The sequence below is a fragment of the Pseudophryne corroboree genome, chromosome 4 (assembly GCF_028390025.1).
Source record: "Pseudophryne corroboree isolate aPseCor3 chromosome 4, aPseCor3.hap2, whole genome shotgun sequence".
In the NCBI taxonomy this organism is placed as follows: domain Eukaryota; kingdom Metazoa; phylum Chordata; class Amphibia; order Anura; family Myobatrachidae; genus Pseudophryne; species Pseudophryne corroboree.
The window spans coordinates 135839336-135983514 of NC_086447.1; the positions used below are offsets into that span (position 1 = coordinate 135839336).

General features: G+C 44.3%; 1 long non-coding RNA gene across 1 annotated transcript; it reads left to right on the plus strand.

Moving 5' to 3' along the window:
- The first annotated feature begins 33119 nt into the window (after positions 1–33119).
- On the plus strand, positions 33120–105346 carry LOC134911172 (uncharacterized). The gene is made up of 3 exons (XR_010176380.1): positions 33120–33206; positions 91436–91554; positions 105054–105346. It is a non-coding gene; the product is annotated as an uncharacterized LOC134911172 (long non-coding RNA).
- The last annotated feature ends 38833 nt before the right edge of the window (positions 105347–144179 follow it).

Here is a 144179-nt window from a genome sequence, read left to right on the forward strand (position 1 = left end):
AACTCAACTGTAAAAAAATGGTGTTTCGTACAGCTCTGAATCAGGCACAGTCTATGTATTTCCTTATGTGGCTATACATCTGTGTAGTCTGTTTGTTTTTACAATCTCTCAATATGTGTAAGAAAAGCAAAAAGCATATAATATGCACACTGCAGCTGCGAACATCATTCACCGTCACAATTTAGAATCCCTACTGTGTGTTTTTCAACAAATCACACCGTCTAATAGCGCTGATGGTAAATTGCACAATTTCCTCCATCATTTCTTCTTGATACAAATTATTTAAGGGAAGATTTTTGTTTATAGTCCCAAGATACATTATAATCACCTTTGTTTACCTGCTATTTCTTTTTTAATTAACTGACAACCTATTAGCATGCACTTTTTTGTCCCATGTGTATTAATTATACATAATTGATATCAGAAGCATGTAATTCTTATTAGAAAGATGAATAAAACATTTACCTGCTTATAGTTACTTGAAAATAACACTTAAATACATAACACCACACATAAAAACTCACCTGAGACGTGCAATCAAATTATAGCATTTTGTTATTTTCCATTTCATAATGAAAGTTTATTAGACATTGTAGTATTAAATCGTCATTTAGTGGAAAATTGTTTTAGCAAGATAGATGATCCAAACGTTTATGTATCGCTGCACAAAGAGAAGGTGAGTGCATACAGAACAATTCTGCCTTTATAGACTAAAGGAATGTTACAGGTCTAGACTTTTTGTAACAGATAATAAGGGTATGAATCCCAGGTGCAAGCAGCGTCAAAGTCAACGCAAGTGGGCAATGTTTTTAGTCTGCGCATGTGTCTGGCTCGCACTGCATATGTGGCCCAATGACTATCATCGGGAAATGCAGTGATAATTTGGAAGCCGAGAAGTGGAATTAGAGGGGGCCTTTCTAGGTTGTTACAAGGGCATGGTTAGCTAGATGCAGCCATTGTTGAGGGCGTGTTGCGTCCAGCAACTGAATCATACAGTATTTGCCCACTTTTCTATCGTCTTCTCTGGCAAAAGCCCGGAGAGGACATTCAGGTGGGTGGTGATGGGGCAGGGCTTGAATGTTTGTATCATTAGGCCCTGCCTCCTCCTGGTAAAGTCCTGTGAACCACAAATTTTAATAGGGGGCGGGGCCTAAATGACACGAGTAATATAGAATTGTGTCATTAGGCCCCACCCCCACCTTACAAACCGCAAATTCCTGTTATTTTTCCCACGTCACTACAAATTGGGGGGATTCAAGAGAAGTAACCGTTCTTCCAGTGGTGTGGGGTGCTATCCAAAAAACTGTCAGTCTCCTGCAGCTTTCAAGAGAGTAGACAACTATGAGATCTTTTTTTGTAGTTGGTGGCCATATTTGGACAGACTTCTGATCACCCTTAGGGCTACTCTAATGATCGATGGTGCAGCCGAATTTTTTAAATAAATTTAGTATTATTTGGAGCTATTGCTCTATGATTAAAACCAATACTAACAGAGTGATAATTACCATCAACATTATGCATATCCCAACTCACTTAAAATGCCTTTTATAAAGTTATCTTTAAATGATGCATAATATACTGGTTATACACACAACTGCAAGATGGAATACCCCACTTACAACAACAATAGTGGTATCAGACATGTAAAGGTATCTTTTGGAGTGATGACCTGGTATTCACGTGTGTACTCTTATTTGCAATTAGAAATTCTTTGACTTTCACATAAAGGCTTCTTTCGCGGCATACAAATCTGTCTTCTCTTAAAAACAGGTTTTTATTAGCACAAAGATGTACAAAAATACATAAACAAAACAAATGTGTTACCAGGTGGGTGATGTGTCACCCTTGGTGTGAGGTGACCCAGATACGTGATGGTGATTTTAGCACTGTTATACCAATTTAAAGTACAGTATCAAGAAATTAGAAAGGGTCAAAGAAGGGTCATACCTCCTTCCAGGGTGACAGCATGCAGATCCACAAGTTAGCACCTCCTTTTTCCGATGCGTTTTGAGACGCTGAGTCTCTTTATCATGCCTTATCTTTTTCTTATCTTGTCGAGGCTCCCAGATTCCCTACTTTTCCATTTTATAGAGACATAAATGAGTTGCTGATAGACACCAATTGGTCAACTATTTTCATTTAACTCCTTAATGCATAACTTGACTATATTAATGAATCCACTTATGAGTAAGTTACACTCAGAGTCACTTAAAATGTTAGCTGCTATGAACTATCTCCAAGAGACAGTGACACTTTATACAGCTTTATTAAAATATAGAGTGGAGGCCTCAAGATTCAAGACTTACTATACCTGTTTTCTCAGGCATTTCACTAATGTCCCTTTGTACTGTACCTGTAGTTTGCATTGTAAAAGCAAATGTAAAGCTCTTTCAGCCCTATTGGGAGAATAGTGCTATATAAATAAGATATATATATATATATATATATATATATATATATATATATGAAGAAAATGTTTTTATAGATCAGTGCGCTTATCCAACGTTCGAAAGTCCCTTCTAAGGGTCACCAGATATCACCATGCAAAGACTTAATTAGTTGTATTGAGTCAACATCCAAAATAGTCTAGCAAATTTTCTCAGGTTCTATGTACACCTTCCAAACTTCTTTGGTGGCAGCTCAGTTCCTCAAAAAATGCCCTGGGTAGGTTCAGTCATGAATTTCTGTGGAGGTAGGGGAGAAGAACAAGCGCCATATGGTGTAGTAATTTAAGTAAATGGTAAATTATAGACACGTAAATATGAGTTAAGTACCGGATGTAATCTTGAAATCAGGCCTATCAGTCTCTCTTTCCCAGTGGCTGTTCCCCACTTCTCAGCAATAGAAAAACTCCTGAGCAGCTCAGGAGTTCTGGATTCTGGAATTTTCTTATTGGCTAACCAAAACATTTCAGCGTGATCGTAAAAAATGGGGTAGCCTCCTGCTGGTGCAGCCTTGCTGTGCCCGCAGGAGGTCCGTCGCCTTTTTTGTGATCGCTGCAGCTGCGTGTGACGCCATGCAGTTGCTCCGATCATGCCCCCTTCATGCCCCCATTTCTCTGTCACTGCCCCCGTTTTGAAGCCGTGTGTCCACCTGCATCCTCATAGTAGTTTTTGCAGTTGGATCGCGTACTGCGATCCAACCTCAACTAGGCCCTTTGCCTTCAAAACAGCATCAATTCTTCTAGGTACACTTGCACACAGATTTTGAAGGAACTCAGCAGGGAGGTTGTTCCAAACATCTTGGAGAACTAACCACAGATCTTTTGTGGATGAAGGCTTGCGCAAATCTTTCTGTCTCTTCATGTCTTCCCAGACAGACTCCATGATGTTGTGATCAGGGTTCTGTGGGGGCCATATTATCACTTCCAGGACTGCTTGTTCTTCTTTATGCTGAAGATAGTTGTTAATGACATTGGCTGTATAGACATAAATAGACAAGAGAAGCAGTGCTTAGATATTTTTAAAAAAAACTTGAATTCATTAATATGACGGATTGTCTGGATAAAATTTTAAGAATTTAATATAACATTTAAAATTCACAGAAACCATATAGATAAAGTCATGTATACCCACACAGCATATATAGTGGTGATCACATACAGTATATTAGTGCTTTTTCCTATAGTAAATCTGGGCTACAGCTGAAGGAAGATATGCAGTTCAATGACCTCTTGGGTATAAGGCACAGTTCATCAGAAATGGTATTTTACCACAATAGTCAACGTTGGGGGAAGAGTTCTGTGTTAATATCCACACGTCCAGAAGGCAGTGGGTCCTCACTTGGTATATGGTGTCCTGAGAGTGTCCAGCCACATGCAATGGAGGCTCTGCAAGTTCCTTGTTAGTAGGCTTCTAAAAGGTAGTCCAGAAATTGGTCCAAGCACTTCAATGGTAACATTCAATGCTGATCAGTGGGTGAGAGTAAATACCTGACATTTTTCACTGTATTATACAGTTTCTTCAGGATGCTGATGCCGGAATTCCATCAGCTGGAATCCCGAACGTAAATATGCCAGGAGGGTTAAAGTTAGCCTATAGAGGGGGGGCGGAGGGTTATTGTTAGGCTTCAGGGAGGGAGGGATTGGGTTAGGCAGTGCGGAGGGAGGGATAGGGTTAGTCAGTGGTGAGGGATGGATAGGGTTAGGCAGTTGGGAGGGAGGGGTAGGGTTAGGCAGTGGGGAGGTATAGGGTTAAGCAGTGGAGAGGGAGGGTTAGTGGGCGGTTTAGGATTAGGTTTAAGGTGCCCATACACCTAAAAAATGTATCTTCCAATCTGGCTGGTTGGAATGAAAGTCTGGTAATGGATGGAAGCAAATGACAGTTGACCATTTGAAATGGTCAACTGTCATTTGCTCCGATCCATGTCATTTGCTCCCATCCATTACCAGATTTTTCATTCCAACCTGCCAGATTGGAAGATAAATCTTTAGGTGTATGGGCACCTTTACTGTGCTCCAGCGCTTTTGCCAGGATTTCATGCTGTCAGGATGCCGGTGTCTGTATTTTGACCGCCGCCATCCTGACTGCCAGGATCTCATACTCAATCCGTCCTATGGACTGAACTTCTGCACAGGTAAACAAGACAGTAAACACAAATGTTCTAGGCTATGTATATTATTACAGTGCTGTATGTAGTTTGATTGTTCTCATGCAATTAATTTTGAACCAGAAAATGATTGACACATACAGTGTACAGTATCTCAGAACACTATTAAAATCTTTTTCTTTTTAATAAAGTGTCCCATATACTGAATACCCATTCTATAGGGCAATACACATGTTATTAATATGCTGTAGATAGTCCCAGCTGAAATATAATTATCTCCAGCATTTATTTTTAGTCCGTCATACATCTCCCTTGATTTCTTTATGACATGAAAAGGTAGAACACTGCATTCATCATTCTCGTATATTGTTTCCCCATTTTATCAGCAGCAGATGCATTTTCACATGCAGCGCCTGAGCACGCTTCATTGTTGCTTAATGACTTATTTATTTTCATAGCTGCTAATGAGGATTACTGTAAATGCTGTGCTGAAGTGAAAATAATATCATGCAAAATGTTTATCTGATGTTTTTATCTGTGTCAGTATTCTAACAATATGTGCGCTCTAGCTGGTAAATATTGCTCTCATTTTCTGCTATTTCTACCAATTTCCCAACATAATGGGTTACTTCCAGGCACAATATAAGCGTTACTGTAATGTGAAGTCCAGGGGGCCCTTCATTCAATTCCAATCTAGAAGCTACAGTATACTGTAGGAGTTTGCATGTGTGGATTTCTAAAGTACTTTGGGTTTCCACCCACGATACATAAGGATTCATTTTGAATTGTTCAGTTGTGATTTATTGTAGCTATATAACAATGTTCATTTGCTGTTTCTGGAATACAGATTGTCCCAGCACATTCTCCATTGTGAAGACTTCACTTATGCCCCTCATACATGCAGCTATATCCTGGGTTTTTGCACGTGAACGCGTATCAGCAGGGCCGTCTTTTCATATGGGCTCAATGGGCTCTTGCCCAAGGGCCCCAGGAGTATAAGGGCCATAGGCTGATAGCTGGGGGTCCCCTCTTTCCAGGGGTACTAGATTTTTGAAAATCGTCCCTGGGGAACTGTAGATATCCGACTTGAAAGAAGTGGACCCCATCCAAGCCTGTTAATTACTCTTCCCAGACAGATATCTTGGGTTCTGTCTGACTTAGAGTTTTCTGAGGGTATGCTCCAAAAGCTGGGACACTTCCCTTTTGGTGGACACTGGCAGCTTGTATCTAATATGCCCAGAACCAGAGATATTAGCCTTCAAGCAGCTGGTCCCTGCTCCAGCTCCACACGCCTGGTATGCAGTTTTATATTTCCATCGGTGGATTGCTCTGGCTCCTGAAGTCTGATCCCCAAGTCCCCAGTACCTACTGAAAGTTGGGATTCTCTGGTTTTTCATCCTATTCAAAGCTAAGAAATATCTTTTCAGGAACATGAGATATCTACGGTCAAACAAGCTGCCCTCCCACCGGAAAATGATGAATATTAAGCCCACTTCACTATCAACCTCTTCCCTACGTATTAAACACCCCCTACCACCCTGGAAGTCATGTACCAGGGCTCCTTCATTCAGCCCAATGCCCCCTTCTACAGTTTAGCCCCATCTGTGCAGTAAAGGAGTAATTAGCAGAAATTACTGCTCCAGGTCCTACATGCTGAGTGGAAGATAGAACACCCCCTACCGCCTGCGGGACATCAAAGCTGCCGCTGATAGCACCCCCACCCCACCCCTACCACTGGAGGATGTGGGGCCTACACTGCTGTTAAGATGGCTCTGTGTATCAGCCTGGGATATCAGCATGTGTGAAAGGAAACTACCTGGGACTAAGGGCCTAATTCAGCATGGGTCGTAGGTGTGTGAAAAATCGCACATCTACAACCCATTACACTGACATGCAAGTGGACGCCCCTCCACAGGGCAAGTTCCTCTCGGCATGCCAGGTTCTGCCTCCCCTCCCGCGCATTGCACAACGGCAATACTCTCGCATGTTTAGGGTTGCCCTCTGCCTACACAGCCTAACTGCTAAGGAAGATGGCAACCCATCTTTTGGGTCACAGCGGCTGCGTGTGACATCACGCAGCTGCCGTAGCACCACCCGCAAACGTTCCAGACACACCTGCATTGTCTGGATCGCACACCCCAATGCCGCTCATGAAACACCGACGTGACACCTCCCTCTACCTGCAAACACCTCTGCCTATCAATCACCCAGATGTGTTCGCACATGTGTGATGCCGTTGCATCTCACTGTGTGAGCACACGCAGTACGAGTTCTGTACGTGTGCACACTGCAGTGAGGTTCAGCATGCAAACACATTCATACCTGCGTTCCATGCTGAATTAGGCCCTAAGTCCCAGGTCCCCCGACCCTGCTCTTTATCAAGGTTGGGGCTGAGGCTTGGGAATTTGCCAGCTTGCTAAACCTGGCAAATCCCTGGTAGCATGTGTGACAAGGGTAGTACTAGAAAAGGGTAAGCTACTGTGTGCATGTGCAGTCAAGCTAGAAGAGAAAGGGATCCGAATGCTTTCTGCACATAGTGTTAGAATATAGGGCCAAACCAGCAGCATATCTGTAATGAGCACAGGGTGTGCAGTATGCAATGACCCTTTCCTCCCTGGAGTTCCACACGTGTTGGGTATGGTATGCCGGCGGTGGGGATCCCAACAGTCAGCATACTGGTGCCGGGATCCCGGCTGCCAGAATGCCGACAGGGGGGCGAGCGCAATGAAGCCCCTTGTGGGCTCACCATGCTGCGGGCTCGGTGGCTCGCTGCGCTCACCACAGGTTCTATTCCCACTCTATGGGTGTCGTGGACACCCACGAGTGGGAATAGCCCTTGTTAGCTAGGATTCCGGCTGTCGGCATTGTCAGGGACAGGGATTCCACTGTCGGTATCCTGTCCGCCAGGATCCCAACTGCCGGCAATGTTACCTCATCCCCTCTGCACAACCCACCGGGAAAATGGTGCATCAGTCTTAAATACCCTGCTTGGGGACAAATTGAACATGGCAAGTGGTCATCTGATTGAGTGGTTAATGAATGGGTGTGCACTGATGCTACCATCAAAGCATGGCAGGCATCATGGAACGAATTGGAAAGTGCAAGCAAAAATAAGGGATGTTAAGCCTTATTCCAGGCACAATGGTAACTGTGGGACTAATAATTGAATTGCTCTTGGTGCAGTACTTCAACTGCAGAACAATGATGTGGGAGGCAACTCATATTTAATTCAACTGCCCTCTTGGAGGTAAATGTATTGAAGCCTGTAAACCAGAGAATTGGTGATGTTGGCCATAGCAACCAATCAGATGCTGTCTATCATTTTCAAAAAGGCAATAGAGAAATGATAGATAATGGTTAGATAGATAGGGAATGGTTGTTATGGCAACATCACCAATTCTCTGTTTTAGAAGCTTTAATAACTTTACACCTAGGAGTTTATGCTATCTGGTATTACTATACATGTATTATGTATACATTTAGCTTGTGTCTACAGTGTTGCTCAACACCCCCTCATTCAGAGAAAAATGGGTTGGTGACATATATATACATGCATGCTTACACATGTATATATACAGTATATATATATATATATATAGTTACACAATACTAATACTACTTCAACAGTAGTTATAATAATATTAGGATTTAGAATATGCAGCGTCTGATTACAATTGGACCCAGTAAGACCTTAAATTAAAAATTGTATTTTATTCACTAAAGATATAGAATAAACTATATATGTTAGTAATCAGTTTAAAATGTAGGCAGCAGCAGCAATCAGCATGCCTAACACCATATACATGTGTGACTTTTGTGTCCGTCTTGTCTGAGCATTGTTGGTGGAGGGTGATGCAAACATGGCAATGGCTAAGATGAAATAAAAGGATGTTTTAAATTATTTCTAATGGATTGTAAGTGTTATAACATTAATGGTTTGCAAAAGACCTCTCCTCATGAGGTCTAGGTAATATCAGGAATTACTGCTTCAGACGCTGCAGGTGTAGAGCCAGTTCTTTCATTACCAGTAAATGGAGACTGCAACCGTCTTTGAAAACCAAAAAAAAGCACAATCTCCCAGCCTCGGGGCAAGCAGAATGATGTTGCTGAGATACTGATTTCTGTATGCAGTATTACAATGGTTACATAGTAAACAGCACCTGGAAGTTTACTAATGGTTTTTACAATTAACAGCAGCAGCATGGTCTGATTATCCGTCCTTCCTATCTTTGAAAGGAAAGAATAGCAGCAGATGTTGAATCGAGTCATACCTTTTTCATATATAAATGGGAGTATTATTTTTCACTTGGAGAACTGAAACACAGTAGCAGAAAGCTAAAACTATCATAAAAGGATATAAGGCTTAGCTTTGCTGCCCATTACAGGAAAACAATTCATTAGTTAAAAGCAAACTGTAGCGGCAGAGTTTCCTTGTAGAATTTTTTTTCTGTTTTTTAATCTTTTATTAGCTTTATATATATTCCATTTTTGTTTGTTTGTTTGTTTGTTTGTTTGTTTGTTGTTATACTAAATTCTTACAATAGCCTGATGATTAATGCAAATGTACATTTTATATATCTACAGTTACTATAGATACAGTATACAATTTAGATTTGTTCCCATCATGACATGAGCAATGGTAATCTGAGGATCAATAAGGATATTACTTATCAACAAAAAAACTTCACTGATTTTAATCATGTAAGTTCTCTATCGTGTCAACGGTGGACCCCTACTATAACAGCCAGCCGCAGTTATTATGTGGAACTAAGAACTTTACTGGCCTCTCCCTCCCCACATTATCTATTACTATTATCTGTGCAAATGGCAGGGCCTGATTCCAGAAACGTTATTTTGAAGTACAGTAGTAATAGCAGTGTGAGACTAATTTGGGGGTGAATTGTTTTGTGGTACTGGCATAATATACTTCTCTGTAACAGGAGTATGGCATTTTTTCTCTATGGGGGCATTGTATCAAACCTTCTAGAGAGGCAGATTAAGGTTAGTGGCGGCTGCATGGGCGGATTTTGGAGTGAGAGCGCTTCTGGGCACAACCGTAACGGCCACCCTCCCGCCTGCCTAATTTTATTATTTTTATTTATTGGTTATAAGCCCTCATTTGATGATAGCCAATTTAATAGAATAATAAAAAAGTCACTAACTATGACATTTTAATTATGTATACATCTTTACTAAGTAGGACAGCTTACAGGGGCAGTATGTGCATGTCTTACCCATGTACACTCCATTCAAGATGGCATATGGTACAGTACAGTGGAAATATTTTGCAGTTACTACTACTTTTTGGGCTGACAGTACCAACACAAGCATCCAAGTGCCGCCCCCAAACAAGTGCCACCCCTAGCCACGTGCCTCATGTGCCTAATGGTAATTTTCCCACTAATGGCCAGGCCTCTAGGCTTTCAGGTATTTTTGTCCCCCCCATGTACATCATATCCTTATTAACTCAACTTCTAGGGGGGCATGAGCACCAAATTTGGGAAACATTGGGCCTAATTCAGATCTGATCGCAGCAGCAAATTTGTTAGCAATTGGGCAAAACCATGTGCACTGCAGGGGGGGGGGGGGAGATATAACATGTGCAGAGAGAGTTAGATTTGGATGGGATGTGTTCAAACTGAAATTTTAATTGCAGTGTAAAAATAAAGTAGCCAGTGTTTGCCCAGCACAGAAACAATATAACCCACCCAAATCTAACTCTCTCTGCTCATGTTATATCTGCCCCCCCACCCCCACTCCCACCCCACGCAGTGCACATGTTTTTGCCCATTTGCTAAAAAATTTTGCTGCTGTCCACAAGCAATGTGTGTGGAAAATTAAATATGGGCCTTAGGTAGGCAGGTAGGCAGGCAGGCAGGCAAGCAGGGTTTGCTTACAAAGCAACGGGTTATTAAAACCCAGCGCTTCTGATCATGTTTCTGACTGATATTTAAAAGGGCAAAGCATTTACTAGTAAGACTTGGCTAGTAAAATCATTGCCCTTTAAAATATCGGAGAAAAATACAATCAGAATCACCGGGATTTACATCTCAGCGCTTTGTAAATAAGCGCAGTAGTGCACGCAGGGGGGTTTCTAAGTACCTGGAACCCCGATGATGAGCCAAATGTTTAATTTGTGAGATGGAGACAGCAGTAAAGATTCTGAAACGTTGACCTAAAAACGGAATCCTGTGTTTGATTCATAAGACGTATGAGTGCCGCCCTTTAGATATTGTATTGATTTTCGGCTACCTACGGGGACCGACTAATGGGAGGGTACCGACGCAAGATATACACACAGACAAGGAGTGCCGGCTCACTGCATCTGGTATATATATATATATATATATATATATATATATACTAGAGATGTGCGGCTGGCACTTTTCGTGTTTTGTGTTTTGGTTCTAATTCCGCTTTCATGTTTTGGTGTTGGCTTAGTTTTGCCAAAACCACCCTTTCGTGTATTGGTTTTGGTTTTGGATCTGGATGATTTTTGAAAAAACATAAAAACAGCTAAAATCACATAATTTGGGGGTAATTTTGCTCCTACGGTATTTTTAACCTCAGTAACATTCATTTCCACTCATTTCCAGTCTATTCTGAACACCTCACACCTCATAATATTGTTTTCAGGCCTAAAAGTTGCACCAAGGTGGCTGTATGACCAAGCTAAGCAACACAAGTGTGCGGCACAAACACCTGGCCCATCTAGGAGTGGCACTGCAGTTCAGACAAGATGGCACTATTCAAAAACTAGTCCCCAAACAGCACATGATGCAAAGAAGAAAAAGAGGTGCACCGAGGTGGCTGTATGACTAAGCCAAGCGACAGAAGTGTGCTGCACAAACACCTGGCCCATCTAGGAGTGGCACTGCAGTGTCAGACAGGATGGCACGTTTCAAAAACTAGGCCCCAAACAGCACCTCATGCAAAGATGTAGAAGAGGTGCAATGAGACAGAGTATGAGATGAGCTCGGAGACAGAGTTTGGGCACCGGATCGCGTTTATTTTTTTAAACTGACTTCCACAGAGCACAACATGTGGCTGTCTGGAGCAGCAAGACCCCATGATGTGCCGAAACAAAGCAGCCTGAACCAGATCACATCACATGGTAAAAGACATACTGGCAGCCAAAACCTGAGATTAATGAAGCATAAAACTGGAAATCACAGCAAAGTAATTTGTGAATGCCATATATATGGACCTTTTTGAATCCTGGCATCATTAACGGGATGTAGTCATGGGGAGGGAGGGAGAGGCGGCTGCTGCTGCTGTTGTTGCTGCTCCAGCACTCTGAACAGCCTGGATCTTCCTGTGGTACCGCTCATCATGTCATGTATGGTAACAGGTAAGTATAATTCTCTATCTCTCTCTCTTTCTCAAAGGGGGACGCTGTCTGCCGTAATGTGTAAAAAGGGGGATGCTATCTGCCGTAATGTGTAAAAAGGGGAAGCTGTCTGCCGTAATGTGTAAAAAGGGGGACGCTATCTGCCGTAATGTGTAAAAAGGGGGCGCTGTCTGCCGTAATGTGTAAAAAGGGGGACGCTATCTGCCGTAATGTGTAAAAAGGGGATGCTGTCTGCCGTAATGTGTAAAAAGGGGATGCTGTCTGCCGTAATGTGTAAAATGGGGGACTGTCTGCCGTAATGTGTAAAAGGGGCTCTACCTGGTGTAGTGGCGCTACTGTGCAGCGTCATTTGAATAATGGAGACTACTGTACACCGTAGTATGAATTGGTATTATTTTGTGGCCACGCCCATTCTCCATGAAGCCACGCCCTTATATATTTTCCACGCACTGCCCCTGTCTTACATGGGGCGGGGGGCAATGCAGTTTCTTGCACACAGCACTAAAATGCCTAATTACGGCACTGGCAGAGTGCACCACCACTGTGACTGGTCACTGGACTGGTGCTGCACAAGACACTTCCCCTGGTCTAATGCAGGACAACACAGCACCACTAAAAGGGACTTATACAGCTACACTGGATATATGGCAGCAGAGTAAACCACCACTGTGACTGGTCACTGGACAGATGCTGCACAGACACTACCCCTGGTCTGATGCAAGACAACACAGCAAAAATGCAAGGGACTTATAGAGCAGCCAGCAGCACTGGGGACATATAGCAGCAGAGGACACCAACACTGTGACTGGCTGGACTGATGCAGCACAATACACTGACTACACTGGACTGGACAGCACAACACAGCACCACTTTATACAGCTACACTGGATATATGGCAGCAGAGGACACCAACACTGTGACTGGCTGGACTGATGCAGCACAATACGCTGACTACACTGGACTGGATTGAGCAGCACAACACAGCACAAGACTCGGCACCCCACTTTCCCGCCCCCACACAGACACTGAGGATGGAGACATGTCTTCTCACTACACTCTCCGAGACTAGAGTGAAAATGGCCGCGACGCACGGCTCCTTATATGGAATTAAAATCCTGCGAGAATCCAACAGCGGGATGATGACAGCCGGGCTCGGAACCGTACTCGATCGGTGAAGTTCGGTACGGTTCGGTTCTCTGAGAGCTGAACCCGCTCATCTCTAATATATACACAAATACCCACGGAAACCCCCCTGAATAAATCCTGCGTTTGCCCCTGAAGCCCTTTACAGAGAGGCAGGTTGTGTGCTTACAGGCTACAAATGCAAATCCAGCCAGTGCCTTAATAGATTGGCAGTTGGCCCTCTGCTACCTGTGTCCCCTGAGCACATGACATTCTGACGTTAGACTGTGTGGCCGCCAGCACTGGGAAGTATGACACTTGATCATCCTCAGGACACTCCGAGGGGCTGTACAGGCTTCAGGGTGTGTGCCAGGAGCATCCAAATGACGCTGCATATGGCACTGCAGCAAGACACTGCCCCCATAGCCCTGCGTCCTGGCATTAGGCCGGGCCAAATCCAGCCATAGTTAAGGGTCATTATTTTTAATACCATAAAGCAAGTAGGTAAAACAACCACGAATTGTAAAACAACTGAGTCTCTTTATAATTTAAGCCCACTGAATACATCGTGTACAGCAATACTGTATGTCTATTCTTGGCTATATTCCTCTGAAAAGGTAACCAAAATTTTTTTTCTTATTTTATTATGTTTAGAAATCACATGGGTATATTTCACTGTATACTTGACAGATTGCTGGTATTGATAACTTTCTTTAAAGCTTATTTCTGCTTGTAATCTCCTTGACCATTCCATATGCTCATCTCTTTATGCTGGCCAGACAAGAGCCCTTCCTCCATCAAGGTCACTTTTAAATTTGGGTTCTTCTGTTAATTTCTGTCTTTAAAAAAATAAAAATAAATGCATAAACTTGAAGGGGGAGATTCAAATATTTGAAAAGTCAGTTGGGAGTCTGTTTTTTCCTATCTAATAGACAGGAAAAAACAGACACCCAACCGACTTTTCAGACATTTGAATCTCCCCCAAAATGTCTTACACCACCCAAGACTGACAAGTCCTGTTACCCATTGAAACTTATAAATGCTGGACCTTTAGGTAGATTCACCCGCATTTTAAAAACCATTACTTTTTCTTTAGCTTTCATTTCTCTAGGTTGTCATTCTTCTTCCTACCATATTCCTTCTTGTGTCAATAGGGACATCACTTGAATTTTTCCAACAACTCTGATTGGTTGGAACATTCTCTCAGACACTGCTCTGTAACCTATTACGCTGTATTGCCAGTCAGAGCCGGCCATAGGCATAGGCAAACTAGGCAATTGCCTTGGGCATTTGATATGCCTAGGGGCATCAGCAGCTTCTGCTGATTAAAATGATATGCGGCATGCCTACAGTATATTCTGTGTGTAGCATTTCATATGCCAATACAGCCACAGTCTCACACAGTATATAGGCATGCTGCATATCATTTTAATCAGCAGAAACTGCTTGTGCATCCTAGCCACATAGCAATGCAAATAAGATGCATTTTCATCAAAACAGGTGCCCTACGTTAGCATTGAGGCAAGATTTACGAGGACACATCTGTATCCAAGCAGAGGCAGAGGTCACAGTGTTAGTGGCAGTGTGAGTGCTGTGTGTGCGTGGGTTGGTTTGGTTGTGCAGTAGTGTTCGGAATATGTCTAAGGAGCATTATGTGTGTCATGTGAAAATGCATTAATAATGTGCAACATATGTGTAAGGGGCACTATGGGGTATATTTACTAAGCTCCCGATTTTGACCGAGATGCCGTTTTTTCATCAAAGTGTCATCTCGGTAATTTACTAAGCACTAATCACGGCAGTGATGAGGGCATTCGTAATTTTTTGCAAGTTCAGGTAAAAAATTACGAATGAATACACCATCGGTCAAAACGCGGCTGTTTAAGTATGAATCTCGGTCATTTACTAAGAAGTGCAAAGCAAAAAAAGAACAAACACTGCCGTGAAAAATTACAACTCGTAAAAAAGTGCTAAAAAAAAACAGACCTGCTTTTTTTATTCGTGATTGGATAGGCATGCACGGATCCATGAGATCCGTGCATGTATATCAGTGGGAAGGGGTGGGAAAGTGCTTATTTTTTCAAAAAAAATTGCGTGGGGTCCCCCCTCCTAAGCATAACCAGCCTCGGGCTCTTTGAGCCGATCCTGGTTGCAGAAATATGGGGAAAAAAATGACAGGGGTTCCCCCATATTTAAGCAACCAGCATCGGGCTCTGCGCCTGGTCCTGGTCCCAAAAATACGGGGGACAAAAAGAGTAGGGGTCCCCCGTATTTTTAAAACCAGCACCGGGCTCCACTAGCTGGACAGATAATGCCACAGCCGGGGGTCACTTTTATATAGTGCCCTGCGGCCGTGGCATCAAAAATCCAACTAGTCATTCCTGGCCGGGGTACCCTGGGGGAGTGGGGACCCCTTCAATTAAGGGGTCCCCCCCCAGCCACCCAAGGGCCAGGGGTGAAGCCCGAGGCTGTCCCCCCCCATCCAATGGGCTGCGGATGGGGAGGCTGATAGCCTTTGTTGTAAAATAAAAGATATTGTTTTTAGTAGCAGTACTACAAGGCCCAGCAAGCCTCCCCCGCATGCTGGTACTTGGAGAACCACAAGTACCAGCATGCGACGGAAAAACGGGCCCGCTGGTACCTGTAGTACTACTACTAAAAAAATACCCAAAAAAAAGACAAGACACACACACACCGTGAAAGTATAATTTTATTACATACATACACACATACATACATACTTACCTTAAGTTCCCACGCAGGTCGGTCCTCTTCTCCAGTAGAATCCAAGGGGTACCTGTTGAAGAAATTATACTCACGAGATCCAGGGGTCCAGGCTCCTCGGGAAATCCAGGGGTAATCCACGTACTTGACAAAAAAAACAAAACGGTGTCCCGACCACGAACTGAAAGGGGACCCATGTTTGCACATGGGTCACCTTTCCACGAATGCCAGAAACCCATTCTGACTTCTGTCTAAGTGGGTTTCTTCAGCCAATCAGGGAGTGCCACGTTGTAGCACTCTCCTGATCAGCTGTGTGCTCCTGTCCTCACTGACAGGCAGCACACGGCAGTGTTACAATGTAGCGCCTATGCGCTACATTGTAACCAATGATGGGAACTTTCTGCCCTGCGGTTGACCTAAAGTGACGTCACCGCTGAGCAGAAAGTTCCCAGCATTGGTTACAATGTAGCGCATAGGCGCTACATTGTAACACTGCCGTGTGCTGCCTGTCAGTGAGGACAGGAGCACACAGCTGATCAGGAGAGTGCTACAACGTGGCACTCCCTGATTGGCTGAAGAAACCCACTTAGACAGAAGTCAGATTGGGTTTCTGGCATTCGTGGAAAGGTGACCCATGTGCAAACATGGGTCCCCTTTCAGTTCGTGGTCGGGACACCGTTTTGTTTTTTTTGTCAAGTACGTGGATTACCCCTGGATTTCCCGAGGAGCCTGGACCCCTGGATCTCGTGAGTATAATTTCTTCAACAGGTACCCCTTGGATTCTACTGGAGAAGAGGACCGACCTGCGTGGGAACTTAAGGTAAGTATGTATGTATGTGTGTATGTATGTAATAAAATTATACTTTCACGGTGTGTGTGTCTTGTCTTTTTTTGGGTATTTTTTTAGTAGTAGTACTACAGGTACCAGCGGGCCCGTTTTTCCGTCGCATGCTGGTACTTGTGGTTCTCCAAGTACCAGCATGCGGGGGAGGCTTGCTGGGCCTTGTAGTACTGCTACTAAAAACAATATCTTTTCTTTTACAACAAAGGCTATCAGCCTCCCCATCCGCAGCCCATTGGATGGGGGGGGGACAGCCTCGGGCTTCACCCCTGGCCCTTGGGTGGCTGGGGGGGGGGACCCCTTGATTGAAGGGGTCCCCACTCCCCCAGGGTACCCCGGCCAGGGGTGACTAGTTGGATTTTTGATGCCACGGCCGCAGGGCACTATATAAAAGTGACCCCCGGCTGTGGCATTATCTGTCCAGCTAGTGGAGCCCGGTGCTGGTTTTAAAAATACGGGGGACCCCTACTCTTTTTGTCCCCCGTATTTTTGGGACCAGGACCAGGCGCAGAGCCCGATGCTGGTTGCTTAAATATGGGGGAACCCCTGTCAATTTTTCCCCCATATTTCTGCAACCAGGATCGGCTCAAAGAGCCCGAGGCTGGTTCTGCTTAGGAGGGGGGACCCCACGCATTTTTTTTAATTATTTTACAGTGTTTAATTAAAAAAAATAAAAATAAGAACCCCAGCACGGATCACACAGATCCGGCCGAGATTGATTGTAAAAAAAAAACGGCAGTGTTTTGCTAATCACTGCCGTAAAAATAGGTAAAAAAAAACGAATGACATCGACATCGGAAGAAAAGAAAAACCCGAATACGACAGCTTAGTAAATCCATCGTAATCAATTCAAAAAGTTGCAGTTTTACACTGTCGATGTCATTCGTGATTGAACTTTGACCTTTTTTCGGAAATTACGAATCTTAGTAAATTTACCCCTATGTGTGTCATTATGTGTACAAGGGCATTAATAATGTGCGGCATATGTGTAACATGGTACTACTGTATGTGTGTCATTATGTGTACAGGGGCAATAATAATGTGCAGCAAATGTGTAGGGGGCACTATGTGTGTCATTATGTGTATATGGGCATTAATAATGTGCTGCATATGTGTAAGGGACATTATGTGTAAAAGGGCATTAATAAAGGTTGTCATAATGTGTAAGGCGCATTATGTTTATAAGGACATTAATAATGTGTCTCATATGTGTAAGGGGCATTACTCTGTGGCATTATGTGTATAAGGTGCTCTACTATGTGGCGTTGCATATAGAAAGGGCACTACTGTGTTGTCTAATGTGAATAAAGAGCAATAGGGTGTGGTGTAATGTGAATAAGGAGCAATTCAGTGTAATGTAATGTGAATAAGGGGCTCTACTGTGAGGAGTAACGTTTATAAGGTAAAGTGATACTACTGTGGGATGTAATATGAATTATGGACATGATCGCATGATTAAATGTGAATAAAGTTGCAGTTCTGTGTGGCGTAATTGGAATTGGGGTTACTATTGTGTGGCCATGCCCCTTGTCAGCAAAAACACACCCCTTTTTGGGCAGTGCGCCAAATGTGTGAACTGTTCCTATTTAAAATATAGAGGGTACAAACACCAAAATAAGGACTGCTATGGGTGAGGAGTGATGATGCTGGGAAAGAGGTGCAAGGTGCTAGGGGGCACCAGCCAAAATCTTGCCTAGGGTATCATATTGGTTAGGGCCGGCTCTGTTGCCAGTAAAGAACGGTGTGGACATTTATTTTTTAATTTATTTATTTTTAATTACAATTTGGACTATGGCGGAGCATAGGAGATTTCTTTTTTAAACTGACTTCTTTGTGTCAAGGAATGGTTAAGAGTTTAAATCAAGGTATGCAATTAATAAATTGGATGAAGGATGTAATAATTCCTTGAGTACACATAAATTGAGGTCTGTAAATAATTTGGTGTATAATAAGGAATTTTGTTCCTCAGTTATGTATTTCTGTGTGTTTTGTTTACTTCTAATTAACAGACTTGTACCAGGCGGGATGCGCCTTGTTTAGAGTTAGTAGTAAATTCAGTTTAAAGCTGCATTTTTGCACCTTGATAAAACCATGTGCTTCAGGGGGGAACAAGTTATAGTGTACCCATAGGTTAAGATTTGGCAGAGAGGCACGTCATAGCATTGTTACAATCCTGAGCACTCATGTTTTGTTATTGTTATAATTACCTTTGCTTCAGTTTGTGGAACTACAGGTCACAGCTAGCTCCTGCATAGTTGTCTCCCAGTGCCTTTGCTCCTGCACTCAGCAACTGACTTTACAGGTGTCTGGATTCTGTAATTACAGCTCGTTACCTGAAAACTACTATTCAGCTTGTCAGCCTGCTCAGTCTGCACTGCAGCTGCATGTTATATCAATTACTGGGGGCCTGTCTGGTGCTCACAACTGATTGGTCCAGCCTGTTCTTTTAAGCCTCTCAATCCCAAGAAGCTTTGCCAGTTATAGCTACTCCATGTGGTGTTCTGCTCTCTGGTTCCTCTCTGGTCTCAGTTCATCTGTCCAGTGGGTATTGCCTTGTTCCAGTATTGAATTCCAGCTTCAACATCTTGCTGACGACTTTAGTCTGCCGACTGCCGTTACCCTGTCTCCAAGTGTCTGCACCCCAGTCCGTCCATGTGCCGCTACCTCCTGTGTCACCCCTGGAGTGCCTGCTGCTGTTCCATCTCCACAGCCCCAGCGTACCATCTGGCCGTGTGCACCATGCCACCTTCTCCAGTTCCTGTTTGTTCCTGTGTATCCCTGCGGCTGATCATATACAACACCTCTACCATAACTCTAGTCCAGTTCAGGTATCAAGTGACCCAGACAGGGGGCCGCGACCTGCACGTCGGAAGCCGCGAAGCCCATATCCCCTTGCGGGGTTCCCTGGTGAAAACCTTCCGGCGTGTTAGACTCCGCGCCTCTGTTCTGGGTAACGTCAACCACTTGGTACCTGATCCCGAATTCCGGATTCTGCACCAGTTCCTGACATTATAACTGGCCCACCACTTCCTGGGCATGGACCCGTCACAGCAAAATCCGGCTCAAATCTTGGCTGGTCAAATACAAAATTTGACGCAGCAACTGCAAGATCTAAATCTCCGAGTTTCCACCCAGGAAGAAACTAGCAGGTCATTGGTTGTAACCAGAGCTCCTGGGCCTGAACCAAAGCTGCATCTTCCAGATCGGTTTACAGGTGACCGGAAACAGTTCCATAATTTCCGTGATAGCTGCAAGCTATATTTCAGACTCCGTCCATTATCGTCTGGTTCTGAGGCTCAGCGAGTAGGTATCATCATCTCCCTCCTGCAGGGGGAACCCCAGTCCTGGGCGTTCGGATTGAAAACGGAGAATCTCGCCTTGCACACAGTGGATGCCTTTTTTAGCGCCCTAGGAATTCTTTATGATGACCCGGACCGAGCAGCTTCTGCAGAGGCTCACTTACGAGCCCTGAGACAAGGGAAAAACACGGCCGAGGTATACTGCACTGAGTTTCGCAGATGGGCAGGTGATAGTGGTTGGAATGACCCAGCCCTCCGAAGTCAGATCCGCTTAGGCCTCACTGAGCAAATTAAAGACTACCTTGTCCAGTATCCTACTCCTGAAACCCTGGACAAGCTCATGCAGTTAGCAATTCGAGTAGATCGTCGGATCAGGGAACGGAGGATGGAGAAAGGTGGAGGGTCACCATCTCCCTCAGCAGTAGCCTTGGAAGAAGCCGAAGATTCCAGTGAACCCATGCAGATTGGGGCCTTTCGTCTTTCTGCTCAGGAAAAATCTCGTAGGCGATCGATGGGCCTATGCTTATATTGTGGAGCAAAGGGTCATTTTGCTAATGTTTGCACCCTGAAGTCGGGAAAAGACAAGACCCAGGGGTAAAAGGGGAGTTACTCCTGGGTCTAGCTGGAATCTCTCCAAAAAATTCAGTCTTGCTTCCAGTTCAAATTAGTCTACCTACTCTGCAAGTTGCAGTCAAGGCTTTTGTTGATTGTGGTGCAGCTGCCAACTTTATGGATATCTCTTTCGCCCGGTCCTGGAACATTCCTATACTAAAGATGAAGCCTTCTGTGACTATTTGTGGCCTTGACGGTAACCCCCTCCTCAGTGGGCAAGTGTCTCAGCAAACTCCTCCAGTTCATTTAACTACTGGTCTTCTGCATTCGGAGAAGATTATTTTCCTCCTTGTCAATTGCCCCATGGCCTCCATAGTCCTAGGGCTTCCATGGTTGAAATCCCATAATCCATCTATCTGCTGGAAGACAGGAGAACTCTTACAGTGGGGAACAGAATGTACAGGAAGATGTCTGTCCTTGCCAGTGCGATGCTCTCAAGTTATACCAGAGGGGCTACCAACTCCATATCATTCATTTGCGGATGTCTTCTTCAAGAAAGAGGCGGATACTCTTCCCCCTCATCGACCTTACGACTGTGCCATCAGTCTGGTATCCAAAGATAAATTACCTAAGGGTAGATTATATGCTCTTTCTTTGCCAGAAACTAAAGCCATGGAAGACTATATTCAGGAGAACCTAAGCAAAGGGTTTATTCGTCCCTCAAAATCACCAGTAGGAGCAGGATTCTTCTTTGTGGCAAAAAAGGACGGCTCCTTACGTCCATGCATTGATTATAGAGGACTCAACAAAATCACTGTTAAGAATTCTTATCCTTTACCTTTGATTTCCGTGTTGTTTGATCAACTCCGGATGGCGGAAATCTTCTCTAAAATTGATTTTCAGGGGGCATATAACCTCATACGAATTAAGGCCGGTGACGAGTGGAAGACGGCCTTTAACACTCATTCTGGGCATTATGAATACCTTGTTATGCCATTTGGATTGTCAAATGCTCCTGCCGTCTTCCAAGATTTTATCAATGATGTGCTCCGAGAATTCCTGGGAAAATTTGTTGTGGTCTACTTGGATGACATCCTGATATATTCACGGTCACTGGAGCAGCATCGAGTCCATGTCCAGATGGTGTTGCAAAAGCTCCGGGAGCACCATCTATACGCCAAGTTAGAAAAATGTGAATTCGAAGTGAAGAAAGTCGCTTTCTTAGGATACATCATCTCTCCCAAGGGGTTCTCCATGGATCCCAGTAAGCTTCAAGCAATTCAAGATTGGGCACAACCTACTAACCTTAAAGCTATACAACGCTTTCTTGGGTTCGCTAATTATTACAGGAGATTTATTCGTTCATTTTCAGACATTGTTGCACCTATTGTTGCTTTGACCAAGAAAGGTGCGGATCCGTCACATTGGTCACCTTCAGCTCTACAAGCTTTTCTCAAGTTAAAAAAAGCCTTTATATCTGCACCTGTTCTTAGTCATCCAAATCCTGACCTGCCTTTTGTTATGGAAGTGGATGCTTCTGAAGTGGGAGCAGTCCTATCACAGAAAGATCCAGTGGATTCTAAACTTCACCCGTGCTCTTTTCTGTCCAGAAAGTTCTCTCCTGCCGAAGCCAACTATGATGTTGGAAATCGTGAACTGCTTGCTATCAAGTGGGCTCTAGAAGAATAGAGGCACTGGTTGGAAGGGGCGAGACACGTGATTACAATCCTCACTGACCATAAAAACTTATCCTATATTGAGTCAGCCAAGAGACTGAATCCAAGACAGGCACGATGGGCATTATTCTTCACTAGATTCAACTATGTGATCTCCTATCGGCCAGGATTGAAGAATCTTAAAGCAGATGCCTTGTCACGAAGCTTCCTTCCAATTCAAAATTCATCCTGCTCTTCTGAACCAATAATTCCTGTTTCCAATATCCATGCTGGTCTTGCTCAAGATTTAGTCTCCCAGATTCAAGCCAAACAGTCTCTTGCACCCATGGGGACTCCCTCAGGACTCCTCTTTGTCCCTAAAGAGTACAGGAAAGCAGTTTTATCTGAATTTCATGTAAAAAGAATCTCTGGGCATCCAGGGATTTCTAAGACTCTGGATTTATTGTCTCGCTCAGTTTGGTGGCCTTCTATGTTAGAGAGTTCATTCTTGCTTGTGAGATCTGTGCTCAACATAAAACTCCTCGTAAAGCTCCCATGGGACATCTTACGCCTCTTACTGTTCCCTCAAGACCTTGGTCCCATATTTCTATGGACTTTGTGGTTGATCTTCCCAAGTCATCGGGGTACAATACCATTTGGGTTGTGGTAGACCGGTTCAGTAAGATGGCTCACTTTGTTTCTCTTCGCAAGCTCCCCAGTGCCAGGGAATTGGCAACCTTGTTTATCCAACATATCTTTAAATTACATGGATTACCACAGGACATCGTCTCCGACAGAGGAACTCAGTTTATTGCTCAATTCTGGCGAGCTTTCTGTTCAGCCTTGGATACTAATCTTAGTCTGTCCTCTGGTTATCATCCGCAATCCAATGGACAGACTGAGCGAGTGAACCAGTCTCTTGAACAGTATCTCCGTTGTTATGTTTCCAAGTACCATAACGATTGGGTGGACCATCTGGCATTTGGCATTTGCTGAATTTGCATATAATAATTCCAGTCACTCTTCTTCATCCATGTCACCCTTCTTTTGTCTCTCTGGGTTCCATCCTAGGTCTAATGCTTTTGACATCCTGCAGCAACAGACTTCTTCCCTTGATCCTGTAGCTCGTCTGAGGAAAATTTGGAGGAGAGTACGTCTGGCACTCAACCAAGTCTCTGTTCGTTCCAAACAATTTGCTGACAGACGACGAAGACCTTGTACTTTTAAAGTGGGTGACATGGTGTGGCTGTCCACTCGAAATATCAAGTTACGCCAGCCCTCTCAAAAATTTGGGCCTAGGTTCATTGGTCCTTTCCGGATTATTAGACAGATTAATCCAGTAGCCTTTCGACTCCTTTTACCAAAATCACTTAAGATCAATAACACTTTCCACTGTTCCTTGTTGAAACCAGCATTTGTGTCCCAGAGATTTAGAAGATCTCCTTCTAGAAGGCCTGCCACTGTGTTAGTCCAAGGTCACAAGGAGTTTGTTGTGGAAAAGATTCTGGATTCCAAGTTCAGGAGGGGTCAAATTCATTTCCTCGTGCATTGGAAGGGTTACGGTCCGGAAGAGAGAACCTGGGTACCAGAGCGGTTTCTTCATGCACCCAGACTTAAGAGGTCTTTCTTCTGTGAATTTCCGGGTAAGCCTGGTTCTAGGGGTTCTTAACCCCTCTTCAAGGTGGTGGTACTGTTACAATCCTGAGCACTCCAGCCTGTTCTTTTAAGCCTCTCAATCCCAAGAAGCTTTGCCAGTTATAGCTACTCCATGTGGTGTTCTGCTCTCTGGTTCCTCTCTGGTCTCAGTTCATCTGTCCAGTGGGTATTGCCTTGTTCCAGTATTGAATTCCAGCTTCAACATCTTGCTGACGACTTTAGTCTGCCGACTGCCGTTACCCTGTCTCCCAGTGTCTGCACCCCAGTCCGTCCGTGTGCCGCTACCTCCTGTGTCACCCCTGGAGTGCCTGCTGCTGTTCCATCTCCACAGCCGCAGCGTACCATCTGGCCGTGTGCACCCTGCCACCTTCTCCAGTTCCTGTTTGTTCCTGTGTATCCCTGCGGCTGATCATATACAACACCTCTACCATAACTCTAGTCCAGTTCAGGTATCAAGTGACCCAGACAGGGGGCCGCGACCTGCACGTCGGAAGCCGCAAAGCCCATATCCCCTTGCGGGGTTCCCTGGTTAAAGCCTTCCAGCGTGTTAGACTCCGCGCCTCTGTTCTGGGTAACGTCAACCACTTGGCACCTGATCCCGAATTCCGGATTCTGCACCAGTTCCTGACAAGCATACTGTAATTCTAAATCCTAGTTTGAAAATAAAGATGCAGAGTGTTTGTGTGCTAATTGCATCCCTAATGAAGACTAACATGGGAGAAACGTGTAAGAGGCACAGGATCACATTTATTTTTTAAACTGACTTCCACAGAGCACAACATGTGGCTGTCTGGAGCAGCAAGACCCCATGATGTGCCGATACAAAGCAGCCTGAACCAGATCACATCACATGGTAAAAGACATTTGTGAATGCCATATATATGGACCTTTTTGAATCCTGGCATCATTAACGGGATGTAGTCATGTGACCGGCCGTCAGGAAACCGACGGTCACATAACCTCCCCCTACATCCCGCCCCCTCACAATCCCGATGGTTGGCATACTGACCAACAGGGACTTTTCCCACTTGTGGGTGTCCACGACACACATAGAGAGGGAATAGAATCGGTCGCCACCGAACCCGCAGCGTGGCGAGCCCGCAAGGAGTTTGCTGCACTCGCACCCCCCCCCCTTCCCACTTCACGGGATCCCGGCATCGGTATGAGACCGCCGGTCATGCACCCCACACCCATCCTTAACATTAGGCAATATTATTAGATACAAAGATCACTTTGAATAAATTAGAGATAGTCCCTCTGATGCATGCACCAGCCGATGGTATGCATGTGTAATACAAGTGCCATTGCCAAACCCACCTATTCCCCGGGACGTGATCGTAGCATGTGTGCCAGCAAGGGCTTCTTGCTAAATTACAGCATAAATATTCATTTCTCATACGTCCTAGAGGATGCTGGGGACGACATCAAGACCGTGGGGTAAAGACGGGATCCGCAGGAGACATGGGCACTCTAAAGACTTTTCATTGGGTGTGAACTGGCTCTTCCCTCTATGCCCCTCCTCCAGACCCCAGTTTTAGAAATGTGCCCAGGTCGAATGGATGCACTCTGAGGAGCTCTACTGAGTTTCTCTGAAAAGACTTATGTTAGGTTTTTTATTTTCAGGGAGATTTGCTGGCATCAGACTCCCTGCTTCGTGGGACTGAGGGGGCAGAAGCAGAACCAACTTCCTCAGAGTTTCATGGCTCTGCTTCTGGCTGACAGGACACCATTAGCTCCTGAAGGGAACTGAACGCTAGCCGTGTCTAGATGCTCACTCCCACAGCACGCCGTCACTCCCCTCACAGAGCCAGAAGTCAGAAGACAGGTGAGTATAAGAAGAATGATCTTCTATCAAGTAAGTGATGGCTGAGGTGCGGCGTGGCTGGCGGGAGCGCAGCGCGCCATTGCTGCCTACACACACAGGCACTACAGGGTGGAGGGCGCGGGGGGGGGGGGGGGGAGGCGCCCTGGGCAGCAAGAAAAATACTTCATACTGGCTAAAAGGGGGCATAAGTTGCCGCTGGCACAGTCCTACCCCCGCCAGTATAAATATTACAGTGTTTGTATGAGTGTAAGGACGCGCCATTGCGGGGGTGGAGCTTCTTCCTCAGGCAGCCAGCACACTACTCAGCGCCATTTTCTCTCTCTCCTCAGGCTGCAGAGAACACGCTGGTCCTCTCCTCCACTTCTGACAAGTACAGGGTGCTATTAAGGGGGGGCACAAAGCGATTGTGGTGCATTTGATAGTGTATATTACTATTTAAAAAAGCGCTGTTAGGCTGTGGACATACTGTGTTCACAGGAAATACTGGCGCTGGGATTGTGAACTGGCTGCTCCTATCCTGTGTCCCTCTGACAGATTTTACTGTGGGTCTGTCCCCAAAATAAGTCCCAGTGTGTCTGTTGGTGTGCTGTACATGTGTGAGGCATGTCTGAGGCAGGGAGTTCTTCCCCTGAGGAAGCCATTTTAGGGACACAGAGTTGTAATGTGGTGGCGCTACCGGCACACCAAGAGCCTGCATGGGGGAAAGAGTTACGTGACAGTATGCATCTGATTAACCGTAGATTAGATAAATCTGAATCTAAGGCTGCATGCTGGAGAAAATCTGTGGAAGATGTGATTTTTCAGGATGCTGTTATTCCTTATGCGGGTGGCCCCTCTGGGTCACATAAGAGACCATTTGCAAATGTTGTAAACACTGATACCGACACGGATTCTGACTCTTGTGTCGACGATACTGAATCCAGAGAGATAGATCATAAATTGGCAAAAAATATACAATATATGATTGTGGCTATAAGGGACGTGTTGGAGGTTATAGAAACCACTCCTGTACCTCAGGAGGTGTATTTATGTAAGGAAAAGAAGTCCGAAGTCACGTTCCCCCCTTCACACAAACTAAATGCTCTGTTTGAAGGGATGTGGGTGAATCCTGATAAAAGATTTCGTATTCCCCGAAGGATTCACATAGCTTACCCTTTCCCGGCTGAGGATAGGAAAAAGTGGGAGTAACCCCCTGTGTTAGACAGTGCGCTTTCCAGGTTGACAAAGAAGGTAATTCTCCCTGCTCCTGGCACGGCTTCTCTTAAAGAGCCGGCTGACCGCAAAATGGAAACGACATTGAAATCCATTTATGTTACCAATGGTACACTGATTAGGCCCACTATTGCCTGCGCATGGGTGAGTCGCGCTATTGAAAAATGGTCAGAAAGCGTGTCATCAGAAATTGACACGATTGATAAAGATGAGATACTCCTTAAGTTAGGGAATATCAAGGACGCTGCCGTCTACATGCTGGAAGCAATGATGGATATTGGACTCTTGAGTTCACAGGCCGCTATCATGGCAGTATCGGCTAGGCGGGCGTTGTGGATTCGCCAGTGGAACGTGGATGCAGATTCCAAAAGAAACATGGATGCTCTCCCATATAAAGGTGAGGCCTTATTTGGCGATGGCCTGGATGCGTTAGTCTATGCGGCTACCGCAGGTAAATTGACATTTTTGCCCTCTGTGCCTGCACCGGCAAAAAAGACCTATCACCCACAAATGCAGTCCTTTCGGCCCAATAAATACAAAAAGACGAGAGGTTCCCCCTTCTTTGCAGGTAGGGGAAGGGGAAAGAAGCCCACAGCGGCTCCAGGTTCCCAAGAGCAGAAGTCTACCCCTTCTTCTGCCAAATCCCCAGCATGACGCCGGAGCTCCCTTGCGGTAGGCCGCTCGGGTGGGGGCACGTCTCAGACTATTCAGCCAGGATTGGATTCTGTCTGGCCTGGATCCCTGGGTGTTGCAAATAGTATCCCAGGGGTACAAGCTGGAGTTTCAAGACGTTCCCCCATTCCGATTTTTCAAATCGACCTTGCCAGTTCTCCGTCAGAAAGAGAAGCAGTAACAGCGGCAATCCAAAAATTATGTCAAGACCAGGTCATAGTCCGGGTACCGTTGTCACAGCAAGGGATGGGTTTTTATTCAGGCCTCTTTGTGGATCCAAAACCGGACGGCTCGGTCAGACCGATCCTAAATCTAAAGGATCTGAATTGTTAACTAAAAAGGTTCAAGTTCAGGATGGAATCACTTCGGGCAGTGATTGCCAGTCTGGAGGAGGGGAACTACTTGGTGTCGGTGGACATAAAGGATGTTTACCTGCATGTCCCATTTATCCTCCTCACCAGATTTATCGGAGATTCGCGGTTCAGGATTGCCATTACCAATTTCAGACGTTACCTTTCGGTCTCTCCACGGCGCCGAGGGTATTCACCAAGGTGATGGCGGAGATGATGGTTCTCCTTTGTCAGAAAGGAGTCAATATAATTCCTTATCTGGATGACCTCCTGATAAAGGCAAGATCCAGGGAGCAGTTGTTACGAAACATATCACTCTCTCTGTCAATACTCCAACAACACGGGTGGATCATAAATTACCCAAAGTCAAAAATGGTAAAACAGATATTGAAACCATCAAGTGTTCGATCCATCAGTGCATTCGATTGTTGGGGAAGATAGTGGCAGCCTACGAGGCCATATAGTTTGGCAGGTTCCATGCCAGAGTATTCCAGTGGGACCTGTTGGACAAGTGGTCGGGGTCACACCTACACATGCACAGAAAGATAATCCTGTCGTCAAAAAACAGGATTTCGCTCCTGTGGTGGTTACACAGTTCTCACCTACTGGAGGGACGCAGGTTTGGGATTCAGGACTGGGTCCTGGAAACCACGAACGCAAGTCTCTGAGGCTGGGGAGCAGTCTCTCAGGGAGAAAACTTCCAGGGATGTTGGTCACAACAGGAAGCCTGCCTTCACATAAACATTCTGGAGCTAAGAGTCATTTACAACGGCCTTCAACAAGCGGTACATCTTCTTCAAGACCGTCCCGTGCAGATTCAGGTGGACAATGTAACAGCAGTCGCATACATAAACAGGCAGGGCGGAACGAAAAGCAGAGTGGCAATGGCAGAGGCGACAAAAATCCTCCGCTGGGCAAAAAAACATCTACAAGCTCTGTCGGCAATATTCATTCCGGGAGTAGACAACTGGGAAGCAGACTTCCTCTCCATCCAGGAGAGTGGGGCCTCCACCAAGAAGTCTTTGCAGAGGTGACAAGTCTTTGGGGAGTTCCTCAAATAGACATGATGGCGTCTCGTCTCAACAAGAAGCTTCAGAGATACTGTTCCAGGTGGAGAGACCCTCAAGCAGTAGCAGTGGATACACTGGTGACCCAGTGGGTGTTTCCGTCAGTGTATGTTTTCCCTCCACTTCCACTGATCCCAAAAGTACTCAGGATCATAAGAAAAACAAGGGTTCGAGCAATCTTTATTGCCCCAGACTGGCCAAGAAGGGCTTGGTACCCAGATCTTCAGCAGTTACTCATAGGAGATCCTTGACCTCTTCCTCCTCGAGAGGACCTGCTGCAGCAGGGGCCGTGTGTGTACCAAGACTTACCGCAGCTACGTTTGACGGCATGGCTGTTGAGCGCCGTATCCTATCCAGGAAGGGTATTCCCGAGGAAGTCATCCCCACCCTTATTCAGGCCAGAAAGGGAGTAACGTCTAAACATTACCACCATATGTGGAGAAAATATGTATCTTGTTGTGAATCCAAGAAAGCTCCTATGGAAGAGTTTCCTTTAGGATGTTTTCTCCATTTTTTGCAGGATGGTGTGGAGGCGGGCCTCCGATTGGCATCAATCAAGGTTCAGATTTTGGCCTTGTCAGCGTTCTTCCAGAAACAATTGGCCTCTCTTCCAGAGGTTCAGACCTTTGTGAAAGGGGTTCTGCACATCCATCCTCCATTCGTGCCTCCAGTGGCACCATGGGACCTTAACGTGGTATTGCAGTTCCTTCAATCGGATTGGTTTGAGCCTCTACAAAAGATAGAGTTGAAGTTTCTCACTTGGAAAGTGGTGATGCTTTTGGCTTTGGCATCCGCAAGGCGGGTGTCTGAATTGGGGGCCTTGTCTCACAAGAGCCTTACCTGATCTTCCATGAAGATAAGGCAGAGTTGAGGACTCATCAACATTTTCTTCCGAAGGTGGTTTCGTTTTCCACATAAACCAACCTATTGTTGTGCCAGTAATTACTGACACATTCACTGATTCAAAATCTCTAGATGTGGTTAGAGCTTTGAAAATCTATGTTGCTAGAACGGCTCGTATACGGAAAACAGAGACTCTATTTGTCCTGTATGAGCACAACAAGATTGGCTGTCCTGCTTCCAAGCAGACTATTGCACGTTGGATTAGAAATACGATTCAGCAATCTCATACTACGGCTGGATTGCCGTTACCGACGTCGGTAAAGGCCCACTCCACTAGGAAGGTGGGCTCGTCCTGGGCGGCTTCCCGGGGGGTCTCGGCATTACAACTTTGCTGAGCAGCTACTTGGTCAGGGTCAAACACATTTGCTAAGTTCTACAAGTTTGACACCTTGGCCGATGAGGACCTCAAGTTTGGTCAATCGGTGCTGCAGGGTCATCTGCACTCTCCCGCTGGTACTGGAGCTTTGGTATAGACCCCATGGTCTTGATGTCATCCCCAGCATCCTCTAGGACAGCGGTGGCCAACCAGTGGCTCTTGAGCCGCATGAGGCTCTTTCTTTATTTAAATGTGGCTCCCAACACTCTAAATCATGTGACCACAACAGATACAGAAACTGCTACACTCCAGCCAGACATGCAGCAGCACTACAGGGACTGAAAATTGAAGGAGTCAGATACTAGAGGAGAGACACCCACTGGCAAACAGAGGACACATTAGGGGCTGCAGCAATCTCACGACTTGGTGGGAGAACTTTAGTGACACATGAGGGTGGGCTAGAATGACACAAGGCGGAGCTGGCTGGAGTGACACAGAAGGGTCCTGGCAGGATTGACACATGGAGGAGCTGACTGGAGTGATGAAGGAGGGTGCTGGAAGTAGTGACACATGGGAAAGCTGGCTGGAGTGACATAGGAGGGTGGTAGCAGGAGTGACACATGGGAGAGCTGGCTGGAGTGACATGGGGGGTTCTGGCAGGAGTGACATAGGAGGGTGCTAGCAGGAGTGTCACATGGGGAGCTGGCTGGAGTGACATAGGAGGGTGCTAGCAGGAGTGTCACATGGGGAGCTAGCTGAAGTGACATAGGAGGGTGCTAGCAGGAGTGTCACATGGGGGGTGCTGGCTGGAGTGACATAGGAGGGTGCTAGCAGGAGTGTCACATGGGGAGCTGGCTGAAGTGACATAGGAGGGTGCTAGCAGGAGTGACACATGGGGAGCAGGCTGGAGTGACATAGGAGGGTGCTAGCAGGAGTGTCACATGGGGAGCTGGCTGAAGTGACATAGGAGGGTGCTAGCAGGAGTGTCACATGGGGAGCTGGCTGGATTGACACATGGGGGAATTTAAGTTTATTATGTGAATCTGGCTTTTTCAAATATTTTATGTGAAAGTGGCTTTTTCAATGGATCTGACTTTAATTTTTTTTATTTTATGTCGTTCTGGCTTTTTCAATGTATTTTATACCAGGGCGTGATCTAGCAGGCACAAGGCCACATTCCATTTTTGCATGCGCGCCTTTGGCTCGATGTCGGCTCTTTGACGTACCTAACAAGGTTTTTTGGCTCTTTGTCACTGACTGGTTGGCCGCCCCTGCTCTAGGACGTATGAGAAAATAGGATTTTGATAACCTACCGGTAAATCCTTTTCTTCTAGTCCGTAGAGGATGCTGGGCGCCCGTCCCAGTGCGTTCTTTACCTGCAGTTTAGTTATTAGAGTTACACAAGTTGTGTTTTCTTGGTTTCAGATGTTGCTGCAATTGGTTCATGCCTGTTGGCGTGTGTTATGTTGAATGCAATGTGTGCGGCATGGTTGAGGGTGTGAGTTGGTAGATATCTCACCACTAGTTAAGTAATTCCTTTCCTCGAAATGTCAGTCTACCTGGGCACAGTTCCTACAACTGGGGTCTGGAGGAGGGGCATAGAGGGAGGAGCCAGTTCACACCCAATGAAAAGTCTTTAGAGTGCCCATGTCTCCTGCGGATCCCGTCTATACCCCATGGTCTTGATGTCGTCCCCAGCATCCTCTACGGACTAGGAGAAAAGGATTTACCTGTATTTTTTGCTTTGCAAATTTAGGTGAAAATGATTTAGCACATTAAAAATGCGGATTGTGATAAATAGGGATCATTATATTCCAATGATATTAACATATAATAAATCTCAACAGCAAATCAATATAATGTAAACACATTTAATACGTATTTGCTATGTTCCAGAAGAGAATCATAGTATATTTGTAGAACACTTTACTAGAAATGAATGTCCACCCGAAAGTCTACACTCATTTCCAAGTGTACTAAATAACTTTTCTGTCATCTTTTGTTTGATCATAGGAACAGAAGAAAACAGAAGTCACTTTGGGAGCCTGATTAGTCTGGAAGGGGAATCTGATTAGTATTAAATAATATGTATATAAAATATAACTTTTGTTTACTTTGCCAGTAAGATATAAAATGACAAAATGCACCAAATATCACAGACACATATAGTTTCAATGGAACCATGGGTGAAATATATAAAAAAAAGTATTCAAAAATTGGATAAATTCAGAACACCAGCCCCCCTATTTTTTCAGATGCAGTACCTCAAAATTGTCTAATTGTTTCCCAGAAAATGTCCACAATAAAATATTTCCCCACCAATTTCCATACAGATAGGATCTACTATTCAAAAGCCAATAGCATCTGGAAATGGTGCGTAATGATGGCATTGTCAGTTATACTTACTGTAGTTTTACTTATACTGTAGGTACCACAATCTATGTAACTAACACGTGTACAGGGCCATAGCAGAGATTAAATATGCTCTGTGCCTGCCCCGCCTTTGAAGATATGATGTCATGACATCAAGAGGGTGGGGTCACTGGGGCCAGCATGAAAAGCAGTGCTGGGAGTGTTCAAAGGATGCTCTGGGTGGCTCAGCAAGCTGCAATGTGCCATTTGAGGCACCCCACTAGGTAAATGCAGGTGCCATGTGGCCCTCTAGACATTGTTCCCTGGACAGCTGCATTACCTGCATAGTGCATACCCCTAGTTTCGGCCCTGTATGTGTGTGATTTTAATGAAGACCTGTTTATTAATGGAACCTGAATCTATAAAATGCAGCATGCATATGACATAGCCTGAATTTCTGTTTAACTGTCTATTCTGTTTTGTACAGATACTGCTCTAAAATTTAAATGCTGACATTAAAATCGAGTCTACATTTTCTCTGTAGACAATGATATCGGAAGGACACATATACTGAAAAATACTTTCATATTTCATCGCCTGTTCAAGCATTTATTCTTCTGTTTTTTGGCAATTATGGTTCTTCAAACACCTTTGTTACATTTGGTTTATCATTGAAGAAACACTGAGTCTTTCCTATGTTTATCTGACAGCCCAGAAGCTGCTGCTTCCTGACAGCGCACACTTCAAAAAACAACGCGAAGGTAAGGCTATAAGAAAGGAACAATAAACTGACTTTAGCACAGTTCTGATGTGCATGAGATGCCTACTTATTAATCCCTAGAAAAATATGTCATATTTTCTCCTATAACATTAATATACAGCTTTTTGTATTTATTTTTGCATACATTTTCTTAACCTTTACCAGTTAATGCCAACATAATGGGTGCAAATTCGAATACAGCCACTTCTAGTGATATTTATGCAGGCAACATGCATTGCAGGACTACATACACATCATTAATTTATGCTTTCCTGCATTTTCCCACTGAGGGCAAAGCCTAATGAGGCAAATTATCGGGCCTGCCCCCATCACCGCCCACCTGCACCTCCTGTCCGGGCTTCTCCTGGAGAGGAAAGAAAAAAAAGTAGATAAGTTTGTAGTCTTCAATTGTTTCTCCACACAGCACTAGATGGTGCCCAACGGAGCAATTCAATTGTTCGGGTGCGATGAGCCGTGGGGAGACACATTTCAGCTCAGTGGCGAGATGAAATGTGTGAGAAGTGACCCAAACGACACTTTTCACATTGCGCACGGCACTTTGGTCAGGTCTGTGTGCAATCAGTGCAAAAAAAATACATTTGATTATCACCTCCAGTCACTTTAGATGGAAGCTGGGGAATGACAAACAATTGAATTCCGCCCTGTAACTGAAAGGGGTGCGGTTATGTGACCAGCGGTCAGGAGACCACCGGTCACTATACCGATGCCGGGATCCTGAACGGTGAACAGCCCGCCAGTCAGCAGGTCGACCAACAGGGGCTATATCCCACTAGTGCCATAAAGTGGGAATAGAGCGCAGCGAGGGGCTTCGTTGCACCTTCAAAATCAAAGTCACAATCAGTGTGGTGCACCACTCCCTCTGTTTCCACCCAGATACCCTTGCATTTTTTATCACTCCACAGATGACTAACACACAGAAGGGAGAGAGGCATCCCAAACAGTGAAACACCGCTCACTCAATGCACAATATCAAAAAGCACAACATAAATACTTCCACCACTATAAATTTGCTAAAGTGTATTTATAGGTTCTTTTGGAAAATGCATTTTTATTCCATATAATAGTAACTTAGTAACATAGCTGACGTTGGCAACAGCACCCAAAATCACCTCCCTCTGCATACCTCCCAACATGACCCTCTCCAGGAGGGACAGAATGCTCTGCTTCTGGACTTCCCTCTTACTGAATGATTGCCATCACCTGTGCTGAAACACCTTTCTTATCCATTACCTGTTCAACACAGGTGCCGGCAATCATACATTAAGAGAAAAATCCAGAAGCAGAGCATTGTGTCCCTCCTGGAGAGGGTCATGTTGGGAGGTATGCTCTGGAGATTGGGTGCTGTGAGCAACATCGCAAGACCCCTTCTTCACATGCATAGAATGGGTCTTGTATCTGCACAGACCCCCAAATCTTACTGTATAACGTGTTGCGGCTTTTGCTGATGATAGTGAGGAAAGCTGATCATGATGAACTGGTGTTGCTGGTGGTCCTTTTGCAGCCACTATGTTCTTTGATAGTGTATTTCAGCTTCAGTAATTACCTACTGTGTGGAAACTGTCATATGGTCACCTCCTCCATGCTCTCTAATCTACATATCATTGTTTGCAGGTGTACGCAGGCTGTGCCTAGATAACAAGACTGACTATTTCTTTCTACAGCTGTGGTATGGCTGTATTAGAACAATTAATGCCTTCCGTTTAGTGTCAGCACAGTTCATCAGCTGTTCAATGCTGGGTATTCCACAAACTTAAAAAGGCATCAGTTCCTGCGGCAACAATTTGGCTATTTTCCCATTCAGCAAATTGACCCTACTTTGTGAGCAGCGACACTTTCTTTCAAAAGATTAATTCACTGATGCCTTAAACTGACAGCAATAAATTTCAATATGCACACACAGGGTGAGATTTATCAAAGCTTGGAGAGAGATAAAGTACAGTACCTGCTAATCAGCTTCCGTCACTTTCAAGACTGTGTGGTAAATGTATTATACCTAGAGATGAGCGGGTTCGGTTTCTCTGAATCCGAACCCGCCCGAACTTCATGTTTTTTTACACGGGTCCGAGCGACTCGGATCTTCCCGCCTTGCTCGGTTAACCCGAGCGCGCCCGAACGTCATCATCACGCTGTCGGATTCTCGCGAGGCTCGGATTCTATCGCGAGACTCGGATTCTATATAAGGAGCCACGCGTCGCGGCCATTTTCACACGTGCATTGAGATTGATAGGGAGAGGACGTGGCTGGCGTCCTCTCCGTTTAGAAATTAAAATAGATAGGAGAGTGAGAGTGAGACACTTCATTTACTTACTGGAGCTTAGGAGGAGTTATACTAGTGACTGATGACCAGTGACCTGACCACCAGTGCAGTTTTATAATTTATTATTATTTAATAATCCGTTCTGTTCTTGTTCTCTGCCTGAAAAAAACGATACACAGTGACTCAGTCACACTCACATACCATATCTGTGCTCAGCCCAGTGTGCTGCATCATCTATGTATAATATCTGACTGTGCTCACACAGCTTAATTGTGGGGGAGACTGGGGAGCAGTTATAGGTTATAGCAGGAGCCAGGAGTACATATTAAACAGTGCACACTTTTGCTGCCAGAGTGCCACTGCCAGTGTGACTGACCACTGACCACTGTGACCAGTGACCTGACCACACTGACCACCAGTATAGTATATTGTGATTGAATGTCTGCCTGAAAAAGTACACTCGTCGTGTGACTTGTGTGGTGTTTTTTTATTCTATAAAAATTAAAAAACTCATTCTGCTGACAGACAGTGTCCAGCAGGTCCGTCATTATATAATATATACCTGTCCGGCTGCAGTAGTGATATATATATATTTTTTATATCATTATTTATCATCCAGTCTATACTAGCAGCAGACACAGTACGGTAGTTCACGGCTGTAGCTACCTCTGTGTCGGCACTCGGCAGTCCATCCATAATTGTATACCACCTACCCGTGGTTTTTTTTTTTCTTTCTTCTTTATACATACTACATCTCATTATCATCCAGTCTATATTAGCAGCAGACACAGTACAGTACGGTAGTCCACGGCTGTAGCTACCTCTGTGTCGGCACTCGGCAGTCCATCCATAATTGTATACCACCTACCCGTGGTTTTTTTTTTCTTTCTTCTTTATACATACTACATCTCATTATCATCCAGACTATATTAGCAGCAGACACAGTACAGTACGGTAGTCCATGGCTGTAGCTACCTCTGTGTCGGCACTCGGCAGTCCATCCATAATTGTATACCACCTACCCGTGTTTTTTTTTCCTTTCTTCTTTATACATACTACATCTCATTATCATCCAGTCTATATTAGCAGCAGACACAGTACAGTACGGTAGTCCACGGCTGTAGCTATCTCTGTGTCGGCACTCGGCAGTCCATCCATAATTGTATACCACCTACCCGTGGTTTTTCTTTTCTTTCTTCTTTGTACATACTACATCTCATTATCAACCAGTCTATATTAGCAGCAGACACAGTACGGTAGTCCACGGCTGTAGCTACCTCTGTGTCGGCACTCGGCAGTCCATCCATAATTGTATACCACCTACCCGTGGTTTTTTTTTTCTTTCTTCTTTATACATACTACATCTCATTATCAACCAGTCTATATTAGCAGCAGACAAAGTACGGTAGTTCACGGCTGTAGCTACCTCTGTGTCGGCACTCGGCAGTCCATCCATAATTGTATACCACCTACCCGTGGTTTTTTTTTTCTTTCTTCTTTATACATACTACATCTCATTATCATCCAGTCTATATTAGCAGCAGACACAGTACAGTACGGTAGTCCACGGCTGTAGCTACCTCTGTGTCGGCACTCGGCAGTCCATCCATAATTGTATACCACCTACCCGTGGTTTTTTCTTTCTTTCTTCTTTATACATACTACATCTCATTATCATCCAGTCTATATTAGCAGCAGACACAGTACAGTACGGTAGTCCATGGCTGTAGCTACCTCTGTGTCGGCACTCGGCAGTCCATCCATAATTGTATACCACCTACCCGTGGTTTTTTTTTTCTTTCTTCTTTATACATACTACATCTCATTATCAACCAGTCTATATTAGCAGCAGACACAGTACAGTACGGTAGTCCACGGCTGTAGCTACCTCTGTGTCGGCACTCGGCAGTCCATCCATAATTGTATACCACCTACCCGTGTTTTTTTTTTCTTTCTTCTTTATACATACTACATCTCATTATCATCCAGTCTATATTAGCAGCAGACACAGTACAGTACGGTAGTCCACGGCTGTAGCTACCTCTGTGTTGGCACTCGGCAGTCCATCCATAATTGTATACCACCTAGTCCTACCCGTGGTTTTTTTTTTCTTCTTTATACATACTACATCTCATTATCATCCAGTCTATATTAGCAGCAGACACAGTACAGTACGGTAGTCCACGGCTGTAGCTACCACTGTGTCGGCACTCGGCAGTCCATCCATAATTGTATACCACCTACCCGTGGTTTTTTTTTCTTTCTTCTTTATACATACTACATCTCATTATCATCCAGTCTATATTAGCAGCAGACAGAGTACAGTACGGTAGTCCACGGCTGTAGCTACCTCTGTGTCGGCACTCGGCAGTCCATCCATAATTGTATACCACCTACCCGTGGTTTTTTTTTCTTTCTTCTTTATACATACTACATCTCATTATCAACCAGTCTATATTAGCAGCAGACACAGTACAGTACGGTAGTCCACGGCTGTAGCTACCTCTGTGTCGGCACTCGGCAGTCCATCCATAATTGTATACTAGTATCCATCCATCTCCATTGTTTACCTGAGGTGCCTTTTAGTTGTGCCTATTAAAATATGGAGAACAAAAATGTTGAGGTTCCAAAATTAGGGAAAGATCAAGATCCACTTCCACCTCGTGCTGAAGCTGCTGCCACTAGTCATGGCCGAGACGATGAAATGCCAGCAACGTCGTCTGCCAAGGCCGATGCCCAATGTCATAGTACAGAGCATGTCAAATCCAAAACACCAAATATCAGTAAAAAAAGGACTCCAAAACCTAAAATAAAATTGTCGGAGGAGAAGCGTAAACTTGCCAATATGCCATTTACCACACGGAGTGGCAAGGAACGGCTGAGGCCCTGGCCTATGTTCATGGCTAGTGGTTCAGCTTCACATGAGGATGGAAGCACTCAGCCTCTCGCTAGAAAAATGAAAAGACTCAAGCTGGAAAAAGCACCGCAAAGAACTGTGCGTTCTTCGAAATCCCAAATCCACAAGGAGAGTCCAATTGTGTCGGTTGCGATGCCTGACCTTCCCAACACTGGACGTGAAGAGCATGCGCCTTCCACCATTTGCACGCCCCCTGCAAGTGCTGGAAGGAGCACCCGCAGTCCAGTTCCTGATAGTCAGATTGAAGATGTCAGTGTTGAAGTACACCAGGATGAGGAGGATATGGGTGTTGCTGGCGCTGGGGAGGAAATTGACCAGGAGGATTCTGATGGTGAGGTGGTTTGTTTAAGTCAGGCACCCGGGGAGACACCTGTTGTCCGTGGGAGGAATATGGCCACTGACCTGCCTGGTGAAAATACCAAAAAAATCAGCTCTTCGGTGTGGAAGTATTTCAACAGAAATGCGGACAACAGGTGTCAAGCCGTGTGTTGCCTTTGTCAAGCTGTAATAAGTAGGGGTAAGGACGTTAACCACCTCGGAACATCCTCCCTTATACGTCACCTGCAGCGCATTCATAATAAGTCAGTGACAAGTTCAAAAACTTTGGGTGACAGCGGAAGCAGTCCACTGACCAGTAAATCCCTTCCTCTTGTAACCAAGCTCACGCAAACCACCCCACCAACTCCCTCAGTGTCAATTTCCTCCTTCCCCAGGAATGCCAATAGTCCTGCAGGCCATGTCACTGGCAATTCTGACGAGTCCTCTCCTGCCTGGGATTCCTCCGATGCAGCCTTGCGTGTAACGCCTACTGCTGCTGGCGCTGCTGTTGTTGCTGCTGGGAGTCGATGGTCATCCCAGAGGGGAAGTCGTAAGCCCACTTGTACTACTTCCAGTAAGCAATTGACTGTTCAACAGTCCTTTGCGAGGAAGATGAAATATCACAGCAGTCATCCTGCTGCAAAGCGGATAACTGAGGCCTTGACAACTATGTTGGTGTTAGACGTGCGTCCGGTATCCGCCGTTAGTTCACAGGGAACTGGACAATTTATTGAGGCAGTGTGCCCCCGTTACCAAATACCATCTAGGTTCCACTTCTCTAGGCAGGCGATACCGAGAATGTACACGGACGTCAGAAAAAGACTCACCAGTGTCCTAAAAAATGCAGTTGTACCCAATGTCCACTTAACCACGGACATGTGGACAAGTGGAGCAGGGCAGGGTCAGGACTATATGACTGTGACAGCCCACTGGGTAGATGTATGGACTCCCGCCGCAAGAACAGCAGCGGCGGCACCAGTAGCAGCATCTCGCAAACGCCAACTCTTTCCTAGGCAGGCTACGCTTTGTATCACCGGTTTCCAGAATACGCACACAGCTGAAAACCTCTTACGGCAACTGAGGAAGATCATCGCGGAATGGCTTACCCCAATTGGACTCTCCTGTGGATTTGTGGCATCGGACAACGCCAGCAATATTGTGTGTGCATTAAATATGGGCAAATTCCAGCACGTCCCATGTTTTGCACATACCTTGAATTTGGTGGTGCAGAATTTTTTTAAAAACGACAGGGGCGTGCAAGAGATGCTGTCGGTGGCCAGAAGAATTGCGGGACACTTTCGGCGTACAGGCACCACGTACAGAAGACTGGAGCACCACCAAAAACTACTGAACCTGCCCTGCCATCATCTGAAGCAAGAAGTGGTAACGAGGTGGAATTCAACCCTCTATATGCTTCAGAGGTTGGAGGAGCAGCAAAAGGCCATTCAAGCCTATACAATTGAGCACGATATAGGAGGTGGAATGCACCTGTCTCAAGCGCAGTGGAGAATGATTTCAACGTTGTGCAAGGTTCTGATGCCCTTTGAACTTGCCACACGTGAAGTCAGTTCAGACACTGCCAGCCTGAGTCAGGTCATTCCCCTCATCAGGCTTTTGCAGAAGAAGCTGGAGACATTGAAGGAGGAGCTAACACGGAGCGATTCCGCTAGGCATGTGGGACTTGTGGATGGAGCCCTTAATTCGCTTAACAAGGATTCACGGGTGGTCAATCTGTTGAAATCAGAGCACTACATTTTGGCCACCGTGCTCGATCCTAGATTTAAAGCCTACCTTGGATCTCTCTTTCCGGCAGACACAAGTCTGCTGGGGTTGAAAGACCTGCTGGTGAGAAAATTGTCAAGTCAAGCGGAACGCGACCTGTCAACATCTCCTCCTTCACATTCTCCCGCAACTGGGGGTGCGAGGAAAAGGCTCAGAATTCCGAGCCCACCCGCTGGCGGTGATGCAGGGCAGTCTGGAGCGACTGCTGATGCTGACATCTGGTCCGGACTGAAGGACCTGACAACGATTACGGACATGTCGTCTACTGTCACTGCATATGATTCTCTCAACATTGAAAGAATGGTGGAGGATTATATGAGTGACCGCATCCAAGTAGGCACGTCACACAGTCCGTACTTATACTGGCAGGAAAAAGAGGCAATTTGGAGGCCCTTGCACAAACTGGCTTTATTCTACCTAAGTTGCCCTCCCACAAGTGTGTACTCCGAAAGAGTGTTTAGTGCCGCCGCTCACCTTGTCAGCAATCGGCGTACGAGGTTACATCCAGAAAATGTGGAGAAGATGATGTTCATTAAAATGAATTATAATCAATTCCTCCGCGGAGACATTGACCAGCAGCAATTGCCTCCACAAAGTACACAGGGAGCTGAGATGGTGGATTCCAGTGGGGACGAATTGATAATCTGTGAGGAGGGGGATGTACACGGTGATATATCGGAGGATGATGATGAGGTGGACATCTTGCCTCTGTAGAGCCAGTTTGTGCAAGGAGAGATTAATTGCTTCTTTTTTGGTGGGGGTCCAAACCAACCCGTCATATCAGTCACAGTCGTGTGGCAGACCCTGTCACTGAAATGATGGGTTGGTTAAAGTGTGCATGTCCTGTTTATACAACATAAGGGTGGGTGGGAGGGCCCAAGGACAATTCCATCTTGCACCTCTTTTTTCTTTAATTTTTCTTTGCGTCATGTGCTGTTTGGGGAGGGTTTTTTGGAAGGGACATCCTGCGTGACACTGCAGTGACACTCCTAGATGGGCCCGGTGTTTGTGTCGGCCACTAGGGTCGCTTATCTTACTCACACAGCTACCTCATTGCGCCTCTTTTTTTCTTTGCGTCATGTGCTGTTTGGGGAGGGTTTTTTGGAAGGGACATCCTGCGTGACACTGCAGTGACACTCCTAGATGGGCCCGGTGTTTGTGTCGGCCACTAGGGTCGCTTATCTTACTCACACAGCTACCTCATTGCGCCTCTTTTTTTCTTTGCGTCATGTGCTGTTTGGGGAGGGTTTTTTGGAAGGGACATCCTGCGTGACACTGCAGTGCCACTCCTAGATGGGCCCGGTGTTTGTGTCTGCCACTAGGGTCGCTTATCTTACTCACACAGCTACCTCATTGCGCCTCTTTTTTTCTTTGCGTCATGTGCTGTTTGGGGAGGGTTTTTTGGAAGGGACATCCTGCGTGACACTGCAGTGCCACTCCTAGATGGGCCCGGTGTTTGTGTCGGCCACTAGGGTCGCTTATCTTACTCACACAGCTACCTCATTGCGCCTCTTTTTTTCTTTGCGTCATGTGCTGTTTGGGGAGGGTTTTTTGGAAGGGACATCCTGCGTGACACTGCAGTGCCACTCCTAGATGGGCCCGGTGTTTGTGTCGGCCACTAGGGTCGCTTATCTTACTCACACAGCTACCTCATTGCGCCTCTTTTTTTCTTTGCGTCATGTGCTGTTTGGGGAGGGTTTTTTGGAAGGGACATCCTGCGTGACACTGCAGTGCCACTCCTAGATGGGCCCGGTGTTTGTGTCGGCCACTAGGGTCGCTTATCTTACTCACACAGCTACCTCATTGCGCCTCTTTTTTTCTTTGCGTCATGTGCTGTTTGGGGAGGGTTTTTTGGAAGGGACATCCTGCGTGACACTGCAGTGCCACTCCTAGATGGGCCAGGTGTTTGTGTCGGCCACTAGGGTCGCTTAGCTTAGTCATCCAGCGACCTCGGTGCAAATTTTAGGACTAAAAATAATATTGTGAGGTGTGAGGTATTCAGAATAGACTGAAAATGAGTGGAAATGATGGTTTTTGAGGTTAATAATACTTTGGGATCAAAATGACCCCCAAATTCTATGATTTAAGCTGTTTTTTAGGTTTTTTGGAAAAAAACACCCGAATCCAAAACACACCCGAATCCGACAAAAAAAATTCGGTTAGGTTTTGCCAAAACGCGGTCGAACCCAAAACACGGCCGCGGAACCGAACCCAAAACCAAAACACAAAACCCGAAAAATTTCCGGCGCTCATCTCTAATTATACCCTGCACTTATCGTGCCGGTATAACGCTTTCTGCTTTAAAGGTGAAGGCCTGAAGGTGAAGCAGGAAGCAGCAGGGCCCAGATGTATTAACATCTCGGATGCCGAAGCGGGGGAGTGTAAACTACCCCCGCAGGCGATCGCTGCTAGAGCTCACAGTACATCAGCTATGTGCCGATGCACTTTCTCTCTCCCCTGGCCGTCTCCAGGGCGCATGTGCCAGATTTCAATGCTCCCCCGAGATCGCACATGCAGCCCGAAGCTAGCAGCCGCCGCAGCCCGGGAGACTGCTGACCCTGGCTAAGGTGTATGGGCAACGACAACCTGCAGCTGTTGATATCGATAGGTGCGGGTGTCGGAGCAGTCAGTACAACCAGTGCAACTGACCATTCATTCATAGCTCTGCATATCGGCGTGCTATCTGTTAGATAGCAGCACCGATAATAACAGTCCCGTCACTGAGCACACACCGCTGCATTAATGCATGGGGGAAAGCGGTATCAGCACATATAACGTCCACTGATACACCTTCCCCCCCATAACGACGATTAATACATCTACCCCTGTGTTTACGAAAAACAGGAGCTGATTGATTGATACTCTGTCTCTCTCCAAGGTTTGATACATCTCCTCTCACATTGATGATGAGTCTGACCAGCAACGTTAAACAGTTCACGTAGAACCCTTTGCAAAGACATTTTTACATTGCAAGCACTGCAAACCTTCAAGCTATGCCTGTTAGATGATGAAAACTTTAAAGAAGGAGAAACACTTGGTGTAGTGTATCAACATTTCAATGTTGCGTGAAAATTTTCGCCAGGTAAAAGTCAAAGAACATATTACAAACTACTCACCTAAACACCTCTGTCGCTTACGTTTTACGGTGCGCTCGCTCCGGCGTCATGGTGCAGAAATCGTAACACCTAAAACAATTTGCATACAAATGTAAAAAAATGTCTTAATGCAAATTCTTTTAGGTGTTCCAATCTCTGCCCCTTGATGCCGGAGCCGGCACACCGTAATGACGTCATCTTGTACAGAACGGGATGCGGCGGGCGCCATGAACGCAGCGATGGAGGTATTTAGGTGAGTAGTTTGTAATATGTTCTTTATCCTGACGAAAATGTTCACGCAACATTGAAACGTTGATACACTACACCAAGTGTATGTCCTTCTTTATGCTATGAGTGCCACCAATGGGTGATATATGTGGCCGTCAGCACTGCAGGACACCGGCTTTTTATCTGTATTGTTACACTGAGGAATTTGGAGTGCCGCTGACTGACTTTGTGTGTGTGTGTGTGTGTGTGTGTGTGTGTGTGTGTGTGTATATATATATATATATATATATATATATATATATATTGATGGATCGACAGATATACACAGTATATTAATATTTTTTTATAAATATATGTGTATACTGTTCATACATATATATTCAGGTATGTGCCTGGTGTGTCTGTATGTGTGCCTGTATAATATTGCATTCTTTCTATTGGTTATTATAAAACAAAATACTGCCTTTTCCATTGTTATTGCTGAGAAAACATTATAACGCTACAGCTGGCAGCATCTTATTTTTTCTTAGCGTTTAATAATAGAATTAATTGTTGAGCAGAAAGCCTACAACCCTTTCTCTTCCCTACAATGCCCTCAGCTATCATTATGAATAGATAATAAAAGCCACGCCAATTATATTTTAGCCTGTTTGTAAGAAATAAATTTGTGCCACTGGATATCATACATTTTATTGGAAAATAGAATAAGTATTCTGTATCATTTGATTCAAAGTTCTTCACAAAATTGATTAAATTATAATTTGGTTTTATTATTAAACCACAGCACTGTGGAAAGATTAGGATGCTACATACAGTATATTGAAATTGCTGTTTAGATTTATATTTTATCTGTATGGGTCCAAATATTTCAAACTTGCAGAAATTTTATAATTTCAGTTAACGATTTGGAACTTTTATGTACATTTCACAAACTTTTCAGAACGGTTTAGCCTCTACTTTCCCCAAAATATACTCACAGACATTTCTCAAAAGCTACATATAATAAAGAAGTCAAAAGTCCCTTATTAATAATTTTACTCGAATTAATTGAAATAAAAAATAAATAAAATAAAACAGCTTAAAAAAAGTTGACTCTTTTTTGGTAATAGGCCAGTAATGGTAATGTATGCTGAATGTATCTGTTTATGTCCTTTGTGGAAAATTGATTTAGAATGCCTAAAAATCCTTTATGGATTATTTATTACAGAAATAAAGGTCATTGAGATGATGGAAAGTGATAGGCAGCTGGCTAGTGCTACTAGGTATATCCAATTTATCTCTGTATGTGTTAATGCAAGACAGCTTACCTTCTCCCTCACTTCTCTCTTTTCCTCCATAGAATACTGAGACTACAATTTACAAAAGTATAAAAGCAAGTGGTACAGTTTGGATTTATTTTGCATATCAAAAACAGGTTGAAAGTGTCCCAGTGTTAATGATGCTGGGGTTTTAATTAGAGATGTGCACCGGAAATTTTTCGGGTTTTGTTTTTTGTTTTTGGATTCGGTTCCGCGGCCGTGTTTTGGATTCGGACGCGTTTTGGCAAAATCTCCCTGAAAATTTTTTGTCGGATTCGGGTGTGTTTTGGATTCGGGTGTGTTTTGGATTGGATTTTACAAAAAACCCTCAAAAACAGCTTAAATCATAGAATTTGGGGGTCATTTTGATCCCATACTATTATTAACCTCAATAACCATAATTTCCACTCATTTCCAGTCTATTCTGAACACCTCACACCTCACAATATTATTTTTAGTCCTAAAATGTGCACCGAGGTCACTGGATGCCTAAGCTAAGCGACCCAAGTGGCCGACACAAACACCTGGCCTATCTCCACGGAGGAATTTATTATAATTCATTTTGATGAACATCATCTTCTCCACATTTTGTGGAAGTAACCTCGTACGCCGATTGCTGACAAGGTGACCGGCTGCACTAAACACTCTTTCGGAGTACACACTGGAGCGGGGGCAACTTAGGTAAAATAAAGCCAGTTTGCGCAAGGGCCCCCAAATTACCTCTTTTTCCTGCCAGTATACGTATGGACTGTCTGACGTGCCTACTTGGATGAGGTCACTCATATAATCCTCCACCATTCTTTCAATGGTGACAGAATCATATGCAGTGACAGTAATCGTTGGCAGGTCCTTCGGTCCGGACCAGATGTCAGCACCAGCTCCAGACTGCCCTGCATCACCGCCAGCGGGTGGGCTCGGAATTCTTAGCCTTTTCCTCGCACCCCCAGTTGCGGGAGAATGTGAAGGAGAAGCTGTTGACGGGTCACGTTCCGCTTGACTTGACAATTTTCTCACCAGCAGGTCTTTGAACATGTGCAAACTTGTGTCTGCCGGAAAGAGAGATACAACGTAGGTTTTAAATCTAGGATCGAGCACGGTGCCAAAATGTAGTGCTCTGATTTCAACAGATTGACGACCCGTGAATCCTGGTTAAGCAAATTAAGGGCTCCATCCACAAGTCCCACATGCCTAGCGGAATCGCTCCATTTTAGCTCCTCCTTCAATCTCTCCAGCTTCTTCTGCAAAAGCCTGATTAGGGGAATGACCTGACTCCGGCTGGCAGTGTCTGAACTGACTTCACGTGTGGCAAGTTCAAAGGGTTGCAGTACCTTGCACAACGTTGAAATCATTCTCCACTGCGCTTGAGTCAGGTGCATTCCCCCTCCTTTGCCTATATCGTAGGTAGCTGTATAGGCTTGAATGGCCTTTTGCTGCTCCTCCATCCTCTGAAGCATATAGAGGGTTGAATTCCACCTCGTTACCACCTCTTGCTTCAGATGATGGCGGGGCAGGTTCAGGAGTGTTTGCTGGTGCTCCAGTCTTCGGGACAGGGTGGCTGAATGCCGAAAGTGGGACGCAATTCTTCGGGCCACCGACAGCATCTCTTGCACGCCCCTGTCGTTTTTTAAATAATTCTGCACCACCAAATTCAATGTATGTGCAAAACTTGGGACGTGCTGGAATTTGCCCAGATGTAATGCACGCACAATATTGGTGGCGTTGTCCGATGTCACAAATCCCCAGGAGAGTCCATTTGGGGTAAGCCATTCTGCGATGATGTTCCTCAGTTTCCGTAGGAGTTTGTCAGCTGTGTGCCTCTTATGGAAAGCGGTGATACAAAGCGTAGCCTGCCTAGGAACGAGTTGGAGTTTGCGAGATGCTGCTACTGGTGCCGCCGCTGCTGTTCTTGCTGCGGGAGGCAATACATCTACCCAGTAGGCTGTCACAGTCATATAGTCCTGAGTCTGCCCTGCTCCACTTGTCCACATGTCCGTGGCTAAGTGGACATTGGGTACAACTGCATTTTTTAGGACACTGGTGACTCTTTCTCTAACATCTGTGTACATTCTCGGTATCGCCTGCCTAGAGAAATGGAACCTAGATGGTATTTGGTACCGGGGACACACTACCTCAAGCAATTCTCTAGTTCCCTGTGAATTAACGGTGGATACCGTACCCACATTTAACACCACCGAAGCTGCCAAGACCTGAGTTATCTGCTTTGCAGCAGGATGACTGCTGTGACATTTCATCTTCCTTGCAAAGGACTGTTGGACAGTCAATTGCTTACTGGAAGTAGTACAAGTGGTCTTCCGACTTCCCCTCTGGGATGACGATCGACTCCCAGCAGCAACAACAGCAGCGCCAGCAGCAATAGGCGTTACACTCAAGGATGCATCAGAGGAATCCCAGGCAGGAGAGGACTCATCAGACTTGACAGTGACATGGCCTGCAGGACTATTGGCTTTCCTGTCTAAGGAGGAAATTGACACTGAGGGAGTTGGTGGTGTGGTTTGCAGGAGCTTGGTTACAAGAGGAAGGGATTTAGTTGTCAGTGGACTGCTTCCGCTGTCACCCAAAGTTTTTGACCTTGTCAATTACTTCTGATGAATGCGCTCCAGGTGACATATAAGGGAGGATGTTCCTAGGTGGTCAACGTCCTTACCCCTACTTATTACAGCTTGACAAAGGCAACACACGGCTTGACACCTGTTGTCCGCATTTGTGTTGAAATAATTCCACACCGAAGAGGTGATTTTTTTTGTAATTTGACCAGGCATGTCAATGGCCATATTCGTCCCACAAACAACAGGTGTCTCCCCGGGTGCCTGACTTAAACAAACCACCTCACCATCAGAATCCTCCTTGTCAATTTCCTCCCCAGCGCCAGCAACACCCATATCCTCATCCTGGTGTACATCAACAGTGACATCTTCAATTTGACTATCAGGAACTGGACTGCGGGTGCTCCTTCCAGCACTTGCAAGGGGCGTGCAAATGGTGGAAGGCGCCACCTTTTCCCGTCCACTGTTGGGAAGGTCAGGCATCGCAACCGACACAATTGGACTCTCCTTGGGGATTTGTGATTTAGAAGAACGCACAGTTCTTTGCTGTGCTTTTGCCAGCTTAAGCCTTTTCATTTTTCTATCGAGAGGATGAGTGCTTCCATCCTCATGTGAAGCTGAACCACTAGCGATGAACATAGGACAGGGCCTCAGCCGTTCCTTGCCACTCCGTGTCGTAAATGGCATATTGGCAAGTTTACGCATCTCATCAGACGCTTTTAATTTAGATTTTTGGGTCATTTTACTTAACTTTTGTTTTTTGGATTTTACATGCTCTCTACTATGACATTGGGCATCGGCCTTGGCAGACGACGTTGATGGCATTTCATCGTCTCGGCCATGACTAGTGGCAGCAGCTTCAGCACGAGGTGGAAGTGAATCTGGATCTTTCCCTATTTTACCCTCCACGTTTTTGTTCTCCATTTTTTAATGTGTGGAATTATATGCCAGTAATATATCAAGAGCAATGGCCTACTGTACCGTACTGCTATATATTATAAACTGGTGGTCAGCAAAATGATGCACTGTACTCCTACTATATATACTGCGCACAACTAAAATGCACCACAGGTATGGACGGATAGTATACTTGACGACACAGAGGTAGGTAGATCAGTGGCCTACTGTACCGTACTGCTATATATTATATACTGGTGGTCAGCAAAATTATGCACTGTCCTCCTACTACTGCGCACAACAACTAAAATGCACCACAGGTATGGATGGATAGTATACTTGACGACACAGAGGTAGGTAGAGTAGTGGCCTACTGTACCGTACTGCTATATATTATTTTACATGCTCTCTACTATGACATTGGGCATCGGCCTTGGCAGACGACTTTGATGGCATTTCATCGTCTCGGCCATGACTAGTGGCAGCAGCTTCAGCACGAGGTGGAAGTGGATCTTGATCTTTCCCTATTTTACCCTCCACATTTTTGTTCTCCATTTTTTAATGTGTGGAATTATATGTCAGTATCAATAGCAATGGCCTACTACTATATATACTGCGCACAACTGAAATGCACCACAGGTATGGATGGATAGTATACTTGATGACACAGAGGTAGGTAGAGCAGTGGCCTACTGTACCGTACTGCTATATATTATACACTGGAGGTCAGCAAAATTATGCACTGTCCTCCTACTATATATATACTGTGCACAACTAAAATGCACCACAGGTATGGATGGATAGTATACTTGATGACACAGAGGTAGGTAAAGCAGTGGCCTACTGTACCGTACTGCTATATATTATATACTGAAGGTCAGCAAAATTATGCACTGTCCTCCTACTATATATACCGCGCACAGCTAAAATGCACCATAGGTATGAATGGATAGTATACTTGACGACACAGAGGTAGGTAGAGCAGTGGACTACTGTACCGTTTTGCTATATATTATATACTGGTGGTCAGCAAAATGATGCACTGTCCTCCTACTATATATACTGCGCACAACAACTAAAATGCACCACAGGTATGGATGGATAGTATACTTGATGACACAGAGGTAAGTAGAGCAGTGGACTACTGTAACGTACTGATATAGTACTGGTGGTCACTGCTCAGCAAAATTCTGCACTGTCCTCCTACTATATACTACAATGCAGCACAGATATGGAGCGTTTTTCAGGCAGAGAACGTATAATACTGGTGGTCACTTGTCAGCAAAACTCTGCACTGTCCTCCTACTATATAATACTGGTGGTCCCCAGTCCCCACAATAAAGCACACTGAGCACAGATATTTGCAGCACACTGAGCACAGGTATGGAGTATTTTTCAGGCAGAGAACGTAGATATTTTCAGCACACTGAGCACAGATATTTGCAAGCACACTGAGAACAGACATCTGCAGCACACTGAGCACAGCTATAATTGCAGCACACTGAGCACAGATATTTGCAGCACACTGAACACAACTGAGAGAACGCTGCACGTCCTCTCCCTATCATCTCCAATGCACGAGTGAAAATGGCGGCGACGCGCGGCTCCTTATATAGAATACGAATCTCGCAAGAATACGACAGCGGGATGATGACGTTCGGGTGCGCTCGGATTAACCGAGCAAGGCAGGAAGATTTGAGTCTGCCTCGGAACCGTGTAAAATGGGTGAAGTTCGGGGGGGGGGGGGGGGGGGGTCGGATTCGAAGGAACCGAACCCGCTCATCTCTAGTTTTAATCAGAGCTGGCCCTAACCAATTTGATGTACTTGATGCCCTAGTCGCCACTAGTTCTGCTTCTGACCCAGCACCCCTCACCTACAGCAATCCTCATCCAGCACTCCTCACCCAGTGACCTACTCTGAAAGCTAAAAAGCTTATGTGATCTATCAGGGAGGCACAGTTGTGCCACCCTAAAAAGGGGGTGTGGCATTACAAAAAGGGGACGTTGCCTTGCTGCAAGGGGTATAGGTACTGTCTCGCCCACCAACTTACTTTTTGTGGCTGGCTAGCTTGCTGGCAGTGCGTCCACACCTACAGCTCCCTCAATCTGTGTGACTGTGCTTTGTGAAGGGTGGCACTGTGGATGGCAGGGAGACAGTGTCTTTGCAAAGGCCCATTGGAGGAGGAGCTGCTGCGGCTGGTCATGCGCAGCAGCTCTCCTCCCTCGGCCATTTTTGATGCTCCCCGCTGCCCTCGCGGTTGTGTCCATTTTCCCTTAATGGCAAGGACCAGGAAGTGACAGCAGAGGAGGGCGGAAGTTCCCTACTGCCCTTACAGCACGCTAATGTTTTATCCATTCTCTGTTTGTTTAAGGGTGTTTAGTTTTGTCTATGCACCACTGTACCCTTGCGGGCTTGCAGCACTCGCCACGCTTCGGGCTGGGTGTATCGCTTAGGTCGCCACAGGTTACTATTCCAAATAGTTGGTGATGTGAACCTAGTGGATTATGGGAAAGGTCATTTTCATGAAGGGAAACTAGACAATATTTTCCCTTCGTGGTGAGGATCAGTAAGTGACAGCAGAATAGGGCCACTCCCGCTGCTATCGGCTCTTGGCTGTATGAGGACCTTTACCTGAGATATCCATGAAATTGTTACTGCAAGGAAATTGATGGTGGCGATATCAATGTATAAAATGTTTTTGTTTTTTTTAAAGTCAATGGGTCTTAGATATAAAAATAGCCTAAATTAACTGTTTTATTTTTATGTATTATACTGTATATTTAAATTTAGTTCTTTTATACCCCGTTAATTATGCATTGAGGTGTCCTTCTGTAATCTGTTTTGGAAGTTAATATAAATGTATCCATTTTTGTAGAGGATAGTTTGTTTTCCCACTGATTAAGCAGATTGTCATTTGTGCAGATGGAAAATCTGACTTAGTTAATAATGTTCTGCATTGTTAAGAAAGATTATTAGACAGCATTGTTAAAACTCCTCTACTGGAAATGCAAAGGTAGAATGGAAATGGAAATGATAAATGTTAATCATTCTTCTGACATGTGATACATTTACATAAAAGCATGGATAACACCATAAGGAGCTTTTTCATACACTAATATCATTTATAATAATAACAAACAGAATATGGCACAATATGCTGAAATATTCTATGCTCCTGTATGGAATGCATTTTACCAAGTTCATTACATTTCAGTGGGGTCGATTCAATTCTCTGACAGTTGAATAGCGCCGGGAATTAGCTCCTGGTGCTATTCAATATTCAATACAGCGCCACGTGACACTCAATTGTCGGGAATTCTTCTCTCGCCCCCGGGGGATGCAAGAGGAAATCCGACAAAAGTGCTGCCGTGTGGCCGGCGCGAGGCTGATTCTGTTGGGAATCCGCATCGTGGCGGGGAGTTAAGTCGGAGAATGCCCGTTCTCCCGACAAATCAACCTGTTAAGTCCGGGAGAACGGGCATTCGCCGACTTAACTTGAGCTGAATTGAATAGCGACGGGAGCTAATTCCAGACGCTATTCAACTGTCGGAGAATTGAATCGGCCCCAATGATAGGAACAAGCAAATTACAAAGTGTTAGCAGATACACTTTGGGGCTGATTCTGACCTGGCCGCTGATACGGACCTCATCGCAGTTTGCCAGCATCGGCAAACTGCGCATACACAGTGGCCGCAGGGCACCTGCGAGGCCTTAAACATTCCGGGATGTGGCCGCAATGTGATTGACAGCGACAGGTGCGTGATGTCACATGCAGATGCTCTGATTTAAAAAATGGCGGCAGACCGCCTGATAGCACAGCCAGGCTGCGCTGCCAGGGGTCAACCTTAAACGATGCGTCCGCAATGTAATTGCGGATGTGAGGAGATGGACTCAGATCTGGCTTCTTATGCAGCGATATGCGCCTATCTCTGAATCAGCCGCTATATTGGAGCTGCAAACAGTATACTCAAAAAGGAACTCTTATTATATAAACTCATGCTGCAATCGTAAAATGCTACATTCAACATGGATCAGAGGAAAGAAGAATCACCTGCTACTATAATAGTCTGGATACCAAAGCTACAGTACCTGCTGTTTTATCTGACTTTATCAATATCTGAACCAGTGGCAGAACTTGTGAGTGGTGGATCCAGGTGCAAATATATGATTTGGGCCCCCCTCTTCTGCCCAGGGGTGTTTTACGAGAGGAGGGTGGCCCCTGTGAAGACTCCATCTAGGCCCGCTTCTCTCTGTCTTGCCAGCAGCCACTAGTAGACTCTAGTGCTGGGTTACAGTCTACTATTCAGGAACAAAACGCTAAAACATTTTCCAGGTGCTTTTACAGGGCTGCTGCAGTAGACGCCAGACACCGGATAGGTAAGTACTAAAAAAATGGGTGCAGCCTGTGCAGGGTGGGCCCCCTGGACCTGAGGGGCCCATGTGCGCCACACACACTGCACCCATTATAGCTACGCCAGTGCTTCCGCCCCTCCTTAAGTTTGAAAATATGCCACAAGGCAGTGGGTGACAGGGTATGGTAGAGAATGGCAGGGAGAGGAAGAGGGAGACATGGAAAGGTAAAGAGTGATGGGGAAAGGTATAGGGTGATGGGCGGAGAGTGACAGGGAGAGGCATAGGATGACAGGGAGAGGTGGTGGGTGACTGGGAGAGGCAGTGGGTGACAGGGCAAGGTAGAGAGTGACAGGGATAGTCAGAGGGTGATGGAGAAGCAGTGGGTGACTGGAATGGGTAGAGATTGACAGGGAAAGGCAGAGGGTGACAAGGAGAGGCAATGGGTAACTGGGAGAGGGTAATGGGGAGAGGCAGTGTATGATGGGCAGATGGTAACAGGGAGAGGCAGAGGGTGACAGGGAGAGACAGTGGATGATGGGCAGAGGCTGACAGGGAGGGGAAGCGGGTAGAAGAAGAGGGTGACAAGGCGAGGTACAGATGTATCCTCTTAAATCCTTGCTGCCATCATGTTAAACAGCCCTTCTAGTCACAAAAATGCTGTGGCGTGACTCGGTTGTGCTGAACATCTTTATGTGCAACTTTCTCCATTAAAATGCATCTTAGTCACATAGATATGCGAATAGTACACACAAGCAGCTTATGATGATTAAAATGATATGTGGCATGCCTCTATTCTGTGTGTGACTGCGCCTGTATCTGCATTTGAAATGCTACATTACAGTGTTTTACTGGAAATCACTGTAACATAGCGTTTCATATGTAGATACAGCCACGGTCGCACACAGAATATAGGCGTGTTTCATATAATTTTAATCAGCATAAGCTGCTTGTGTATCCTATTTGCATAGCAGTGCAAATAAGATGCAATTTCGTCAAGAAAAGATGCCAGAAGTTAGCAGAGCTGCTGGGACCTGCCAGATGACTCATGCCAGGCATCTCCCACTGCATGGCGTATTGAAGTAAGATGTATGAGGACACATCTGTAGAGAGTGATGGGGAGAGGCAGTGGGTGATGGGGAGAGGCAGTGGGTGATGGGGAAAGGGTGACAGAGTGAGGGTGATGGGTAAAGGCAGAGGGTGACAGGGAGTGGGTGAACGGGAGAAGCTGTGGGTTAATGGAGAGAGAGAGAGAGAGAAAGGTATAGGGTGACAAGGAGAGGCTGGGGCTTATGAGGAGAGTGTGACACAGAGAAGCAGAGGGTGATGTGGAAAGGGTGACAGGGTGAGGGTGATGGGTAGAGGCAGAGTGTGACAGATAGTGGATGAATGGGAGAGGCTGTGGGTTTATGGAGAAAGAGAAAGAGGGTAACGGGCAGATGCAACATGTGGCAGGCAGTGGGTGACAAAAATATTTAAATTTACTTACCACCTACTGTACCATGGTAGAACTGCAGCATGTGGAGGGTGACTTGGGTATTCACACCATGGACAGTCACAAGATTATAACGTTGGATCCCCACCACTGGCAGCAAGAGAGGAGGCAGTCTAAAAGAGTAAGGGAGAGATGCAGGGAGGAGTAAGGATAGCCACTGGCCCTAGTAAATAAATATATGACTTGTGTATAACATACAGGGGTGGATTGGCCATAGGGCTCTCATGGAAAATCCCTGATGGGCCGATGTGCATGTGTGCAGGGCAGGGTGGGATGTTTTGTTTTGTTGACATGTGAGGGGTGGTGCTGCCACCATGGTTACCCGTATACCTCTGGTGCTGCCTATGTGAGGCCACTTCTACAAATTTTTCCAGGGCCGCTTTCAGTTCCCAATCTATCCCTGATAACATATTAGGTGAGATATAGTAAGTCTTTGAGAGTGATAAAGTGGAGAGAGATAACGTACCATTCATACAGCTCCTAACTGCCATGTTACAGGCTGTGTTTGAAAAAGGACAGGCGCTGGATGGCTGATACTTTATTTCTCTCCATTTTATCATTCTCCGCTTAGTACATCTGCCCCAGAGACTGATTTACAGTACCTTATGCCACGTGCCAGCATGTACTGTATGTTATGTTGCAGCATGGACACATAAGCACCGGCCAAGGTTGGAAATGGCTGCAGCGGCTGACCAGCACTTGCCACTTCACTTGTACTCTAGTTTGTGTCTCACAGACTCATCATCAGGTCAGTATCTTTTTTTCCTACCTGACAGCATGGTCGCAAGGATATCAGGGGGCTGCTCCTGTGCAGGAAAAAGGTTCCGGCTGTCTCTACTCCTCCTTCCCTCCCTTAGGCTTTTAGCACACCGCTGCTAGTTCTGCTTCTGAGCTGATTCACTGATGACAAAACTACACCTGTTAGTGGCGAGCTAGGTATGAGGCATTGGCATTAAACCAACATGAATATACAGATCATTTAATCATCTCTGTGCTGTGTGTTTTTCTTGCCATATGGAGGGTGATCCCTGACCCTCATTCATTGGGGACTGGACCTATGTACATCACATTTTCTTTTGGTAACTTGGGTTACTCATTGGAGTCTAGGTGGCCGGTAACTACTTGTTGATTAAATAAGTTCACACAAATGTCCATTAAAAGTCCACACTACATTATTCTGATAATAAATTTAAGATGAAGACAGTCATGCTCACATGTGGTATGGAAGGAATAACAATATTATATGTATATATCGCAGTACAAAAGACAGCCATGCTTACTCTAACGTCCAAGAACCTTAATCAATTTAGGGTACCTTTTCTACCCAGATAACAATGGGTAAGAGACCATTCATTTTATTCCTCACCACATTTAACCATTTCTAGAGTATAATATTTCTTAGTAGAACATTTAATTGGTATAGATCTGAGGTAGAAAGAAATATTTCATGTGTGAAAGGTCCATGCCACGTCTATGTCCATTAAGGGTGGCCAGACATAGATCTTTCCCTGAGTGGTGTGATTCCATCTCTTTTGGGGTTGATGAGCTGCTGTATACACATTCTATTGGATTTAATCAACACCTATTGGGTGGTTTAAACTTTGTTTAAGAATTTATTACACTTAGGACCTGATTCAGAGATGTGCTCAAACCATATGGTGCATTGTCATCCTAATAGCATTGTAGGCCCTGGGCAAAGCAATGTACTTGAGCCCCTAACCAACTTATTCACAGCAACCAATAAAAAAAAAAAAAAAATCATTACATGCCCCTCCTGCAGTCCTGCACCATCTCTGCACATGCTTCCATACAGTCAATGGCTGTCAGCACTCTGATTGATGGATAGCAGCTGTCTGGCTGCAGATTGGGAGGCAGGTAGAGAATGCTGCCTCGTCGCTATGATCATGTGACCGCCACCTGCACCTAATCGAACGCCCCTAGAATTGTGGGGCCCTGGGCAGCTGTCCAATGTCTTTATACGTTAAGGTGGCCCTGAATCTGTGTAACCTGAGGGCTACAGCAGTGGATACAGCAGTGGATCACACAAGCAGGCAGGAGGCATCTAAGAGCACCTCCTGCAGCATTAGCATATTCACAGACAGCAGCTATATCCAAAGATGTTTGAGATCTGCGCATGCATCTGAGGTGCACTGCATAGAGATGTGCATAGGTAGCATATGGAGTGTTCTGGGGTTGTGAATGGGAGGTGACAGTGGCGAGGCAAGTCTGGCGCAGGCAGAGGTAGCAGCTGATGGGAGTGGTGTGGGCATGCCCCTTCCATAGATCTGGAGTCAGTTTGGTGTGTCAGTCAGCAATGCAGCATCTAAAGGTGCTGCAAGTGGCTTCTCGGTCCTTATACACAGTGGCGGTTCTTGCCACGGGCAAGCGGTACTTTTGCCCGGGGCGCCACCTTCCGGAGGGCGCCGGCGCCATCCGGAGGGCGCCGCACCAGGGCAAGATCCGCCACTGTGCCCCCCGCAGTGCCCTGCTGTGCCCCCCCGCTTTGAAGGGAACTAGACGCGTAGCGTCTAGTTTCCCTTCATTGAGAGGACCTTAGTTGTGCAGTGCGCGATGACGTCATCGCGCACCGCACAGCAAAGGTCCTCTCCATGAAGGGAAACTAGACGCTTCGGTCTAGTTTCCCTTCGTCTAGAGGACCTTTGCTGTGCGATGCGCGATGACGTCATCGCGCACCGCACAGCATAGTGGCACAGACACTAGGGGTCAGAATTGACCTCTAGTGTCTATGCTGTTCTATGGGAGAGAAGTAATAACGTCTCTCCCATAGATCGAAGAGAAGAGAGGAGAGGAGAAGAGCGGCGCCGCCGGCGGAGGGGGTCTGGATCAGGAACGGGGATGGTAAGTATACTTTTTATTTATTTTAATTTTTTCTTTCAGCGCGTTGACCACGCCCCCAATTGAAGCCACGCCCCCATATTTTGCCCGGGGCGCCACAAATCTTAGAACCGGCCCTGCTTATACATTGCACAGCTGTGCACCAGGGAAGGTCTTTATAGTGGCATTTGCACAACTGCAGCAAAAGATGCAGTCCCTTCTGCGTTCAAACCTGAATCAGACCTAATATGTTAAATCTTCAATAAAGGCAGATTACACATGTAAAAAATGTTTAATAATAATAATAATATTGGTTCTCCCACAAAGAGGCCTGCCTTGCTCCCATGACTATTTAGGCCACTGGCACAATGATCCAAGCACAATAAAGACAGGAGTTATAAGCTGCTGTAGCAGTCACAGTGTGATGAGAAGAAGCAAGGAAACGAACTTCTAGCTTTCTCACTGTTCCTGAAAGACTGACATCATCCCTTAGATATTCCCTTCCCCAGTCATTTACTGGTAAAATATGAGACTTATCAAGGCTTGATGAACGACCTTCAGTCACAAGTTTGACTCTACGTACTTCTTGGACTTTTAAAACTCCTATAATTGCTAACCATTATCCTGTAAGAAAGACCAAATTGTGGGAATTAAAGCTGATTTATTTTTTGCCAGCACTGTTGAGTGAAACAGAGCACTTCATTTATGATGCGATCAATCACATGTGGCGATGTGCGCTTGCCTATATTTGGTAACACAAAGCGAGCGTTTCCCGACAGTGCTTCCTTCAGCAGCCTGTAGTTCCTCAAGCTTTCCTGTTAAGCCTGCATAATTTCAATGTAAAACAACAAGCCCTTGAAGAAATATCACTTGCTTGGCAACTAACCACTTCAAGATAACAACTGACATGAGGACTAATTTGGTAGTATAAAGTATTAAAACATGACATTTACTGTATCTCCTAATGTAATTGATACAAAACATGCATCCGCTCTCAGCTTTCTTCGGTATTTGCAAAGTGTCATCTATAAAGAGTAAACTGCTCATCTATTAGCTTCAGTGTATATCACTGCAGCCCAACAAGCTGGCCTTCACATTGTATAAACAGAGAGCGGCTTTCTTCTGCAGCTCTGGTAACACTTCTGTGTGGTTTCTGATAGAGTGTGTCAGCTCTCTGTGTTCTTTAGCAAAGCAGAGGGCTTGGAGATCATTTTTTCCCCCTGATAAAGATAATACTTGTGTTTGAGGGTAATTAGATAAATGGCATTTTTATCAGTAATGAATGGGTATACGGGTGACACATACATACTAATACACACTTCTTCACTAAAGGCGCCAGCTAAAGGTTTCTAAGATTATACATTGTCTTTAAATCTACTGTACAATGCCGGATAAATAAGTCACTGAGGAAACTCGCTAATTTAACGTCCTCTATTATAACATTGCATTCTTCAGTTCATCTCCTCACTAGAGTTTGTTCTTTGCATACTTGAGTCATTTTTACCTGGTGCTCTGATTTCCTCCCACTGTATGAAGACGGTTATGGATCGGTGTTGACATTAACATGGCCGACATGGAAAAAAGGTTTACACATGGAAATGGTCAACACAGGACAAGTCAACACATAAAAGGTCAACATGACATTTTTAAACTTTTTGAACTTTTTTGGTGTTGTTTTTTACGTAACATGACCAGGAACCCCAATTAGTGCACCACATCCCCTTAGCGCGGGTAAGGTGTCTGGCACCGCTACCGCTGCACTCGGTACAGGTTACTATTCACAATCATAGTCCACGTGGATGGTAAAGTATGAAAAAGTTCTAAATCTATTTTTAAAAAAAGTAATGTCAAACTTGTCATGTGTTGACCTGTCCCGTGTGGACCATTTTAACGTGTCAACCTTTTTCCTATGTCGATCATGTCAATGTCGACCAATAGTGGTCAACCTATTGAATGTGAACCTTATCTATGTCAACCTACCATCTGATACCTGAAAGAGTACTTGTAATTTATTTGACTTCTTTCCAAAATGGCTCTTGAATGTGCATCAGTGGTTTGGGAAACATGATTGTAAGCTTCAGGGCCAAAACTGGACAACAGTGCCCCGTAACATGTGACATCATGTCACAATGAATTGGTGAGGCAGTGCAGCTCTGCGATGGCATACTGGCAGCACAGAAGATGAAGGATGCTCCAGGCGGCAGCATTCTAGGCTGCAGGGTGCTATACTGTTATGCTTAATTCTGCGAATTTATACCTATTCTTTTGTGACAAAAAAATTAATCCTTGCTTCCCAGTACATTATTTGGGTACTAAGAAGCAATGTTGAGGAAAAAGTAGCTAAATGGACGATAAAGCAGGAAAAGTACTCCCATCTCTATCATGGTAGCAAAGTTGAGGAAAAAGCAGTAAATTTGAGGGAAACGTATGCAGCACGAGCATTTCCTGCCATATGGTATTGGTATAGTGTGATGTGCGGTGGGGTGAAGCTACTAACATATACGCCAGAATTTTGACTATATAAAGTTTATGAAAAATACACAGAATATATTAGAAATATCTTCTTTGTGTTATTCTAATAATTCTATTAGTCAAAATTCTGAAATAAAAAGTCTATGGCAGGTGAGGCAGTGCCTCCTCTGACTATCTATTCTGCACATACAGTATCTGACCAAAATTCACCAAATTTCCAGCAGTATATACTGCTGCACATGTGTATAATGTCCATATGCACCCTTTAGCTCATATATTTTGTGATTTTGTGCAAATCTGGCTCTAGTACTAGCCTGAGCCATTTACCTCACTGCACGTCCCTGGTATAGGTGTATACTGGTATAGGTGTATGAGAACATTTTATATATATATATATATATATAACTCAGGGTAAATACTAATGGAACTCCTTATTTACAGCTTTTTGTTCTTAATTATGAAAAATTGTTACTTTACTTTTTTTTAGAACATTATTGAATATTTTGTGTTGAATAATTATTATTATTCTTTATTTATATGGCGCCACAAGGGTTCCGCAGCACCCAATTATAGAGTACATAAACAAATAATCAAAACAGGAAAACAGCAACTTACAGTTGATGACAATATAGGACAAGTACAGGGTAAATAAACATAGCTACATCAGCAGATGACACTGGAATAAGTATCAGGTGGCAGAAGACTGATGGATTTGGTGCAGTTGAAAATTATTCAAGTAAGAAAAAGAATAAACACATGAGGGAAGAGGGCCCTACTCGTGAGAGCTTACATTCTAAACGGGAGGGGTAGAGAGACAGGGGTGACACTGATGGGGTACATAGAGAGCGTGGAACAGAGGGTTAGGATGAGATTTGGCTGGGTTTGGTAAAGAAGTGGGTCTTGAGAGCCCATTTGAAGTTTTGTAGAGCGGTGGAGAGTCGGATGGGGAGAGGTAGAGAATTCCAGAGATAGGGAGCAGCACGTGAAAAATCTTGGAGATAGGAGTGGGAGGAAGTAATCAGAAGACAGGAGAGTCGGCGTGCATTAGCAGAGCGAAGAGGATGGGTGGGAGAGTAAAGGGAGATAAGGTCAGATATGTAAATGGGAGAGGAGTGGGTGAGTGCTTTGTAAGTGAGTGTGGGAAGTTTGAATTGGATTCTGAAAGGGAAGGGGAGCCAGTGAAGGTGTGCCATGTTATATAATACATCAAAATGTGAAAAAGCCCAAGGTGGGTGCAGACCTATTATAGATACTGTATATGAATAATAAAAATGAACCCATGCAATTCTAAAAAAAAATCTACTGCCTTGAAGTGTGCATTATTTGTCACAGCTCTTTCAAAAGCTGTCGCTGAACTAAAGACATTGCTTTTACTAGATCCTACTCTCAGGACCTTGCTGCCGTGTTCCTGTAACCAACAAAAAAGAGCCGTACTCTTAAACTACCTCGGCTGCTAAGCCCAGTGTTTTGAGTTAACGCTTTGGCCAAAAGCCAGTATGCCTGTACCAAACTAAGCAATTAGGAGGTGACAGTGGTGGCGAGAGTGATTAGGCCACACCCCCGTGTCATAACTGGGGCCCGGGCAAGCTTTTTACGGCCATGGGAGGTGATAGTGGGAGGGTTAAACACCTGGCGCTGGGACCGTGAAAAATTAGAAGTACAAAATACACTCTCATTAAATGTATGTAGTTAGTTCGATAGCGACAATCCTTAGGTCAGTGACATGAGAGAAAAAACATATAGACTATAGCATATCGCCTTAATTATAACACTCTTTATGTAAGTAATGTGTTATAGTTAATATTCTGGTCAGGAGCATGGGACCAAGCACCTTTTTGTATTGAGCTTACTATAAGTATGCCCAAGAGAGCATGTAGATAAACACTCTGATGCACCGAAGAACATTTTTGGTATTCTATCCAGGGAATCTGGTGGAATCACCCCTTCCCCCACATTGTTCTACCATTACTACAGAGCCAGTTAAGGTCTTCAACAAGGAGGTCTATTTATCAAATAATATTTGCAAAATATTCCCCGAAAATAAATATTCAGTATCATCCACAGGAGTGTAGCCAGTGCTTAGTGGGCTCCATAGCAACATTTTCAAGGGGCCCCTGTCCCTAACCTCCTAGAGAGACACCTACTTGCAGCAGTTGTTAATTTCATGTCCCATAATAGAACCCTAGTTCATTTTCTGAACCATAGTAGTGCCTTTGTTAATGTTATGCCTTATAGTAGTGCCCCAGTTCATATTATGTAACATTAGAATACCCTCCAGTTCATTTTATACCACATCACAATGAATAGGTTCACGGGCATAACTAGATACATTGCAGGCCCCATGGTAAATATTTGTAAGGGCCCCTATGTACCACTTAATGGGGAAAAATGTATATAACACATGTACTTTAACAGGGAAGGTGGGCCCCTCTCAGCTCTGGGCCCCATAGCAGCTGCACTGCCTGCACCTACAGTATAGTAGCTACGCCCTTGTCCCCGAATGTACAATTGCGTGACTGCAGCAGATATCTCCAATATCAGCTGCGGTCCCACCATTTCCGACAGCAGCTGCTGCATCCACCACTGATAATGACTCAGTTCCCTTATTAATGACAACTTTTTCATCAAACCAAACATTTTAATTTATAGTGGTTTTCTCTCTCAGGAGATTTGTTTCTTGAATAAATGTATCTTTTTTTATTACAGCATCCATACTTTCTATATGTTTCTTTTAGCTTGATACTAAAATATAATATAGTCATATAATGCTTTTATTTTCCAGTGTTACCCTATAGGATCATGTTATACCTGTCTTGTTGCACATTCCGGTACCCTAGTTCCGCTGATAGATATGGCTTATCAGGACCAATGTGGGATTAATCATCATTTGTGCTCTGCACCCATTTTGTATATTCTTGTGTGAGTTTTTGTTACAGTGTAAAATAAGTAGAGATGAGCGGATTCGGTTTTACTAGGATTTACTCGGTTCTCAAAACGGCATCTGATTGGCTATCCAAAACACGTGACATCCGTGAGCCAATAAGATGCCGTTTTGAGAACCGAGTAAATCCGAGTAAAACCGAATCCGCTCATCTCTAAAAATATGACACAGTTATATACTCTCAGCCTTATCAGTTAAGTGGTAAAATATGAATAAGATCTGTGTCAGTAAAAGTACAATAATAGGAGCTTACTTGGTATGTAATGTTTTTCTTCCTCACATATAAAATGCTGCTTAATCTACTCTATGTATCTGACACTGAGAATACCCTGCGCTTCTACAGGCTGTAGAATTCCAAGCTGCCAGGTACATATAAACAATGTATAGAACTGAGACCTGGGGGCCATGTTTATGAAATAGACTTTGTTGGCTGATAAATGAGTGTGTTTCAAAAGAGCAGATGAATTACAAGGCTATTCCTATAAATGAGCGTTTATATCCCAAGATAAAAGAGAAGCACTGTATATAATGGTACGATTAAAAATATTATATAGTGATAAATGTTTCTTATTTATCTAGGTACTGTATGATGTTTACAGGGGCGTAGCCAGAACTTTGTGGGCCCCATAGCAACATTTTGAAGAGGCCCCTGTTCCAATGCTTCTAGAGAGACACTTCTCTGCAGCAGTTGTTAATGTTATGCCCTATAATAGTGCCCTAGTTCATTTTCTGAACCATAGTAGAGCCTTATTTAATGTTATGTCCCATTGAAGTGCCCTAGTTTATTTTATGAATCTCAGTTTGCTTAAGATTATCCTATGTCACATTTCAGAGCTGCTAGTACACATTATGCCGCACAGTACCCCCAATTCACATTATGATATATAGTGCTCCCCATTCATATTGTGCCTCATTACAGTGCCCCAGTTCATATTATATAACATTAAAATGTCCTCCAGTTCATTTTATGCCACAATACAATGAGCAGGGCCAGGGGCATACCTAGATATATTGCAGGCCCCAAGGAAAAAGTTTGAAAGGACCCCAACGGCAAAAAATTTATATAACACATGTAACGTTGACAGGGAAGGTGGGCCCCTCCCAGCTCTGGGCACCATAGCAGCTGCACTCCCTGCACCTATGGTAGCTATGCCCTTGGATGTTAACAAGCAATACTGAAGAACAAAAATGTAAGTTACAAATATAGAAGTTAATGCATTCTTGCCTACATTAAATATATCCCCCACTGGAGAAGCCAGAGAGTAGACCCTACCTGCCATTGTGGGGAGGCGTGGCAAAGCTACACATCACTAGGCCATGCCCTCAAAATATTTATTTATTTAATAACAGTTTCTTATATAGCGCAGCAAATTCCGTTACGCTTTACAACTGGACACAATGATAAAACAAAACTGGGTAATAAACAAACAGTCATAGAGTTAGGAAGGCCCTGCTTGCTAGTTTACAATCTATAGGGAAATAGGCATTGATACACAAGGAATGGCACTATCTATTGCATATTCACCGGATTGCAAAGGTTCTAGGTGGATTGCATGATATCACATCACAGCAATGATGAACCATGGTCAGAAAAAAGGGAAAGTGAAGAGAGAAAATATGTGGAGGATATGTGTGGACTGTACAGTGGGGATATAATCGGATAGGAAAGCTTATGAAGGTTGAGTGAGTGGTTCTGGAATGTGATAAGCTACAGTAGCCTGAAGAGGTGAGTTTTAAGGGAACGTTTGAAGGATTTGAGACTAGGGGAGAGTCTTATTGTGCGTGGTAGGGCATTCCACAGAGTGGGTGCAGCCCGAAGAAAGTCCTGCAATCGTGCATGGGAGCAAGTAATGAGTGTCGATGAGAGACGTAGATCTTGCGAAGATCGGAGAGGTCGGGTTGGGAGATATTTTGAGATGAGCGAAGAGATGTACATTGGTGTAGTATGGTTAATGGCCTTATGTGTGAGCAAAAGTATTTTATATTGAATATGGTAGAATACAGGTAACCAATGGAAGGACTGACAGAGTGGATCTGCAGACGATGAATGTCTAGCAAGGAAGATTAGCCTCGCAGCTGCATTCTGAATGGATTGTAGTTGTGAGAGTCTCTTTTTGGTAAGACCAGTAAGAAGACTATTGCAATAATCAATGCGGGAGATAATGAGCATGAATTAGAGTTTTTGCAGTGTCTTGTGTAAGGTATGGTCGTATTTTGGATATGTTTTTTAGATGTATGTAACATAATTTTGAGACAGATTGAATGTGGGGAGCAAAGGACAGTTCTGAGTCAAGTATGACACCTAGGCAGCGAGCTTGTGGGGTAGGATTGATTGTTGAGTTCTCAATAGTGATAGAGATATCAGGTTGGTAAGTACTATTGGCCTGTAGAAATATAAGTAGCTCTGTTTTGGAAATATTAAGTTTGAGGTGGCGAGATGACATCCAAGATGAAACAGCAGAAAGGCTTCAGTGACCATGACCAATACAGATGGTGACAAATCTGGGGAGGATACTGTAGGTAGATTTGAGTATCATCTGCGTACAGATGATACTGAAATCCAAAAGAGCTGATTAGTATAGATTGAGAAAAGCAGAGGACCTAAGACCGAGCCTTGTGGTACTCCAACTGAAAGAGGTAGCGAAGAGGAGGTGGATTCAGAGAAGCAAGCACTGAAGGAGCGATTAGATAGGTTGGATATGAACCAAGAGAGGACTGTGTCTTTAAGACCTAGGGATTGTAGTGTTTGTATGAGAAGAAAATGGTCAAGAGTGTCAAAAGCAGCAGAGAGATCTAGAAGAATAAGAAGTGAGTAATGGCCTTTGGACTTTGCAGTGACTAGATCATTCACTACTTTAGTCAGTGCTGTCTCTGTGGAGTGCTGGGAATGAAAGCCTGATTGAAGTGGGTCAAATAAATTGTGTGATTTAAGAAAGTGTGTGAGGCGAGTGTAGGCAAGTCTCTCAAGTAGCTTGGAGAGACATGGGAGCCGAGAGATGGGACGATAGTTTGAGAGTGTGTTAGGGTCAGAATTTTTTTTCTCAGAATGGGAGTGATCAGTGCATCCTTGAACAGTGAAGGAAATATACCAGTAGAGAGAGAGAGAGAGAGAGAGAGAGAGAGAGAGAGAGAGAGAGAGAGATTACAGATGTTAGTTAAGGTTGGGATGAGCACAGGAGACAAAGATTTTCTTACTTGTGAGGGTACAGGCTCAAGAGGAGAGGTAGTAGAGTAGCAGACTGAGAAGAGTGTTGACACTTCATGTACACTTGTGGGATCAAATGAGGAGAGAGTGCCAGAGTGCCAGAGGGTTCAGGTTAAGAATTGAGCAGGTCACTGGCTGAGGAAGGGCATACCATTTCATCTTGGATCTTATCAATCTTGTCCTTGCAGTAGGAAGCAAGATCTTGCGCCTTGATAGTGGCTGGTGGGTTGGGTGAGAGAGGGTTCAGAAGTGATTTATATGTATTAAAAAGTCATTTGGGGTTAGAGGCTTGAGCAGAGATGAGAGTTTGGAAATATATTTGTTTGGCAGAGTCCAGGGCATTACGATAAGAGTGGTAGACAGTCTTATATGAGCAAAAGTGATTATCGGATACCTCAAAAAACTGCCCAAAAAACACTCAGGCAGCCCAGTGAAATGTACACACCAAATAGGTGTCTCTCCAAAACACCCCAAATTTGCAGTAATGAAAAGTATGATGTATATGTACTACTGGGTGCCAATCACCACAATATCTTGATAATATGTGAAAATGTATATACAATACGTCCTTTGTGGCCATTTCCTCCTCAGATGATGCAATACCAATGTACATTAATAAGCACATGAGCAGAAGAACAGAGTACATTAATTTAATAACATAATCCACATCACACAAAATATTAAAAAGTATAAAAAAATATTAAAAAACATTAAGGACACAAATAAAAACAGATCGTGTTCCCCCTCAGTCTTGTGGGTACTGATGTGCAAACCAATTACCAGAGGTAATAAGAACCGGAATAAGTCAGTTCTTAACAAGATTGTTATATCACCAGTTCTCCTCCTGGGTAGGCAATATGGAAACTTCTTTCTCCGGCAAGAGGTCAGCAAAGTCAGTCCACAAGCGCTGTGGGGGCCCGGTTTAATTCAATGTGTTTCGACCCTGTTCTTGACAAAGACCCAAAGAACAGGGTCAAAATGCATTGGCTTAAACCGGGCCCCCACAGCGCTTGTGGACTGACTTTGCTGACCTCTTGCAGGAGAAAGAAGTTTTAAGATTGCCTACATGGAAGGAGAACTGGTGATCTAACAATCAGCAGCGGATTGACATGCCGGGACGTCGGATCGGATTCCGTTTGGTCGGACCGGCATCCCTTCATGGGCTGCCCACCACCCCCATGCAGGCCGCCGCCAGCCGCGATTGCTGCAGTGTTCACGCATGCGCAAAAGCTCAGTGAAGCACTTTGAAAATGGCCGCCGTCTGAGCTTCTGCGCATGTGCAGTAGCCCCTCCTCCTCCCCATGATGCTCAGTAATGTAACGTCCGTCACGTCTTGCGCTGCGCTGCCTACTGACCGTCCTCGGCCCGCCTCCCCTCCACCGCATCACGTGTTCCGCTTCCCAGTCCCTTCACAGCACACTGCAGACTCAGACTGCACAAACAGGGCTCGCGCCTGCTGCAGGCTGCAGCTTGGGGAAAACACAGGAGCCGGTGGCAACCAGCAATTCTGACTATGTCACACACCAGTTGTGTGACAGTCAGTCAGTAAGTGCTGGTGGTAGTGGTACATAAATAATTATATAGTAATAGTGGCATGCTGCATCATATAATATATATATATATATACATACATATACAAACAAAGAACCCAGCACTCACCAAAGTAAACTCACTTATCCTCAACAATGCATGACCTGCATGAAGGTGGGGTACCTTGAAAATCGGTATGCAGGCTTCCGTGCATTGGCCAATCCACCAACTAAACCCTCATCATTTATTTATTGAATTGTTGAGGATAAGTGAGTTTACTTTGGTGAGTGCTGGGTTCTTTGTTTGTATTTATTAGAGCGATGTGGTCATGGGCTACATGCACCCCGCCCTGTGAGTGGTAAGTACAGCTGTGTACCCCGCTTTTGCGGTGGAGAGTGCTGTGTTATATACACCCCACCCTGTGAGTGGTAAGTGCATAGCTGAGCCCCACTTCTGGTGTGGTGAGTGCTGTGGTTTTTTCTCTGTGTGTATACATACATATATATATGTATATATACATATATATGTATACATACATATATATATATATATAGAGAGAGAGAGAGAGAGAGTAGAATATCCAAGGGAGCTATATTATAATGTAGTTTCTTATAGGATTCCCTTCCAAATTGTGACCACAATATACTTAAAAACTTCAAATTATTTACATATTAGCATTGAACAGTAAGTTGCAGTGGATACAATTGCTACGTCAATGTCATATAGGATAATACATCCACATTAAAATACAAACATCAGAACCATATGTGGTGATATGAATACAGATTCTTAATCCAATGGAGTTTCTCAATCAATAGATGTCTGATGATCTTGCATCCGAACTAAACCCAATGCGTTTCGTCCAAATGGACTTCATCAGGGGTCATCTGATGTATATGTAGATGTGACCCGGACCACTTGTCCAAAAGGTCCCACTGAAAGTTCCTCGCATGGAACCTGCCGAATGGAATGGCCTCGTAAGACTCCACCATCTTTCCCAGAACTCGAGTGCATTGATGCACTGACACCCTTTTCGGCTTCAACAGGTCCCTGACCAAGTTCTGGAGTTCCTGGGCATTTTCCATCGGGAGAAAAACCCTTTTAGGTTCTGTATCCAGAATCATGCCTAAGAAAGGCAATCGGTTCGTTGGAACCAACTGTGACTTTGGTAGATTGAGAATCCAGCCGTGCTGCTGCAACACCCTCATGGAGAGTGATACGCTGTTCAGCAACTGCTCTCTTGATCTCGCTTTTATTAGGAGATCATCCAAGTATGGGATAATTGTGACTCCCTGCCTGCGCAGGAGCACCATCATTTCCGCCATTACCTTGGTGAAAACCCTCGGGCCCATGGAAAGCCCAAACAGCAACGTCTGAAATTGGTAATGACAATCCTGTACAGCAAATCTCAGGAACACCTGATGAGGAGGATATCTGGGGACATGAAGGCATGCATCCTTTATGTCCAGGCACACCATATAATCCCCCCCCCTCCAGGCTGGCGATGACCGCTCTCAGCGATTCCATCTTGAACTTGAACCTTTTTTTAAGTATAGGTTTAAGGATTTTAAATTCAGAATGGGTCTGACCGAACCGTCCGGTTTCGGGACCACAAACAGGGTTGAATAATACCCCATCCCCTGCTGAAGCAGGGGAACTTTGACCACCACTTGTTGAAGACACAATTTTTGAATCGCATTTAAAACTACCTCCCTCTCTGGGGAAGAAGCCGGTAGGGCCAATTTGAAAAACCGGCGAGGAGGCACCTCTTCGAATTCCAGCCTGTAACCCTGGGAAACAATGTCTATTGCCCAGGGATCCACCTGTGATTGAACCCACACATGGCTGAAAAGTCGAAGACGTGCCCCCACTGGGGCGGACTCCCTCAGCGGAGCCCCAGCGTCATGCGGTGGATTTTGTAGAAGCCGGGGAGGACTTCTGCTCCTGGGAACTATCTGTAGTTGGCAACTTTTTCCCCTTGCCCTTACCTCTGGCAAGAATGGAAGATCCCCGTACTCTCTTGGAGTTATGCGACCGAAAGGACTGCATCTGATAATGTGGCGCTTTCTTAGGCTGTGAGGAAACATAAGGCAAAAAAGTTGATTTACCTGCAGTAGCTGTGGAAACCAGGTCCGTGAGACCTTCCCCAAACAATTCCTCACCCTTGTAAGGCAAAACCTCCATATGCCTCTTCGAGTCTGCATCACCCGTCAATTGTCGGGTCCATAGGGCTCGCCTAGCAGAAATCGCCATATCGTTGGCTCTGGAACCCAGTAGGCCCACGTTCCTCTGAGCATCCCTCATATATAGGACCGCATCCTTAATTTGACCCAAGGTCAACAAAATGGTTTCCTTATCCAGCGTATCAATATCAGCAGATAAGGTGTCTGTCCACGCTGCTACAGCGCTACAAACCCAAGCCGACGCTACCGCCGGTCTGAGTAATGTACCAGTATGTGTGTAAATTGACTTCAAGGTAGTCTCCTGCCTGTGATCAGCAGGATCCTTGAGGGTTGCGGTATCTTGAGATGGCAGCGCTACCTTTTTGGATAAGCGTGTCAACGCTTTGTCCACCCTTGGGGAGGATTCCCACCGTATCCTATCCTTAGCCGGGAAAGGATACGTCATAAGAATCCTTTTGGGAATCTGCAGTTCCCAAGCCCTTTCAAACAACTCATTTAGCTCATGTGAAGGGGGAAAAGTAAACTCAGGTTTCTTTTCCTTATACATTCGCACACTCGTATCCGGGACCGAGGGGTCATCTGTGATATGCAACACATCTTTTATTGCAATGATCATATAATGAATACCTTTAGCCAATTTTGGCTGCAACTTCGCATCATCATAGTCGACACTGGAGTCAGAATCCGTGTCGGTATCAGTGTCTGCTACTTGGGATAGTGGGTGCTTTTGAGACCCAGAAGGTCCCTGCGACATAGTGAAAGGCAGGGCTTGACTCCCTGTACATTCCCTGGACTCTGCTTTGTCCAACCTTTTGTGTAATAAATTCACATTTGAATTTAAAACATTCCACATATCCAACCAGTGTGCCGACGGAGACACCACACTCATTTGCTCCACCTCCTCCCTGGAAGAGCCTTCCGCTTCAGACATGCCGACACACGCATACCGACACCCCACACACTCAGGGAAATCTCTAATCTGGAGACAGTTCCCCAACAAGGCCCTTTGGAGAGACAGAGAGAGAGAGTATGCCAGCACACACCCAGCGCAAATGACCCTGGAAAAAATTCCCAGATAAATATAGCGCTTTTATTATTATATTCACTGCGCCAAATGATGTGCCCCCCCCCCCCTTCTTTAAAACCCTCTGTCACCGTGTTCAGCAGGGGAGAGTCCGGGGAGCCAGCTTCTCAGCGGTGTGCTGTGGAGAAAATGGCGCTGGTGAGTGCTGAGGGATCAAGCTCCGCCCCCTCAGTGGCGGGCTTCGGTCCCGCTCGATTTCTTCAAAAACTGGCGGGGGTTTCCTATATACAGCCCGCAGTGCCTATATATATACTTTGGCCAGTCCTAGAGGTTTAAAATTGCTGCCCAGGGCGCCCCCCCCCCCTGCGCCCTGCACCCATCAGTGCCTGCCATGTGTGTTGTGTGTGGGAGCAATGGCGCACAGCGTAACCGCTGCGCGTTACCTCAGAGAAGATCTGAAGCCTTCTGCCGCCTCTGAAGTCTTCTATCTTCTCATACTCACCCGGCTTCTATCTTCCGGCTCTATGAGGAGGACGGCGGCGCGGCTCCGGGACGAACTGCGAGGGGAGACCTGCGTTCCGACTCCCTTTTGAGCTAATGTCCAGTAGCCTAAGAAACAGAGCCTAGCATTTAAGTAGGTCTGCTTCTCTCTCCTCAGTCCCACGATGCAGGGAGCCTGTTGCCAGCAGGGCTCCCTGAAAATAAAAAACCTAACAAAATTCTTTTTTCAGAGAAACTCAGGAGAGCTCCCTGTAATGCACCCAGTCTCCTCTGGGCACAGTATCAAACTGAGGTCTGGAGGAGGGGCATAGAGGGAGGAGCCAGTGCACACCCATATCTAAAGTTCTTTTTAGTGCCCATGTCTCCTGCGGAGCCCGTCTATCCCCATGGTCCTTACGGAGTCCCCAGCATCCTCTAGGACGTAAGAGAATAATATATATATATATATATATATATATATATTGTGTGTGTATATATATATATATATATATATATATGTGGATCAGAAAAAACGAGGCGGCACTCCAAGATTTGAAATCAAGAAAACTTTAGTGCACACAATCTAGTGCAACACATCAATGTTTTGGGGCATTCTGCCCCATCATCAGGATAACGGGTGTAAGTGAACACAAATATTTATACTTACCAGTTCCACCGTTCCCGCTCGCCGCCGGACGCCGTCCCGGGACTCCTAGACACTTCTGGCGAGACTCCACGGAAGTGACGTAACCACAGGTCCCAGCGCCAGGGGCAGGCTAAGGAAGGGGAACACAGGACATGTTACCATAGTAACATCACAATACATTACAAGTCACGTGATAAAACAAAGAAATAAGGTGCAGAATCAACATACCGCACAGAAGTAGTGCATAAAACCAATATAAATGCATCTAATACATATAATAAATGATGAAAAAGTGCTCATAAAATACATCTGGCATATATATAGGACACCAAAAAGCATAACTCATTGCAATCATAATATCTTATTTAAACCGGCAGTACATATATACATAACTCCCTATTAGTTGAATTCAGCCTATTACACCTATGAACTAATCACTGTGCTAACACTTATTGTAAAGACTCAGGGCTATATATGGCTCTCTTACCACTAACAGCTAAACAGATTCTGCCGCTACTAGTTAAGGGGGTAATTCCAAGTTGATTGCAGCAGGATTTTTGATAGCAACTGGGCAAAACCATGTGCACTGCAGGGGAGGCAGATATAACATGTGCAGAAAGAGTTAGATTTGGGTGTGGTGTGTTCAATCTGCAATTTAATTTGCAGTGTAAAAATAAAGCAGCCAGTATTTACCCTGCACAGAAACAATATAACCCACCCAAATCTAACTCTTTCTGCACATGTTATATCTGCCTTCCCTGCAGTGCACATGGTTTTGCCCAACTGCTATCAAAAATCCTGCTGCGATCAACTTGGAATTACCCCCTAAATGCGTAGAAAACCAATGCAGACCTCAATGTTGTATACATTGTCATCTACAACATGATGGGGAAATTTCTGAAAAAAGTCTGAAAGAAGCCTTGCAAAGAATCCAATGAAAAAATCCAATAAAAAAATCTACTGAAAAAATCTATAAAAAACAGGACAGGCTAAAGGACTCATTGAGACCTTTGGGATTTACAGTATCTAACAAAAATATCCACTTGGCCTCAAGCTGCAGCAGTTTTTTTTGCTCTATCTCCCCTTCTAAGGGAACTAGGGACTTGTGCTATCATGCGATACCTAAGCATGGCCATGTTGTGTCTAGCCTGCACAAAGTGCCTAGCAACTGCCTGGTCACTACTGCCCGCCAACAGAGCAGCTCTGATTGCCGCCCTGTGCTGGGCAATCCTTTCTTTAAATTGTCTTTCTGTCTTGCCCACGTAGTGTAACCCACATGGGCAAGACAGAAGGTAGACAACGAATTTTGATGTGCATGACAATGGGACCTTAATCTCATATACCTTTCCCGTATATGGGTGTGAAAATTTATTTCCAGTGATGAGTGCCTTGGATGTTGTACACCCTGTGCAGCGATAGCACCCACCTTTTCTACTTAAAAGTGTTGTTGTTTCACCTGTCCCATGCCCGTGATGTCTGTTTTAACCAACAAATCTTTTCAATTTGGGCCTCTTGTGTAACTTGGTAACAATTTAGAATTTAATAATGACGGTAAATCAGCATCGGAGTTAACAATTGGCCAAAGTTGTTTGGCTTTTTTCTGAATGGCCACACTTTTTACCGTATATCTATTGACCCAGGGAACCACTGTATTTTTCTTAATATCTGGACTCTTTTCTTTTAACAAAGTCTCCCTACTTAAGGCCAAGGCTTTACGTTTAGCTGAAGATAATACTGATAATGGGTTACCTCTAGTAAGGAACTTCTGTATCAGTACTTCTAATTGTGCTTCTCTTTCTGCCGGATCACTCGTGATACGGCATGCCCGTACAAATTGCGAGTAGGGCAAACTATCTACTGTAGCTCTGGGATGAAAGCTGTTGTGTCTGAGAATGGTGTTCCAATCTGTAGGTTTAACATACAGACTTGTTTTGATGGCACCATTACAAATCTCAATGTTCACATCCAAAAAATATATTTGCGATTATGTGTTATTAAATTAAAGTTCCTATACATGAAATGTTGTCTGTTTTTCTCCTCATGTGCTGATTAATGTACATTGGTACAGGTTGAGTATCCCTTATCCAAATATTCCGAAATACGGAATATTCCGAAATACGGACTTTTTTGACTGAGATTGAGATAGTGAAAACTTTGTTTTTTGATGGCTCAGTGTACACAAACTTTGTTTAATACACAAAGTTATTAAAAATATTGTATTAAATGACCTTCAGACTGTGTGTATAAGGTGCATATGAAACCTAAATGAATTGTGTGAATGTAGACACACTTTGTTTAATACACAAAGTTACAAAAAATATTTACTAAAATGACCTTCAGGCTGTGTGTATAAGGTGTATATGTAACATAAATGCATTCTGTGCTTAGATTTAGGTCCCATCAACATGATATCTCATTATAGTATGCAATTATTCCAAAATACGGAAAAATCCCATATCCAAAATACCTCTGGTCCCAAGCATTTTGGATAAGGGATACTCAACCTGTATTGCATCATCTGAGGAGGAAATGATCACAAAGGACGTATTGTATATACATTTTCACATATCACGATATTTAAATGACTCTGAGTTTGAAGTAATGGGGGAGAGCATGCAGGTGATAAGGTTGTGATCTGAGAGAGGGAAAGGGGTGTTAGTGAATTCAGAAACTGAGCATAGTCTGGTGAATACTAGATCAAGGCAGTGGCCCTCCTGATGAGTAGAGCAGTCAGTCCATTGAGAGAGGCCGATAGAGGAGGTTAGAGAGACTAGTTTGGAGGCATGAGCAGCAGATTTTGGACTATCAATAGCAATATTGAAATCACCCATGGTGATGGTGGAGATATCGGGAGTAATTCCAAGTTGATCGCAGCAGGAATTTTTTTAGCAGTTGGGCAAAACCATGTGCACTGCAGGGGAGGCAGATTTAACATGTGCAGAGAGAGTTAGATTTGGGTGTGGTGTGTTCAATCTGCAATCTAATTTGCAGTGTAACAATAAAGCAGCCAGTATTTACCCTACACAGAAACACTATAACCCACCCAAATCTAACTCTTTCTGCAAATGTTATATCTGCCCCCCCTGCAGTGCACCTGGTTATGCCCAACTGCTAAAAAATTTCCTGCTACTATCAACTTGGAATTACCCCCATCGTTTGGAGGTGGGGGTCTATTGTGGGCGGGGACTAAATGACACAAATTTAAAATCATCTGCCCCCCCTTCCCCCCCACACGGAACTGCAAATTCCCTGTATGATCTCCTCATCCTGCCGGCTTTACTAGGAAGCAGGCAGGATGCGGGAGATCTGGCCTTCCTCCGTGGGTGCAGGGGACTTCCCGAAAAATCGTGAGTCTCCCGCAAGTAGGCAAATATGAGTTAATGCAGAGCTGAAACTACCAGTGGTGTAACTACAGGGTGGCTAGACTGGCAAATGTCTAGGGGCCCACAAGATGAAGGGGACCCATTGAGCTCTGGCATCTGAGCTTCGGCATCTGCATAGTCCCGAAGCTGCGACCGGGATTTCCAGATCATCATTAGCTGCAACCATGCCAACACTGCTGACTGCTGGGTCCGCCTGTCCCCTTCCTTCCCAACATACAGTACACACATATATTGTCTGCCACTTACCTGAGGAGGCTCCTCTGTCATTGGTGTCCTCGTGGGTACCCCACGGCTGCCCGTTGGTGTGTCTGTCCCATGGTAGTGCCTCTGACCAGCATTCTGTACGGGATCCATTCAATTTGCTGGCTGTCGGGATACCGGCGGTCAGGATACCGATGCCGGTAATCCCGACAGTTGCCAACTGCCGAAATACAGGCGCATCAGGTCTATTCCCACTCCCGGGTGTCCAGAACACCCATAGATTGGGAATAGAAACTGTGGCGAGTGCAGCGAGTCATTGAGCCCGCAAGGGGACTCATAGCGCTTGCCCCGCTGCCGGCATACCTGCCGGGCGGGATGCCGCTGTCTGGATATTGACAGCTGGCATCCCGCCCACCGGGATTACGTATATACAGTATTTGCTGGCGTATAAGACTACTTTTTTGCCCTGAAAAACATGCCTCCAAGTGGGGGGGTCGTCTTATACGCCGGGTGCACTTCAGTTGGGATAGACATAGCTGCCATAGTGGCCTTCCGATACTCGCCCGGTGCCCATAGTGGCCTCCCGATGCCCGCCCACCTCATTCTACTCACCATCCAGTATCGCGCGATATCCAGTGCGGCCGCGGCGGGTCACTAGTGCCAATTACAGGGAGATGCAGGGACTGGCCGGAGGCGCTGCAGTCGCGTTGTGGCCGTACAATGGTGACAATGACAGGTACTGTAATGGCACTAATACTAATACTAATGGCACTCATGTGAAACCGGTAACACTAAATGCACACAGGGGTATACTTTTATACATTTTACAACTTTCTCCTCGCCCCCTCCCCCCTTCTTATGCATACCTTGATAAATACTCCCTATCCAAATCTCTTATCAGGTCATAATATACAGTATGTCACAAATCTGATGTTCTTTTACGTTTTATTTGGTGTGTGGAAGGGGGTAGTCTTATACGGCGAGTATATAACAAACTCTATATTTTGAGTGGAAATGTTGGGGGTCGTCTTATACGCCCAGTCGTCTTATACGCCGGCAAATACGGTAATACTTCTGTACAACTCCTCCTTGTGTGCTGGTTCCCTGTTTGGATCTACACTAATGGCCAAAGAGGCATTAATGGAATGTAATGGGTTCAGTGGAGGCTTGTCAAAGCAAATTAGGCTATGTGGACTTGGACAACAGCACAAATATGCCTGTCTGGAAATGTATTAGCTAAACCTGGTATATAGAGGTGCCAGTGCACAGTGCTGATGACTAGTAGCAAACCAAGCAAGCAAACGGAGGAAAGGCACACTACTCGTAGGATACAGTTCTGCATATGTGCTGCCCACCAAGAACCTTTGCAATCTGGTGGACAACTATGCAATAGATAGCACCTATCCTTGTGTATCAGTGCCTATTTCCACATAGATTGTAAGATTGCGAGCAGGGCCATCCTACCTCTATGACTGTTTGTTATTACCCAGTTTTGTCTTCTAATTGTAACGAATAGAAAAAGCTGGTGATGAACGACGTGCGCCTACAGCTGCCCTTGTCCCCCAAGGTGGAAAAGTGTCACCCACACTTTTAACAAACAAGACAAAAAAGATTTGAAAAAGATAACAGAAGGTTATCGAAACGCGTTGGTGGAGGTACTGGGCGGTGATTGGAACTACTTACCTGCTTGTTTTATGACGATTTCTGGGGACGCCTGGCTATCTTCTGTTAACTTGCCTTGTAACATCTATTGGATGGTGAGAGTCCATTTTCTGCCCATGTTTGTGTTTTTATTAATGTTTTAATAAATGGTGTTACACTATTTGGAGCCTTTCTTCCATATATATCCACTGTGAATGTATCGAGGAGAAACCCTAACTTTCAGGAGGATGAGGTATTAAAGATAATTGTTCAACTACGGCAGTGACCGGTGTCTCCATTTTAAGAGATTTATTTTGTGCCCTTAAACATCTACTGAATGGTGAGAGTCCATAAATCTATTTCCATTTATATTCATTAAATGGTATCACACTATTTGGAGCTTTTCTTTTCCACATATATACCCTTGTGAGTGTATTAGGGAGAACCTGGACCTTTGAGAGAATTGTGAGCAAGAAGTGATGGATCTGATGTAGCAGTGGTTTGACGTCATATCAAAGCAATTTCTATCTATCTTTGGGTACGAGCCCAGCTTTATTGTGTCAACATCAGCACAACTTAGTGTGACAGTATTACGCTATGTGTATAATTTTTGTTTTTGTTTAAGAGTCGCATGCTCAGTCCATATTCCAGCCAGCACAACCAGTGATTCTAGCGCCCCAGACCCTCTTGGTAAAATCTTATTTGTCTTGTCTTCTAATTGTGTCCAGTTGTAAAGCGCAACAGAATTTGCTGCGCTATATAAGAAATTGTTAATAAATCAATCAATAAATAAATATATGCATTTTCTCTCAGTTTGGGGGCAACATACAGTATGTCCAGTTTCAATACAACTTTGTATTTAGCAGCTATTGAACATTAAAATTAGTACTATATATCTTAAAATATATAATACTGTCTGTCATTTTCTATGTTTTTTTGTGTTTTTAAAGACTATGCACTGGTTTCCCCAACAGTGACCCTACTCCGAGGAGTCCTCCAGCATTGGGAGGGTTGCCATGGAGACATATGGTACATCCAGTCTCTGCTCAAGTCCCCCACAGCCAGCAGAACTGTTATTAACTCGGGCCATCTGGACAGCTATAAATGCCAGCCCGAAGGAGATGTGAATGCCTCTGGCTGATTGACAGGCAGAGGCGTTTGCGGGCGGGGAGCGGTGATGCGGCGTTGCCTAATATAGTGATGCAATCGCAACTGAATTGCAATCACATCACTGGCAGCAGGGCCAGATTAACAATGGGGTGGATGAAGCTACAGCTCCAGGCCTCCACATAAAAATAGGCCAATCACCATGACAGCATGATAATGACCAGCCACTAGCTGGCCACATGGTATCTAGCCATATATCATAAGGGTTAAAACTGCATTTCTATTTTCCACACAAAATAGTGTACGGTGTCTACTTGCCTACGTGGATTTGACCACACCTCCTCCGCTTCTCATAGTAAGCCCCTGGACATTTTCAGCCCCAGGCCCATGAGGCCCTTAATCCAGCCCTGGCTGGCAGGCATTTGCATGCTGTGCTGGATGGCCCCAGCATGCGATTGCAAACAGTTGCCATTTTGCTAAATTCGCAAAACTATAACTAATGGTGAATAAGGTCCATAATTCCATCTACCCACCCTCAACAAGCCATCACTACACATAGCCTACCTCCTATTTCCAAATTTTTATCACCCATTTACCTCATCCATACCACAGCATGTCCATCAACCCTCCCCATCACCTATTGTCTACCTAGTCCTTTATTTTGCCTCCTCCTCCAACCTCTATCCTTTCCCCACAGTCTCCTACATCTCCTACTCTCCCTCCCCCTCTGCTTCCTGTCCACCCCTCTGCTTCCCATCCCCTAATTTCCCCTTTCTCTGTCACTTCACCTCACCTCCATCTGCATCACACTGCACTCCCTCCATGCCCTCCTCCTGCAGTTTCCACCTCAATGCTACAGCAACCTTGATAATCTTATCTGCATCTCTCCCACAAACTCACACACCCTATCCTGTGCCCTATGGAATGCCAGATCTGTTTGTAACAAACTGGTCCTAATCCATGATCTTTTTCTCCAGCTCTCTGCATCTACTAGCTATTACTGAAACCTGGACTACCCACTCTGACACTACTTCTCCTGCTGCACTCTCTGCTGGGGGCCTCACATTCTCACATACAACCCAACCCGGTGGTGTTTGGGTCCTATTACCCACTAGCTACTCCAGCCAACTCATTCCCCGAGAACCGTCCCTTACATTTTCTACATTTGAGGTCAATGCTATATTCCTTTTCCAGCCTGTTCATCTTCGAATAGCTGTCATTTACTGCCCCACTGGCATTCCCTCCAAATTCCTGGACAACTTTGTTTCCTGGCTTCCTCACTTCCTCTCTTCTGACATTCCCTCCTGTATCGTAGGTGATTTCAACATCCCCACAAAATCCCCTGGCTCTAAACTCCTTAACCTCACATATTTGCTTGGTCTCTCCCAGTAGACCTCCTCCCTAGCCCACATGAATGGGAGCTCACTTGATCTGGTATTCACTCACTGTTGTGATATTTCTGATTTCTCCATCTCCCCATTTCCCCTTTCTGACCGCCACCTGCTCTCTTTTAACTTATCTTTCTCTCTGCTTCTCCATCTCGATCTCCTAAGGCTGTCATCACTAAGCGTAACATTGAGGTGATTCACCGACCGCTTTTCACCCTCAGAGATCGACACCTCAACCCTGGCACACCAAATGCACCATATATCTTCAAAAATGCTCACGTACTGCCAAGCGACAGTGGAGGAAATCACGCTCTAAAGAAGACTTTCTCCATTTCAAACATAGTCTCTCATCCTTTAGTGCTGCCCTTTCCCTCCCTAAACAGTTGTACTCCAAGAACCTCATCTCCTCCCAGTATTCACCAGAATCCTGACTGCCAGCATATCGACAGTTGGGCGAGCACAAATGAGACCCTTGTGGGCATGGTGGCCACGCTATCTATTCTCCCTCCAGGGGGGGTCGTGGACCCCTAAAAGGGAGAAAAGCTGTTGGTATGCCGGCGGGCGGGATTCCAGCGCCGGTATGGTGATCGCCGGGAGCCCGGCCGCCGGCAAACTGAAGACCACCCATCAGGACACCACATCACACCAAATCATCAGCAACAGCCAATTCCTTTCTTTTACCACCCCTCCCATCCCTCTTACCAACTCTGACATATTTATCCCATATATCTTGTGAGAAAGTCATGGTTCTCATCCCGCACATCTTGCCACTGCAATAAATGTATTAAATTAATAATACAGAGGTTATTGCAGTGATGCCATATAATACTGAGAGCATTGCAGTTGTAGCCATAAAATGCAAAGAGCATTTCAGTGAATGCCATATAATACAGAGTGCATTACAGTGACTGCAAGATAATACAGAGAGTATCACAGTGACACTGACATTCATCTTATACAGAGACCATCAGTGGCCGTTGATAAAACAGAGTGCATCCTAGTGCCCATCACATTATACACCCAGCATCCAAGTGCCCTTCATCCAATACAAAGAAGTCACATATAAAACAAAGAACTTCAACTACCGCCATAAAATACAGAAAACATCACAGCCACACACCATGGCCGTTGAATGAAATAAATCAGACGGAACCTATATCTATGTATGTCTCAATCTATAATCAGCACTTATTGGAACTCACACTTTTTAGAATTGGGCTCTGATAGAGGCTCTGGTCATGCACCTCACTGTAAGAATGCCTGGGTAAACACCACACCAGGCACAGTCCCGCCTCCCTTCTCTGTTCTTTACTCCCACCTCTGTCCTGGCTCCCTTTATACTGTGTGCACCAGAAACAGTGGGGGAGATATATTATCCTGACATGTATCGTGCCAGTATATCTCATCCAGCTTCTCTTTACCGAGGCAAAGCAGGAAGGAGTAGTGACAAGATATAGTAACATCTTGGATGTCGGAGTGGGGGTGAGAAAACTCCCCTCTCCAGTGATCCCTGCCTCAGCCCACAGCGCATCACCCTAGTGCTGATGCTCTGTGTGTCTCCTTCCGGCCAGCTCCACTGGGCATGCGCATTATATCACTACTATCGTGAGATCTCCCATGCAGCCCAGCAGCTGCTGCAGCCACTACAGTGGCTGTGAATGGGGCAACAACACAGCTGCTGAAATCGGTAGCTGCAGGTGTCAGAACAGTCAGTGCCACTGACTGTTCATACATAGGCTTGCACATCAGCGCGCTATCGTGTACATAGCAGCACCGGTAATGACAGGAGCACATAGCACCCCTGTCATTTATCACACATTTTCACAGTAATACATGGGGAAGAAGTGGAGTCAGCGCACATAACGTACGCTGATACCAAGTCCCCCCATAACAACTAACATACATCAACCCCACTGTGTCAACACAGACAAACTGGTCAGAATTAAAGTGAATCGCCGCACGATCTTCCGTCTAAAGTGGTGGGAGATCACAATTGATGTTTGTTATCACGCCAAGCGCACCCATTAGTGTTGGTTTTAGCTGCATAATGCAGCTAAACCTGACTAAACTAATGGACGCGATCGCGATAAGTGCCATTTGGGCGCCCAATGTGGTCATTTTTCGTACAGTTTAGCTTGTCACCGGGGGGGGGGGGGGGGTCTGAGCTGAAATGTCAGTGCCAACAGCCGAACGCGCCTGAACGTTGAATTGTCCTGCTGGGTAGCGTCTAGTGGCTGCTGGTGACAAAAACAATTGAATCTCGCCCACTGAGTCTGCAGCTGTGTTGTAGTGAAGTAGAGCAAAGGCAAGACACTGTCCACGGCCCAGCAGTAGAATGATGATTATTGATCATCATCAACACCCTTTATTCATCACAACGCTGCAGCTCAGTCCCAGCCACCCTGTCTTATAGCACTCGCTAAAGGTGTTATGTCATCTTTTAACTATTCAGCAAAAAGCGGTAGACTAAGTTCACAGCTGGATGCCCCTGTACCATTCTCACCAGCTATAGATGGCGAGGGCAGTACAATCCCTATTGCCAGCATTGGGGACCCAGCTTTTCCGGCTTCAGCTAAGCCTTCCGGGCATTGCCGGGTCCCCGTCTGGTGAAACTGTCATGCATATGTGCAGATTGGAGGTGGCGAATGCACATGCCACAGAAGCCCGTCGCTAGCAGCGTTTAGCTGTCAGCAGAACAGAGGACGCTGCTGAGGGGAGAGACAGCGCCAGAGCTCGTACGAGGGGTAAGTACAGTATTGTTGAATATCAGCTGCATTCCATTTGTATCACAAAGATACTAAATTAAAAATGCAACTGTTAATTTTTATTATTAAATGGTGCCCAAAATATTACACACATATTAACTGTATATATCTCTATTATACATACACTGTATATATACACCAGTGCTCTTAATGGGTTGGGTATCCTTTACCGCCGATGGGAATGTTAGCGGTCAGCATACCGACCAGGGGATCCCGGCAGCGGTATGCCGGCGGTGGAGGCAAGCACAACAAGTGCCTTGTGGGCTCTCTGCGCTCGCCACGCTGCGGGCTCAGTGGCGATCTGCACTTACCACAGGTTCTATTCCCAGTCTATGGGTGTCGTGGACAGCCATGAGAGGGAATAGTCCCTGCTTGTCGGCGTGCCGACTGTCGGGATTTAGAGGGTACGGGATGTAGCTGTCGGTAATGTGACCGGCGGTCTCCTGACCACCGATCACATAACTACATCCCCTTTTAATAAGGGCGGTGTGGAGCCAGCAATACTCACCTTCCGCTGCAACCTGTGCACCCTAGATACGCGGTAAAGGCACTCTTGCCCACCCTCCCCCTGGGGGAACAGATTTTTTTTTTTTTTTTTGAGAAAACGTTTTATTGATTTTATAAGCATGTAAAGAAACAAATAAACCGTTATAAACAGTAAGAGGCATATAGGGATATAATGGAGTAACATAATAGGGAGGGTGGCGCTAAACAGATATATCAATTGGCGGATATCAAACAATCCTCCTTCAAACAGGCTACATAAATTGTTACAAATATCGATTAAAATGAAAAAGGAAGAAAAAGAAGCAAAGAACAAAATGGAGAGGGATACAGGATAAAGAAAAGGGAGCAAGGGCGGGAGGGGATAGTAAAGAACGGGGGGGGGGGGAAGAGGTCGGCCAGTCAGAGCCATATATAATAGAAAACTGGGGCATAAATAAGGTACAGATTAAATATTAAATATGAAATAGTTGTCAATGGCGGTTCAGCATTAAAGTGTAAGGTCCAGGGTGTCCATGTTTCAGTAAAGGATACTGGGGAGTCTCGGAGTGCAGCTGTAATTCGCTCTAGCTTATATGTGAACCAAACTGCGTTAATAGTAGCGGTCAGAGTGGGAGGGGTCGTGGATTTCCAATTAGATGCAATTTGACATTTGGCTGTATTCAAAATGTGTTTAATTAAGCCACGTTGGTGGCGTGAGGTGTCAGGAATGGGACGGGAGAGTAGCGAATAAAGAGGCGAGTCAGGGACGGTTATGTGTGCAACATCTAAAACCAATTTATGGATTTGTCTCCAATACTGGCGGATCGATGGACATGACCACCAAACATGCAGCAGGGTCCCCCGGTGTCCACACAATCTCCAGCACTCAGCCGAGCACGTGGGATAGATAGTTTGTAATCTAGTAGGAACCAGGTACCAGCAGTAGTACAGTTTATATGAATTTTCAGCAATTCAAACAGAGATAGAACTTTTGGTAATTTCCTGTCTAATATCCTCCCAGTCCTCAACGGTTAAGGTCTCTCCCACCTCTTTTTCCCAGGCCAGTTCGTGGCTCTCCTTGGGGGAGGGGGGGCATTGTGTGACAGTAACACCCGGTAAATGCGAGAGAGTAGTCCCTTCGTCGGGTGTGATCCGCGATACCATATCTCTAGGGGAGTAGCTATAATAGGGTGGGTGGGTCTAGTGAGAGTTCCATAGAAATGTCTAATTTGTAAAAACTGATAAAAAAACTACAGCAAAGAAACCCTACACAGTTAAGACTGTTCAACCCCCAATGTTAAAACTGTCAAAACTGTGTAACAATCAAGCGCACTGAACTTATCTCCTTTTGATGGGTATCAATTTAGAAATATATTTGCAGCTCCCAATGGAGTACTCTACCTTACTCCAAGCATAAACACTAAAACCATATACCATATAAAATATGTATATTACAAGGAAGCGCATATATATTTTGATCTTTTGATTACAATTATATATTTATTTATTGTTTAATAATCCGATTTCTTGTTAATGCACAACATAAAAATAAATAAAATCTTTAAAACACACCAGGGCTGCAATATTGAAATGTCCAGAACTGTGACTATTACCGTCCAAATAACCCTATACCGCTGGAGCTCCAATATAGATTTTTCTTTAAGCACACAGAGTGCTATTTATATAACTCCCCGGTGAAGAGCTGGTTATTTTGTGACGATGTCCGTTATTACTTTGTATCCACAGACTGAAACAATAAGTTTGGTAGAAACTGCAAGTGTTCACAGTTGTGTCTGCCGCACAACAACTTGTGTCAACCTCTTCTATCCCCACCGCCAATGTTTAATGCTCACCACAGCCGTAGATTGAAACCTCCGTCAGGCTGGATCTTGTGCAGTTGAAGCCGTGGTTTTCCGGCGGGAGCGGCGGTGTCTGCAGCGTCCACAGGGGAAGGGTGTACACTTTCAATGTTGGTTTCTGGCAATTTCTCCAAATTGTCCTCTGGCATAGAGGGATTCCGTGCCGCCTGCTGGTGTTTTAAAATTGTTCCTTAACGCGTTTCTCCGTGCTTTCAATCTCACGGTTTCATCAGAAGGTATTGAGGTGCATTCTGTTGTCCGTATTTAAATGCCAGGTACCCAATCAATATAGAGCATTAATTAGCATTAATTAGCACAGGTGTGATGATCTTTTAAACCTGTGTTTTCTTTTTTCATTCTTTCACACATTAAACACTATAATAAATTATAGCATAAGGCAACAATCTATTTATGTTTATTATACAAATATATAAAACCCATTTACTTTGTACTATATAGTCTCCATACTATACATTTATTTATTCATTTGTATTAACACGAGACATAGGAGTTAATTTTCATCTTAAATCTTTTTAAATAATAACTATATTTTTATAACACTCAGAGCAATGTGGAGCCGAGTGGCTCAAGAGGCTAAGGCCCCTGTCTGTAAACAGACAGACCCGGGTTCGAATCACCTCCAAACCCAGGAAGAACAAATTTTTTAAAATTTTTTCTGTTTATTAAATATTTATCTTATATATTAGTTATGCTTACTATAGCTATCATAACCAGACGTAACCCGATTCTAAAATATGTCACAATTATCTAGACTCTCATAACATGATTATATTACGTATTCCACATATATATAGTGAATTTAACAGTACACATAGAGATCTTTATATGTACATAATTATCACAAACCATGTTATTCGACAGAGGATCAAAATTTATCACACTATCCCATACTCTCATAGGATTATCAGAACCTTCAGACATTTGTAATCTAAGCTCCTTTATAATCTCAACATATATATGCACACACACCAGACGTTTTACTCTCCACATTTTTTGTGTGTATGTGTGCATATACATCCACAGATACATAGCTCATTTCTTTCGTACTTTCAGATTCTGTATTTATTTCTTAATCCTTTGAAAGACATATATGACATGACAATGTTCCCCAGTGGTTTCTTTCTATACACATTATACATTCAGATTGCTCATTTGGATGTCCTATATATTATTCATCTCAATTGAATCATTCAAGCCATTCGGAAACAATGTATCCTAATTACTGAGGTAGTACGACATGTGAAGTATAAACATCATAGCAACACCTCAGTAATTAGGATACAAGGAGTGGAACATGTTCAAAGTACAACAAGAGGGGGAGATAGATTCAATCTTCTATGCAAACGCGAAGCTTTTTGGATCTTCTCCCTGGGTACATTGTTTCCGAATGGCTTGAATGATTCAATTGAGATGAATAATAAATAGGACATCCAAATGAGCAATCTGAATGTATAATGTGTATAGAAAGAAACCACTGGGGAACATTGTCAGGTCATATATGTCTTTCAAAGGATTAAGAAATAAATACAGAATCTGAAAGTACGAAAGAAATGAGCTATGTATCTGTGGATGTATATGCACACATACACACAAAAAATGTGGAGAGTAAAACGTCTGGTGTGTGTGCATATATATGTTGAGATTATAAAGGAGCTTAGATTACAAATGTCTGAAGGTTCTGATAATCCTATGAGAGTATGGGATAGTGTGATAAATTTTGATCCTCTGTCGAATAACATGGTTTGTGATAATTATGTACATATAAAGATCTCTATGTGTACTGTTAAATTCACTATATATATGTGGAATACGTAATATAATCATGTTATGAGAGTCTAGATAATTGTGACATATTTTAGAATCGGGTTACGTCTGGTTATGATAGCTATAGTAAGCATAACTAATATATAAGATAAATATTTAATAAACAGAAAAAAATTTAAAAAATTTGTTCTTCCTGGGTTTGGAGGTGATTCGAACCCGGGTCTAGGGGCCTTAGCCTCTTGAGCCACTCGGCTCCACATTGCTCTGAGTGTTATAAAAATATAGTTATTATTTAAAAAGATTTAAGATGAAAATTAACTCCTATGTCTCGTGTTAATACAAATGAATAAATAAATGTATAGTATGGAGACTATATAGTACAAAGTAAATGGGTTTTATATATTTGTATAATAAACATAAATAGATTGTTGCCTTATGCTATAATTTATTATAGTGTTTAATGTGTGAAAGAATGAAAAAAGAAAACACAGGTTTAAAAGATCATCACACCTGTGCTAATTAATGCTAATTAATGCTCTATATTGATTGGGTACCTGGCATTTAAATACGGACAACAGAATGCACCTCAATACCTTCTGATGAAACCGTGAGATTGAAAGCACGGAGAAACGCGTTAAGGAACAATTTTAAAACACCAGCAGGCGGCACGGAATCCCTCTATGCCAGAGGACAATTTGGAGAAATTGCCAGAAACCAACATTGAAAGTGTACACCCTTCCCCTGTGGACGCTGCAGACACCGCCGCTCCCGCCGGAAAACCACGGCTTCAACTGCACAAGATCCAGCCTGACGGAGGTTTCAATCTACGGCTGTGGTGAGCATTAAACATTGGCGGTGGGGATAGAAGAGGTTGACACAAGTTGTTGTGCGGCAGACACAACTGTGAACACTTGCAGTTTCTACCAAACTTATTGTTTCAGTCTGTGGATACAAAGTAATAACGGACATCGTCACAAAATAACCAGCTCTTCACCGGGGAGTTATATAAATAGCACTCTGTGTGCTTAAAGAAAAATCTATATTGGAGCTCCAGCGGTATAGGGTTATTTGGACGGTAATAGTCACAGTTCTGGACATTTCAATATTGCAGCCCTGGTGTGTTTTAAAGATTTTATTTATTTTTATGTTGTGCATTAACAAGAAATCGGATTATTAAACAATAAATAAATATATAATTGTAATCAAAAGATCAAAATATATATGCGCTTCCTTGTATTATACATATTTTATATGGTATATGGTTTTAGTGATAAAAAAACTGAATGGGGGAGCGAAAAACGGGATTGTAGATCCGCAAAGGATGGAAATGAGGAGAGAGGGGCTACATCCTGCAGAAAAAGAATGTTGTGCGTGGTCCAATGGTGATATGCAGAGTGATTATTGCCCGGAGGGAATTGTGTGTTATTCCATAAAGGAGTTAAATAAGGGTTATGAGAACGGAGTTGATAGAAGCGAGTACAAAAATCCCATATCAACAATGAAAAGCGCACCGTTGGTAAGAGAAGAGTAGAGTTCGGGCGGGAGCGGGACGGACACCAGAGCAGGGTTGAGGGTGAGAACATATGAAGAGAATGCGCCTCAAGGAAAGTCTATGTTCTCTGTGCCGGGGGCGAGTGCCACAGAACACATGAGGCCAAATGTGTAGCACGGTAGTAGGGGAAACAGATTTAATGGCGCTGCTGGGGGGGGGGCTGCACAAGGCGCACTGACAACCTGTTTCGGAGGTGATACACACATATACATAGACATGGCAGGGGCCACACTTTATACTGACCTGTGGGAAGGCTCTTTGGGCATGCCTGCTGTTTTCTCTATACACCCAGCGACAGCTGCATCTCCTCCTATGCTGGGCAGCTCAGACTCTGTGCTCCACCCACAGCAGCTCTGATTTGCACAGCATTTACTGCCCTGCTGCCAACTGAAATCACATGCTGAGGAATGGTGGGGGCCCTGAATGGGCTTAATCTGACTGAGGGTCACAGCTTCAGACAAAGGGGCAGAGTTTCGGGTAAACAGGGGGCGGAGTTTCATGCAGCCAGGGGTCGGAGCTTAAGACTGCCCAGTGGGTATGGTGGAACCACTGCTGATCGTGAGGGTGAGCCTGGGTGAGGAGGAGGTGAGGGATAGGGAGGAGAGCAGCCAGGAGATGAGTGGACTGTTGCTGTTGACAGGAGAAAAACACTCCTCCTGTCACCACTGGCTGCACAGCACTGCAGGAGGATCCTGTGGGCCTGTTTGCATGGGCGGGCCTGGAGCTGCAGCTCCACCCGCCCCATTGGTAATCCAGCCCTGACTGTGGACCACCCTCTCCTTCTGCAAATCCTTCACTCCCATGGTCTGTGCGATACTGCCCTCTCCTGGCTATCCTTTTACCTCTCTGAACATTCCTTCTTTGTCTCCTGTCATGACCTCTCCCCAACCCTCCTCCCTGGTATATCCAACTGTCTCTCTGCAATCTCTTCTTGAATATCCTAGCGCTTTCTTAATCTTAACATGTCTAAGGCTGAGCTGATCATTTTCCCACCCTCCTGCATAAACTCACCTCCCATAATTTCATTATCTGTTGATGGAACTACTATCTCCTCTACCTCCAAGTGCTCTGTTTATATACCCTGTACTATATTGTCTTACAGCGTAAGCCACTGTTTTCTTGTTTATGTACTCTGTAATTGGGCACTGTGGAACCCTTGTGGCCCATATAAATAAAGGATAATATTATTAATAATAATATTATTATTATTATTATTATCATCATTATTATCATCATTATTTTACTACTACTACTACTTTTATTTATTATTATTATTATTATTATTATTATTATAATTATTATTATTATTATTATTACTACTACTACTACTAATAATAATAATAATAATAATAATAATAATTATTATTATTATTATAAATTTTATTTTTCTAGGATTTTTATGATTTATTTTTAGATTATTTATATTCAGTGAATCTCACCCTTTATGTTCTCTCTATCCAATATACTGTATGACTACACACTCTTGTATTCTGTACTTTGCTACTGTATGTAAACAATCATGAGTACATTTAGCAATACTTCAAGAAGTATAGGGAGTTGCATCACATATTTGCTATTTCTGTCATGTTAAAATACTGTATAAGCCTTCACATGTCACTTTAAGACAAATGTGTTCTTTGTATAAAATATTGTTAGTGGTGGCGCAGTGTGCATAAAAGTGTGCCTGTATTTCATTTTATCTGCCTGTATAAATGTATTTTATGACTAACTTCCAGCACTTTTTTTTCAAAGTTTTACAAATCGCTTTATTAATTTTGGATAGTTTGTTGTTCTCATCAATCTTGGTGCCGCATCATAACCATCTGTTGTATTTATGCTTAAGGGCATCACGTCTCGTGTCTGTTTCATTTTAAGTTTAGTTTATTGTTTTGTTTACATTTATATAATTCCATTTCCACTTACTTTCAAAGCCATTCTTGTTGCCTAGCAACAATACTGTAATTCCATTGGATTCACAATTTATTTAAAACTAATATATGATCTCAATATCTGACCATTAGCTTTCAGTGTTGTCCTTCTGTTGCTAAATCCAAACCCAATAATGAGTCACAGTAATGTCTCAGTAATTACCAAGAGCAAATGTATCAGTCACTTCTACATATTAATAACTTTAGACTGAAGTCACTTGAACACCTTTAAACTCCACATTTCAGCAAAAAATACGTAGCAACTGAGTCTTTGCTATTCTGTTTGAATCTGGGTGAAAATATTCAACATTTAAAAGTGATACAGTATTATCCATATTGTGCTGACCAAGTGCCATCTAGTGTTATATTTAGTTAAAACACTCTAAAATAAATATTTATGCTCAGATAGACTAGGTACGTAGCAATGTAACCACCATAGGTGTAGGGGATGTGGCTGCTATGGGGCCCCCGGCTGCATCCAGGGCCCACCGCTCCCCCTGCACCCAGGCATGTCAGGATTCATGAGCAGCAGAGAAGTGTCTATGTGATGAGCTTGACGTCTACCAGACCCGACTGTGCAGCATGTGCACAGGTGACAGGACTGACTGTGTAATCATGTCCTGTCTATTATCTCTCCACTACTTCAGCACAAATACACACAAAGTCACCGTTTGCTACCCTGGAGACAGACCACGTAAAAGGGATACATACAAAGGTATGCGAGTACATCTAGCCCAAAGTTTCAATTGCCTTAATATAATGATTGATAATGCAGCTGCAGGGCAGGCTGTGGTGAAGACTGGGATTGGAACTGGGCTGTGTGGTGCTGAGAGGATGAGCAGCAGTCAGTCAGCAGGTAATGACTTGTACAGTGTTGTTTCTAGATAGGAGGCCCGTGTGCAGGATCCGTCTGGGCCCCCTCCTCTCTAACCGGCAGCGCTGTTACTCTGGGCACTAGGGTGGTCCCTAGTGCTGTACCAGAGTCTGGAGCACATATGTGGATCTCCGGGAAAATGGCGCATTGGCCATTTTCCCAGAGATTTTTCCTACTGTGCATGCGTGAAACACAGGGAAAATGGCGCCGCATCATTTTCCCAGTGATTTCTGCAGGGCTGCTGTTGCCCTTCGGGAGTCCAGAGGATAACTATGAAAACTTAAGGGTGCAGTGTGTGCGGTGTGGGCCCCTACTAGACCCCGGGGGCCAGTGTGCGCCGCACACACTGCACCCATTATAAAAACGCCAGTGGTCATCATGGGGTGCTGAAGAACTGAGCCTGCAGTCCTGGGTATGTTTTTTTTATGTGAGGGGCCAATGTGTTTTTACCTCTCAGTACAAAGATTTTGCTATGGGACCCGCAAAGTTCTAGTTACACCCCTAGCAAAACAGGATTCAGTAGATTAGCTATATATGTAAGGTAAAGAACTCAGACGGACAACCCCAGTATCTTTAAAGAAGATTTCCACCTTAAAATATTTTATAGGGGTTTTTGTTCAGATGGACTTCAAAAGAGTTTAAAAAACGAAACCCCCACTTATCTTGGAAGCTTTTCTCTTCTCCGTACCAACTGGGTCCATCCACTCTTTTCTCATTCACAGGAATTGAAAACTCAAGTGGGAGGGGCATTGACAACCATTCAGGTTGTTTGAAACAGAGTGAATAGAATGGCACTGTGCCTTAATAGCCATTGATAGACCTGGAGAATGGCATTTCCAGGGTAAGTAGTAGTGCTGTCTTTTAACTTCACTCTTTGAACTCTACCTAAATCAGATTTTCTGCTTATGGATATGTATTAATAATTGTAAAAAATTGTGACTGACTACAGGTTATCTAAACAATGTTACAATTTTCAGATTTGTATGAAATTTAGTGTTTAATATGCAGTGAATCTGATAAAATTAACCTGAAAGAAATTGGGATGCGGTCTCTAGGTCGACAATAACTAGGTCGACAGTGTCTAGGTCGACCACTATTGGTCGACAGTAGCTAGGTTGACAGGGTTTCTAGGTCGACAGGGTCTCTAGGTTGACATGTTCTAGGTCGACATGAGTTTTTCACAATTTTTTTCTTTTTTTGAACCTTTTCATAATTAATGATCCACGTGGACTACGATTGGAACTGTAATCTGTGCCGAGCAAAGTGGTAGCAGAGCGAGGCACCTTGCCCGAAGCATGGCGAGCGAAGCGAGCCATGCGAGGGGACACGGTGCACTAATCGGGGTTTCCCGGTCACTCTACGAAGAAAACGACAACAAAAAAACATTAAAAAACTCATGTCGACCTTTTGACCTGTCGACCTAAAGACCCTGTCGACCTAGTTACTGTCGACCAATAGTGGTCGACCTAGACGCTGTCGACCTAGTTACTATCTACCTTCTATACCACACCCAAAGAAATTACAGATACTCTTTTAAATGGCGTTTTTGAACAACAAATACTATAAAAATTTCACAGATGAAAAATTTAATAAATGAACATTAGATTTTGCTAAACCTAAAAATAAATGTTTTAGATTTTTTTTATATATACTACAATAGCTGTAGTACTCGGTGTTGCCTGGGCTGTGACCAAATGTCATTAGAGTGAAATTAAAAGAGGGTTTTGTATCAGGGCTGTTTCTAGCCAATTTGGCTCCTAGTGCGAGATTTCAAAATGCGCCCCCCCCCCATTGGCATAAAAACAAATGCGCCCCCCCCATAGATATAAAAAAAACATGTGCTCCCAACAAGGGGGTGTGGCCTCATTAAAATGGGCGTGTCCTCGTAAAAATGGGCATGTCCTCATCTGATATCATAACGGCCACCACAGGGGGAAAAAAGTCTCCATTTTACACATTACGCAGGCACGAGTCCCTAGTTTACACATTGCGGCAGGGACGTGTCCCCATTTTACACATTACGCAGGCAAGAGTACCCATTTTACACATTACGGCAGGCAAGAGTCCCCATTTTACACATTACGGCAGGCACGTGTCCCCATTTTACACATTACGCAGGCAAGAGTCCCCATTTTGCACATTGCGGCAGGCACGTGTCCCCATTTTACACATTACGCAGGCAAGAGTACCCATTTTACACATTACAGCAGGCACGTGTCCCCATTTTACACATTACGGCAGGCACGTGTCCCCATTTTACACTTTGCGGCAGGCAAGAGTCCCCATTTTACACATTACGGCAGGCAAGAGTCCCCATTTTACACAGTATGGCAGGCAAGAGTCCACAATTTACACAGTACGGCAGGCAGGCTCGCCCGCCGCAAGAAACGGCACTGTTTTGTATGTGGACATCTGAGCTACGGTTAAAGTAATATTCTGAAGAACAAAAACAATAGTAGTGAAGCTCACCTTTTTACTGTCAAGATTTGACCTAAAATAAAAGGGCTGTGCCTAAACTTGCATGCGTCATGGCATGTGAATGGCCATGCATTTGTCAGCACTACAGAACTACAGGAGGCAAAACTTTTTTTAGGTATATAAGCGAAAAGAGAAAAACAAAAGGCGGAATTATAAAACTAAAGACGGACACTGGGAGTCTTGTTGAAGGAGACAATTTAATAGCAGATCATCTTAATGATTATTTTTGCTCAGTATTTACTACTGAAAGAGAGGGGAAGGGGCCACAGTTAAGTTGCAGGGATATTCAGGAAAATGAAACAAGTACATTTACAGAGGAGAAGGTCCTAACAGAACTCTCAAAGCTGAAAGTGGACAAATCTATGGGGCCAGATGGGATACATCCAAGGATACTAAAAGAACTTAAAGAGGTGCTGGTAGCACCATTGACAGAATTATTCAACCAGTCATTAGCTACAGGGGTAATTCCAGGGGACTGGAAAAGAGCAAACGTAGTCCCACTGCACAAAAGTGGAAGCAAGGAAGAGGCAAACAACTACAGACCAGTGAGTCTTACATCAGTAGTAGGGAAATTGATCGAAACACTCTTAAAAGAAAGAGTTTTAGATTATCTCAAATCCGGCAATTTACTGGATCCCAAACAGCATGGATTCACTGGGGGGAGATCATGTCAAACAAATCTTATTGACTTTTTTGATTGTGTGACTAAAGTGATGGATAAAGGTGGAGCCATGGATATAGCTTATCTAGACTTTAGTAAGGCTTTTGACACAGTTCCACATCGCAGACTGCTAAATAAACTTGAAAGTTTGGGATTGGATATTAGGATTATTGAATGGATAAGATCTTGGTTGAAGGATAGAAAACAGAGAGTTGTGGTAAATGGAGTGCATTCACAGGAGGGAAATGTTACCAGTGGAGTACCCCAGGGATCTGTACTTGGACCAGTGCTTTTTAATATATTTATTGGTGACATTGCAAATGGCATTAAAGGGAAAGTATGCCTTTTTGCAGATGACACAAAGGTATGCAACAGGGTAGACACACCAGGTGGGGTAAAACAAATGATTGAGGATCTAGGTAGACTAGAGGAATGGTCAAGAGTCTGGCAATTACAGTTTAATGCCAAAAAATGCAAAATCATGCACTTGGGTCTCAAAAATCCTAAAGCTAAATACAGTATTAATGGCACTATACTGGAAACTACTGAGGAGGAAAGGGATCTAGGAGTTACTATTTCAGATGACTTAAAGGCAGGTAAGCAATGTAACAAGGCAATTAGGAAGGCTAGTCAGATGCTTGGCTGCATTGGGAGAGGAATCAGCAGCAGAAAGAAAGAAGTAATAATGCCACTGTATAGGTCATTGGTACGGCCTCATCTAGAATACTGTATTCAGTTCTGGAGGCCATATCTTCAAAAGGATATTAATACATTAGAAACTGTACAAAGGAGGGCAACTAAAATGGTGCATGGCCTACATCACAAAACATACCCAGAAAGACTAAGAAATCTCAATATGTATAGTTTGGAGCAGAGAAGGGAAAGGGGGGACATGATAGAAACTTTCAAATATATCAAGGGTTTTAACAAAGTCCAGGAGGGAAACATTCTCCAAATGAAGAGAAGCAAAAGGACACGAGGACATGCACTGAGACTGGAGGGGGGGAGGTTCAGGGGAAATTTGCGGAAAAATTATTTCACAGAAAGGGTAGTGGACAAGTGGAATAGCCTTCCATCAGAGGTGGTAGAGGCTAAGACAGTAGAGCAATTTAAACATGCATGGGATAGACATAAGGATATCCTTACAAAGAAATAAGGATCAAATAAGGTTAGAGATAAAAAATAATATTAAAAAAAAAAAAAAAAAGGGCAGACTAGATGGGCCAAGTGGTTCTTATCTGCCGACAAATTCAATGTTTCTATGTTTCTATGTTACTCAGTATATGCTCTGCGGGCATGGGTAAGATCCATACATGCACATTTGAGTTGGTACGCCAGTACCTCAATAAGTGACTGTGAACAGCAAGCCTGGATGGCAGAATAGTGTTTGCCTGCTGGGCCAAGTAATCTACCAGAGACAGCAGTGCTAAGGAGCTCAAAGTATTCCAGCATCTCCTAAGGATTTCCTTGTAATGTAGAGCAGCTTTCAAGTTATCTGCATAGTGAAGTCTGGCAGTTGTTATCATTAGTGGTCTCGTACAGAATCTCAACATTAATTTTATTGCTGCAGGCTATTTATAATTAACAGCAATCCGTAGACATGACATGTTTATTGTACCAGACTCCTACAGATTCTGACTGTACTATAAGCTACAAACATTGTGGAATTTACTATGTGCAGCTACTCTATTCTGAAGTTCTGTTTTAAGCAATTTGAAACCTACTTAGTGCTGTTATATTTATTTAGTATATATTCTTTACTTGAGCTTAGTATACTTTGAGGGCGGAAGCTCAGTGACGCGAGATCATGTACACGGAATGTGTGGATGTGCACGTGGGATGAGCAGGAGCCGGACGAGCCGGAGCCGCAGCTGGTAGCAAGGTGCCGGGCAGTGTGAGCAAGTTGCTGGGAGCGGTGCCAAGAGTGGTGCTGGGAGGAGGGTACAAGTGCAGCCGGGGGCTGTGCAAGAGCAGCTGGGAGCTGTGCAAGTACAGCCAGGAGCTGGGTTGAGCAAATGCAGGAGCAAGGTGCCGGGAACATTGCTGGGAACGGTGCCAGGATCTGGAGAAAGGGCCTGTGACCTGTGAGCAGGTGCTGCTGCAGGGGGTCCAGGCACTCTCCAAATATGCAAGTATCATCGCTGTCACACATTCCACACATTCCACTGTTATACACCATTACACATTCTTTTGATTGTATTGATTGTATTATCAACTACTGTTCTGTTGTGAATATTGTTTCTCTCCACTGCCATACATTCTTTTGATTGTATTTTCAATTACTGTTCTGTTGTGAACATTTTTTTTCTTCGCAGCTAGGCTATAGTACCATATTGTATTGCATAGTTTGTATTGTTTTTTTGTTTTTTTAAAGGTAACAGGGAGTTAGACTTTACAAACAAAATGGGGGGGACACGTGATTAAGAATCTCACTCAGTACATGTCATGCAAGATGTATGCGCATCTGGAGCAACCGTCCCAGTGTGAATACATCTGTGCGGGGTGTGTGCGAATGGCTGTCCTAGAAGCCCAGTTAACTGATCTAGAGCAAACCCTTACAAGACTGAGGGATATTCACAATCTCAAGCAAAGCTTAGATGGAATGGTGGAGGAGATGCAGGGAGGGTCACCAGTAGACGAGGACAACCAGGTAGCCAGCTGGGTCACAGTTAGAAGAAAGAAAAAGAGGGGTAGGCACGACATCTCAGAACTATCAAACCCCAACAGATTCGCCCGATTGGACAAAGATTTGTTGGATGGTAGTGAAGAAATGATGGAGCTGGAGGAGACTGTTTCCTTTAACAACCGGAGGAGCAGTCCCTCTTGACTGATGGGTTAAAAGAAAGTGAGGTACCTGGTCAGATTGTGGTAGTAGGGGATTCTATTATCAGGAAGACAGATTGGGCAATCTGCTACCGGGACCGTGATCGCCGTACAGTCTGTTGTCTCCCGAGTGCTCGGGTATAGCACATCGCGGACCGGGTAGAAAGATTTTTGGGAGGGGCTGGGAATGACCCAGTGGTCTTGGTGCATGTTGGCACCAACGACAAAGTTAGTGGTAGGTGGGATGTCCTTTAGAAAGATTATAGGGACTTAGGCCAGAAACTAAAGGCAAGGACATCTAAGGTAATATTCTCCGAAATATTTCCTGTGCCATGCGCTAGCCAAGGGAGACAGAGGGATATTAGGGAGGTTAATGTGTGGCTTAGAGACTGGTGTAGGAAAGAGGAGTTTGTGTTCCTGGAACACTAGGAGGACTTCTCAGTCAGGCGTCATCGTTTTTGTTGTGATGGATTGCACCTGAATGAGGAGGGGGCAGCAGTGCTGGGAGAAAGGATGGTTAGAAGGTTGGAGGAGATTTTAAACTAGGTGCCTTGGGGGAGGGTTTAGCTGGAAACTATGGGTCATGCAGTGAGAATAGTAAGGATTCTAAGTTGGAAAGGAAAGAGCAGCCAGCAAGGGTACTAATGAGGGTTTTACCAAGGGTGTTGCCAAAACACTAACTAACAACGATTATGGGTCATCAATACTGCATACAGTAAATGAAGTCCCTAGCACAACGGGGAATACTTATCTTAATTGTATGCATGTAAATGCTAGAAGCCTTGCAGGAAAAAAAGGGGAACTAGAAGCAAGCAAACAGTATGATATTATAGGCATTACTGAAACTTGGTAGGACGAATCTCATGATTGGACAGTCAATCTGGAGGGTTATACGCTGTTCAGGAGAGACAGATCAAATAAACGAGGTGGAGGGGTATGTCTTTATGTAAAAAGCCATTTTTAAAACCTGATATATGGGAAGATATTCATGAGGGTACTGTAAATACTGTTGAGACGTTATGGGTAGAAATTGCATGCAGGGGAAAGGGAACAAAAAAGATAGTATTAGGGTTATGCTACAAGCCACCTGGTATTAATGTGTCTGATGAGGAATTGTTACTGAAGCAAACTGAAAATTGGCAGGACTGGGAGACGTAGTGATGGGAGATTTTAACTATCCGGAGATTAATTAGACAATTGATTCATATGATACTGCTAGGGGTAATAGGTTTCTAAACACACTAAATGATCACTACTTACTTCAACTAATCGAGGAACCAACTAGGTACAATGCAATCTTAGACTTGGTATTAAACAATGGGGAATTGATATCAAATATTATAGTAGGGGAGCCCATGGGAAACAGTGATCACAATGTGGTAACACTCAATATTCATTTTCATAAGCAGTCCTATATAGGCTCAACTAGTACTCTAAACTTTAGCAAAGCCAATTTTGACAGGGTGAAGGAAGCTTTAAGGGACTTTGAATGGGAAATTTTGTTTTAAAGAATAAATACTACAAAAAATGGGAGGTATTAAAAACGCTGCTCAAAAATTACACTCATAAATTTATTCCAATGGGCAACAAACAAAGGAGTAACAATTCCAAACCAATGTGGCTTAACAAAAAGATTAAGGAACTAATGGGCAAAAAGAGACGAGCATTCAAAAAATCTAAATCAGACGGGAAAGCGGTACTATAAGGATTGTAACAAAATATACAAAAAAGAAAGGAGCAGCTAAAATAGAAACTGAAAAGCTAGTAGCATAGGAAAGCAAACCAAAAGTTTTTTAAATACATCAGCAGCAAAAGATTAAAGAAGGAGAGTACAGGCCCCTTAAAGGACAAGTTGGGCGTCTTAATCAAAGACGATAACGACATAGCAGAAAAATTAAATTAGTTTTTCTCATCTGTATTCACAATAGAGGACCAGATGGCGGGATTAACACATAACCTCAGCAACAATAATGTCCCACTACTAAGTGCTTATTTAAGGGAGGAAGTAGACTGTGACCGATTAAAAAAAAGTTAAGATTAATAAATCACCTGGTCCCGATGGAATTCACCCAAGGGTTCTCATTGACACTACACTGCCAATTAGCAAGACCACTATTTTTGATCTTCAATGACTCACTTACATCAGGCATGGTTCCCAAAAACTGGCGTATAGTGGAAGTAGTGCCGATATTCAAAAATGGAAGTAAATCTGAACTGGGTAACTATAGACCAGTTAGTCTTACATCTATAGTTAGGAAAGTACTGGAAGGTATTTTAAGGGATAGTATACAGAAGTTCCTTGAAGACAATAAGGTTATTAATAGGAACCAACATAGATTTGTGAAGGATAGATCATGTCAAACAAACTTACTAGGCTTTTATGAACGTAAACGCGGACCTAGATCAAGGTAAGGAGGTGGATGTAATCTTTTTAGACTCTGCTAAACCTTTTGACACAGTACCACACATGAGGCTTATCTGCAAGTTACAAGAACTGGGGCAAGGGAGCACAATATGCACTTGGGTTAGAAACTGGTTCTACAGTATAATAGGGAGCAGCAAGTTGTGGTAAATGGAACTTTTTAAATTGGACTGAAGTACTTAGTGGTGTGCCACAAGGCTCTGTACTTGGACCACTATTATTTAACATTTTCATAAATGATCTAGCAGTAGGTCTAGAGAGCATGATGTCAATTTTTGCAGACGACACTAAACTGTGTAAGGTTATAAATTTGGTGGGGGATGCCGAGTCGCTTCAGAACGATTTATTTAAACTGGAAGCATAGACAGCAAAATGGAGAATGAGGCTCAATACAGACAAGTGTAAGGTAGTGCATTTTGGTAGCGAGTTAAAAAATACCACTTACATACTAAATATGGTAAAATTAGCAATTCCGTACTGGAAAAAGTCTTAGGTGTTCACATAGATAACAAACTTAGCTGCAGTACCCAAAGTAGTATTGCAGCAAAGAAGGCAAACAAGGTACAAGCATGCATAAAGAGGGGATTTGATGCAAGAGATGAGAGTGTTATACTCCCATTATATAAATCCCTAGTGAGGCCATAACTTGAATACTGTGCACAATTTTGGGCACTATACTACAAAAAGGATCTCCTGAAACTATAAAAGTTTCAGAGGCAGGCGACCAAACTGATTAAGGGGATATAGACGCTGGAATACGAGGAAAGGCTTGCTAGGCTAGGCATGTTTACACTGGAAAGAGGAGATTAAGAGGGGTCATGATTAACATTTACTAATACTTAAGAGGACAATATTCAGAGCTTGCGGAGGAACCATTTTTTATAAGATCTACACAGAGGACACGTGGACATCTGCTTAGGTTAGAGTAGAGGAGATTTCACACACAGAAGCAAAAAGGTTTCTTCAAAGTAAGGTCAATTCATGTTTGGAATTCCCTGCCTGAGAGAGTAGTAATGGTATATTCAGTCAATACTTTTAAGAATCTGCTAGATAACTTCCTAATGGATAAGGCTATACAGGGTTATGGTGGGTAGATCACGCACTATAGTTAAAAAAAAAAAAGAGGAATAAATGTAATGGCCGACATTCACAACAGATAAGATTAGTCGTAAAATTAATACAGTGTAGAAGACCACAAAATGGTTGAACTCGGTGGACAAATTGTCTTTTTTCAACCTCAAAAACTATGTTACCATGTTACTATCACTATGAAACTTTTACTCGACCTTATTATCTTTCTGATGCAAACTAATTGCACCACAGATCTACTTATTATGTGCTGTGCATGGTGAATTCCAAGCTGTGTGTGAGTTGACATGCCAGTTGCTAAAAGTCGTGAACGTGAGTGGGAGGTATGGGAAAACACAAAGCATGTTTTCTAACCCAGCCTGTAAAGTATTCCTATGTCAATTGTCAACTCTTGCAATTCAAAGATTTGGCCATGATTGGGCAACAAACATAGAACATTTAATTTTCATATAATAGTAAGGAAAGGATATATATATATATATATATATATATATATATATATATATGTTGACTAGTACTGCTGAAGTTTCATGTTATTTTTGTTCAATATGGTTCAATTTAGTAAACAATAATAGTTATCTTAGGGTATGTTCGGCAGCACCCACAGATTGGTCCTCTGCCTGAAAGGGCCTATTTGATGTATATAAGGAAAAAGGTTTCTTTTGGGGGCGCCTATTTTTATAGATCTCAACAGGTTAATACCTTTCAAATATCTCACACATATATAAAAATAAAAAGTTTGTTCAAAGTACTGCGACAGATTGTTCGTTGAGTACAACCAAAATCAATCTTTACAAAATATAAGTATATTTATTAAAATAGTTCCTTAAAAGTTCAAATAAAATGTTTTAAATAACAAGACAATATTTATACTAATACATAAGTACAGTTGAATTCTTAGCATGTATTTAAAAGACAATTCTTTTCTTTAATTTTGGATCTGAATAGTATAGCAATGAATCACCCAACGCATTTCATCATCAATGACTTCATCAGGGGTATTCTATGACAGTGAACTAAAACATAGAAAGGTTGTCTCAATAAACATAATATATAATGCACAAGTTTACGAGGCACATAGTTTTTACAAATTTAACATAGTCGCTTTTATAGCTCATCACTCTATAACAGAGGATAAGATGTACAGTTGGTCAATATAGTTCCATTGTAAAAAATGAGTATACACTGAATTAATTCAATCATTGTAATAAATTCTATACAAGTTGAGCATTTAATAAATCACGGACTTAAATTCTGTCTGAAGAGAAGAATAAACACACAATGGAGAAATAGATATTATTATTCTTACTAGAGAATGAAGAAGAAAAAGAAAATGTCATCCTAGGATGTACAATTGGTCATTAAAGTTCCAATATAATAATGAATATATACTGAATTTACATAATCATTATAGTAAATTCTATACAGGTTGACTGTTTGGCATATCTATACGTTATAAGAATTTTGATCCTCTTTGAATAGAAGAGTAAACAACAATCAAGAAATAAATATTAGTAGTTCCAATAGGAGGAAATGAAGCGGAAGAAGAAAAAGAAGATGATGATATCATCCTTTCCAAATGGAATATAGCTTATCCTTGACAAAAAAATTTTTTTTTAACGTAATAGAACCCAATATCTCACAAAAGACACTTAGATTTCATTCAAGAGTTCTTAGTGTTGGTTAATCATGAGACCCAAATATATTACTTACTCAGTGATGGTGGGGTTCCAACTACTGTGTGTTCCTTTCAATGGGCTTTTCACTCAAGTTGGTATTATATGTTGTTACCTTAGTAATAAAATGAATTGGTAAATTTACAGCAAAAAATATGGGGTATAAATTAATCTTATTATTGTTTAGTAACTTATTGATCATATACTTCTTACTATCCAGACAGCGACTGGAATAGCTGAATGGGGATAAGACCCTCTGGTGACTGGTCTCCTTTTTAGGGGCTTATCTAATGATCATTTATTGATTAGCATAATTTTTTTAATTATGTTAATCAATTAAATCTTTCATAGAGACCACTGTGTTTATTGCCGCTTATGAAGTCCCGTCAGTGCCATTGTTGCCTACACCTGTTTATGTAGTCGAAAGACCTGCTTGGAGGCACCTGGGCATCTACTGGAAGGAGAAGTGAGTGCCGGCATTTCTCTCTCTCTCTCTCTCTCTCTATATATATATATATATATATATATATAAATGCAGAATAGAACCGTCACTCACTGGAAAGTTCATCAGGTGGTGCCTTCAGTGGGTAATTGACATAGAAAGATGGTATGAACTGTGGCACTCCAGAGTGATATGAAAAAAATGTTTTTAGTAGATTACATCCATAAACAAAAATGCCCTTCTGGCCAACGTTTCGGTGCTGCAAGCACCGTTTCTAGGCAGGCAATAAAACATACACAAAACGACAACATACTGTAGATGCAACTTACCTAAATAGGCAAGAATATTTTCAAAATACCACTCTCCTATCACAAAATACTCCCAGTCAACAATTTCTGATGAAAAGGAGCACATCTACATTTGATACTGTGTCTTCCAATAATTCTATTAAAACGTATACACGTATGATCGACGATTCAGTGCAAAAATGTGTTTATGCTCAACCTACTCATCATTACAATTTAAGTCGTCAAGAACACTCAGCTCTACAGAATCTGTCAGCATGCCGCGACATTGTGGGTCGCCCCGCCGATAAGGGGCGGGCGTGATTGTGATTCAAGATCTTGCCGATTATATGGCTGAAATAGACCGCCAACTTGCAGATAAAACCATATATCAGAAACTACTGGGGGATCCAACCATCAAGTACCAATCTGAATCACAAGAGATTCTACGGGATGCCAAACAAAAAGGACTATTAGAAGATAAATTATTTAAAGCCTTACAACAACCATTTCCGGTGAGTCCGATCCTGTACACTGTCCCTAAAATTCATGAGTTTGGACCAGCCGCCGGGGCAACCTATTATCTCGGATCATGACTCACTGTATCAACCTATATCAATGTATTTGGACTGCATTCTTCAACCACATGTCATGAAACAACCGACTTATATCAAGGATACTACCAGCTTTTTGCAGCACTTATCATTAATCAGTGAGATCCCGCAGGACAGTATTCTATGCACTTTGGACATCAATAGCTTGTATACCTCCATCCCCCATCAACAAGGTTTGGTAGCAGTTAGATCGTTTTATGAGTCCCAATCTATAGTTGACTTAGATAGCGAGTTGTTTATGAAACTTTTGGAGTTGACTCTCACAAGAAATGATTTTCTATACAATGGGCAGTTTTACCAACAACTGGCGGGATGTGCCATGGGCAGCAATGAAGCACCGAGCTATGCAAACATTTGTATGTTTCAGGAGGAGACCGATATGTTCTTCAGTAATGAGTATCTGCAACACAATAAGTGCTACATGCGTTTTATAGATGATTTATTTTTGTTGTGGACAGGAGATGAAGCAGCACTATTGTGCATGATTGAGGTGATTAACACTAGGGATTCTACAATTAAAGTCACCTTCCAATACAGCCATGCCACCATCCATTTTTTAGACGTTCAGGTTACTCTTAAGTCCAATAAATTGCACACAGAAGTGTATTTTAAGCCAACGGACAGGAACATGCTCCTGTTGGCATCAAGCCATCATCCAAAATCACTTAAACTTGGACAACCGAAATCGAAAATGATGCGAGTAGCAAGAATATCGGATAACCCCACTACTGCGGCTGCAGGTATTGACACCATTATTGACAGGTTTGTAGCACGTGGCTACAACTTAAGTCTCTTAAGGAAGCAAAAACAGGAGGTACTGTCGATTGGCCGGGAACACTTACTACAACCAAAGGAACGGAAAGTAGACACAGTTATCCCTTGGAAAATGGCATTCACTACATCGAGCCAGGTGGTACAACGTGCCAGCCATGCATTATGGCCAATTATCAAGTCTGACAAAGCACTGCATTGCTTCAAACAGAAGAGACCTATGGCATGTTACACGAGGGGTAGGAACATACGGGACATGGTTGTCCACACGGACATCACAGGTTTCAAGAAATTAACAATGGAACCCCACTTTTTAACCAGACCTGCAGGTTGTTACAAATGTCCCCGATGTACTACCTGCTCCCACATGATCACCGGCTACACATTTAAACATCCACATTCATCATGTATTTTTAAGATCAACCATGCTCTTTCATGCTTGTCCACCCATGTTGTCTACATTATTATATGCCCATGCAATTTATATTACGTGGGCAAAACCACCCGGACTGTCCGTGAACAAATGGCACTGCACCGATCATCCATCAATAAAGCCTTAAAGACTTCAACGGCGGATCAACCAGTGGCACGCCATTTTCTGCAGGTGAGCCATACATTGGCAGGACTGAAACACATGCTTATAGATCATATGCCGTCATCCCTGAGAGGAGATGTTCATGATGGCAAGCTGCTCAGATGCGAGAGCAGGTGGATATAGACTCTCAACACCGTATATCCGCATGGCATGAATGAACGCCACAATTGGAGTGTATTCATGTAGCCCTGACAATTGGTGTAGTTTGAGCTACCTTACTAATCAGCAGTATGTAATCAGCAGTATGATTTTATGACTATGTTCTAGTAGCAATGAAGTACATTTTTGCAAGACTCATATTTAGTATTGTGCTTGCAGCAGTGCATTAGCTTTTTCTATGTAAATGGTTTCTATTTCAAACGTTCACCCAGTTAGTAGAGGTATCGATCCTAACTGTGCATATGCGTCTGTTAAGTATCACCAGTATATAGTATTCTTTAAAGTTTAGTACATGCTGACTGTGATTTACGTTTGATATCTTTCAGCACACCGTGAGGAGGGCCGGGGAGATAACTCAGCGGCATCTGGCTGGTACCATGGTTTCTTGGCAACGGCGTACACAGAACACGTAGCTGGGACAACCCCGGTGGAAGTCGGCTGACGTCACCGGAAGTGTCGCCCCGCAAGCCTCGGCAGACGGAAGCGCACACCGGACCCGGCTCTCCCGCGTTGTGGTGTCTCCTGCCTATTTAGCTAAATTGCATCTATATTGTCGTTTTGTGTATGTTTTATTGCCTGCCTTGAAAGCAGTGCTTGTGGCACCGAAACGTCGTTCAGAAGGGCATTTTTGTTTATGGATGTAATCTACTAAAAACATTTTTTCATATCATTCTGGAGTGCCACAGTTTCTACTGTCTTTCTATATAAGTTTTAGGCAGCTGTGGAAAAAATGCTGCAAAGTAAGAATGCTTTCAAAAATAGAAGTGTTAATAGTTTATTTTTATCAATTAACAAAATGCAAATTGAATGAACAGAATAGGAATCTAAATCAAAACAATATTTGGTGTGACCACCCTTTCCCTTCAAAACAGTATCAATTCTTTTACAGTAGGTACAGTTGTTCCAAACATTTTGGAGTACTAACCACAGATCTTCTGTGAATGTAGGCTTGTTCAACTCCTTCTATCTCTTCATGTAATCCCAGACAGACTCGATGATGGAGGCCATATCATCACTTCCAGGACTCCTTATTCTTCTTTACGCTGAAGATAGTTGTTAATGACATTGGCTGTATGTTTGGGGTTGTTATCCTGAGGCAGAATACATTTGGGGCCAATCAGACACCTCCCTGATGGTGTTGCATGATGGAAAGTACCTGCCTGTGAAGCACAAATAAACAGGCAACATTAAAGACTGTTGAAGCAGTGTTCAGCCAAGGAAACTTAGTGCATTAGATGAAAGACACAAATGTAACTATTTGTCACATCACAGTGTTGCCTTGTGTTACTTGTGGACTTACCATTTATATTATTAATCTTACATTTTCACTTAAAATACTTAAGGCAAACATACACTGTACAATTATCAATCTAATTGTCCAGTAATTGTACAATGTATTTGCATGACTGAACAGCAATTATCACTCTGTTATGCATAAGAAATCTTTCAGCATTCCTGAAAAATGTGATAATTTTTTGCTCAGATCTGACAGTGAATATACTCACCATAAGACACATAGACAAATTATCTGACAGCATATGTTAGAGTTGTGCGTGTTCGGTTTTCTGTAAACTGAACCACCTGAATTTGTCATATCTTAATAGTTCCGAGCCTGAGCTCAGGTTTTCCTGCAAGACTCAGATTCCAATATGAGGCAAAACATAATCTTTCTGGCATCGGATCTCAAGTGTTTGGGATTCTTTAAATGTCCCTCTTTTTGTGACGCAGGCATCATTTCACACAGGACACACATAGGGTGTGGGGCTGTGGGCTGCTGCACTGTGACTGTCAATGAAGGGCTGTGGGCTGAAGGGTTGTGTGCTGCATCACTACTGTAACTGAAGAACTGTGGGGTACAGCACTTCTGTGACTGTCAGAATGTCAGTGAAGGGTCAGTGTGAGCTGCATCACTACTGTGATGCTGTCAGTGAAGGGATATGGTCTGAAGTACTGTGAGGCAATGGCGGGTGGTGATGACTGCACCTACGTATCACCCAACAAGGGGTGACACCAACATGCTCTTCAGTGACAGGAGCCAGGTGCTGCACTGTGACATTATGTGCAGCACCATGCTCCTATCACTGTGTAGGAGCCAGAACTCCACTTACCCTGGTCTCCGGGGGCATCCTTCATCTCCAGGACCCCCAGAGTGACAAAATGGGAGTTCGGCCTACAAGGTCTTGCCCCCTTCATGTGAGGCCATGACCCTTACCCGTGAAGCCACACTTCCTTTTTACCAGACATTAAATACAGTACACCACACCGGATGTAACCACTATTAGTGAGACCCCTGCTGTGATGCACTGTGTTGTGTGCTTAGTGTAGCCACATTGTTAATAAAATTAAAATAAAATTGTCAAAAATAATGTTAATTACTTTAGGTGCCAGTGTGCCACCATTACTAAAAGCAATGTAAGTCACAGTGTGTAAAAATTTATAAAAAATAAAATGATTGTGTTGTTCAGGTTCAGGCATTGTGTTGTTCAATAATAATATTTATTAGGTGCAGGTGTGCCACCATTACTAGAAGTGCTGTGAGTCACAGTGTATTAAAAACAAACAAACAAACAAACAAACAAACATGTATCTAGATCAGTTGATAGAAGAGCAGGAGCAGCAACCCAGTACTAGTGCTGCAGCTGCTGCCAGCCATGATAGTACTTCAACATCTACAAAAGGTGGTCCAGAGGACAGAAAATTTAAGAAAAGGCACCTAAATCTAAATATTTCACAATGTTAAAGAAAACATCACCTCTAATAACAAAGGGAATGTTTACTGCCAAAAAATGTAACATTGCCAACATGCCATATACCACACACAGTGGCAAGGAAAGGCTAAGACCATGGCCTTTGTTTATGAGTGGTGGTCCTGCTAGTGCTACTGCTTTTTCATGCAATAGAAGAATGCCTATTGCAGAAGCTAGGGCCAAACATGGTCAGTCATCTTCTGCTGTTACTTCATATGATGAATAAACACATTCTGGCTAATAGTTTCGTTTAGTTCAGGGGTCACCTGATTAAAATTTGTGGCATGAATATATTCTGTGTGCAACTGTAGAGGTATCTGCATATGAAATGCTATGATACAATGTTTTCCTGCAACAGCAGAACAGCAATGCTTTGCCTGTAGCAGGAGGGTAAAAAAACAAAAACAAATTATTGGCCAAGGAAATGCCATTTTATCCAATTAACCACAGATATGTGGACAAGCAGTAGTGGTCAAACTAAAAATAACATGACTGTGACAGCCAACTGGGTGGGTGTATTGCCTTCAGCATGACCAGCATGTAACACAAAAATGCCAGCTCATGCACAGACAGGCTACTCTCTATATCACAGACTTCACAAAGAGGCATAGTAGTGTGAACCTGTTAGAAAAACTTAGGGATATCATAGCAAAATGGCTTACCCCACGAGGACTCTCCTCAGGAATTGTCATTTACAATAATGCAACAAATATTGTGAGAGCATTACAACTAGATGAATTTGAACATGTCCCATGTTTTGCACACACAATAAACTAGGTGGTACAGAATTATTTTAAAATTACAGGTGTATGCAGGAGATGCTGTCTGTGGCCTGAAAAAATGCTGGACATTTTTTGCTATTCACCAACTGTATGAAGAAGACTGAAGCTGCTGCAAGAAAAGTTACATTTGCCATTCCACCAACTGAAGCAAGAGGTGGTAACCAGGTTGATTTCCACCCTTTATATGCTTCAGCAAATGGGGGAACAGCAACAAGCCTTCCAAACCTACACAAGCACTAGCGCACGCAGGGGGGTTTCCGAATCTCTGGAAACCCCCCCTGTCCACTGATCCATTGCGGCGTTGATGATATATGGTGATATATATATATTTTTTCTAACTGGGGCGCAAGAAACTGCGCCGCCGAGCAAGGTCCGTAGTGCTCGGCGGCGTTACAGCAGCAGCAGCTCCTAGGCTCTACTTTGCTAGGGCTGCTGCCGGGAGCGTGACCGCGGCGCTTCCGTTCTGGCCACCGCCTGGCCTCACTGTACGCGCTGGCTCCCGGCTAGAGGTGAGGAGGGGAGCTCGATGTCTATGGAGGGGAGGGGAGGGGGTGCTGTCTGTCTGGGGAGGGGGGAATGCTGTCTGGGAGGGGAGAGGGGTGCTGTTTGTGGAGTTAAGGGGGTGCTGTCTGTGATGGGGAGGTGGGGTGCTGTCTGTCTGTGGAGGAGAGGAGGGGTACTGTCTGTGGTGGGGAGAAGGGGGGCTGTCTGGTGGGGAGGAGGGGTGCTGTCTGTGGTGGGGAGGAGGGGTGCTGTTTGTGGTGGGGAGGAGGGGTGCTGTTTGTTGAGGTAAGGGGGTCTGTGAGGGGAGGGGGTGCTGTCTGTGGAGAGAGGAGGGTGCTGTCTGTCTATGGAGGGTGTTGGTTGCTGGGTACTCTGCAGTCCCAGTGTGTGTTGGGAGGGTGGGAGGGGATGGGCACGACAATAGTCTGCAGTCCTAGTATGTGACCCCATTTTGGTAATACACATACTGTGGGTGGTAGTTTTATATATATATATATATATATATATATATATTTATACATAATCTCTCTATCACACATGCGGAAACCCCCCATCCCAAATCCTGCGTTTTCCCCTGACAACAAGCCATGACATAGGGAGAGGAGATGGAATGTACCATAGTCCAGCACAGTAGAGAATACTTTCCATTCTATACAAGCTACTGAATTCATTTGAAGTAGTAACCAATGAAGTGAGTTCAGACCCTGCCAGATGATTACCTTAATTAAACTTCTGGAAAAGCAGCTAGAGAACCTGAAGGAAGAGATTAAAAAAATAGTTTCCGCTAAATATGTTGGACTTGCAGATACAGTTCTTTACTAACTTCACCAGGACTAAAGCATTGTCATCATTTTACAATTGGATCACTAAATTTTTACAACCATGCTTGAGTCTAAGGTTAAGGTATATGTAATATCTTTCTTTCCAACTGACAGATCTTAAATAGATGCAAAAAGTTATTGTGAGCAAGTTGTCAGCTCAAGTGGCACATGAAATGCATAAGTCTCCTGTTTCAGTTTCTCATGCAAGTGCTGCTGCTTGGAAAAAAAACACACAATCTTTTCCTCGAGCCCCACTGGTGATGAGGATGAGTCCACTCAGCGCACCAGAGTTAAACAACATTATGACCTGGTTAGACCTTAAAGAATTGCACAAAAATATTGACACCTCTACCGTTACTCAATCTGATACAGTAACCAACAACAGAATGATGGGTCATTATTTTTACAACAGTGTACAAGTTAGCATGTCAGACAGTTCCTTTGACTACTAGTAGTAAAAAAGGCAATTTTGTGCCACTTGTACAAATCCAGTAGCTTTGCTTTACCTAAGCTTTCCACCTTGTGAGTGATCAGCATACTTCCTAAAAATGTTGAAAAACTGATCATAAAAATGAGCTACAAGTTCCATGGGGAAGACCTTTTCTGCCTGTTACATCAAAGTACAGAGACTTTAATGGTGGATTGCAGTTGGGATGAGCTAACATCGTGTGATGAGCATGAGGAAACGGATGAAGAGAATGATATCTTCCAACTGTAGAGAGGATTAGTAACATTGTTAGCTGTCTTTAGCCCAGGGCCGGCTCCAGGCCTACTAGTGCCCTGAGCGAGAACATGTAAAAGCGCCCCCCCAACCCCGATGCGCGCGCTCCAGGAAAAGTGGGCGTGGCCTCTGGGAAAGTGGGTGTGGTCTCATAACTTCATATTATTAGACTATAAATAAATATATTTTCACACCCCCTCTACGCACACAATTAGCAGCCTTACACATAACAGCCACAGTAGTGTTCCTTACACACAATGTCTCCAGTATAGTGTCAGATACACATAATGTCTCCAGTATAGTGGCAGATACACATAATGTACAGTGCCAGATAGACATGATATGCCCCCCAGCAGTGCCAGCTACACATGACATGCCCCGCAGCAGTGCCAGCTACACACAATATGCCCCCCAGCAGTGCCAGCTACACATGATAGTGTTCACTTTTTAGGGCAGGGTGCTGATCACAGGGAGGGCACATTTTTAAGTTAGGAGGGCAAAATGATGTACATACTGTAATGCTTGGTGCTCATCTACCTACATGGCAAAGTATGGACAGTGCGCACCTAAGGCGCGCAGCAAACATTTAGGAGCGTTGCTTCATGGGGAAGGTGTGTGGCCACATAATAATGGCAATTCGCATTACATAACACAGTAGTGCAGTTAATACACATTGCACCAGGTAGAACCTCCAATACACTTTGCGCCAGGCAGAGCACGTTAGACACTTTGCGCCAGGCAGAGCGCGTTAGACACTTTGCCTAGCCACAGATGCCTAGGTGAAACACTACATGATATGCTCCCCAGCCATGCCAGCTACACATGCCATGCCCCCCAGCAGTGCCAGCAACACATGACATGCCCCCCAGCAGTGCCAGATACATAAATGCCCCCACAGTGCCAGATATGTCCCCACAGTTCCAGATACATAAATACCCCTACAGTGCCAGATACATAAATGCCCCCACAGTGCTAGATACATAAATGCCCCCACAGTGCCAGATATGTCCCCACAGTTCCAGATACATAAATACCCCTACAGTGCCAGATACATAAATGCCCCCACAGTGCCAGATACATAAACGCCCCCACAGTGCCAGATATACCCCCACAGTGCCAGAGAAATAAATGCCCCCACAGTGCCAGATACATAAATGCCCCCCCAGTGCCAGATATGCCCCCACAGTGGCAGATACATAAATGCCCCCACAGTGCCAGATAAATAAATGCCCCCACAGTGCTAGATACATAAATGCCCCCACAGTGCCAAATACATAAATGCCCCCACAGTGCCAGATACATAAATGCCCCCACAGTGCCAGATATGCCCCCACAGTGCCATCCATAAATGCCTCCCCCCCAATACCTGCGGCGCTGGGAGGGGGAGGAGTGCTGCTGTCTGTGGGTGCGGGTCCGGGTGCTTGTGCGGGCACGGACGGGCGGCCTCCAAAGCTTTGTGTGCGCTATGCGCGCTGCACGGCGCCGGCGTCTGACGTTAGACACCGGCGCCGCTCAGCGCGCACTGGCACACGGGCCGGGTAATGCTGCACAGGGCCGGCTCCAGGTTCGAATATGGCGGCGCCCATTAAGGGTGGCGCCCTGCGCGGCCGCTCTATTCGAACGTGCCTGGAGCCGGCCCTGCTTTAGCCCATTGGTAGTGTGTTTTGTTTCAGCCACAAAAGTGGCAGTCCTTGTCATTGAAGTGTTTGGTTTGTTAAACTGTGCATGTCCATTTTAATATATAACATAAGAGTGGGTGGCAGTGCCCAAGGACAATTCCATCGTGCGCAACTTTTCTTTTCATTATGGGCTGTATTTCTAGAGGGCATTGGGGATGGTATTTTTTGCATAGACAAACATTATTGTTTATTGCTAATACATTACACATTTTTAAACAGAAATAACTGCCGTGTGTTTGTGCCGCTGCTTTGTTGCTTAGTTTAACCATCCAGTCTTTGACAAATATTAATGAAGAATATTGTGAGCTGTGAGGTGGTCAAAATTGACTGCAAATTACTGGAAATTAATTTTATTGAGGTTAATAATACTCTAGTAACAAAAACAGGCCCAAATTATGTGATTTTATCAATATTTACAAAAAAATCCAGATTCAAAACAAAAACTCATGAGGGTGGTTTTGGCAAAACATGGGGGTCTGTACACATCTCTACTGTATGGCAATGTCAGATAAATGGTCTGTCTGTCTGAAAGTGACTTTTATGTCAAGGCCTAGTTATAACCTAGGCATGCACCTACAGATGAAAATGTCTGTCTGACCGACAATCCAATAGTCTGACATGTTGACATCCATATCGGTGTCATACACTGTCCGATTATGGCCATGATATTGGATGCTCTCAGCCTGTCAGATAACAGCAATTAAGCACTAATAAGCAAATCTTTCAGACGTGCTGGATGATTTTGCGTGTCTGACAGCCCGATAATTACTGCTCGGTCGTGGCAATACACTGTTTAAGGATTGTCCCAATCAGCTAATCGAACCTATAATTGAACATTGTATGCCCACTATTTTTTTATGTCTCAATAAATCCTTACAATAATGGGAAGTCAGGACATTCATTATTATGAATTTTTCATTTAGACATTATACAATTTTATTATACAGGTTGAGTATCCCTTATCCAAAATGCTTGGGACCAGAGGTATTTTGGATATCGGATTTTTCCGTATTTTGGAATAATTGCATACCATAATGAGATATCATGGTGATGGGACCTAAATCTAAGCACAGAATGCATTTATGTTTCATATACACCTTATACACACAGCCTGAAGGTCATTTAATACAATATTTTTTATAACTTTGTGCATTAAACAAAGTGTGTCTACATTCACACAATTCATTTATGTTTCATATACACCTTATACACACAGCCTGAAGGTCATTTTATACAATATTTTTAATAACTTTGTGTATTGAACAAAGTTTGTGTACACTGAGCCATCAAAAAACAAAGGTTTCACTATTTCACTTTCACTCAAAAAAGTCCGTATTTCGGAATATTTGGATATGGGATACTCAACCTGTATTGCTAAAAGTGGGCCTGATTCAGAGATGTACCTGTACGCAATGCAGATTTTACACGGTTGAGAGATTATCAGCTGACTGCGCATGTTTCACGGCCACACTGCGCACATGCCAAGATACCTTACCGAAGTCGCTCCCAGCGAGTATTCATTCCAAAATTGACTGACAGCAGATACCATTTGGGGGAGGTAACGGGTAGTGCTTGGCTCTGGAAAGCCAGTGGTCGTCTCAATACATTTACAGAGGGCTGAAGCATTAGAATATTGTCCTACATCCCATCCGCTGCGTACAGGTTCACAGCAGCAAATTAATTAGCATCCATCTCTGAGTCAGGCCAATTGTACACATTAATTACCATAAGAAGTTTCGGCTAAACAGCAACACATGCCAGCACACATAGTAGCAATCTACAGTACACCTCTTAAAGCTTTTTTAAGCTTTCATCACATAACACTCGTCTGCATTCAGTTCAGGAACAACCGATACCCATGACTTTACCCATCTGTAGCAGTGGTTTGCACCCCTTCAGTTACTCTTATATGATGTGCTAATAGCAGGGCTGCCATCAGAAATTGTTGAGCCCGGGATTGACAAGAGACAGGTCCCCTCCGCTCTGCCCAAAAAGATTTTGCTGCACCGCTCCGCTCCTATGTGATGTCATACATTGTGATATTACATATAAGTTAAGTGTTCGAGACCTACAGGAACAGTTCACAGAGAACTTATGTGCAGTTCAAGGCTTGTTTTAAGAAGTCCTCCCTGTGCATCATCCCGCTGTTGTTTCACAGACTGGTGCAGGTCTCCAGGTATTGCTGATAGGAACAAGGGGTGGGCCCCCCTCTCTGTAAGGGCCCGGGACACCAGTCCCCACAGTACCCCCCAGATGGCTGCCCTGCATAATAGTAATACATGACCATTACTGAATGATCAAATTTAATAATGTACGACTTTGCATCAGTTTTTTGAGGTTGGATATAATCCATGCACTTGCTGGTATCAATGCGTGCAATCATGCAAATATAGGCACATGATGTGATATGGAGTGTGTTCAAGAAGCACTCTTTATTTATATTTGATTAATATATGAGAAATGTATTGGAGTCTTTTTTTTTTAACTGTTTATTTTAACTCATAGGATGACTCTATATAACATACATACCAAATTTGATAAAATAATCTGATCATATTTTTATTGATATTTTAGCTGTTTTAAAGTTAAAGATCTAAATAGTAAACCCAAGTTTATATACTGCTGTATGTGTTGAATTCACAGTTGACCGCAGTCAGACTACACTAAAATCTGAAATAAAGAACAGTCAATCCCTGTGGAGAACTCTCCTGCTCATTCATATTCTACCATACACTACACATTGCAGGTTCTTTTATTAGAGCACTCAAATGTACAGTATTGTTCATTGCAATGTGAAAGAGCAGAGATGTGTCCCATAGGATGAAATGTTCCCCGTTGTGCTCTTTTTTCATTCTGTTAAAATGTGCTTTGATCTTGTTAAATGCACTACAGCCACTGTCAAATCTAGCACTTATATGCATCCAAGCATTTTTAAAGTATTGCCCTTTAAAATTTCTGGCTGGGAATCTTTACAAAATGTAAACCTTTGGTGGTTTTCTGTATTTACAAGCTGCCGCATAGTAAATAAACCCCCAGTGAATTAAATGTAATAACGCTGTGGAATAGTTTATTTACAACAAGATGGTCTTGCCCGCCAAGTTGTTTCATCTTATAAGGAAGGGAAGGACATGCCAGAACTCAGAATCTGTCTTTTAAAAATCATTTGTTACACTTACTGTACACCATCTCAAATATCCAACTCACAAGTAGATAGGTTAGAAACAACTTTATAATGCCGATTTTGATCCCCCCAAATGGCAGCAGAAAACAAGACGTGTGAATAGTGTTAATAAGAGAAGTTGGGATGCAGTTGGCATCACAGAGCTTAGGATGCCAGTGGAAGGAACACCAGCGCTGGAATACCGACACCTGTTAGAATACCGATGCCGGAATCCCGATAGCTGACATCTAGACTGTAAGTATCAGGGGTAGGTTAGGGTTATGCTGCGGGTGGGTGTTAGACTGCAGGAAGGGAGGTTAGCTTTAGGATTAGGATAAGGGGAGGGACAAGGTCATCTTACTTACCCCACAACTGTCAGGATCATGGCTGTTGGGAAGCCAGCGTTGGTCTTCTGACCGCTGGTATTCTCAGTGCCAGGATCCCATACCCAACCCAAGAAGTCACTGTTTGTAAAATACTGTAGGTAATTCCACTGCAATTATATTGTGAGGGGTCACTCCTTAGTATGAAACGGCTCTCACAAATGTCTGCAATATCCAAGGGTCACTACTCTTTGTTTATTCTCCTTGACCTCTCTGCTGCTTTTGACACTGTTGACCACCCTGTAGGTGTCCCTAAGGTTCTGTTCCTGGTCCTCTTCTTTTCTATCTCTGAACGTCCTCTTTAGGTGAACTCATTAGCTCGTCCTCTTAAGGTGAACTCATTAGCTCTTTTGACTTACAATATCATCTTTATGCTGATGATAATCAAATCTACCTTTTCTGCCTTGACCTCTCACCTGCTCTCCTCACTCGTGTATCTGTCTCTCAGACACCTCTTCTTGGATGTCCCAGCGCTTTCTTTAACTTAACATGTCTAAGACTGAGCTGATCATCTTCCCACCCTCCCCCACAACCTCACCTCCCACAATTTCATTATCCATTGATGGCATGACTATCTCCTCTAGTCCCCAAGTGCGCTGTCTTAGAGTAATCCTCGACTCCTCCCTCTCCTTCAAACCACACATTCAGCACCTCTCAAGAAACCTGTAATTGTTATCTCAAAAATATTTCCAGGATCAGCCCCTTTCTCACCCAGAATGCCACTAAGTGGGAAATTTACTAAGCAGTGACAAGAGCGGAGAAGTGAGCCAGTGGAGAAGTGGCCCCATCAACCAATCAGCAGCTCTGTATAATATTATAGTGTGCAAATTATAGATGTTACGTCAGTGCTGATTGGTTGCCCTGGGCAACTTCTCCACTGGCCCACTTTTCTGCTCTAATCACTGCTTAGTAAATGTCCCCTTAAGACTCTTATCCACTAACTGGTCATCTCCCAACTGGACTACTGTAATCTCCTATCTGGCACCCCTGACAAATACCTCTTTCCACTCCAATCTATCCTCAATGCTGCTGCCCGGCTCATCTTCCTCAAACATACTGCATCCACCTCCCCTCTCTTACAAGACCTTCACTGGCTCCGTTCCCCTTCAGAATCCATTTCAAGCTTCTCGCACTCACTTACAAAGCCCTCACCCACTCCTCTCCCAGTTATATCACTGATCTTATCTCCCTTTACACTCCTGCCTGTCCTCTTCGCTTCACTGATGCACGCCGCCTCTCTTGTCTACTGATTATCTCCTCCCACCCCTACCACCAAGATTTTGTACATGTTGCTACCTTTCACTGGAATTCTCTATCTCTCCCCCTCAGACTTTCCACCTCTCTACAAAACTTCAAACGGGCTCTCAAGACCGACTTCTCCACCAAACCCATCCTAATCTCATCCTAAGGCCTCTGTGGCCCATGCTCACTTTCTACCCCATCTGTGTCTCCCCTGTGTGTGTGCCCCTCCCCTTTTGAATGTAAGCTTTCACGAGCAGGGTCCTCTTCCCTCATGTGCTTTTACGTCTCTTACTTAACCTATCTTCTTTTCAATACTCCCTTTTACGGCACCAAATCCCGCGGTTTTCTGCCACCCTGATACTTATTTCAGTGTTGACTGCTGATGCAGCTATGTTTATATATCCTATACTTGTCCTATATTGTATTGAAGTGTAAATCAATGTTTTCTTGTTTTTGCTTGGGTGCTGCGGATCCCATGTGGCGCCATATAAAGGATAATAATAATAATTAGTATAATGGTGCTGTTGCTGCTGATTTTATGTTTTGGAACATTGCTAGATATAATGTATGGGGACTGAATATAACGTTTTGGGACACTGCTGAATATAATGTTTGGAGATACCCCTGATATAATAATGTGGGGACTCTGTTGAGTACAACATTGGATCAGTGTTGGAAACTGCTGGATATAACGTGTGGTAGCACTGCTAATATAATGTGGTGGGACATTACTGGATAAAGGCCCTCATTCCAAGTTGATCGCTCGCTAGCTACTCTTAGCAGCCATGCAAACGCATAGTCACCGCCCACGGGGGAGTGTATTTTCGCTTTGCAAGAGTGCGAACGCCTGTGCAGCCGAGCGGCACAAAAACATTTTGTGCAAAACAAGCCAGCCCTGTAGTTACGTATTCTGTGCGATGATTGCTGCGATGAAGGTCCCGGAATTGACGTCAGATACCCGCCCTGCAAATGCCTGTGCACGCCTGCGTTTTTCCAAACACTCCCAGAAAATGGTCAGTTGACACCCATAAACGCCCTCTTCCTGTCAATCTCCTTGCGATCAGCTGTGCGAATGGACTCGTCGCTAGAAGCAGTGCAAAACAACAATGCTCTTTGTACCCGTACGCCACGCGTGCGCATTGCGCCCAATACGCATGTGTAGTTTTGCCGTTTTTTTTAAATGATCGCTACGCAGCAAACATTGGCAGCTAGCGATCAACTTGGAATGACCCCCATAATGGGGTAAATTTACTAAGACTGGAGTTTTTCAGAACTGGTGATGTTGCTCATAGCAACATCACCAGTTCTAAAAAACTCTCACCTAAGTAAATTTACTCCAATGTCTGGTAGCACTGCTGATTTAGGCCCTCATTCCGAGTTGATCGCTCGCTAGCTACTTTTAGCAGCCGTTCAAACGCATTGTCACTGCCCACGGGGGAGTGTATTTTCGCTTTGCAGGAGTGCGAACGCCTGTGCAGCAGAGCGGATGCAAACACATTTTGTGCAAAACAAGACCAGCCCTGTATTTACTTATTCTGTGCGATGATTGCTGCGACGAGTGACACAGTAATGACATCACACACCCGTCCAGCAAACGCCCGGCCACGCCTGCGTTTTTCCAAACACTCCCAGAAAACGGTCAGTTGACACCTAGAAACTCCCACTTCCTGTCAATCTCCTTGTGTCTGCCAGTGTGACAGAAAGCGTCGCTAGAACCTGTGCATAACCATAATGCTCATTGTACCTGTACGCCGCGCGTGCACATTGCGGTTCATACGCATGCACAGTTTTGCCATTTTTTTAACTGACCGCTATGCAGCAAACAACGGCAGCTAGCGATCAACTCGGAATGAGGGCCATAGTGCCTAATTCAGCACTGATCGTAGAAGTGCTTAAATCGCTAATTGCCAATTTCAGCACGTCTGCACATGCGTGCATGCCGTTGCAAGCAATCACAGTCTAAGTCCTTGCAGGGGTTGGGAGGGGGAGCGTCGATGTTGCATTTTTTTGGCGTCGATGCGCCATTTGGGAGGGCGCGGCCTGGACAACGGAGGTGTGTCCGGACCATTTGTGGGTGCTATGTCAAAATCTTAGGCATGCGGGGGGGACTCAGCACAGAGCTAGTCTGCCCTGCATGCAAGACCCTACCCCCCCCTCCCAAAGACGTGCACAACCATTGCACAGCGGCGATGCTTTCACTTCTGCTGAGGATCTCCCTGCCTAGCAGCCGCCGCGTCCCGCCCCACAAATGTCCATACTGCGCCTCCCAACCCCACCGAAATGCCATCCCAATGCCGCCGACACGTCCCCGGCCACCCCGCGACTGCCTCTGCCTGTCAATCAGGCAGAGGAGATCACAGAAGTGAGATGCCTTCGCATCTCACTGTGTGCGCATGCGCAGTGTGGCTGGTCTAAATTAGGCCCTACAGTATGTGTAGTGCACCAGTAAAGGATTAATATTGATAATGCCCTGGCAGTCAAGTGTGCCCTCTGTTTGGTATTCCTGTGTGAAATTATGTCAGGAGGGACTTACAGTATATCGAATCCAAAACATGTGAGAGCTGACATCGGGAAGATGTTGTTTTCATCTCATTTTGGATTCCCTCAGAAACTGAGCCCGCACATCCCTACTACGTGTACGTGACCATAGAGCGTAACCCAGGCACATATGCTACTGGTACTATCCTGCATGTATCTTGCTTGCATAAAGGGGGTCATTCTAAGTTGATCGCACGCTAGCAACTTTTTGCAGCGCTGCGATCAGGTTAAATCTCGGCAAAACTGCGCATGCGTATGCACCGCAATGCGCAGGTACGACGTACGGGTACAAAGAGGATCGGTGCTGGGTGATGGATTTAATGAAGAATCCATTCGCACAGCCGATCGCAAGGTGGTTGACAGTAAGAGGGCGTTTATGGGTGTCAACTGACCGTTTTCTGGGAGTGTTTGGAAAAACGCAGGCGTGTCCAAGCGTTTGCAGGACGGGTGCCTGACATCAATTCCGGGACCAAAAAGACTGAAGTGATTGCAGCGGCTGAGTAAGTCCAGAGTGTGCCGTCAGCTGCAAAAGCATTTGCACACTTGCAAAGCGAAAATACACTCCCCCATAGGCGCCGACTATCTGATCACAGCACAGCAAAAAGTTGCTAGCGCGCAATCAACTCAGAATGACCCCCATAGAGCCTAATTCAGAGTTGATCACAGCAGTAAATTTGTTAGCAGTTGGGCAAAACCATGTGCGCTGCAGGGGGGGCAGGTATAATATGTGCAGAGAGAGTTATATTTGGGTGGGTTATTTTGTTACTGTGCAGGGTAAATACTGGCTGCTTTATATTTACACTGCAATTTAGATTTCAGATTGAACACACCCCACCCAAATCTCTCTCTCTCTCTGCACGTGTTATATCTGCCCCTCCCCTGTACTGCACATGGGGGGTCATTCCGAGTTGTTCGCTCGTTCTTTTTCATCGCATCGCAGCGATTTTCCGCAAACTGCGCATGCGCAATGTTCACACTGCGACTGCGCCAAGTAAATTTGCTAAGAAGTTTGGTAATTTACTCACGGCATTACAAGGTTTTTCTTCGTTCTGGTGATCGTAATGTGATTGACAGGAAGTGGGTGTTTCTGGGCGGAAACTGGCCATTTTATGGGTGTGTGTGAAAAAACGCTGCCGTTTCTGGGAAAAACGCGGGAGTGGCTGGAGAAACGGGGGAGTGTCTGGGCGAACGCTGGGTGTGTTTGTGACGTCAAACCAGGAACGAAACTAAATGAACTGATCGCAGTGGCAGAGTAAGTCTCGAGCTACTCAGAAACTGCTAAGAAATTTCTATTCGCAATTTTGAGAATCTTTCGTTCGCAATTTTGCTAAGTGTAACACTGTATTATTGACTGTAATGGATGATATGTTTATTGTTAAACTATAGCCGATAACTATAGCTGATGTATTGATGTTTTTAAAGGGTATAATACTAAAATATATAAGTATATTTAATGTGGTGAAGCTTGGACACGAGGGAATGTCAGAGACTATTCTGGAAGCCCTCGCGCCGATGGAGGTGTGTCGGGGTAACGGATTCAGAAAGAGCGAGACAGAGCGAGAAAGCTCGAGCCGCGCTGTGGGGGGCGATAGAAGGGAGCAGGAGCGTGATGAACTGCCGCGAGAGAGGAGAAGCGAGAGGCGGGTGAGGCAGAGACCGGAGCGGTGAGGTACCTGAGTAAACGGCGGAACCCGGAGCAAAGGAACCCGAACACCAGACTACGGCTGTTCCGCTGCGGCAACCACGACATCAGGGGATCCGGAGGTTTGGAGATATACAGGGATATGCCAAGATCCTCGAAGTGATAGTTGATATTTATTACACTGCAGGAGCCATTTCAACGACGGATACCATAGGAGATCTATGAGAACGTCACCCCTTACTATAACTATATACAAAACGATGGATATATCTTTATAAGCTTGATCAATAAGGAACCGAGACTACTTATCATATTCTCCAGGGCCCCAAAGTGTGCACCAACGAACCACTCTGGGGTAGGGAACGGTCAGACAACCAGTGTTGCCATTGCGCGCGCCCCCCTAGTCAAGGTACTATTAGTGTCCCGGGTGTTTTTTTTTCCATTGATAACCGGTTTTAAATGTTTTTTTGTAGTGCATGCATAAAATATTGTATACACATAGAGTATAATATTATAAAAAAAAGTTGAGTGATAGAGTATAACGGTGACAAAATAAAAATAATAATAACACCAAATATAAATACTTGCTACTTAGAAAACTGGTTGGTGGTGTGTTAGTACTATTTCCTGAACTTACCTGTCTATCTGAATTCCAGAGAAACTCACTGGAACGGGTCTGAAAGACAATAAAGAGGAATATAGGTAAGGTTACGGTGAAAGTATATTCTGTATAACACTTACTGCATAAAAATCATTATAAATTCATACTACGGGCTTTCCCAAGCTAGCCCACCTCAACACAGCTTGGGTGGAGGCACACCTTAGACTTACTTATTGGTAACCTCAATTCTCCAAGGGAGTTGCGAGTAGAGAGGGGTTACATTTGGAGGCACTGCTGAGATCCCGACAGAAGATAATACCCACTCAGGAGTCCTGGTAACAAGTGGGCCATGGAGGAGGTAACTGTGGCGGATATCTACAGATGGTGTAGGGAGAAGGGAGTGGAGCCTCTATGCAGTTTTGTTCTTATCGGACAGCTTAACTCAGTTAATGATGACTTGGCTGTACGGGCGGTGGGAAACTTTTATGGCATCAGTCAGCCCTGTGTGGTGGATCGGTGGAAAGGACAATCAGGTGATACTTATGCTATATTGATTAGTAATAGAAACCCCTTGGATAAAACTTTAATCCCCTTCATGGTAGTAGTGGAGGGGGTTGTTGGAGGGAAAGTACAAGTGCTATGGCCCAAAGGGGAGGAGATGGTAGCAGCCGAGGCCATCTCGGGAGGTGATTCAGGTACCGGGCCTCTGTTGATAGGGGATTCCCTGCCTACGGCTGACACCCAAGAGTTTTCAGTAAATAAGGAGGATGTCTCTGGAACCAGAGTAGAAGCGGTAGTAGACAAGATAGTCAGCCAACTGGAGCGTTGGCATTATGAGGGAGGATACTGTAGACTAAGAATATTCTCGGGAATTACACCAGTACCTGCTGGAGAGGAGACTTATGACACTTGGCGAGAGGCTGCCATTCAGCATTCGGAAGAATGGCACTGCCCAGAGCATATAAAAAAAACAGAGAATAGTAGAGAGTTTACGGGGACCTGCTATGAGGGTAATACAGGCTACTAGGAGGAGTAAAGCAACAGCCACTTTAAAGGATTACATCGAAGCTCTGGACTTCTCGTATGGAACACTCGAGGATGTGGGAGATTTGTTAGCTTGACTAAATCGGACGTATCAGGAGCCGGGGGAGACGTTGACCCACTATATTTATAGGGTGGATCGACTAATCTACCACATTGTCGACAAAGGAGGCATTGAAAAGGGGGCAGTAGACGAGCGACATATGAGACAGGTGTTAAAAGGTGCCATGACTAACCATCCTGTGGCCCAGAGATTACGATGCACTATGGCCCGTGGACCTCCGCCTACTCTCACTGAATTAGGCAAAGAGGTTAAATTAGAAGAAATTCAGATAGATACCAGAGAAAAGAATATCAAACGAGTGAAGGTGATATTACCTACTCCATCCCTCCCTACTATGGACGAATGGCTTTTGAAGCTGATTGAGGAACAAAATAAAAACATTGATCAGCTGATTGCTCTACAATCCAGCTCCCAGTCCAATACAGGATGGCCTGTCATGAGAGGACGGGGAATGACCCAGGGAAGTAGGAGTCGGAACCACATTATATGTTATAGCTGTGGGCAGCCAGGCCATAGGTCCTTTGAATGTCCCGGCACGGGAGTAGGCCGGGGAGGAAATACAAATCACTCCCCTCCACAACCAGACCACCAACTGGAAAACTTCAGTGGGAGTGCTGTGACCCCCTCACAGGCTCCCCGATTATAAACGTTCGAGCGATGGGGAGTGCACAGTGGGTAGACAATATCCCAGAAAGTCTTATGGGGCCTGCACCACTCATCAAGGCTATGATAAACGGCCAAGATTGTACAATATTAATGGACAGCGCGTCTCAAGTGTCTATCGTCTTTGAATCCTGGTACAGGGAATATTTGGCTGACGTACCCATTCAATCCCTTAGTGGCCTCACTGTATGGGGATTAAGCGAACAAATGTACCCCTATCTAGGGTATATCATTACCCAAATTTCCTTCAAACCCAGGCTGATCACCCCTACAGTACCGTTGATAGCATTGGTCTGTCCTGACTCTCCGGGGGATAATGGCCAGTTATCAGCCATAATAGGAACTAATACTAACTTGTTCCGAAACCTAAGTCGATGGTGTGGGAAGCAAGATAGGGGCCATCAATTTGGTGGAGTAGAACAAAATCACGAAGACAATTACCGATGCCATAGAATTTAAAGTTGTCGTGTAGTCAACGATGGGACTAGGAACTTCTTGGATGTTTCCTCCCAGGATATTGACTTAGAAGTTTGCTTTAAGGGCAGTGATATTGATTCAGCAAGTAAATAACTCCTGATGGAACAGATACAGTTAAGGGAATCCGTCTTCTCTAAGAGTGACTGGGATCTGGGTACCGCTACTGGAGTAGAACATCATATTACATTGACGGATAACACCCCTTTCCGGGAGAGGTCAAGAAGATTAGCTCCAGCTGACTTTGACGATGTAAGGGAGCACCTACATTATTTATTGGAGAACCGTGTAATAGCCGACTCGGAAAGTCCGTACGCATCCCCTATAGTGGTCGCTCGCAAGAAGAGTGGAGAGATCCGGTTATGCATAGATTATCGCACATTAAATAGTCGCACTGTGCCGGATCAGTATACGGTTCCAAAGGTGGACGAGGTCCTAGATTGCTTACACGGGAGTAAATGGTTCTCTGTGCTTGATCTCCGATGCGGCTACTATCAGATTCCAATGAGCCGGAATGACAGAGCCAAGACCGCCTTCATTTGCCCGATAGGATTCTTTGAGTTTCTAAAGATGTCCCAAGGCATAAAAGGAGCCCCCGCTACTTTTCAATGAACCATGGAAAAGACTGTCGGGGACATGTGCTACCGGGAGGTATTGGTGTACCTCGATGACATCATAGTTTTCGGAAAAGATCTAGAAGAGCACAATGAGAGGTTACTTAAAGTACTCGGTCGACTTCAGGCACGTGGGCTGAAATTGGCCATTGAAAAATGTAAGCTCTGTCGGACTTCCGTCAAATATTTGGGGCATATAGTGAGCAGGCAAGGCATATCCACGGATCCGGAAAAAGTGGTGACTGTTAAGAACTGGCCACGACCGGAAAATCTGAAAGATCTAAGATTCTTTCTAGGATTCTGTGGTTATTATCGTAAATTCGTGCCACAGTATGCGTTAGTTGCCAAACCATTGACTGAATTGACTCGAGGGTATCCTCCTGTTAATCGACGATCACGCCCTACAAGGTCGGATCGGGAACACCTGTATAATAAGCCTCGAGAACCATTTGGAGAAAGATGGACAGCATCCTGTGAGGAAGCGTTTAACCAGCTAAAAGATAGTCTCACCAAATCCCCTGTATTGGCATATGTACAACCAGACTTACCTTACGAGGTCCATATAGATGCTTCCTTTGAGGGCCTAGGTGGGGTGTTGTATCAGCTACATGGGAAACAGTTACGCCCCATTGCATATATTAGTAGAGGATTGTCATCAAGTGAACGAAATTACCCTGTACATAAGTTGGAGTTTTTGGCTCTTAAATGGGCTGTGAATGAAAAATTCCACGATTACTTATACGGAGTACAATTTACTGTACAAACGGATAACAACCCGTTGACGTATATACAGTCATCTGCGAAATTGGACTGTACTGGCCATCGGTGGCTGGCTGCCCTGACTAACTATGAATTTACTATCAAATATCGTCCAGGGGCTAACAATCATGATGCTGATGCTCTATCCCGTTTATCTCATGAAGATGGCTATGTAAAGGAAGATGAGTGGATCGAAGTGCCTGCCGCCTCGGTTAAGGGATTATGCCAACATATAAGTGTTAACCGACATCACGAACCAGCTGCAATATTGTCCACTGGAGCGTCTGCTGCGGCCATTCCCCCCTCCTACTGTTGGTTAAGTCGTATGGAATTGGAGGGTTTAGATATGATAACCCAGGAGCAGATGGTTAGATCACAAAGAAAGGATCAAGATATATTTGCTGTGTTGAGACTGGTAGAGAATCCCAATCTTCCAGTGGTGTGGTCGCAAATGTCACCAGCCTCAAAAATATTATGGCGACTACGTCCTAAGTTGAGGATATTGAAGGAAGTGTTATATAGGACTGTTAGGAAGAATGACGGAAGAATTAACTTGCAGTTGATTTTGCCTACTCGGTATAGACAGATGGTACTGACTGCCTTACATGATCAGCATGGCCATTTGGGATACGATAAGACTCAGTGGCTGACCGTTTTTTCTGGCCTTTTATGAACAAAGAAATTGAGCAATATTGTCGGACGTGAGGTAATTGTATCCTGAGGAAAACACTACCTACCCACAGGGCTGCTCCTTTAGTGAACATCAGTAGCTCGGGGCCGATGGAGTTAGTCTGCATAGACTTTTTAACTTTGGAAGGCCCTGAAGGACAAGATAGCCACCTCTTGGTGGTAACGGATCACTTTACACGTTATGCTCAAGCTTAAATAACATCCAATCAGAGAGCAGGGACAATTGCCCACACATTATGGGAAAAGTTTTTTGTCCATTATGGCCTACCAGCAAGGATTCACTCCGATCAAGGAAGAGAGTTCGAGAGCCGGTTAATTAAAGAGTTGTGTAAATGCTGTGGAATTCAAAAATCCCGGACCACTCTCTACCATCCTCAAGGTGATCCCCAACCTGAGCGATTTAACAGGACACTGTTAAATATGCTTGGTACGCTCGGAACCAAGAGGAAATATCAGTGGAAAAGATATGTATCTACTTTAGTGCACGCATATAATTGCACCAGAAATGAGACTACAGGATTTACACCGTATTACCTCATGTTTGGCCGTGAAGCTAGGCTACCTGTTGATGTCTGCTTAGGGACACAGGTTAATCATTCTGTCGGATCCTCACACTCTCAGTATATTAAACAACTACGACAACAGCTGAAAGATTCTTATCAAATAGCACAAGCCGCATCGAAGCACATGGGAGAAAAGAATAAGACACACTTCGACCGTGGATTAAAGGAACAGTGTTTGCAGCCAGGGGACCGTGTACTAATACAATCGTTAGGAGTGCCCAAGAGAAAAAAAATTAAGTAATAGATGGAGAAGTGAGCCCTATGTGGTAGTGCGGAAATTGCCTAATATTCCGGCTTATCAATTGGCACGGGCTGATGGGCAGGGATCAGTAGTAACATATCATTGGCAGCATTTGCTCCCCATTGGTCAAGATATACGGTGGGGGGAGGATCTTGGAAGTGACATTCCTCCGAGTAATCGAGGTGGTTTCAAAGGGATGAACATTGCTCAGGGTGATGGAGGTATATTGGCCACAGAGAATAGTGACAATATGGATGAATATGCTTCAGGATGTTATTATAAAGACCAAGAATGTTTACAGGAGGAGTGTGCTTCAGAGCAGACTCATCAACAACCTGAAGTGATTGATTCCACCTTTACGGGGGAAGTGAATGAGGGAAGTTGGGGAGTAAGGGAAGCCTCTGAGTTGTTAGATGTCTCCCAAGGAAGATTAGAAGTAGTGTCTGAAGGACTACCTAGTTCACCTCGACCACAAAGAGTTCGGAAGCCCCCAAGAATTTTAACTTATGAGCAGTTGGGCACCCCCACGGAAGTTACTTTGGTAATACACCCTCATTTGATAATGTCATGGCCGTCTTTTGGTTATAGTGTGGGCAATTAATATATGGACCAGTATCGTTATTAAGCATGGTGATGGTCACTCCTTTCAGAAGTGCCAATCCCCAGGGGGAGAATGTAACACTGTATTATTGACTGTAATGGATGATATGTTTATTGTTAAACTATAGCCGATAACTATAGCTGATGTATTGATGTTTTTAAAGGGTATAATACTAAAATATATAAGTATATTTAATGTGGTGAAGCTTGGGCACGAGGGAATGTCAGAGACTATTCTGGAAGCCCTCGCGCCGATGGAGGTGTGTCGGGGTAACGGATTCAGAAAGAGCGAGACAGAGCGAGGGAGCTCGAGCCGCGCTGTGGGGGGCGATAGAAGGGAGCAGGAGCGTGATGAACTGCCGCAGGAGAGGAGAAGCGAGAGGCGGGTGAGGCAGAGACCGGAGCGGTGAGGTACCTGAGTAAATGGCGGGTCCCGGAGCAAAGGAACCCGAACACCAGACTACGGCTGTTCAGCTGCGGCAACCACGACATCAGGGGATCCGGAGTCAGGGAAGTAGCAGCGGAGAGAGAAGGACTTCCAAACGGAGCCATATCCCTCCGAGCCGCCCAGGTGGAGAAGTGGTCTGACGGAGGTCTCATTTCCCCTGATCTCCATGCAAGGAGGTGTGAGTAACCGCCGAAAGGCCGCCCAGTAGGGGGAGGACATAATAGAGATACCCACCCCTCTTCCTTGTCAGTGTCAAACAGCAAATTCGCCCATCTGCAGGGAGAGAAACGTATATCACCTGGGGAGAAAGAGCACTGCACAGTAGGGGCTCTGCTTCACTGCACAGAGACATATGTACATTATATGTGGTAAATCCTATATACAAATTACCCCTGGCAATCACTCATGATGGATATTGTATAACAAGTCACCATATGAGTGAAACCTGTAGGGGGACTACTACCCACAGTCTGCTAGATGTTATAGCCTTTGAGGAGCAACATCGCATGAGGTAGGAATGGAAAGTGAGCCTCAAGTAATAGCGCACTAAAATATCCACCTAGAAAACTATAGCTAAATACTGCTTAGATCAACCTTATATGAGAATGGCAATGGGAACTCATGTAACTGTATCTATATGAATGGCAGCATTTAGAGTGTATCGGATAGTATATACATAAACAACCATCCCTCACTGATCGGATTAGCATTACAGGTTTGGAGATATACAGGGATATGCCAAGATCCTCGAAGTGATAGTTGATATTTATTACACTGCAGGAGCCATTTCAACGACGGATACCATAGGAGATCTATGAAAACGTCACCCCTTACTATAACTATATGCAAAACGAGGGATATATCTTTATAAGCTTCATCAATAAGGAACCGAGACTACTTATCATATTCTCCAGGGCCCCAACGTGTGCACCAACGAACCACTCTGGGGTAGGGAACGGTCAGACAACCAGTGTTGCCATTGCGCGCGCCCCCCTAGTCAAGGTACTATTAGTGTCCCGGGTGTTTTTTATTCATTGATAACCGGTTTTAAATGTTTTTTTTTGTAGTGCATGCATAAAATATTGTATACACATAGAGTATAATATTATAAAAAAAATGTTGAGTGATAGAGTATAACGGTGACAAAATAAAAATAATAATAACACCAAATATAAGTACTTGCTACTTAGAAAACTGGTTGGTGGTGTGTTAGTACTATTTCCTGAACTTACCTGTCTATCTGAATTCCGGAGAAACTCACTGGAACGGGTCTGAAAGACAATAAAGAGGAATATAGGTAAGGTTACAGTGAAAGTATATTCTGTATAACACTTACTGCATAAAAATCATTATAAATTCATACTACGGGCTTTCCCAAGCTAGCCCACCTCAACACAGCTTGGGTGGAGGCACACCTTAGACTTACTTATTGGTAACCTCAATTCTCCAAGGGAGTTGCGAGTAGAGAGGGGTTACATAAGCTAAGATTCACTCCCAGTAGGCGGCGGCTTAGCGTGTGCAATGCTGCTAAAAGCAGCTTGCGAGCGAACAACTCGGAATGAGGGCCATGGTTAAGCCCAACTGCTAACAAATTTGCCGCTGCGATCGACTCTGAATTAGGCCCAAAGTTCAGCATTGGGCCATAATTACTACTTCTTTGTGCTGCTTTTTTGAGCGTAAAGTGCATCAAACGTGCATCCAACTCACCAACAAGCTCCATATTTGTAGACTGAAAACTTTTGCTTGTGAGAATAATATAACTGTTTTCTCTCCGTGTTACAATTTTATTAACTTATCATTTTAAATTATGTTTGCTGTGATGGCAGCTATACTTATAAGTAGCTATACTTATTTATTGGTAAATACAGTAAGTGTCTTTACCAATATGCAGCACATATGCAATACAGTAAATATATTGTATCTTTTAAATTAGATATTTACTTTTTTTGTTTTTCATAGCAACAATTTGCTAATGCAATAAAAATATAATTTGTGTTTTAGTCATCTATTTGTATAGCAAGATGTGTGTGTTTTTATAGTGATATATAGCAAGCAGTGCAAGAGGGCATACATTTAGCAGTAGGAAAATACATATTCTTTTTCTCCACAGTTGTACTAAATTACAGATAATTAGCTGTATTATCATGGAGTAAAAAATGTTCCAGATTGCAGGGCAGGAAGGAATAAAAAAACTATAACCAACAGTTGGTCAGGTCATTGAATGGAAAAGTATGAAAGGATGAACTTAATTAATGAAGAGAGTAGGAGGAAGAGTAATAAGCAATATTTCATCTAATGATTTTGTTTTAATGCCCATCTTATATAACTACAAGTGCAAAGTCTGAAAGTAAAGTGACGTGCATGTTTTCATTTGTTTGATAATATGGAGAAGATTAGCAATATTCTAAAGGTATATCAGCAGGGCCAGTGTTGGGGTGTTCAGCGGCTCCCTGCAAACTATAAGTTTGCACCCTCTCTCCCATTTTTTATAAAGGGACAGTGTGTGACTACGGCATGCACCACAAAAAAGTGGTGTGATATTGCAAGGAAGGGGCGTGGCCACACAAGAGTATCCCTAATTCAAATTACACTACACAGCAGCACAATCTTATTCACATTACACAGTACGTAGTGCTCCTAATTCATATTACACTATATAGTAGTGACAAAACACACAGTAGTGCCGCTTATACATAATGCCCACAGTATTGCTTTTTATACACATAATGTCCACAATAGTAGTGCCACATATACACATTATGGCCACAGTAATAATGTTAGGCATGTCACATGCTGCAATATATATATATATATATATATATATATATATATATATATGTAGAGGGAAGAAGGCAGCACTTGGAGGCAGCATGGAAGATACAACTTGATAATTTAATATTTCATGTAGCTGACGTTTCGGCTGCATCAGAAATTTAGACTTCAGTGTTTTCCGGCCTGCTAGGCTTCACCCCACATCAGAGCCTATCCTGGAGTACTGTCATGACAGGGCGTGATTACCTAACCATGAGCTATCCAATCCTGTGCCAGCCTGAGACTCCCTGAATCACCTGACTCTAATTGCAGGTTTTTTGGAAGCTGCCAGTTCCTTGAGTCACACAGCTCAGTGTGAGTTTAGTAGCTGAGCTCCCTCAGAGGTAACACTATTACCTTAGTTACTGTAAAACTCTACTCTTTTGCTACCCAGTCCGGATTACAGTTGTGTTACCAGTTATATCCAGTACCAGCCCAGATTACAGTTGCGTTGCCAGTTATATCCGGTACCAATCCAGATTACAGTTGTGTTACCAGTTATATCTGGTATCAACCTGGATTACAGTGCGTTACCAGTTATACTGGTACCCAGCCCGGTTCACAGTGCATTACCAGTTATACCAGTACCCTAGCCCAGTTCACAGTGCATACCCAGTTATACCTATACCCAGCCCAGTTTACAGATCACTACAAGTGATATCCGGTAACCAGCCCGGTTCAGCCATATCCGGTATCCGGCCCGGTTCTCAGTCTCGCCAGTAACCAGCCCAATTCTCAGTCTCACCAGTAACCGGCCCAGTCCATAGTGCTCTGGTAACCAGGCCGGTTCAGGCACACCGGTAACCAGCCCGGTTCCAGTCTCACTGGTAACCAGTCTGGTTTGTCATCAGCTCTCCTCCCAGATCTGTGTAACTCCATAGATCCAATAGGTATTTAATAGTTAACTTTGGGTACACAAACACCTAGTTCTGTGACAGTATATCCACTTTGTTCTCACTAATACATTCACCATCCTGCTACCAACACCAAGTCCCTGGTGATCCAGTGGTCAGGATATGGCTCCCTCTGCCGAGGCCCGGTTTTGATTCTCAGTCAGGGATTGCTCCTTACTTCTTCAACTCATTGATACCCACAGACCAACCAAATATACACATAGTCCTCCAGTTACCCACACGGACGTCACATATATGCCCGGTTCACAAAACTACAGTCATGACACTAGTAGAGTGGCAATGTATAATTCAAGTACACAGTCTGAAACCTTACAACTACTGGAGGTTTGGACCTCAGGGAGGATGGGCCCACCGGACATTTTCCGTGTTCCCATGTGGGCCATGCTCATATTCTGCTCAGAGAGGGAGTATGAACTACAATGACAACCCATTTGCAGAGTATTCTGCGTTGCAAAGTTGATTTATGCGTTAGATTCATATACATATGCTTGTGATAGGACAGTTTCTAGGTAACAGTGGCATATTTGCCATACTGTAGCAACAGCTGCAAATGCATTTGGGATGCAAGTCCCATGCAGTCCCCGGTTGCTTTATCATCTGGATGGAGGCAGTGTTAACCACGTTTGCTGAAACCCATGGTAGACAGTTACAGCCAAGATTGTAAACAGTATGAACAGTGGCTGATGTGACTGTGATTGCTCCTGACTTGTGTTCACAGAACTCAATGTGTAACCTATATACAAAGTTGTACAAATCTTTGCAGTTGGACCTCCCTTATCTGTACACTTGGTTTGATGCCCGTCATCATTATCAGGGCACATTTGCAAAAGCCCTCTACTACAGTAGGCACAATCAATGGCCCTTTAACGCCCCATCAGTCATAAGTGGAGATATGACTGAATCTCATACAGCCATGCATCATCCGGATTTATGCATGCTTGGTTCCAGAGCATGTGCAGAGTGAAAACATTCAGCGTTCGGCCCCACTGAATGTTGTTTGCATAATGTAGAAACAACAAAGTCCTTCTTCCCATATAGAGCCTGTGAAACATATAGGTGGCTTTCACAGTGGGAATAATTGTGGAGCACTGTGGGGAAATGTCTGATATTCTGTTCTTTCAGTCCCTCCATTTGTTACCTGTATTCTACCGTATTCAATTTAAAATACTTTTACTTATACACAAGACTATTAACTACATCAGCATACTGCTCTTTGCTTATCCCATTACTTGCTCCCACTCACTATTACAGGACTTTTTTCAGGCTGCACCCAGTCTATGGAATGCCTTCCCATATACAAGAAGGCTCTCCTCTAGTCTCGAAGCAATCAAGCCTTCCCAGAAAACTCAGCTCTTCAGACAAGCTTATCAAATACCAGAACCACCCACATAACCTCTATAATGTTACTGATCTCCAGTGCTATGTGTGTGAAACCACTAGAACCAGTGAGACGGTCTTCTGCCAATAATAGCCTTCCCCCCGCTGTTCCCTTAGTGCATGACATGCACACCGGTACTTAGGGGGCCATCTGGGCTTAACCTCTAGAAGTAGGGGCTCACACAGTAGGCTGGAAACCACAAGGTAATAATCTGGAGTGTAGCAGCAGGATGACTTGGCAAGGCTGGGGTTGACAGCAAATGGACTTTGGCTAGGTTATGTAGATTAAGCTGGTGTAACTGAAGACAGCAGTACTTGAAAACCGGATACATGGCAAAGCAGGAGTTAATTGTAGGCCGAGTTAACAGGATATGCTGACAGAAGACAACTGAACTGAACTACGAGTATGCAGGATTTACAGAAGGACTATGATAGCTGAAGCAATGAGGTGTATGGTGCAGGAAACTTAGCCAGGTGGTGGTTAACTGCTGAAACAATCAGATACTGGGTGTGTACTGACTGAAAGCAGAGTGCCAACAGCCTGAATCTAGAAGCAGAGAGACTTACTAGATAAACTGTATGACTAGCTGCAGTTTGAAATAAGACACACTGGCTAAGATGTAGGTTGAGAACAGAGGCACACAGACCAGAGCTGACATGGTATATTCACAAAGGCTTGAGGAGCCTGGACATGAATCAGTGCAAGACACGAGAGTAAGTGGAGGGCCACAGCAAGACAAGGACATGGAGCAGGATTGGACACAGGATAGCAGGTACTGGGCAGGATCCAACAGGGCATGGGTGCAGGACTGGCAGGGACAGCACCATGAGGTCTGAGGTAGTATACAGAAACACAATGACATGGCACCAGGACACAGGAACAGACTGGGAGACTGAGAACTGCCCGGGGTACAGCGACCAGGTGACAGGCTTCACTATGTAATATGAGCTAGGGAACATCACCAGCAACAGGAACTGGCTAGAACCCCTAATGAAAGGGAGCCAGAACAATCACAAGAGACATCAAGCTGGAGTCAGGTAATGAGGCATTCCAAACAGGTGTGCTGCTGCACATAGCAGTCAGCACCCAAGTTGTTAGGAGACAGCCAGAATACATACAGGAATGAGTAACTGCTGTAACTCGTGACTGCTATCATACCCAATAACATCTCCTCTATACAGTCCACATATAACTTTATATATTTTCTCTTTCTTCACATTCACATCCTCCTGACTTTTGGCCAACATTGCTTTGTGATTTTATTACACAGCCCATTCAGAACCTCTGCAATCTGCTAGAGCAGTAGATAGCACATATCTTTGTGTATCAAGGGGGGTAATTCCAAGTTGATCGCAGCAGGAAATTTTTTACCAGTTGGGCAAAACCATGTGCACTGCAGGGGGGGCAGATTTAACATGTGCAGAAAGAGTCAAATTTGGGTGTGGTGTGTTCAATCTGCAATCTAATTTGCAGTGTAAAAATAAAGCAGCCAGTATTTACCCTGCACAGAAACAAAATAACCCACCCAAATCTAACTCTCTCTGCACATGTTATATCTGCCTCCCCTGCAGTGCACATGGTTTTGGCCAACTGCTAAAAAATTTCCTGCTGCGATCAACTTGGAATTACCCCCAATGTCTATTTCCCTATAATTTGTAGTCTTGTGAGCAGGGCCCTCTTATCTCTCTGCTTGTCTGTTATTACCCAGTCTTGTTTATTACTGTTTGTTCCCGAGTGTAGAATGCCATGGAAAATACTGGCACTATATACAGTAAGTATCCACTGTTGTTAATAATAATAATAATAATAATAATTTACTCACCGGTAATTCTATTTCTCGTAGTCCGTAGTGGATGCTGGGAACTCCGTAAGGACCATGGGGAATAGCGGGCTCCGCAGGAGACTGGGCACTCTAAAAGAAAGATTAGGTACTATCTGGTGTGTACTGGCTCCTCCCTCTATGCCCCTCCTCCAGACCTCAGTTAGGGAAACTGTGCCCGGAAGAGCTGACACAATAAGGAAAGGATTTGGAATCCCGGGTAAGACTCATACCAGCCACACCAATCACACCGTACAACTCGTGATACTATACCCAGTTAACAGTATGAAAAACAACTGAGCCTCACGAAAAGATGGCTCATAACAATAACCCTTTAGTTAGGCAATAACTATATACAAGTATTGCAGACAATCCGCACTTGGGATGGGCGCCCAGCATCCACTACGGACTACGAGAAATAGAATTACCAGTGAGTAAATTCTTATTTTCTCTGACGTCCTAGTGGATGCTGAGAACTCCGTAAGGACCATGGGGATTATACCAAAGCTCCCAAACGGGCGGGAGAGTGCGGATGACTCTGCAGCACCGAATGAGCTAACTCAAGGTCCCCATCAGCCAGGGTATCAAACTTGTAGAATTTTGCAAATGTGTTTGAACCCGACCAAGTAGCAGCTCGGCAAAGCTGTAAAGCCGAGACCCCTCGGGCAGCCGCCCAAGAAGAGCCCACCTTCCTCGTGGAAAGGGCTTTTACTGATTTAGGATGCGGCAGTCCAGCCGCAGAAAGTGCAAGTTGAATCGTGCTACAGATCCAGCGAGCAATAGTCTGCTTTGAAGCAGGAGCACCCAGCTTGTTGGGTGCATACAGGATAAATAGCGAGTCAGTTTTCCTGACTCTAGCCATCCTGGAAACATAGATTTTCAGGGCCCTGACTACGTCCAGCAACTTGGAATCCTCCAAGTCCCGAGTAGCCTCAGGCACCACAATAGGTTGGTTCAAATGAAACGCTGATACCACCTTAGGAAGAAATTGGGAACGAGTCCTCAATTCCCTCCTATCCATATGAAAAATCAGATAAGGGCTTTTACATAACAAAGCCGCCAATTCTGATACCCGCCTGGCCGAAGCCAAGGCCAACAGCATGACCACTTTCCGCGTGAAATATTTTTGCTCCACGGTTTTAAGTGGCTCAACCAATGCGACTTTAGGAAATCCAACACCACGTTGAGATCCCAAGGTGCCACTGGAGGCACAAAAGGGGGCTGAATATGCAGCACTCCTTTAACAAAAGTCTGAACTTCAGGCAGTGAAGCCAGTTCGTTTTGGAAGAAAATCGACAGAGCCAAAATCTGGACCTTAATGGAACCCAATTTGAGGCCCATAGTCACCCCTGACTGTAGGAAGTGCAGAAATCGACCCAGCTGAAATTCCTCCGTTGGGGCCTTCCAGGCCTCACACCAAGCAACATATTTCCGCCATATGCGGTGATAATGTTTTGCGGTCACATCCTTCCTAGCTTTAATCAGCGTAGGAATGACTTCATCCGGAATGCCCTTTTCCTTTAGGATCCGGTGTTCAACCGCCATGCCGTCAAACGCAGCCGCAGTAAGTCTTGGAACAGACAGGGCCCCTGCAGTAGCAGGTCCTGTCTGAGCGGCAGAGGCCAAGGGTCCTCTGAGATCATTTCTTGAAGTTCTGGGTACCAAGCTCTTCTTGTCCAATCCGGAACAATGAGTATAGTTCTTACTCCTCTCCTTCTTATTATTCTCAGTACCTTGGGTATGAGAGGAAGAGGAAGGAACACATAAAACCGACTGGTACACCCACGGTGTCACTAGAGCGTCCACAGCTATCGCCTGAGGGTCCCTTGACCTGGCGCAATATCTTTTTAGCTTTTTGTTGAGGCGGGACGCCATCATGTCCACCTGTGGCCGTTCCCAACGGTTCACAATCAACTGGAAGACTTCTGGATGAAGTCCCCACTCTCCCGGGTGGAGGTCGTGCCTGCTGAGGAAATCTGCTTCCTAGTTGTCCACTCCCGGAATGAACACTGCTGACAGTGCTATCACGTGATTCTCCGCCATCAAAGAATCCTTGTGGCTTCTGCCATTGCCACCCTGCTGCTTGTGCCGCCCTGGCGGTTTACATGGGCGACCGCTGTGATGTTGTCTGACTGAATCAGAACCGGTTGGTTTTGAAGCAGGGGTTCTGCTTGACTCAGGGCGTTGTAAATGTCCCTTAGTTCCAGAATATTTAAGTGTAGGGAAGTTTCCTAACTTGACCATTGTCCTTGGAAGTTTCTTCCCTGGGTGACTGCCCCCCAACCTCGGAGGCTTGCATCCGTGGTCACCAGGACCCAGTCCTGTATGCCGAATCTGCGGCCTTCGAGCAGATGAGCACTCTGCAGCTACCACAGCAGAGACACCCTGGCCCTCGGGGACAGGGTGATTAACCGATGCATCTGGAGATGCGATCCGGACTACTTGTCCAACAGATCCCACTGGAAGATCCTTGCATGGAATCTGCCGAAGGGACTTGCTTCGTAAGAAGCTACCATCTTTCCCAGGACTCGCGTGCAGTGATGCACCAACACCTGCTTTGGTTTCAGGAGGACCCTGACCAGAGATGATAATTCCTGGGCCTTCTCCTCCGGGAGAAATATCTTCTTCTGTTCTGTGTCCAGAATCATGCCCAAGAACAGCAGACGCGTCGCAGGAATCAGCTGCGACTTTGGGATATTCAGAATCCAGCCGTGCTGATGCAGCACTTCCTGAGATAGTGCCACGCCGACTAGCAACTGCCCTTTGGACCTCGCCTTTATAAGGAGATCGTCCAAGAACGGAATAATCATGACTCCCTTCTTTCGGAGGAGCATCATCATTTCGGCCATTACCTTGGTAAATACCCACGGTGCCGTGGACAGACCAGACGGCAACGTCTGGAATTGCTAATGACAGTCCTGTACCACATCCTTGAGGTTCTTTGAACTTGAACTTTTTTATATAAATGTTCAAGGATTTTAAATTTAGAATGGGTCTCACCGAACCGTCTGGTTTCGGTACCACAACATTGTGGAATAGTAACCCCGTCCCTGTTGAAGGAGGGGTACCTTGATTATCACCTGCTGAAGATACAGCTTGTGAATTGCCGCCAGTACTACCTCCCTTTCTCTGAGGGCAGCAGGCAAGGCTGATTTGAGGTAACGGCGAGGGGGAGTCGCCTCGAACTCCAGCTTGTATCCCTGTGATACTACTTGCAGAACCCAGGGATCCATCTGTGAGCGAGCCCACTGGTCGCTGAAGTTCCGGAGACGCGCCCCCACCGCACCTGGCTCAGCCTGTGGAGCCCCAGCGTCATGCGGTGGACTTAGAGGAAGCGGGGGAAGATTTTTAATCCTGGGAACTGGCTGTCTGGTGCAGCCTTTTTCCTTCTTCCCTTGCCTCTGGCTGAAAGGAAGCGCCTTTGACCCGCTTGCTTTTCTGAGGCCGAAAGGACTGTACCTGATAATACGGTGCTTTCTTAGGCTGTGAGGGAACCTGAGGTAAAAAAATTTACTTCCCAGCTGTTGCTGTGGATACGAGGTCCGAGAGACCATCCCCAAACAATTCCTCACCCTTATAAGGCAGAATCTCCATGTGCCTTTTAGAATCAGCATCACCTGTCCACTAATAATACCCTCCTGGCAGAAATGGACATTGCATTAATTCTGGATGCCAGCCGGCAAATATCCCTCTGTGCATCCCTCATATATAAGACGACGTCTTTAATATGCTCTATGGTTAGCAAAATAGTATCCCTGTCGAGGGTAACACTATTATCTGACAGGGTATCAGACCACGCTGCAGCAGCACTACACCTCCATGCTGAGGCAATTGCAGGTCTCAGTATAGTACCTGAGTGTGTATATACAGACTTCAGGATTTCCTCCTGCTTTCTATCAGCAGGCTCCTTCAAGGTGGCCGTATCCTGAGACGGCAGTGCCACCTTTTTTGACAAACGTGTGAGCGCCTTATCCACCCTCGGGGATATCTCCCAACGTGACCTATCCTCTGGCGGGAAAGGGTACGCCATCAGTAACTTTTTAGAAATTACCAGTTTCTTATCGGGGGAAACCCACGCTTCTTCACACACTTCATTCAATTCATCTGATGGGGGAACAAAACACTGGCTGCTTTTTCTCCCCAAACATAAAACCCCTTTTTAGTGGTACTTGGGTTAATGTCAGAAATGTGTAACACATTTTTCATTGCCGAAATCATGCAACGGATGCCCCTAGTGGATTGTGTATATGACTCAACCTCGTCGACACTGGAGTCAGACTCCGTGTCGACATCTGTGTCTGCCATCTGAGGTAGCGGCCGTTTTTGAGCCCCTGATGGCCTTTGAGACGCCTGGGCAGGCGCGGGCTGAGAAGCCGGCTGTCCCATGGCTGTTACGTCATCCAGCCTTTTATGTAAGGAGTTGACACTGTCGGTTAATACCTTCCACATATCCACACACTCTGGTGTCGGCCCCGCAGGGGGTGACATCACATTTATCGGCGCCTGCTCCGCCTCCACATAAGCCTCCTCATCAAACAAGTCGACACAGCCATACCGACACACCGCACACACACAGGGAATGCTCTGACTGAGGACAGGACCCCACAAAGTCCTTTGGGGAGACAGAGAGAGAGTATGCCAGCACACACCACAGCGCTATTTAATCAGGGATTTACACTAATAGAAAGTGATTTATCCCTATAGCTGCTTTTTATATACAGTTTGCGCCTAAATTTAGTGCCCCCCCTCTCTTTTTAACCCTTTGAGCCTGGAAACTGCAGGGGAGAGCCTGGGGAGCTGTCTTCCAGCTGCACTGTGAAGAGAAAATGGCGCCAGTGTGCTGAGGGAGATAGCCCCGCCCCTTTTTCGGCGGACTTCTCCCGCTCTTATAATTGTATTATGGCTGGGGATTTTTACACATATATAGCTTATTAGGCTATATTATGTGTTGTTTGCCAAAGTTAAGGTACTCTAATTGCAGCCCAGGGCGCCCCCCCCCCCCCCCCCAGCGCCCTGCACCCATCAGTGACCAGAGTATGTGGTGTGCATAGGGATCAATGGCGCACAGCTGCAGTGCTGTGCGCTACCTTAATGAAGACCGAAGTCTTCAGCCGCCGATTTCCAGGACGTTCTTCTTGCTTCTGGCTCTGTAAGGGGGACGGCGGCGCTGCTCCGGGACCAGACGACCGAGGCTGGGCCTGTGTTCGATCCCTCTGGAGCTAATGGTGTCCAGTAGCCTAAGAAGCCCAAGCTAGCTGCAAGCAGGTAGGTTTTCTTCTTCTCCCCTTAGTCCCTCGTAGCAGTGAGTCTGTTGCCAGCAGATCTCACTGAAAATAAAAAACCTAACAAATACTTTCTTTTCTAGGAGCTCAGGAGAGCCCCTAGTGTGCATCCAGCTCAGCCGGGCACAGATTCTAACTGAGGTCTGGAGGAGGGGCATAGAGGGAGGAGCCAGTGCACACCAGATAGTACCGAATCTTTCTTTTAGAGTGCCCAGTCTCCTGCGGAGCCCGCTATTCCCCATGGTCCATACGGAGTTCCCAGCATCCACTAGGACGTCAGAGAAATAATAATAATAATAATAATGTCATGAAACAATACTATCATATAATATATAAATGTGCAAGTTACTTTGATATTAAATAGGAGTCTAAAGCAGGTACTAGAGAGGAATGGGTGAGAGTGGAGTCAGGAGTGGATGGGGGCCAGCTCCCAGATGTACACAATATCCAGAGGGTAAATTCATTCTCTAAACAAACAAAATATTAAACACATTTAGATGCATAAGAACATTTCTCAGAAGGTGCAGTCAGTTGGAAAAGAACTGTCTTTTTCCATTTCTTAACTGTTCTTCATTTGTGCAAGTGATGTCATTGTCTACTGGAAAATGGAAATAGGATAAAGTAAATAGTTCTCATTGTTCTGTTTGCCGAAGAGACTATTCAGGGAAATCATGCAAATTGATATAACTTCTGAAGCATCTGAAAATGATCAGTAAAATCTGAAATTTTCCTATTGATTATGTCTTGACTTGAATTTTTCACTGTGAAGCTCAGAGAAATACTTCAATTAATTTGAAGAAATTTGCAGACAGCTGGAATTATTTTGTTATATGGTAGATTGAAAAGTGTGTGGGCACTAATACATCACACCCATATGTGCTTGTTGGACATTTTATTTAACAACCATGGGCATTAATATGCCGTTATGCGGGCCATACATCCATGGCCAGACTCCCCGTTTTGCTGATGATTATCTAATCTACCGATCTGCCGGGAATGGGCCTGGCAGTTTACCATGTATTTGCAAATGCATGCAACAAATATCTCTGAATTTCTATTAACATATAGTTTGCAAGTATGGTTGCAAATACTATTTAGTGTGCAGGGGGATACCTGGGAGAGGGAAAAGGTAGCATGTGCACTATCTCACACTAGCTCAACCTGTAGTAACCAGAGGCACTTAGCATATTCCTGGCCAGGGCTATGAGCTTACCCACCGCATCAAGGTAGCCTCTCATTGGGTAAGTCCCTAACACTAACTATAGGTGTTCAGGTCCGGGGGGCAGGACACCCCAGAGTCACCCAGCCAGACAACCCCAGGGCATCGCAGGAGTGATAAAAATATAGGGTTAAAGAGGTAGGAGCAGCTGTTGCTGCATGTGTGAATAATGTGAGGAGTAAAAGAAAATTATGTGAAGGTGTTACATATATATAAAACAAACTATAAGGGCCATGGAGTGATGAAATAGTGTTAAATTGCGATGCCCCAGGGACACCCAGCCACGGCAGGCACAGGGAGCCCCGCACCCCAGAGAATTCCCCCCATTATGGACTGCCATATTAAACAAAATGTAGGAGTCTGATTTTAAATAGTCCAACACTCTAGCCTTTACATTTGGAATGAGCACACTGAGGTAAGACTCCTACATTTTGTTTAATATAACAGTCCATAATGGGGGGAATTCTCTGGGGTGCGGGGCTCCCTGTGCCTGCCGTGGCTGGGTGTCCCTGGGGCATCGCAATTTAACACTATTTCGTCACTTCATGGCCCTTATAGTTTGTTTTATATATATGTAACACCTTCACATAATTTTCTTTTACTCCTCACATTATTCACACATGCAGCAACAGCTGCTCCTACCTCTTTAACCTTATATTTTTATCACTCCTGCGATGCCCTGGGGTTGTCTGGCTGGGTGACTCTGGGGTGTCCTGCCCCCCGGACCTGAACCCTATAGTTAGTGTTAGGGACTTACCCAATGAGAGGCTACCTTGATGCGGTGGGTAAGCTCATAGCCCTGGCCAGGAATATGCTAAGTGCCTCTGGTTACTACAGGTTGAGCTAGTGTGAGATAGTGCACCTGCTACCTTTTCCCTCTGTACACTTTACTAAGTCTCAAGCAGAGTAGCACCTCGCAACCTAATTAAGGTGTGCAAATTAGGGCCCTTTTCCCTCTGTAACTGATGTATTCATACATTTTTGAAGGTAAGAGACACCTTCACCCTAATTTAGCACCCTGCCCCACCCACCCCTCTGATTTTAAATAGTCCAACACTCTAGCCTTTACATTTGGAATGAGCACACTGAGGTAAGACTCCTACATTTTGTTTAATATGGCAGTCCATAATGGGGGGAATTCTCTGGGGTGCGGGGCTCCCTGTGCCTGCCGTGGCTGGGTGTCCCTGGGGCATCGCAATTTAACACTATTTCATCACTCCATGGCCCTTATAGTTTGTTTTATATATATGTAACACCTTCACATAATTTTCTTTTACTCCTCACATTATTCACACATGCAGCAACAGCTGCTCCTACCTCTTTAACCTTATATTTTTATCACTCCTGCGATGCCCTGGGGTTGTCTGGCTGGGTGACTCTGGGGTGTCCTGCCCCCCGGACCTGAACCCCTATAGTTAGTGTTAGGGACTTACCCAATGAGAGGCTACCTTGATGCGGTGGGTAAGCTCATAGCCCTGGCCAGGAATATGCTAAGTGCCTCTGGTTACTACAGGTTGAGCTAGTGTGAGATAGTGCACCTGCTACCTTTTCCCTCTGAACACTTTACTAAGTCTCAAGCAGAGTAGCACCTCACTACCTAATTAAGGTGTGCAAATTAGGGCCCTTTTCCCTCTGGATACCTGGGAGAAAAAGTTCCCCCACCCCCCTCTTGTTTTTTATTTTCTGTTTGCTGTGACTCCCTTTCATGCACCTGATAAGTGCTGCCAGAGCGACTAAGCAGCTTCCACTGTGTGTGTCATTATAAGAGGCATTGCATGGGATCAGCATTTGGAAGGGATGCTGGTTCCTATAGTTCTTCTTGATGATCTTGGAGGTGGCTCCTAGGTAAGCTAGCCATCAATTTGGGTGTATTTCTGTATGTGCCTTTATCATGAGGCCTTACAATAGACAATTACTTGGCCCTAAGTGAGTACTGTTATTATGCTGTATAGGGACTGCCAGTATTCAGAGAAACCGTGAAGGGCCCGGCATGTTAACATGTATTTGCAAATGCATGCAACAAATATCTCTGAATTTCTATTACCATACAGTTTTCAAGTATTGTTGCAAGTACTATTTAGTCGTTCCCCCAGCCCTTTTTTTTGATCTGCAATATTGAGGAAGTCTTATTTGTACCAGACCTTGGAACTAACTTAATTGCCATCAGTATCCATGAGAAGAAAAACAACAAACTTAACTTCACAGATGGTAAGTGTACTGTGCGCAATATTAAAGGGACAATTATAACTACTACTACCTAGTGCCAGCACCTCTATGTCTTAGATAATGAGCAGTGTTATGCGATGGCTGCTGCATCTTGAAAAAGGTCTGTTGAGAGAATAAAATGCGTTGACCAGGACTAGCATTTGTCTGCTGCACAACACCTACCATACCGGCTCTGTGATCTAAATCACCTCTTGCATGTGACTTTCGTAAAGGTGATACATTTACCCACAACTGCCAAGGTTCACTTCTATCCCGCCGAGTGAGCAGTGTTTGGCGGGTAATCGGACATGCAAGGAACAGATGATTATCCAGACTGCAGTATTCATAGAGAGGTAGTTGGACTGAGGTTTCCTTGTGCACCATAGATCTCCATGTCCTCAGTAAGCCACGCAATAGACACAGCTTTGGTATACCAGTGATTGCAGGACTATAAACACAGCCAGTATCAATGGGGACTGAACATTATTTGGAGTTGATCCCCCTAAGAAGTCTCTCCATGGATGTTATGGTAACATAATTTCAACTATTCAAGGACACTATTATATATTTTACAACCTGTGGCAGCAATTCTATTAACAAACAATTAGAGTAAATTCATGCAACTTTAGAAAGATGTACAGTATGTGAATTATTTATTTATTACCAGTTATTTATATAGCGCACACATATTCCGCAGCGCTGTACAGAGAATATTTACCCATTCACATCAGTCCCTGCCCCAGTGGAGCTTACAATCTATATTCCCTATCACATGTACACGCACACACATTTATGCTAGGGTTAATTTTTGATGGGAGCCAATTAACCTTCCAGTATATTTTTGGAT